Source organism: Cydia amplana, chromosome 14 (assembly GCF_948474715.1).
Source record: "Cydia amplana chromosome 14, ilCydAmpl1.1, whole genome shotgun sequence".
Taxonomy (NCBI): domain Eukaryota; kingdom Metazoa; phylum Arthropoda; class Insecta; order Lepidoptera; family Tortricidae; genus Cydia; species Cydia amplana.
In genome coordinates this window covers 7,920,371-8,064,549 of record NC_086082.1, presented here as the reverse complement: position 1 = coordinate 8,064,549, position 144,179 = coordinate 7,920,371, and the positions used below count along the sequence as shown (strand labels likewise).

Genomic DNA, 144,179 nt, shown 5'->3' with positions numbered 1-144,179 from the left:
CGCCCAGCAGCCGCCGCCCAGCGCGCACAGCAGCGCCACGCCGCCCAGGCTCGCGTTACATCCCTGGTATAGAGTACTCACACGGCTTGTCCTCATGGTCGGCGACAGGCAGCAGCCTGTACTTGGGCCTCCGGGGCGGCTTGCGCGGCGCGCACACGCGGCGCAGCGCGCGCGCCGCCGCCCAGCAGCCGCCGCCCAGCGCGCACAGCAGCGCCACGCCGCCCAGGCTCGCGTTACATCCCTGGTATAGAGTACTCACACGGCTTGTCCTCATGGTCGGCGACAGGCAGCAGCCTGTACTTGGGCCTCCGGGGCGGCTTGCGCGGCGCGCACACGCGGCGCAGCGCGCGCGCCGCCGCCCAGCAGCCGCCGCCCAGCGCGCACAGCAGCGCCACGCCGCCCAGGCTCGCGTTACATCCCTGGTATAGAGTACTCACACGGCTTGTCCTCATGGTCGGCAACAGGCAGCAGCCTGTACTTGGGCCTCCGGGGCGGCTTGCGCGGCGCGCACACGCGGCGCAGCGCGCGCGCCGCCGCCCAGCAGCCGCCGCCCAGCGCGCACAGCAGCGCCACGCCGCCCAGGCTCGCGTTACATCCCTGGTATAGAGTACTCACACGGCTTGTCCTCATGGTCGGCAACAGGCAGCAGCCTGTACTTGGGCCTCCGGGGCGGCTTGCGCGGCGCGCACACGCGGCGCAGCGCGCGCGCCGCCGCCCAGCAGCCGCCGCCCAGCGCGCACAGCAGCGCCACGCCGCCCAGGCTCGCGTTACATCCCTGGTATAGAGTACTCACACGGCTTGTCCTCATGGTCGGCAACAGGCAGCAGCCTGTACTTGGGCCTCCGGGGCGGCTTGCGCGGCGCGCACACGCGGCGCAGCGCGCGCGCCGCCGCCCAGCAGCCGCCGCCCAGCGCGCACAGCAGCGCCACGCCGCCCAGGCTCGCGTTACATCCCTGGTATAGAGTACTCACACGGCTTGTCCTCATGGTCGGCAACAGGCAGCAGCCTGTACTTGGGCCTCCGGGGCGGCTTGCGCGGCGCGCACACGCGGCGCAGCGCGCGCGCCGCCGCCCAGCAGCCGCCGCCCAGCGCGCACAGCAGCGCCACGCCGCCCAGGCTCGCGTTACATCCCTGGTATAGAGTACTCACACGGCTTGTCCTCATGGTCGGCAACAGGCAGCAGCCTGTACTTGGGCCTCCGGGGCGGCTTGCGCGGCGCGCACACGCGGCGCAGCGCGCGCGCCGCCGCCCAGCAGCCGCCGCCCAGCGCGCACAGCAGCGCCACGCCGCCCAGGCTCGCGTACACCACCGACCAATCTGTAATGCATATCATAACATAGTCTCCAGAGTTTCTAATAGTACATTATTGTCGAGGTTCGGAAGTAGCTACTCGCTTTCGATTCGTTTTAAACGGACGACCTTGGGAGTCCGTTTAATTGAATCCGAAGCCAGCAAGTAGCCTTCCAGCCGAGTCGTATATAGTGCTTTTCTCAAAAATGGTGCAAGAAATAGAAATATTTTACAGAAGCAACGTTCTAATTTTCACAGAAAAAAGTAAAACCATTAAAAATATTTGGTTGCCGCCTTTAAAAAAAGAAGTGTATTTTTCTGCTGAAAATACGCCAACGTATTTGAGACACCTAAATAGTCGCGGTACCAACATTATAATAATAAGTGTTAATCATCTGTTTGGCTGTTTAATGGACCTATGCCTTCATTTGATATGGCCATTTAAAGTTTAAAAAAGTTTGGAACTCGTTAAATAATGGAATTTGTATGCGACATTGCAGTCCCGAAATCGAGACTGCAATGTTTTTAACTTTTTAATTTTTTGAATGACCATAAACTACGCATTTCGCGACCTATTTTTTAACCGGCAACGTCGACTTTGCCGTCCATTTTTGAGAAAAAATGTTTACCCCGCGGTAGGTCATAAACAATTTCCTAGACTGCTGCGAATCACGTGACTAAAAAAAACAACATTTTAGATTTATGTATGTCGAGCCAGACGATCCTTGGACGTCGAGTGCCACACTGAGGGCCCCCGCTATACATAAACAAACAAGTATATGCATCTTAGTACAGTACAGCCGCAGCAAGAGTAGGTGAGCAAGCTCTGTCCTAAATGATTAGAACTCTACTTTCCTGTTCTCAATTTAAACCTAGTGTGTGTGTGTGTGTGCTATGCTAATCCGTATCGCAATGCAAAATATTGTACCCACAATTGGATATACGTTTTGTAATAAAGGGTCATCTTCACCTGTAAAATTTGCTGATCGCGAGCCACGCCTTGAAGTCGGTCGCCCTATGAGACGGGGCGAGTGCGCGGAAGCCTTCCACCGCTGAACATTAAACTAGTGAACCTGTACCACAGTACAAGAACAGTAGTGAATCTTCATATAAATGTGCCGCTGCCGGCTTGAATGTGTGCGTGCGCGCCGGGCGCCGTGTACGCACGCGCTGCCGCGCACACATTCGCATAATATACGGGGGAATACGGTGGCGGCAGTGTGGGCCGTACCGCGACTGCGATCACGCGCATTCGAGTACGCTCGCATTTACCTGCTCTTACCGGCCTTAATTTATACCTCATTTATGAATTGATAGAACATTTCATTATATTATATAAATAGAAACCTAGTGCTTCTCATAATACGAAAATAATATTTAACTAAAAATAAAAGTGACAACCCTAAGCGCCAACGCAAGAGTAGGTAAATAACTTGCCGAGCGGCCTTAGATTCACTACTGTTCTTAGTATACTGTGCCTGTACCATAGAGAAAAAAATACATAGAGTGCTCACTCCATACATCAGTTTTAGTACCAAAAAGACTATTAGCATCTAGCATCGAGTAGCGGAACTATCAGTACTGCTACTTGACAATAGATGTCGCCACCGACCGGAAAGTCTTATGCTGTTGGGATAAGACTTTCCGGTCGGTGCTACATCTATTGTCAAGTAGCAGTACTGATAGTTCCGCTACTCGATGCTAGATGTAGACACTGAAATTAATAGTCTGAACTGATGTATGGAGTGAGCACTCTATGTATTTTTTTCTCTATGGCCTGTACTGACCGCAGTCGGGCACTCGGTGCGGCTGCATCAGCGCGAGCAGGCTCTGCATCCAGAAGGCGTCGCAGCGGCACGTGCGCGTGGCGTCGTCGCAGACGCCGCGGCCCGAGCACGCGCTCAGGCAGCGCGTCGTGCGCACGCGCGCCGCCGCCTCAGGCCCCGCCGCCGCGCCCGCCGCCAGCGACAGCGACAGCGCGCGGATGCCGTCCATCGCTTCACCCTGGGTAGAGTAGTAAAGAGATAATGACATACTTGGTCAACCAGATCTTGACAGTAGAAAAAGGCGGCAAATTTGAAAAATGTTGGCGCGAAGGGATATCGTCCCATAGAAAATTTGAATTTCGCGCCTTTTTTAGGGTTCCGTACCCAAATGGTAAAAACGGGACCCTATTACTAAGACTCCGCTGTCCGTCCGTCCGTCCGTCCGTCCGTCCGTCTGTCACCAGGCTGTATCTCACGAACCGTGATAGCTAGACAGTTGAAATTTTCACAGATGATGTATTTCTGTTGCCGCTATAACAACAAATACTAAAAACAGAATAAAATAAAGATTTAAGTGGGGCTCCCATACAACAAACGTGATTTTTGACCGAAGTTAAGCAACGTCGGGCGGGGTCAGTACTTGGATGGGTGACCGTTTTTTTGCTTGTTTTGCTCTATTTTCTGTTGATGGTGCGGAACCCTCCGTGCGCGAGTCCGACTCGCACTTGGCCGGTTTTTTACTGACAAGATTTGGTTGACCAGCTTTATGTATTCTAGTCTGGTAACTGAGTGAACGGTACCATACATAGGCAAGATAGTTATTCGCTAGGAAGTAAGTTGATGTTCGTGAGGAAGGATGTAAGTATGTTTGTTACTTTTATGCAAACATTTATTTAACACTTTCCTTTCCTTAATTTTCTGAATTTTAAACCTAGTGAATTATAGTTTTTAAATACAAAACCACGCACTTTTTCCTGTGACATGACATGAAGGCAAAACGGCGCTTTCCTTGACCATCCATAGCTTCACCCTGGGTAGAGTAGTAAAGAGATAATGACTTATGTATTGTAGTCTGGTAACTGAGTGAACGGTACCATACATAGGCGAGATAGTTTTTCGCTAGGAGGTAAGTTGATGTTCGTGAGGAAGGATGTAAGTATGTTTGTTACTTTTATGCAAACATTTATTATTTTATTTATTTATAAGATGTAATTTGAGACTTGAGACAGGAACATACCTGGAATTATACAAAACAAACTACTTTTATCCCTAAATCTCAAGGAGTGAAATTGTTTTTTTTTTTACACGAGCTCTCCTATTACGACCATATAAGACAGAAGGAATGTATCGATATAGTATGATATTGAACTTTGTTGCAAAACTATAGGGATCAATTTTGCATAATTTCTGACACTCTTATGCCCGTTAAAGGGTTAATAAGTTCTATGCAGACCGACTCACGAAAAAGCTAGTCGCTTATAATCATATTGTGCTAGACACGGGTATAAAAATCGACAATATAACTCGATCCTCCACATTTTTCCCCAAACTAATAGTATATGTCTTGATTAGTCCTTTTGGTTTAGTTTAGTGACTTTGTATCTGTAGTAATTACTTTTAGTATTAAGCACTTTATCTAAAAAAATGAATATAGTTGTTGTCAATAGCTCTCGCAGACTTCCAAGATACAGGCTCAGCCTAGTTTGGAGTCTGATAGATATTTTTCTGCACATGTATACAACTCTTTTATGATAATAAATTATTTGTATTTGTATGTCACCCAAAAAGTTTATCAACAACATAACGAGCTGACAGCCGTAGAACTGAGCTGGAACCAGGCCAAGACGTTTGCTCGAGACAGGAAGGCGTGGAAGGATTTTGTGAAGGCCCTATGCTCTGGGGTGCCCTAGGACAGACAACAATAGCGAGTGTAATACTAATATGTACTTACCAGGGATGTTGCGAACATCCGCATCCGCAACTGCGGAACTTCCGCATTATTTTCAACATCCGCATCTGCATCCGCATCCGCATGAAATCGATGCGGAGCTTATGCGGATGCGGATGTCGAACAAGTCGGTACAGGAACGTCTTAGCGGCGGCGTAAGTGCTAGGTAATTTTGTCATTACCTATACCTAACGAAATCGTCTAGATCCAGAAAAGTCGGCCAAGTTACCGTTTATTAAAAATAACGCACTTATATTCTTGCTCAAATACTAACGTTTCGTTTTTTTTAATAAAAAAATACTAAAAATTTAATCTTTGACGTTTTCTAAGTACCTAATCTTGACATCCGCATCCGCGGATGTGAGCCTTTAAATATCCGCAACCGCATCCGCATCCGCGGATGTCAAAAAATCTGCATCCGCAACATCCCTGGTACTTACATTTTCCCACAAGAAGAATATAAGTTGCGTGTTCCCCGAGTCTATTTCCCCGCGCACTTCAGTCACATTGATCTTGACATCGTCCTTTAAGAGCAGCGTCATCTTCTGTATGAGCGACTCGAGCTGAGTTTGCGTGAACGACGATATGGGAATGTTGAGGGTCATCTCTAGTAGGTTGCGTTCTAGACGATCTGGCTTCACCTGCAAATTAAATTGACATAAACAGGCGTGTCTCACTCCGCGATTTCGTCGCTTTGCTACAGGTAGCTAAAAGTACATCTGTTCGACCCCAATTTTGGGGAAAGCCATAAGCCGCGCGTGGCGCTGTCGCCATCTAGTGTCATATCTGTGCTGATCGTAACAGACGCGTTTTGTTAGAGAGTGAGTCTTCTCTACTTAGTACTATTATTTATTCTGTGACATAAATATTTAAATGAAATGGTGGGACCAAATTTTACTCGTTGTTGAAAATTTACCTATTAGTTCGTTTTTTTAGCATTAGAAATAAGGTAAACAATCTTGATGTGTCTTTTAATTGAAAAACACATTTTAAAAATAAGTTACGGCAAATATGTAACAATTATGAATCTATTACGATCATTTATATTCTTCTGCTTTCATAAGTAATAGTTTTTGATTTTTAAAAAGCGTTTTTCAATTAAAAGACCTGTCAAGATCGCTTACGTTCTTGCAAGTTCTTTCTAATGCTAAAAAAAACGAACTATAATAATAATAATTATTATTCATACAAATCATACAATCCCTACAATACTACCCTAGGCTTATGCGTGTACCTATTGTATTCCAATTTTTAGTTAGGTACATACATATTTTATGAACCTCCAGGTATTTTTAGTAGAAAGATTTATGTGCGTATTATGCACTTCTGACTTATGTATCATGTATGACTGTATGTGTTCTAAATAAAAATATAAAAAATTACAAGGAGCTATTCAATCGTTTTAATAATATCAGTAAAAAAAAACCAATCGTATTCTATGTACTTAACAGAGCCACTCCGAAATTTAATTATAATATATATAGGTATCTAATTTTCACGTATTTTGTACGTATCGCTCCACGTGAGATATAAACATACATAACTAAACATGAAATATGTTTTCATTTTATTTTACGTGTAAAAGAGCTCATTCAGCTGGATAGGGTTTCAGGCCAAATAAAGAACATCAGTGGATGTCAAACATGGTACCTGCTGGCATAGAGAAAAAAATACATAGAGTGCTCACTCCATACATCAGTTTTAGTATCAAAAAGACTATTAGCATCTAGCATCGAGTAGCGGAACTATCAGTACTGCTACTTGACAATAGATGTAGCACCGACCGGAAAGTCTTATGCTGTTGAGATAAGACTTTCCGGTCGGTGCGACATCTATTGTCAAGTAGCAGTACTGATAGTTCCGCTACTCGATGCTAGATGTAGACACTGAAATTAATAGTCTGAACTGATGTATGGAGTGAGCATTCTTGTCTTACTATATTTCTCTATGCTGCTGGGCAAGTCTGAGCTAATTTTTCCTTTGCATCTGTAGTAATAAACTCCTATGGTTGGTTTGCCGCTGATTGTCATTATACTCTTAGTTACCTGTACGCTGACTGTGTCTCTGTCGGAGTCGCCCTGGTCGTCCGTCACCGTCAACTCGAACACGTATCGGCCCGGCTCTATATTTGTTAACTAGAAGCATGGAGACGTTAGTGAATATTCGAACCTTCCTATCCCGTATATATGTTTGCTTAGTTAGCTTTGGACAGAGTCAGAACAAGCTAAGTTGGCAGCGATTAGGATAGCCCGTACGGTGCAAGTGTTATTTTAAACGTCAAATTTCTATGAAATGATGACGTTTACTTAACACTTGCACCGTCTGGGCTATCAAAGTCGCTGCCAACTTAGCTTGGTCAAATCTATCAATAGTATCAATTAATTTTGAAACACGTAATTTGCAGTCACAGGATTAAAACTAAAATAAAATCATAATAGGTACTTATAAAAAACTTAGGCTTGTAAGCACCAGGTAAATTGTTTTAATTACATACAAATGTTGCCAATATTAAATAATAGGTGAGGGCAGAAATTCTTATACAATGGATCTTCCTAGTCTCTTGCTATAATACGCGTATACCTTCGTACGCGTGTACGAAGAGATCGCTTTGCTCGGTCAATAGGGATGATGACACATGTTGAATTTTATAACAAAATCTAGTAAAATAGATAGCAAACGAGCAATTTATCACAATAATGTGGATATTAAAATAAAATATTAAAAATTACAAAAATACAGGACCTGAAAGTTTCAAAATTTAAGTTTTTTTAACTTCCAAAAACGATAAAAGTAAGGGTACCATTCGATTCCTTACATTTCATGCAATAAAATATTGTATAGCAACTATATACATAAACGCAATATTTCACCGACAAAAACGCAATTTTCTTGTTTTGTCCATACTACAAGATGGGCGATGACGTCACGGCCCTTGGCCGTTTTGTATAGGGCGTTTCGCGAGTGAAGTGCGACTGTCGGCCTTTGACTACAATTTCTGACTTTTGTGTTACTTTAATGCAATGGGTCCCATATAGACATTTGATCCTAAAAACAAACCCGATCGATTGATACCATAAAAAAAAATTAGTCATGTAGCCTATTACCGGCGTGAACTAGACCAAGGTTTCAACTTTCAAGTGACTCACCATTAGCACAGGTTCCTTGTCGGAGTCGAGTATGACGGTGCCAGCGGCCAGGCCCGAGCCCGAGCGGGTCCACTTCCACGACACGATGCGGAAGTCGTCCGACGACTTGGACCCGTTCAGAATAAGCACCGGCAGCGGCAGGTACAGTACTTGGTTGCCGCCCGCGTTCGCTTTCGGGGGACTATTCTGGTCTACAGATCGAAGGGGGTTATTGTTATATATGGGTATATTCATATATCTAGAATAAGTGGGTAGGCAGTCGCGGAATAAATACTTGCCAAGCAACACGTCTTTTATTTAACAGTGGCGACGAGGATGGGATGATGATAGATTTGATTTTGTATTAAGCAGAGACGTCTGATAACGATACTACAATAAGGAAAAAATGGAAAAATTCAGTCTTTATTTCAAAAAACCATTAGAGGTGTAAGAATGTTCAAAACTAAATTTTCGGGTGACATTAATAAAGTTTCTGTAGGTAACGGTGGCGGCGCGTCAAACATATCCGTAGGCAATCCGGGCCTAATTTGACTTACATATTTCCTTTACAACTCTCCTCAAATGTCCAAAAACAGGCAAGCCGATGGGAATCGGCTTTTATGGACGCGCCGCCACTGGTAGGTAAATAAAAAAGAACATTTATAGTAAAAGACAAAATAATACAATTAACTAACTTGATAAAAATAATAAAAATAATTTGCATAAAAATATACCTAGTTATATTACCATGGGGAGCACGGGCTGGTCAAATTATGCAAGAATATTGCGCATTTCAAGTGCTTGCGTTGTGCGATTAGTAATCAAATAGGTACATTATCTACACCTAGAAATTAGTTACCTACAGGGTACCTACAGTACATTCAATACGAGATTTTGCCGACACCATACGAAAATATATAGATTCATGCAAATGATACACAGCATGCTTATTGTTAAATGTATATTGTAGTGATTTTAGTCAATAAGGAATATCTAAAATAGGATAATTTATTTCCATTGTTTGCCTTGTAATAGTCATTGAAGAAAAACCTATGTTTTTGAAAACGATTGCTGTTTACTGGGCAATAAAACCAGCGAAACTAGGTATAGTTGGAATGCTAAATATGGCGCCGAACCGATAACAGAATGTAAATGACGATTATGAAATTTGATATCTATCGTTCACGATTAAAGTCCAAACTTGTATGCAGCCAACCTGAAGAGGCCATCAGTCACATTAACTCATATTATGCAATTAAAGCTACAGTAATGAAACATAACTTCCGATACCATAGTCTAAAGTCTTTAGTCAAATTGGTCGTCAAATGGAAATATATTTTACTCCGATTTCAGATATTCCCAATCAATATTAGTATTCCATAAACTTACTCTGAGCCACATTGACAGTCACATTATCCGAGGCCGAATTCCCGTTATCGTCAAGTACAGTCAGCGAGAAAACATATTGGCCCTTCGTGAGGCCGGTCGCGTTGGCGACGGACTCGTTGAAGTTGAGGATGGTACTGTTAGAGGGGCCGACGAGGCAGCGCCATGTGTACGCGACTATACGGTGATCATCGTGCGAGGCCGAACCGTTGAGGGTTACCCACGTTTGGGGGAGGGAAATGAACTGGAATGAGAGTTGTTTGATAGTTAGTTGGACCGGATGCGATGTAAGGGACTATGAAGTGGCCATCGTGCGAGGCCTAACCGTTGACCGTTACCCACGTTTGGGGGAGATATGTGACATAACGGTTCTTGTGGGAGTAGGGTTGCCAGATGGTCGGGATTTGGCGGGATTCTCCCGATTTTTAGCATGTGTTCCCGATTCCCGACCAAGTGCAAATTGTCCCGAAAAACAGGTTCGCGTTATAAAGGAATGATTTCAAGTTCTGAACTGTCGTCGAGCGAGCGCGCGGGGCGTGCATGGCGAGAGATAGTGCGGTGAGGGAGCGATGGTTTTTTTTCCCGACTTAAGTCCCAAAATCCCGAAAATTTTATATTTTTTCCCGATAATAGCGCCTTTCGATCTGGCAACCCTATGTGGGAGGGAGAGCCGTTGAGGGTTACCCGCGTTTGGGGGAGGGTTATGAACAAGAATGAGAGTTGTGTGTTAGTAGGGCCATAGAGAAATATAATAAGACAAGAGTGCTCACTCCATACATCAGTTAGACTATTAATTTCAGTGTCTACATCTAGCATCGAGTAGCGGAACTATCAGTACTGCTACTTGACAATAGATGTAGCACCGACCGGAAAGTCTTATCTCAACAGCATAAGACTTTCCGGTCGGTGCTACATCTATTGTCAAGTAGCAGTACTGATAGTTCCGCATCTCGATGCTAGATGCTAATAGTCTTTTTGGTACTAAAACTGATGTATGAAGTGAGCAATCTATGTATTTTTTTCTCTATGGTAGGGCCGACGAGGCAGCGCCATGTGTATGCGACTGTACAGTGATTGTCGTGCGAGACCGAACCGTTAAGGGTTACCCATGTCTGGGGAAGGGATATGAATTGGAATAATATGGTAGATTAAAAAGTAAAATGAAATATCTTCGCTTTGTACATTGTTGTGTTCGTGTAATAGACACAACTGGCTGTAACAAGATATTTCTTTAGCATTGCCAAAATAAACTTTTCGAGTCTCTTTACATGCGTACCAACCAAACATTGTATCCCTTTAAAATAAAGTACACACAGTCAACAGCAGAAGTTGCTAAGCGGGCGAGGTGTTCAAATTTACCTTGACGCGCCCTTATTCTCTTAACTATAAAGTCGCGTCAAGATCATTTTGAACACCTGGCCCGCTTAGCAACTTCTGCTGCTGACTGTACCTTCATACATAATTCCGTATCCATAAGTGAGTATAAAACAGAACACATGTTTTTATTGCACTCTCATGCTGTTATTAACAAGTCTGGGAAATACCTAAACTTGCATGCAAACCCTACCTGGTCGGGGCCGGCGTGGGCCTCTGGCGGGGTGTTGGTCGGCGGTTTGACGAACACGTGCACTTCGGCGGCAGACGTCTGACCTGAGGAGTCTGTCACCTTAAGCACGAAGGTGTACATGCCCTCCGACAAGTTTGATAGCTGGTAAACAGAGAGTAATGTTATAGTTTGTAGCTTTTTAATAGACCCCGAAGGCTAATCCTATTGTCTATTGTTAAGAAAAACCGCTCGTGCCACGTGCCACAACCACCTGCATAAAAAATCGGTACTTCGGTTACTGAGTGCCGGCGAGTCGAACGCTACAGAACCAGTCTAAAATGTGTCATCGAGATGCGTAACAAAGGCGCGTTATCGGAGAGCGCACCTACACTGGTTTTTTTGAGCGTTGGACTAGCCCGCGCTCAGGAGCCAAATAGAATAATTAGGACCCTTTTTTGCAGGTAAGTAGCACGTGCGGTTTTACTGAACAATAGACAATAGGATAAGCCTTCGGGGTCTACTAGAAAGCTACAAACTATAATAAAAGGAACCAAAAAATATGAAAGCAAGTTATATTGCTCTGTGTTATGTAATCTTTAGTTATGGTACTAGTTTTTGGGGAAGACACTGCCATTTAATCACCCAATCCATAAGGGAAATTCTTGGAGCTATCCATCAACTTATAGTGACATCAAAGTTCTCAAACAAGCCTCTAATTGTCGAAACATGTCTTGCCTGCCTGTGTACTCAGTTAGTAACCATTGAAAGCGCTAATTAACTCATTTACAAATCAAGTTGCTTAGTTCGCATTATTGCTATAATTAGTGTGGCGTCTTAGCCCTCTCTCTACCTTCCTACAATAGCGCTGTTGCGAACGCCGCTAATCGGGTTATTCCCACTAGTTACCACCAAGTTGTTACCAGTGGTAACTACTGGGAAAAATAATTCCCAGTAGTTACCACCAACTCGGTCTGGTGGTAACTACTGGGAATTTTTATTCCCAGTAGTTACCACTAACATTTTGTTAGAGTTAAATACTAATAAAATCAGTATAAATAGTTATAAATATAGAGTGCTTTTGAATTAGGTACCTAATAAAATCACTTGAAAAAGAATCTAAATGGATTATTAAATTTATCCTTACATATATTATAGTTTTTGTACTAGTACCGGTTAAACTGTTCAATATTTTTGGTCACTTAAGACAGTTTACTAAAACACTAATCGACTCATATTTTTTTATTAAATCTCTACTCTATATGTGTACTATTATAATACTATTTTTATACTGTTTTTATTAATATTTAACTAACAAAATTTTGGTGGTAACTACTGGGAATTTTTATTCCCAGTAGTTACCACCAAACCGAATTGGTGGTAACTACTGGGAATTATTTTTCCCAGTAGTTACCAGTGGTAAAAGGTGGGAAAAAATTCCCAGTAGTTACCACCGATAACAACTTGGTGGTAACTAGTGGGAATAACCCCGCTAATCTTAAAGCGCAACCATACATAACTAATGGACAAACGGGACAACGAACGATATAAGTTAAACAAAGTCATCATCATCATCATCCTGGCGTCAATCCCAGCTGTGCCCCCGCGCGGGGCGCGAGGACCCGGGGTCCGCCTAAGTTAAACAAAGTATTGTATGCATTATAACATTGAAGCACTTCATTTTTGGAACATTTTACCTAAGCTAGGGTTAATATAGCCTACCTGCAAATAAGGCGAGTGTGTATTCTGCATGTCGACGGCTTTGTTCTCGTCTTCAGCAGCCTTCGTCCACTCCCACGAGGTTATTTCGTGGTCGTCCGTGGACAGGCTCCCGTTCAAGGTCAGGTTGTTGTTCGGGAGATAGATTATTACGTCTTGACCTGACCATAGAGAAAAAAATACATGTCTTACTATATTTCTCTATGACCTGACCGACAAGAACAATTGAAAAATGTACACCCACAATTTTTAACCGTCCGGTTACGGACGTAGTAAGAATACAAACAAACGTAATATCCGTACTAAAAAACACAACCCTTCGTTTCGGCTTTTGGTACAGTCGCCATCAGGTATATCTGAGCTGCCAAGGTGGTCAAAACTATCTTAATACGCACTCTAGCGTCTTGACAATAGAGTCGTGTTCAGATATTTGTAAGCACCTTGGCCGCTCCGATATATCTGATGGCAACTGTACCACGGTAAGGCGCGTAAAAAGGGGCAATGCTGCTTTGAAATTGTACAGTTAGCTGCAGCGATAACTGACCCCCCCCCCCCTCCCTGCATAAAAACATGTTTGCAGGGAGAGGAGAGGTCAGTTATCTCTGCAACTTACTGTACTAGTCATCAGTTACAACATAAAAACAATGTTCAAAAGTGAAGACAAATGGCTACAAAAAGTTTGTACAGTCAAGTGTACAAATATGGGTGCACTAATCATACTCAAAAATACGTAGCTCTTATGTCAGCGAATTAAGAACTATGGGACATATTTTTGAGTAACTTGTTCCTATGCACCCATATTTTTACACTAGCCTGTACAAAAAAAACCGCAGCTTCAGAGATAACCCTAAAAATTGATTCTTTTTTTTCCGTTGTGGTCGTCTATTTATTCACGTGTTTTCTTACCTGCATTAGCTTCAGGCGGGTAGTCGGTATGGTTCAGCACTGTGATGTTGGCCGTGGTGGAATTCTTGACATGGTCGGAGTCCTCTACCGTGAGCTTGAACGTGTAGTTCCCCGGCTGCTTGAGATCCTTTAGTACAAGCGTGGGCTTGTCTTCCAAGGGCGGCTGGTAGCCGATAGGGCCGGATGTGAGCTCCCAGTGCCATGATATTATTGCGTCGTCGTCCTAACGAAATTAATAATGGTAACTCTTAACATTTTAGTGTAAAGTTATCATTTGATTGTCTATTTTTATCGCAAGAAAAGCTTTAATTCTTTGAACGCTACCCTTATCGAGTGCGGCGCGTCATCGTGAACCTTGTCGGTATGCACGAAGGTTGATATTGGTCTGTAGCAGCGCGAGTAGTTGACGCCTTTGGGGATCAACGGGGATTGCCTACTTTGTATAACTATGTATGTGCCTCACAAGCGTTCGGCCGCATATATGATATAAGGGAATGTAAATCATTTAGGATGTTTAAATTTAAAATGAAAATGTTTCTATTAGACAAAATTAAATTAAAGTTACCACCAAAAGCAATAAGATGTACTGTTAACAATTAATTAGGCAATTAGCTAAGTTTACCCATCTATGTTTTAAGGGAGTTCCCTCTGCCAACAAACTGTCCTGCAGTTTGGCAGAAGAAAAAAATATGTATGTTAGGGTTTATTTCATCTGAATAAACGATTTTTTTTAATACACTCCATTGCTCAATCCTTTATTTTCTTGTGTAAGAAGTTGTATAACCTTCCATAGACTATTATTGTCAGTGGAGACCACGTTACGACAAGCAAGGCTTGGGATACGATGACTCTCTTATCTTATCGTTCTGACACTTAGAGCCATTTACACCTCTAAATAAGTTTAGATTTTATTTTTTTCCATGTATCTCTTTTTTAATATTATTAATATATTTTTTTATGTAATTCGACATTAGGAGACCTTATACAATCTCTAAGTAATTGTAATACGTTAGTTTGATTTGGTAGTTGCAGTTAGTTGTATTTTATAATTGTTGATGTATTATTATAATTTTTTTGCTTGTATGTAAATTCAATGTTGACGTGTAAAAGTGCCCTTGTGGCCTATTTGCTGAATAAATGTTGAAGTTTGAAGTCTCACTGGATTGATGACCTGTGTGTTTTGGCGTTGCTGTATAAGAGTTACATAGTGGGAATCGATAGACTAGGTATAGGTATATTTGTCTTTATTGAACATAAAGAAATAACATTCAATAGTGTGTATGAATAATTATTAAATTATATTTTATATTTGTTTGAATAATTATTAAATTATAACAATTAAATTGCAAGCTATTATTTTTATAAATTGTGATGTGACCGTAATGAACAAATAAGTTGTGTGTAAATAATGTGTAAATAATGTCGTATGTATAATAATTGAATAATATGTAAGTTGTGACTTGTAATTTATCATTACCAATAAAGGATGTCTATGTCTATACAATGTATGTAGATGCAGAGTAATGTATTCGTACCTTGCTGGCGCTGCCATCGAGCACCGCCACCGAATTCGGCAACTTAACAGTCTGCGTCTGCGGCGTGACTATCGCCTGCGGCGGCGTGTTTACCCTCAGCGGGGGCAAGACCGTCACGTTGGCGAAGCCTTCGCCGTACGCGCTCGTGCCGTTCACCGTCAGCTTGAACCGGTACTGGCCCTCGGTCAGATCGGTCAGAGTTACTGTTGCGCCGTTTTGATTCATATTGCCTGAGACATAGGGACGGAAATGTAATGGGGTTTTGCTAAAGACCTCTTTTATCAACCTTTTCATCAAATTACTTATATATTATAAAATAAAGTCGCATGCCGCGTCTGTCTGTATGTTTGCGATAAACTCAAAAAGGACTGAACGGAGTTTCATGCGGTTTTCACCTATCAATAGAGTGGTCCTTGAGGAAGGATTAGGTGTATAATTTGTAAAGGTTTTGTGTAAATTGGTTGAACTACCCGTGCGAAGCCGGGGCGGGTCGCTAGTGTTGAATAAAACATTATACTCGAAGAATGTGGGTGTTCATTGAGAAACAATTATGTTTTTTAACCGTTCCTTAATAAAACTATATTTTCAGAGAAAAATGTGCCTCATTTATCACACGCTTTAAGTGCATTACCTATATTGTAACTTTAAATATTTGATGGTGTTTCGAGGTACTTGTAATAAACACTGAACATGTGGTTTACTAGTTAACGGTTTGTTAAAGTTGACAGACGTTTATAAATAACGCCATTAGAATGGTGGACCTCTGTTTTATTTTAGTTTGTTTAGTGTAAGAAATGAATCTAACCTGTAAATCCACCATTAGGCTGGTCAACTAGCGTCCATGCATAGTTATAGTGGCTCATTGTAGCCTTCTCATCGGGTATCGTATATGCTGCTAAAGTTACTTCATTGTCTGGAAGTTGGACCTGAAAAACGTTCACTTAAGTACGTAGGTACCTACAATTAGGAGTTGGGTCACATCTTATTTGAATCAAAGGAACTTGAGACTTGTGCACAGTAATTACAGTACATATTTAAATAGTAGTGCCAATGCCAAAACACAAAGTCGGAGGCGCGCAGCTCGGGCCGTTTGAAATATAGAATATAACTACGTATATAGAAAGTTCAAATTCCTTTGATTCTAGTAAGATACGACTCTTTTTCAGTCAGACATAATATTGTGTCTAAAAAGGGGCGACTTTTTAAAGCATATTCATGCTAGTATTTACTTTGGCGAATGTGGCTACCATCAAATCGGCATCTAGAAATGATTTGACAGCGGGGTTTGGTATGCGTACTAAGGTGTTGGGATTATTGTAAATAAAAGTCCGGAAAAATAATTGCTCTATTTAACACTACTCAAAAACTAAACTAACAAAAATTACAATATTTAACTAGTAGTATAGGGAGCGATATAAAATCAAACTCGACCTGTGATAATAAAGGTTAGACGTCAACTCGTTCAAATGACACATCATCGGATAAGCTATATGTATATATTTGTATTATAAACTTAACTTACCGTTTTAGAAACAATGGAGACTGTCAAATTCTGAACAGTCTTAGGCGCTTCAGATTTAATGTCTGTTTTGTCCGACACCTCCCCACTCTTCTTGCTGTCCATAGGAATGGTAGGCCCCTTAGAGAAAGGCCTCAGCATCTGGACGCAAATACCTTGTGCGTTCTCTTCAGTGCCGGGTACGCATTTGCAAATGCCGTTGCGTGTTTTCATACCGAGAGGAATGCATTCAGAGTTGAAAGGGCAGTCCCCAGACGCGCCGACCTCACAAGGATCTTTTTCTAGGAACCTTTAAAAACCATTTTAAATGAAACTGATAGTGAATTTTTAAGGTAAAATGGGGTCGATGCACCACGTCCGTAGGAAGTTACCCACCGCTACCCTACGCGTGACCTGAGTGGTGCTAAAAAAAGTGCAATAAACTTGGCAGCTGTACTGTTCTCTCTGAATCTCACGGCTGATCGTCACTGCGAATAACATGCTCAGGTAAAAAAGATATAGAGCCATAATTGCTCAAATGTGGTGAAGTGAGTACGCCCTTTTACTGATCTCTTATCACTATGGATCTTTAAAGGCTTCGTCACACAGGCGCGTTTTCCGGGCGGCGCGTGAGCGGGGCGCGCCGCTTTTACATGCCTGTGTGACGAAGCCTTAAGACAAAGTTGTGGCAGATTATACCAGTGTAATACAATACTCTTTATTGCATACCTCAAAAATAACCGGAATATTACAAGTGGGAAATTTTAAAAACATAAATTAGAACCATGTAGTAACTTATCGCTAGAGAGCAATTTCTTCCGGACAACTCTAGTAATACAATGTTAAGCAAACTGAAAGCAATAAATTAGGATAATACATTACCTAGTTGCATCCACTAACAACTCATTGTCAGTACTGTCCCTGTATTTATCATACGGCCTATTATCATCATCCTCCATTGGCAGATTATTAAGGAAATGTGACAGGAAGTTTGATTCCTCATCATCGGTGAGCAGGTTTTGGTTCCTGGTGTATGGGGAGTAAACGGGCTCTTCCTCGGGGGAATAATTGCTGCCAGCGTCTCTGTAACTGGACTGATCCAATATGTCAGACCAGTTTTCTGAAAAATAGGTAAGGGTTATCATCATTTAAAATTTGTAGCATAATTTTATAATTATTATGCTCAAAGGACTTTTAGAGGATCCTCCTATTTCCCACATATTCATGCTTACTTTCCCATTTACTGAGTTCGAAAATGCAGAGAGGAGAGGGCTCTGTCTGTTCAATGTAGTTGTAGTAGAATAAATCTCAATCTAACAGTTTAAAGGTTCTGTCCAAATGGAATGTATATAAATACAATAAGAAAGTATGTAGAATCATATCAATATGATTGCTAATGTTTTGGCTTCTATACATACCAGTGGGCAGCACAGGCTTGACCAGTATCATGGAGACATGGGACTCCCACTTAGGGCTCCCGACCCGCAGCAGCGGCAAGCACAGCTCATCGCTCACACACTCCACGTGGAAGCAGCGGGAATCAAAGATAAACACAATGTTGCAGGTCTCCTCCAGGCAGCATGCCATCACACATTGCCGGAGACCCTTGAGACCTGTTTTTTCTGAGTAGTTTCCAGCTGTTAGGTTACCTTAAAGGAAACAAATTCAAAGTTACTACATTTAGGTTTTATTAAAATGTTAAAGACTGCAACATTTTTAACAATTTCATGGTAGATTGCTGAACAGTGAAAATAAATGTAGGTAATTAGTTAGTAGGATAAAAATTATGGAAATTAGATAAATGATGGTGTCTTTTTAAACAATGTAATGAAAAAACAGCACATGTGGTATTGCGAACAATATTCTTAATAATTAAAATAGGTACCTATGATATTTTGTAAGTTATGCTTGATAATTATAATATTAGTAACCACTTATGAAATCTTTTCTGTAGTCATTAGTTTATACATATAAAATTATGGTAATTATATGTTACTTACCCACTGGGGCATAATTGATAAAATTCTTTGGGTATAGTTTTGGACACTTATTGCTCTCATATTTGTCACTCCAAGGCTTGCTGTATTGAGACAAAGAAGCACGTATGTTGACGAAAAGTACAAAAATACACAAACTAATGCAAGCGTTCGAAATACTGATCATTATGTAGGTGAGACGCTTCAAAAATAAAATAGTCAATATTGTAAAAACTTGTGCCTATTAGAAGTACGACTATGGTTTGGCCAATGCTTATCTGGATTGGAATTGGAGTAACAATAACAGTTTAGGTTTTTAATATTCACGTGGGTGTGAAGATAAAATTCAATGATATTAAATACATTAGGTTTTATCTTTATTTTGCTTCATTATCACTATAGATTTTAATATTGCGGACGCGACTGACAGTTTGTCTTGACAAGATGTGAGTGACAGAAACGAGCTGTATTTTCTTATTTGACTTGGCGTAAGCTTGGCATTTATTAGACAAGTCATTCACTGTCCAGCAAAGCATTGTAATTCCAATGCTGCCAACTATAGTAAATAAATAAATGAAAATAAAAACCGCGGGAACGGTTTTAAAATAAATTGACAGTAAAAAAACGGCCAAGTGCGAGTCGAACAACGCACCATAGTGGGATCCGGAGGATTTCACTTAGAATTAAAAAACCAGGACCATCGGCTTCACAGGCAGGGTCCTATCCGCTGGACCCGACCGGTCGTCAAGGCGTAATTAGAGTGACAGAGAAAGATGCCCGCAATATGCGAACTTCGATTTTCGCGGTTATAGCCCGCTAAAACGTAATGGTTAAGGCCTCTCCAGACTATGCGCGTGAATCGCGCGAGTCGATTTTGCTGTCTGCGAAAATCAACTCCACACCCGCGTTCGCGGCTTCGCGCCGCGATTCGCGCACGAGTGTGGAGGGGGCTTTATATTCTCTTTGATAGCCCCGTCCGACTGCGTGAATCGCAGGCGAAGCCGCGAACGCGAGCGTGGAGTGTGGCGCGAATAACCCTTTTCGCACTTGTATTGTACAAAGTTTTACAGTACATATGGGGCTACTTTTCCGCACTAGTGCGTAAAATAGCACTTTTCGTGCGTATGTCGAACTTTAAAGTGCCATATGTACTGTAAAACGTTGTTCGATACAGGTGCGAATAGGTAATTCGCAACTCGTGTCGATTTAAAACACTCCCTTCGGTCGTGTTTTAATTTATCGCCACTCGTTTCGAATTTCCTCTTTTTCGCACTTGTATCGAAAATAACTATTAAAGTACATATGGCCCTTTAAATTTTCGACATTGGGCACGTATTGTGGTAATTACCGCACTAGGGCGGTAAAGTAGCACCATATATGTAACTAGCAGCTAAAGTAGCACCTACTGTAAAATATCTACTTATATTTTTTTTAAGAATTCATTTCCCCGAATGTTTACAAAGTTTTCAAGCGTACCGTTAAATTAAATTCCTTACCAATTTTAATTTAAAGTTTCATAGTTCCACAGTCGACGTAGCTGAATTATCGTCCCTTTACGTCCCTATTGTTAGCTAAGATGGGTGCAGGACAAATTGGAGGAATTGCTACTTTGCGTAAATTTCCCTGTTTTAAATACCTATTTGAAATAATTACAGGTTGTTCAAAAAAGTTGGTAGTCACGGTATTTTTACCTAAGGTGAAGGTATTTGAACTATAGTTTAAATTGATAGGTCCTCTGCCACGACTTTGAACTTCTTGATGATTACCTACTTGAGTTATAAGTTTTAATTATGTTAAGTGTACCTAAGTTTTAATTACGAATTCTCCACACCTGTTTCGTTTTTTGCAGTGGAGTTCGATTTTAATAATGCCGCTGGTTTCGTTGGCAAGCCTGCCACAAATCTTGATGGACAATATGTTGTAAGTACTATGTACCTACTTACTGAAAGTTAGGTAAAGCTACATATACAGTCAGCAGCAAAAGTTGATACCTTGACACGCTCTTGTTCTCTTAACAACAGTCGCTTCAAAATCATTTTGAAGACCTCGCCCGCTTAGCAATTTCTGCTGCTTACTGTACCTTTTACTAGTAGGTACCTAAAATCTATTTACTATACTATACTATATACTGGACATCGTGCGTGCTAACTAACTTATCTAATGTAAATATACTTGCGCCAACCGACATTGTATCTAAAATAGATGGACATCATTCGCCACTCGAAATTCAGATCTCAAAACCAAACCAATTAAGCATTACAAAACCTTCTCTGAAATAGTTTCGATGATAATTATAATCACTACATAGTATAAAACAAAGTCGCTTCCCGCTGTCTGTCTGTACGTATGCTTAGATCTTTAAAACTACGCAACGGATTTTGATCCCGTTTTTTTTAATAGATAGAGTGATTCAAGATTCCTAGATTTATGTATAATTTGTTAACCCGTGCGAACCGGGGCGGGTCGCTAGTAAATAATAAAATAAATATTAGAGGACACCTTACACAGATCAACCTAGGCCCAAACCATCCCAAACTAAGCAAAGCTTGTATAAGCGGTGCTAGGCGACGATATACATACTTATACTTACATATAAAACACTCATGACGCAGGAACAAGTATTTGTGTTCATCACACAAATAAATGCCCTTACGGGAATCGAACCCAGGTCACCCAGGACCATCGGCTTTACAAGCATGTTCACTACCCGCTAGGCCAGACCGGCCGTCAATATATACCACTAAAGCCAAGTGTTGCTCGTCAGGTGTATTACTTTTCCCAAGCCATGCTGTTCTGCACGGGGGCGCTCCTGGAGGCCCACATGGTGTTGACGCCCGCCGTGTGCGTCTATGGAGAGGACTTCATGTTCAATGTCTACGGCGGCACGCACAGATTTAAAGAGGGCGTTGGCACGAAAAGACAAGTTGAAAACATTTGTATGCATAGAGGTACAGTAATCTTAAAAAAAAATCGTTTTACTCATAAGGAAAAACTAACTTCAAAAATGATAACATATTTTCATGTTTCAACACACTTTCGAACCAAATGCCAACCCTGGTGCGGATGTCGGCGGCCGATCGTAAATTCAGGCAGATCAGGATCAGGAGAAATTCAGACGGGCTACCCCCAACACTTTCACGCTTGTTATATATTTGTGTTATGCATCAATACTATATTCAGCCATATCCGAGACGACATGTCACATGAGCGAAAACTAACCCCTGTGCGGCCGGCGTATTTTATTTATTCAAGTAACATGCATGACTCATATAATTTGTTAGTATACAATATTAATTCTTAACTCTAATGAATGTAGCACTGAACAGGGACGACTGGAAGGAGAGGGGGGAGGCCTTTGCCCAGCAGTGGGACACAGTGGGCTCTGTATAATAACTCTAATGTTAGTTCCTAATTAATAAATTATCTATATTTAAATATACATATATTTACATAATTTACACAGGTATTACATACAGACGAAACCTAATGTCACCTGGGGCATAGTCCCCAGGACACTAGCCGCATTTCCCCGCTGTATTGATAGACTAATAAATTAAATTAAACAAAAACATAAACATAACTATAAAGTGAACTATTACAAATTAGTCACAGTTTAAGACTTTTAGAGAGGAGATATTTACTTTTTAACATATCATTAAGTAAATATACTTTTTACTCAGCTTACAACCACTCGGGGCGATGGAATCACTGCACGACCGACAACATTGCATTGCTCGTGCTGGACAGACAGTTTGTGTTGCGCCAGTACGAGCCGAACACAGAGTACATCATTAACAGGGTGCGCTATGGTGTTAGCATGGAGGCTCTGATGGAGAAGAATGTGGAAATCAGGTGCCGGTACTACGGGTGGGGTAGTCGGAGGAATGTAAGTGTTTATAGGTATTTATTAGCAGAAGTCGGCGGGGGTGAGCTATTTACCTTATAATTTGACATGGCTTGCGTCATATTATAGGGAACATAGCTCCTCATGCACTGTTAATGCTTGAAAATGGAGCCCTAGGCTCTCCGAAACATGTGACGACAGTTTAAATTCGGTAATGTCAACTTTCGTACGGATTAGCCAGTTATTTCTTATATACCTACGTATTTCCCTTCAATGAATGATATGTGTTTGTTAACAAACGGAATGCTAACACCGGCTTGTACCTAAAGCTACCTATTTATCTTGGGCAAATATTTCTCGGTACGCATAGCTACGTCAGCGCTGGTAGGTTCAAGGTTCGAGTGTGATGTGGAATGTAAAGTTGGTAAAAAAGAATTCTAGCGATCCTTATAAGTACCGTATTTTGTGGGAAGAAAATGATAAAACCTAGCCAAATCTGACTTTTAACACTCGAAATTTACATTGTTCATTCTTAATGATCCAGCAGCCTTAGCACGAGTGCGTTGCGACAGTATCTTGTGAGTGATAGTAGAGATTTTTCTAAAAAAAGGGGTGGGTAGTCTATTCGCACGAGTGCGTGTGATACTGTCTTGGCACACTTATGCTATACCTAGTGTATTTCTTTAGGAATTTAGTTAAACAAATGTAAACAATGTGATTTTATATTCAGCGGTGTGGAGAGCATGCGATAAAAACGGCACGTCATATTCCCTATCGTTACCATTTTTTAAGCAGCGGTGTGTAAGCAGCCGAGACAATATGATCTAATCCAAGCGACCGGTGCCCCTCGCTTCGTAGCGTGCATCGTCACTTGTTTTTTATTTAACTTGGACCGCGCATATAGACTTTTCTTATTAGATGTTACTCTAGGTACGTTTTTAGGTAGAACGCTCATAGCCAAACAGCACCTATTTTCGATCGCCTGCACACTGATGCCACTTATATTTATTGATCTGAACTTTTAGGGCTCATTTAGACGGCGCACGAACTCGTATACTATTTTAGTTACATTGCGCACCATTGAGGTTACATCGATTCAGCCGACTGATCAAATGACGCAATGTAATGAAACTCGCATGCGAGTTCTCGCACCGTCTAAATGAGCCCAAGATTAGCTAGGCGGGTAGGAAAGTAGGAAGGAAGTTTATGTATTGTTACGTTTAAAATCATCAAGCTAACTTTTACATGTTTTCAGGGCTTTCTGCTGCCTTTGTTAATACAGATGCGTAGGGTGGACGTCAAAATTATGAACAACTGTGAAGAAATGTGGAATACTGAAGGCAAATTTCTATGCTTGAGCCAACCAAATTGTATAGTAAGATATCAGAATTATTAATTAGGTACCTACCTAATTTTACTTTTCAAGTAGGATTAGTAGGATACCTACGCGCATTACCTCTTAAAAAATTGGTATCTAAGCAATCTAAACATATTACTATTGACAGGTTGCCTTTTTACGGGTTCCGTAGTCAACTATAGGAACCCTTATAGTTTCGCCATGTATGTCTGTCTGTCTGTCCGTGGCTTTGCTCCGTGATCGTTAGTGCTAGAAAGCTGCAATTTGGCATGGATACCAAAGTCAAACATTGCGACCGAACGGTAAAATGAAAACTACGATAATTTTTAAACATTTTTTTTTATACTTTCCCATACAAAATGTTTTTTTTTTTGCTTTAACCCAATGATGTGAGGTATCGTTGGATAGGTCAAAACGAATGAGGTTCTTCTACATTTTTTTTTGATAAAGTGAATAGTTTCGGAAATAATTGTTCTGAAAGAAATAAAATATGTAAAAATAACGTTTTTTTCATTTGACTTACTTAACGTTTTTACAGAATGAGAAGTTTGGAGCATTGTGTCCGGTAAGTGCAGCTCTTATATCCCAATCTCATATACATTTGGCTACAGATACGAATGGGCAAATATACCTAAATCAGACCTAAAGTAGGTACTCATTGGAGGCAGAGCTGGTTAATTTGACGGTATTATAAGCGCTATTTAACCATGACACGTTGGCGTTTTGCCTCTACGAAGCATTTCACTACACGGAAAAACCCATGTTATCGGCTATGACGTAGCGCTACGACCGTAGCTCAGCGGTGCGTATTATTCTTTTAGTTATTAGATCCGTTTCTGATATGTTTGGCAAATGTTTAACAACAATGTGTCATGATTAGCGTTTAATGGTGGTCAAAAATGTTTATCCAAGTAATTTGTAATCTTAAATAAGTAGTTTCGCGTAGAGGTTGTTGTGGTCAGAAGTAGTTAGTGTTTCGTATTTCATTCTGATGATTTGTTTGATATTGTCATTATGCCTACTATTTGGTTTTTAACTAAGATCATTTAATACCGCAAACGTTACCTATACGACGTAACGACTCCAATTTTTCATACGTTATTGGGTTTTAAAAGGTAGGTACCCTACTAGTCTATTCCATTGTAGAGCATGGAGAGCTATCTCCGAATAATAATCCGACCTTTATCTAAAATGTGTTTGCCCCATATATGTACCTGTGTACCAGCTACTGATGCTGCCCGTTTAAAATGAAATATAATTATGGTAAAACCGAATCGGCATCGTTTCCATTTTCAGGACGATTTAGGCTCAGTGGTCGTATGCGGCGGTTATATCCAGGGCATGATGACCTCCGAGCTCATCGACCGGCCCTGCGGCGTGGGGTTCCTGGACCTCTCCAAGTACACCAAATTCCTGGAATGCGCGGTTGACGACTCCCGCGACGCCATCAAGGATCAGCCGCCGGTAATTGTGGCTCCAGTTGATGTGCAAAACGCTCCAGAGCAACCGGGTGAGCATGGTTTTCAATATTTGGGCACTTATTTTAATTTTTAAACTTTTGGACGCCAATGACCGATATATCCGCACCGTAGGTTCAACGCCAAAGACCGATTAATCGGTCACAGACCACAGAGCAACATCGACCTACGTGCATATACATAAAGTTCAACTTCAGTTTTGACACTTCAATGATGTGGCGTCTGAGTGACAGCTTTTGTGTTTGACACGGCGTGGAAAAGGTTAACAAGCAGAAACGTCTGCGGTCGATGCTATTAAGCTTAGAATAAATTTAAAAGTGGAAAAATTACTGTCTTGGGTGAGACTTGAACTTCAGAGGCCGTGACTTTAAGTCTCACCCAAGACAGTAATTTTTCCACTTTTAAATTTAATTTGGGCACTTAGTTGTCAACGGTCATAGTTCTCATGTCTGACTTGAAGCGAACGGGAAATAACACTAATAACTATTGAATAGAATGATGTAACTACCTATAAGACATTCATTCTAAGTTTTACGTCAACAGGCGAAACCTCACCGATCACCTTGCCGACAGAGAAGGCTCCAAATCAGGCAGGAGATGCAAGAATGGGCAAAGAGTACGAATATTAACCTGGCAGTAGTAGTGGCTGTTCCAACTTCCAAGGTACAAGTGTCTAGGTATATCTGGAGGTACTTACGTTGCTTTTGTATGTAAGTAGTTTTTGGAGAACATTGTACAATTTTTTAACACGGATTAAAAAAACTGTTCTACCACGTTTTTAAGGATGTTTTTATTACTTGTATGTATACAAGGATGGCCGCAAAGACGAAATATACAATACAAAAAAATAGTACCTACATTACGATCTACATATGAAGTACATACATACCAAGAAAAGCGATTGTTTTTCATTATGATACTAAATAAGGAGGTAAAAGTTAAACAATCAATTGGAAACCTAGTATACCTACTTATAAATAATACATATGTACAGGGTGGTCCAAACTTCGACGTCCAAAATTTTTTTTAGATTCCTCACATCGTGGGCTATCAGAATATAGTTACCCCCATGTATGTTAGCCGATTTTTCGTAGTTTTCGAGTTATGAATTTTTGAACTTTTAACTTTTGTTAAGAAATTCCCGGGCGAACCAATTAATTTATTTTAAAAAATCTATTGAACTTTTTTGAATGTTTGTTTTTGTATCATAGTACTTTACAAACGGCGCAGTTGCTAAAAAAAAACAGCATCCTCACTTGGCTGTGAGTTGGAAAAAAAGAAGACTAAAGTCAAAGTTTTACGTTCAAGTATATTCCGTGATTTTCGTGAGAGAGATTCCGGGGCTTAATTTCTGATAATTTCAGCTCATGTGGAGGCTCAGGTTACATAAGAATAGGTATCAGTCTATTGTATCTGTAAGAAAGTTGGGGTTAGTCCCATACCCAAAAAAACGAATTAAAAAAAATTCATTTATTTCAGGTCTTAAAAACCCATTATTACATATACAAAATAAAATTAAAATCACGATTAAGACTAAAAATTAAACTTAAAATTAAGCCTTAAAATTATTAAAATTAGAATAATTTTATAATACTAAATTATATTTAAAGATTTGAGAGTGATCGTTTCCGCCCTGCTGGCAAAAACTCACTCCTTCTGATTAAAAAGAGTAGGAGAAAGAGCCATTGGCGGAGAAACTAATACTGAGCCTTTATGAGTTAAGCTTTCTAACGCCAAATGCACAGATTTAGGACGAAAGTGGAAGACCCGCGCGAAATCGTTTCGAATCGCGTTTTCATACAAACATAGTCCTCATTTGCCTTTCTGGATGTTAACAGTCTTAAAAATATTTCATAGCTATGCTCCTACGTTTTTTTTTAATTTTTAATTAGGCATATTATATGATTTAGGAGCTTTTAAAAATTTGTATGTAATCTGTTTTTCGCACATAATTTTTACAATAATCAAAAAAAGTCAAGCGTAGGGGCAAAGCAAAGCTATGGTTAATGTACACTAAAGTAAAATATAATACTAATCAATATAATTATTAAGGTCATTTGACATCCAAAACAACGTAGCAAATCTGTTACAAGTGTAATCGGAGTTCACAAACATCTTAACAAGCCAACGTTCCAAAAATATATTTACATGTACCCTCGTGAACGGAGGTTCTATGCTACTTGGTTGGAGAAGTAGCTTTGTTATTAAAGAAGATATTTGTTTCTTAGTGTTTTGGTTGTTAATCGACGATATGACTACACCATTTGGTTAGTCGTCTCTCCTCGTTATTCTAATTTGGTGACCTCGTATGGGAAACAGCAGCAGCTCCATCTTGAGTGGTCCAACTTCATCTGCGTCGATTTTGTATGATCTGATGATCGTGGACATGATGCTCTTGAGTATTAACATTCCGTAGTTGCGTCCTGGAAAGAAAGCAACTATTTTAGTAAGGCTAATTTAGAGTGTAGGCAGTAATAAATTGGAGGCAAATCAGTCTGAATACGAATGGGCAACCCCATTAGGCATACACCGGTCCGGATCAAATTTGGCTGCGTTAGGACACCACGTAAATAAACAGGTGAAACACGAACCTGCTCCGCTAGTTGATAAGGCTCTTTGGTCAAACTCACCTATACAATTTCTAGGCCCAAAGCTGAAAGGCACGAAGGCCGCTCGGTGACGGCCAGCAGAGCGCTCCGGCAGAAACCGGTCCGGGTCGAATTTGTCCGCGTCCGGGCCCCACACCGCCGGGGACCGGTGCATCGCGAATGAGCCAACGACCGTTCCTGTGCCTGCCGGCAGCGTGACGCCGCTCCCCGCTAAAATAATAAATGAACGATACGATATTGGATGGAACTATACAAAATCACCCCTGCCTGAATATTAGAAGGTGCTATAGCTATAAAATACCATATTATCATCAGATATATGTATACTTACGAAGATAAACGTCTTTGTCGACGTTGCGGGCGATGATTGGTACGACTGTGTATAGCCGCATGCTTTCTTTTAGCACTCTTTCTAGATATATCATTTGTGGAATGTCTTCTTTAGTAGCACCGCGTTTGGAATCACCGAAAATTAATTTTTGCCTGAAAATAAATCATACGTCATTCAAAGTTATGCCAAAAAATGGAATATCAAGGTATCCTTTAATTGTTCTACTGATTTCCGACTTGGAATTGTCTGAATGTCCTAGTCCTAGTCTCCGCGCTCTGAGTGAGGCATTGGTCTAATAAAAGTTGTTCAGAATGACTTATACAGTCACTACGCAGAGTATGGCTGGAGATTAAAATTTCACCCTGTATTTACCTACCTATAGCTACTATACTTATGTATAACTTACTCTTCAATGACTTTATCTTGCGCGTCCTTATGCATGCCCAGCAGCATCAGCGTGTAAGCGATGGTCAGCGCAGTGGTGTCATTGCCGGCGATCGTGATCGAATCGATGTGTTCACGAAGCTGCTCATCGGTGAACTCGATCTCTTTCCCGAACAGGAGATCCAGCACAGCTTTCAATTTGCCATCTGTAATATGTATTTAGTATCACGTGTAAAACGTTTTCGGTCACGTTTCGCTAAAACGCAAATACAACTAAATCTATTGACTTCTTCTTCTACCTAGCGTTATCCCGGCCTTTGCCAGGGTCCGCTTTCCTACTTGCTTTCCTCCACTTTGCGCGATCCTGGGCGTCGTCTCGTGTGAGCCCGTTCACGCTCATATCTGCTTTCACGACATCGAGCCATCGCTTTTTTGGTCTGCCCTTGGGTCGGGGGCCGTCAAGGGCTAGTTTAAGGCATATGTTTCCTACGTAGTCAGCTGGCCTGCGACAAACCAACTACACTACTACTAAATCTACTGCGACTAAATCTATTGACTTATTATAATTAATTATAATGCTGTTAGCACAACTTAATACTTATATGCAAGTACCTACGAAAACGTTTACACTAAGCGGCAATCACTAAACGCTTAATTATATTTTTACAAGGTATCAAAAACAGTAAAAAATAAAAAACAAATCCTTTTGTAATCGCATTACGAATGAATGCAATCACTAAACTGAATATCTTCGTTATCATCTTTAATTGAGCAACAGCAGTTACGCTTCCGGCAGGACTTGAACCCGCATCCTCCGCAATCCGTGCGATGCTCTTAACCAATTGAGCTACGGAACTAAACTTTTTCCATTTTTTCCTTTAATATAAAATTTGATATATCGCTCGCAGACGTAACTGCTTGTTAAAAAATTGATTTAGTATGGGTTAGCACATTGTTACTGGTGAATTCTCAATGCAACTTGAGACTCCGGTGCCGTGAAAAGATGTAATCGTCTCTCGGTAGATGTCGCTATACGCCACCCTTATGGCGTGTATGCATAAAGGAAGGGATGGAAAGATTTGCGATGTCCTGGTAGGCTTCCGTAGCTCAATTGGTTAAGAGCATCGCACGGATTGCGGAGGATGCGGGTTCAAGTCCTGCCGGAAGCGTAACTTTTTCCATTTTTTCCTTTAGTATAAAATCTTTAATTGAAACCTGCAACTACATTTATTTGCAGTTTATTAATGTCACTCAGTGGTTAAGAGTAAATTGTTAACTTTTTTTGGACGTCGAAAAGTAAACTTTTTTCTAAATTTGAAAAATGAGGCTTCCCAAAACAAGTAGGTACATTATTATTACAAGTTACAAGCTAAAATGAAACAGATCATGGGATCGTAAGAACTAAAGGATGTCCCAAAAAGGACGCAAGATTTGAAATTGATGAAAAACACTTTTTTTTTTTCGTTTATAAATGTGTTTTTCATCAATTTCAAATCTTGCGTCCTTTTTGGGACACCCTTTATTATATAAATCTGTGCCGTGGCTATTTTCCCGGGATGAGTAGGCAGGTAGCATAATGTCTCGAAGGACTTGACGTGACATTAGTTACTTTTGTGCATTCCTGCCACAAAGTTGGCTATTGGCCTACAACCTACAACTCCTGAAAGTGTAAGGTTAAGTTTAAAATACCGGCAAGGGACACAAAACGTGCGGAACAAAACAAATATGGCCTCGCGATATCATAGGTGCGTTGGATCAATAATTGTTTATCATTGACGTCTACGTCTGGTAAATACTGTTGGATATTTGTCTATAAATAATATTATGATATCCGCAGTTTACGTAACTATTATAGTTTAAGTTTAACACCCAGACAGGCAATTGGCACTTATGACAGCTACGTTTTCCTATAAATCTGTTGTCACATAAAGTTATGGTTATCGTGCATTGTTTACCAAACACTTCGACTTTGTTGAAGCACTTTAACAGGGCTATTATTTTATTGATTACCAAGTGTATTGCCAAAGGCAGCCCATGTAAGAGCAAACTCATATAACGTGTTGTTTTTGCGGATATTGGGGTCCATCTATATTGGTTAATCTGAAGTGATGCACTCGGAAACCGTTGACAATACACGGTCAGGTCATGCTTCGGGGTCGAGAATAATTTACTAGCAAATAGACAATGTGAGAACAAACATCTTAGGAGCATTTTATACTAAGTGTCACTTGAGATTTCAGGAAGTAAAATACTTTAACATAATCTAGGAGTAGGTGCTTGGTATTGATCATTTGAGTACATACCTGTGTTATTATTGTGCTTGTTCTTCTCGTATTCCTTACGTTTCTTTTTAACAACCTGTAACGATATAATTTTTAAGAAAAAAAAACCGACTTCTATGCGGCCCGGTGAAAGATTATTGTAGATGGTGCGCTATGTAGAAAAGGAAGCATTTCGTTTCTGTAAGGCTCGCAGTTCTAACCTAACCTAACCCACTTTTGTTCGGTTCTGTGAGGATAGCAGTTCAAACCTAACCTAACCCACTTAACGGCGCATGCGGTGCGGTGTACGGGGGTTTGAGCGGGAGGGGTTTGGCCTCATCATACTTTATACCTACATTTTATGGTAGGTAATCATAGTGGTTTATTTAGTTTAGGTATCATAGTGGTTTTCCGGGTCAAGGTCCGGGTCTGTGTCCGAGTCCGGGTCCGAGTCCGGGTCTAGTCCAGGTCCGAGTCCGAGTCCAGGTCCGGGCCCGGGTCCGAACCGGATCCGGGTACGAGTCCGGATCTGGATCCGAGTCTGGGTCCCAGTCCAAGTCAAAGTCGAAATTCGAAATCACCAAACATGTACTATGAGTCGTTGAAGAGTTCTGTTCTGATCATCATCAGCAGTTCCAGTTCATCAAATGCGACAGTTTTTAATGTTAATGCTTTATTTTATGATGAAAATACAGAAAATTCTATACGTGTGCCTTTAAGATTTGAGGAGTTCCCTCGATTTCTCATGGATCCCATGTTCAGAACTTGAGCTTGACATAAATATGGCTTAAAAACCTAACTTGCTTAACAAACATAACGAAAAGAAAAAATCGCCAAACGCGAGCTATGCGTCGTTAAAGAGTTTCGTTCTGGTCATCATCAGCAGTTACACTTCCTCAAATGTTACTTTTTAAATGTATATGCTTGATTTGTTGATTAAAACACAACAATCACTATATGTATGCCTATAAGATTTGAGGAGTTCCCTCGATTCCTTATGGATCTCATCATCAGAACTCGAGCTTGACAGAAATGTGGCTTAAAAACTAAACTTGCTTAACAAACATAACGAAGAGGACAAATCGCCAAACGTGAACTATGGGTCGTTGAAGAGTTCTGTTCTGATATCATCAGCAGTTCCACTTCATCAAATGCGACAGTTTTTAATAAAAATGCTTGATTTTCTGATGAAAATACAAAAATCTCTATACGCACACCTTTAAGATTTGAGGAGTTCCCTCGATTCCTCATGGATCCCATCATCAGAACTCGAGCTTGACAAAAATGTGACTTAAAAACTTAACTTGCTTAACAAACATAACGAAGAGGACAAATCGCCAAACGTGAACTATGCGTCGTTGAAGAGTTCTGTTCTGATCATCATCAGCAGTTCCACTTCATCAAATGTCACGTTTCTGAATGTATATGCTTGATTTGTTGATAAAAACACAAAAATCACTATATGTATGCCTTTAAGATTTGAGGAGTTCCCTCGATTCCTCATGGATCCCATCATCAGAACTGGGTTTTGACAAAAACGGGACCAATCTGTATGCATATACATACAATCAAAAAAAGAATTTTCAAAATAGGTCCAGTAATGACGGAGATATGGAGTAACAAACATAAAAAAAAATAAAAAAAAACATACAACCGAATTGATAACCTCCTTCTTTGAGATTTGGAAGTCGGTTAAAAACAAATTGGTGACCAATAGGTAATCAGAGTCCGGAATAAAAGCCGAGCCGTAACAGACCGAGACTGTGCGGTGCGTTTATTGACCGCACCAAGGTCGCGGTGCGGTAGTATGTATTGGAGAGTAATAGTGACAATAATAACCAGTTTATTACGAGTAGGTAAATGCAATGATTTATGATTTACTTTAATATTTAAAATGATTTCTTGTCGATACGCTATCGCATTATGAAATTAATGAATCCTCCTCCCCTAAAATATAACGATTAGGTATCAGCACAGAATAAATAATAGTACTAAGTACAGAAGACTCACTCTCTAACAAAACGCGTCTGTTACGATCAGCACAGATATGGCCGCTAGGTGGCGACAGCGCCACGTGCGGCTTATGGCTTTCCCCAAAATTGGGGCTGGAACGGATGTACTTTTAGCTACCTGTAGCAAAGCGACGAAATCGCGGAGTGAGACACGCCTGGTATCAGGTGTTGTGCAAGATTTATAATTCTTATTATATATTAAGTTTACAATTTTTCATCTTCATCTAACTCACAACTATCGATATGCATAAGATATTTCTTTTAACGCTAGAAATTAAGTAGGTACAACAGGTTTATGTTTTTCCGCATAAATTCCGACATTTGTTAATTACGAATCAACCATTTAAAGTAGACTAGGTATTACATAATATGGTAGACCCCCCAGAGCGTAGGTAGAGGTACGCTCACATATAATGGCTCCTCTACAGCAGCCATTCTCAAAGTGTGTTCCGCGGAACCCTAGGGTTCCGCCACACCCCTGCAGGGGTTCCGCAAGAATTTAGAATTATGCTTATTAATAAAACAAGCAACAACGGTTGCACTTCGGGAGTGCCGATAGAAGTGAAAACTCACCTCACTGTATGTTACCGACGCTCGGTAACACGATACATACGTTTAGCGGAGGTATTCTATTTATTTATTATATATTATTATCATTCTCAAATAAGATCACATTTTTTCATTGACATGTTTATTTACATACTGCCATGACAACGTCAAATTATTTGAACATGGGTAAAGAGTCTCGAAAAGGAATCCACAACATAAATGTCAAATAACATTGAGTTTTTAAATAAAAAAAAAAATAATAACTCAGCCTATATACGTCCCACTGCTGGGCACAGGCCTCCTCTCTTGCGCGAGAGGGCTTGGGCTATAGTCCCCACGCTAGCCTAATGCGGATTGGGGACTTCACATACACCTTTGAATATCTTCGCAGATGTATGCAGGTTTCCTCACGATGTTTTCCTTCACCGAAAAGATATTTGATATTTCGTACATAAGTTCCGAAAAACTCATTGGTACGAGCCAGGATTTGAACCCGCGACCTCCGGATTGAAAGTCGGACGTCATATCCACTCGGCCACCACCGCTTTCTTTATTGATTTAAATGCCATCTAAATTAACCTAACCTAACCAATCCTATCCTATTGAAGCGCGGCATCGGCACCCTACCTGTGCGCGCGAGGCTGCCCGCCTCCGCGCCGGGGCGCCAGGCCCGAGCACCGCTCCCCGATTATGAGTGGCCATCTAAACCTTACGCCCCTTAGGTCCTTACGGTCACGTGATCGCTGCGACGCTGTCTCGAGTTTATCATTTTTTCCCCACCTCAAAAAGTGCCCAGCGCCGCTAAAAAAGTTTTCAATTCAAAAATACACTTCTAAAAACTATTGTTTTATTGTAGGGTTCCATCAAGTATTTCGCTTTCCAAAAGGGTTCCGTCAAAAAAAAAAGATTGAGAACCGCTGCTCTACAGGATGGGCCATCATACTGGCCCACTAAGATGAGCCAGCGTGTAGAGAAGGTAGTGATGTCGCCGATGTCGGATGGCTAATGGCGCGGCGGCAGCGGGATGGCGAATGGCGATGTCGGCGATGGGATGGCCTCGGTGTCGGTTTTTTGTCCGCACATCAAAGGTGGTGATGGTGCGTACGCATCTATACGTGGTCCATTCCATAGTGTGTGCTCTCAACCATCGCATGGCCATCTCGCTGGTCCATCGCTGGGCCATCGTGTAGAGGAGCCATAAGACGCAATACGGTTTACATCTAATGGGTAGGGTGAAACCAGTACGGCTACCATCAGTTTGTCACTGACATAAACGCCGTCGAGAACGTAATTTACTTTCTATACATCTCGCTCGCACTCGCATATTAGTGCAAACGGGATGTATAGAAAGTAAATTACGTTCTCGACGGCGTTTATGTCAGTGACAAACTGATGGTAACCGTACAGAGCTAGAGTGCCTACCGCGAACCACGTTCGACGTGTTGCCTCTCTGTCGCACTTGTAAGTTCGTGCGTAAGTGTGACAGGGAGAAAACACGTCGGACGTGGTTCGCGGTAGGCCCTCTGTTCGGCGTTAGGGAGCTAACTGCCGCCGGCCGGCATCTCGTAGTACTAGAGTGTGATTCGAATTTTATTATTTTGTTATGATATGATTATGGTTAAGGATACGATTTGTCAGCTGTCTACAGTAGCATTTCTGGTTGAAGAAATGTCGCTGTTGACAGGGGATCATTTCCCGAACTGTAGGCAACGCGTTAATAATTATTCTAATAACTGTCGAAATGGGCCCCTGACCGATCATATCCATAATCGTTTCATAACAAGCCATAACTGTCTGAATAGGCCTCCTGGACACTCTACATCGCTGTGGCAAGTGCTGCCTATATTCTAATTTGATTTGATGATTTACTGTTAAGATCCGGTTTATATAGGCAGGCATTATGATATGATATGATATGATTTATTTATCTCACAATATACAATTTCACTTAAAATTACACATGGTAGATTGTCAGGGATTTATATTGTGATTGTCAGTTTTTTTACATTACGAAATAATTGAATAAGTATTAGGCAGGTATAGCGTAGTTCGGGGCTGATATGACAGCGAACAACGCTCTTACCTCTATTAGTCATATAATCAGATTAAGTAAGTAATAAAAATTACCATTTTATTTCAAATTAACCGGTTTGTTCATAAATCATGGCTCTACAATCTTTACAACTCGTTAAATGACGACACGTTGGCTATGAATGAACCCAGTATGTAAATTAAGTAGGCATCTATGACTGACTATGGCATTATTGAATACTAACTTACCTACGGCTAACATACCGTAAAATGGGGTGAGTAGGGTTCGCGGGGAGAGTTGGGTTATGAATGGGGAGAGAAGGGTTGAAAGGGGGGTGAGATGGGTTTTTAAGGCTACTGCTACAAAAATAATGTATTCCAATTTAAAATGGAGCTCATAATAAAAAAAAATCGATCCAACAATCTTCCAAAATCATTGCACCTTTGTATGAAAACCCAACTCACCCCAAAAACGGTGGGTTTTCCTGTTTTTCGTCAAAGTTATGAAATGGAACTACCCAAAATAAAATGTAAAATACAAACGTCCGGAACACTTATTATATACACCATTCAGTTTGCATATGTAAAAATAAAATGTTATCGAGGTTTGAATGTCAGTTTTGCGCCTACTAACCCCATTTTACGGTATCTACATATTATGGTTTTGGATGTATCGAATGTGGGAAGATTGTGGAATTTGTGGAGATTTAATTAGGAATTCAGGAAGGTGTTATGAGTGTCTGATAGAGAAAGGCTAAAGACATTTGTGAATGCAGAGAAAGTATCTCATCTTCTTATGTAAACATACAATTTATGGCAAATAAATAAATGAAATGAAAAATGAAATCACCATACCTCATCAGTAAACTTGTGCGTGATTTTGATGCTTTCGTCATGCTCTTTCGCGTAGGAGGTGAGGTTGAACAGGAAGTCTGGCTGCAGCCACACCTTGAAGAAGCGCATGTTGAGGATCGTCATGACCGAGTGGCGCGCGCGCAGGTACGGGGTGTCGGGATTATCTTGCACATCCATGCGCTCGCCCATTGCAGTTTCTGTAATTTAATAAAACCTTTATTTTATTTATTCTGATTTAAACAACTTTGTTCTCTGTGGAGTGTACGACAGGTCAGCGGTCGGCAACCTTTTAGCAGCCAAGGGCCACATAGTAGTTAACGAAGTTGACGCGGGCCTAGGGCATGCAGTACCGGTCCCGGTACCAAGAATTTTATTTCCCGGTTCTGAACATGGCCGGAACCGGGATTCCCGGTTCTTCCCGGTTCTCAATGCATCTTATGATTTTTTTTTAAGAAATTGTTTGTGTTAGCGTACAATCTTTATGAATTACTTATTTTCATATGAACAATTTTATAAAGATTAATAAACGACTTATTTTATATAAAAAAGCACTTTTAGCGTTCCCACCTATTTTACGAAATTAACCGGCACACTTTGCCTCCGCCTGGGCTTAAAAGTGTACGAGCAACACGGCCGTAGTCGATGCACTCAGCCTCAGCACTATGACGGCACGGGATACAGGAGTTAAAAATTCAAACCGAGAACGGAATATTTTCATATAAAACCAAACCTAGAAGAAGAATATTCGAATATAATAAATAAATAATATCCTACTTGTGATTTAAAAGTACAAGTAAAGATTATAGCTTAAGTCAAGATCAAAATGTATAGATAGACACCTTATTCATCTAAATAGGTGTAATTTAGTAGCTTTAAGGCTCCATTGGGACATATAACACAAACATATTTACATAGATTGCTAATATCATTAGTCCTTTATGTAACCGGTATAAAAGTACTGAACGAAGTTTCAGATAAAAACAAAGTTGAAATAGAAAACTTGGTGAATTTTTACAAATTACCACTTTACTAGGTGTTTTGTCGGGTTATTTTTGGGTCCCCCTATTCATAGCACCATTATTAAAATGTTATTTAATGTCCGGAGCTAAAGTACTAAGACAACTACTATTGAAATGGGAATAAATACGCATACTGATGAGAACCGGGAAGTACCGGTTCCGGGTCTTCAGTACCGGTTCTTTCGACACTATAAAATTCCCGGGAATTCCCGGGAATTTGAGAACCGGGAATTCCCGGGAGCATGCCCTACGCGGGCCGAACTTTGTTTATATTTATGACTTTATCAGACATTGTCGTTTGTCAATATTACATACAAAATAAACAGGGAGGCTCGCGGGCCGCAAGTGACAGGTTCACGGTCCGCATGCGGCCCGCGGGCAGCAGGTTGACGACCGCTGGTCTAAGGCATTGGTTTCCGGTTTACGTTGTATTAAAAAAGAGCCACGCTATATAGAGGTCATTTAGGCGGTTATCAGACTGAATGCGATTCGCACGTCGCGTCGGTTCGATGTGCGAGCGGGATGTCGCTATAATACGCGCATAGCGTTGTCTTCACTCGCGCACCGAGGGTTCCGTGGGCTACATATTTTTGTTTTTAAATTTTCCTTTATTGATCATTTTTCAATTTATTTATTTTTCATTATAAAATAAAAGATATGGAATGCACAACGCAAGCCCTTTCATATGATACAGCCGACTTCATAAATATGTATAAATGTTTTCACCACCTGATGTAGGAAGTAAATAAACTTTAAAATTTCGCATTCCATTTGCGAACGACTTTTTAGTTTTGACCTGCTGACACGATTCAGGACGCGTGTAGATCTACTAGGGCTGTTAACTCTAGGTACTTACTTTATTTTAACTCTACTAGCGCTGTTGCGCAACAAAACATATTTTATTATTCCTTACCAAACACGATGTCCAGTGTGCAGGCGGTAATAAATTTGAGGACGTCAAAATCTCCTTTCCCGACCATCGCGTCCAGTTTCTCGACCAGAACATCGGCCTGAGCCGCAAGCACCGCCAGGTAGTCTTCCACCACTTTGTTGTTGAACACTGATCTCATCACTTTCCTGTGAGATTTCCATAGTTCCACTGAAAAAATGGGGTTGGGATTAATAATGTTTTTTTATTAAGTTATTTTATTACTTACATACTGCATTATTTATAACTCATAAGTCATGAACAGAGCTCTTTCGAGACATATAAATGAAACGGCGCTTCTCACAATTGTAACACGATATTATAAGAATAAATTAATCTTTTTTTTTTTAAACGAAATACTCAGAAATATTAATTCATCTGAACCTATTCCTCAAAAGTATAGTCACCTGCAATAATATGTTAATGTTACACAACGAAGGCCTCAAAAATATCTGACACGATCTTATTTGTAGAGCCATAAGAGCGTGTCACATATTTTTGCGGCATTCAAAGAGTAACATATTATTGCAGGCGACTCGACTGTACTTAATACTGAATACTTTTCTTGCATTGTATTAGTGTATTAAATAGTATTTTTTCTAAGGCAAACTGTAACGGTAACTGTAAACGGTAATGTTAAAAGTTTAAAACTGCAATCTTGTTGACGAACTACTTTCATTGAGTCGTAGCTCGTAGCCAGTCAAACTAGAAGTAGACTTATACTCGTAGAAATAACCGTGCTACGCGTCATCGCACTAATCCTAATTAGTAATTATATTATGCCAATGATGGCATGTATATTAAATGTAAGTATAACATCCATTTGGGGCATTATATATGAAAAGGGACCTTATTGTCGATGGCGCTTACGCCGCACTGCGTCGCGCGGCATTAAATTGTAGGTATTTATATAGGAACATCGTTAATAATGGCGTAACCGCCATCGACAATAAGGTCCCTTTTCATAGATAACGTCACATTTTACTATATCAGCGATATAAAGTACCTGCACAAATGAAAGCCCATCGTTATTAATATTTTTTATTATTCCTATATTTAAAATGAACTTGCAGTTTTGACAATGGTACTAGCAAATATGGATGCATAATTTTAACCCGTGCATTCACACTTATAAAAGTATGAAATTTTGAAATAAGGCAAGATTAAAAACCGTGTCTTTTTTTGGCGCAGGTGTATCACTACATTCATTTGTTAATATGTCTGGAAGATATCGCTAAAAAGCGTTTGCATAAATATTGCTGTTTACCTCATCTGATTTGTTGTATTCACTTAATTGTTTTCTGTATTGAGGTGTGCAATAAAAAGTATTTATAGTGTGAGTATTGTATACACATATGCAAATATGCAATAAGCATACCTATAGGTACTAGTCTACTACATATTATAAAGGACTACAAAACAATGTACCTAACTTTGAGGACACTGCCACTTTTCATATGCGACGATACGTTGTTAAACTGTTATACAACAAACTATCTTATGTTATGTATGTAATTATGTATGTGTATGTTGGTACATAAATAACAGGGTCAAACTAGTAGAAGTACATCATATAGTACCTATATCCGTGACTTCCGTGAGTCGTAAGTGCTAAACGTAAGTCTAATATTTGTGATTGACAATTGATCGCTTAAATTTCGCACTTTGTTTACGTTGACGTTCTGTTGACGTCAACGTAAACACCTAAGTGCGAAAAGACGTAACTTTACGAAAAAAAATGTATCAATAGTGCGCTATAATTAGCACATACTATGATATGTACTAACTAACTAACAACGTGGTGTGACAATATAAAGCGAGGTAGGTATATTTTCGATTTCTGGATTTTACTGCATTATTTTTAATTATGATATCATGCTAACATGGCCATTGACATTATAACTACGATTAAAACTTGGGTAACACGTGTAAATTACTTTTTCTGAGTTTCCGATATTTTGTCATGGAGATAAGTTGTTGTATTTCTTTTCTTGCAATTCTATAGTATTTTTTTTCTTTATCTAAACTGATCTGGGCTATAACCGCGAAAATCGAGTTCGCAAATTGCGGGCATTTTTCTCTGTCACTCTAATTACGCCTTCATTGGAGTAAAAGAGAAAGATCCCCGCAATTTGCGAAAAACGGTTTTCGCGGTAGCCCCTCTGTGATGACCTAGTACCAGTAGTACCTACTTACAAGGTGCAACGAATAAGCCATATCCCAGCCATGGTCTTAGGAAACGATAGACTACGTCCTTGTCTAAGCAGTTGTCCAAAACTACCTGAACGTCTTCGGGATTCGCTAGAGCTGTAACAAAAATAAGTTATCAATAAAGAAAAATATATAATTATCGTTCCAGAAAAAAATAAATGAACATTACGAATTCAGAAACAAGAACACACAAGTAAGAGATTAAAAAAATCTTACCGACATACAATTTGGGGCCCAACCAAATTTTGACTGCACCCTTATGCCTGAAAGCCAAGTCAGCGATGTTTTGCAAGTTTTGTAAAATTTCTGTAACAAATGAAATGAATTACTAATTATTATAATTTAAAAGAAGATACTAAACTTACATTTTAACAAACTTACAATGATTGATATGTAGGTATACATGTATAAGTTACTTAAGAAATTAAACTAAACGCTACACGGAAACTAAACCCTAGTCACATCGTCCTAAATAAATGTTACAGGACAATTTTACAAAAATCGACCTAGTCCCATAGTATTCTCAATAAGACTAATTTTTTGTTGAGTAATAGTTTGATTTGATGTATTTTATTTTTATACAAAACAATTTTACACCTTACAAACCAAAAAATAATTTAACCAAGACGGGTTGAAAATACTTACTAATTAATCCAAATTTCTGCAACTATTCTATTTTAGGTTCTAAAGTTCTAAGTATTAGGAGCAATTTAAGTTATAAACTGGCCAAATGCGAGTAGCACGCCCTAAGGATTGCGTACCTATATTTAAAATCGACTCACTCTTCTCTGGTTTTTAGGGTTCCGTAGCCAAATGGCAAAAAACGGAACCCTTATGGATTCGTCATGTCTGTCTGTCCGTCTGTCTGTCCGTCCGTATATCACAGCCACTTTTTTCCGAAACTATAAGACCACTGTTGAAACTTGGTAAGTAGATGTATTCTGTGAACCGCATTAAGATTTTCACACAATAATAAAAAAAAAAACAAAAAATTTTGGGGGTTCCCCATATTTAGACTGAAACTCAAAAATTCAAACCCATACGTGTGGGGTATCTATGGATAGGTCTTCAAAAATGATATTGAGGTTTTTAATTTTATTTTTTTCTAAACTGAATAGTTTGCGCGAGAGACACTTCCAAAGTGGTAAAATGTGTGTACCCCCCCCCCCTGTAACTTCTAAAATAAGAGAATGATAAAACTAAAAAAATATATGATGTACACTACCATGTAAACTTCCACCGAAAATTGGTTTGAACGAGATCTAGTAAGTAGTTTTTTTTTAATACGTCATAAATCCCCTAAATACGAAACCCTTCATGGGCGAGTCCGACTCGCACTTGGCCGCTTTTATTGTTTGTTATCACTGTATATTTTTCCTTATTAGGCCGCTCCTTCATTTTATTATTTTATTTTTTGTTGTGGCGGCTGTCTATCGAAATATCTCGATTTTAGTATGGGAGCATTCCTAAATTTTTATAGTAGTAGTAGAGATTGTAGTAGATTGTTGACCATGGATGGATTACGAGTATATAGTTAATATAGTGACCCATTCCAACCGAGATACATATTTTACTTGATGATCGATGATTTCTCCGAAACCATTGATTTTAGCTGAACATACCTACTCGTAGATCCCCATCAAACGGTAGGTTTTTTTAGGGTTCCGTAGCCAAATGGCAAAAAACGGAACCCTTATAGATTCGTCATGTCTGTCTGTCTGTCCGTCTGTCTGTCCGTCCGTATGTCACAGCGACTTTTCTCCGAAACTATAAGAACTATACTGTTGAAACTTGGTAAGTAGATGTATTCTGTGAACCGCATTAAGATTTTCACACAAAAATAGAAGGGAAACCCCTAACCGAAGTGTCCTCTTTCAAGTATCTTGGAAGCCAGATCAGAAAGGATAACAGACTAGCCTCCGAGATCCCGTCTAGGATTGCTAAGGCTGCGTCCACTTTCGGTCGGTTAACGCATCGTGTCTGGGGATCGCATGATCTAAAGCTGCGGACGAAGTTGTCGGTGTACAAAGCCATGGTTCTTCCGATTCTTTTGTATGCTTCGGAAACATGGTGTTTGTACAAAGGCGACATTCGCTTGCTAGACACGTTCCACTTACGTTGTCTACGTTCCATTCTACGTATAAAATGGCAAGATCGCGTTCCCAACACTGAAGTACTTCGTCGCTGCAAGATGCCTGGCATGGAGGCTCTCTTGATGAAGGGACAGCTAAGATGGTGTGGGCATGTTTGGCGTATGAGTGATTGCAGACTACCGAAAGCCGTTTTCTACTCCCAGCTATCAGCTGGTAAACGGAAGCAAGGTGGGCAGCACCTACGTTACAAGGATGTGCTTAAGCGCCACCTAACTGCCTGCGGTATACCACCTGACAAATGGGAGGAGCTTGCTTCTCAGCGGCCAGAATGGCGTTCTCGCGTTAAGGCGCTAGACGCCGTTTTTGGCCGAAAACTCTAACATTCTAGAGTCTATATCTTCTTAACGGTTCAACAAAAAAATATGAAAAAAATATATATGATTTTACGTTTTATGTACAACATTTCTAACGTTTGACTTGTTCCCTATGACTTATAGTTTTTTTCAAAAAAGGAACATTACGACAGGCCGTTTTGCGACTAACTTTGCCTATTTCTAGTGAACGGTTTATTCGATTAAAGTTATTTTTAAACTAGAATAATTGTTTTAACAGATACTACAAATGCAACGTAGAATAATGTTAATAAATATTTTTTTTTTTAAGAAATCGAATATTTTTCAACATTTTGTGCGTATGTAGCTCGAAAAAGGCGTGGCCGGCAGTCGTGTGCTAGCTTTGAGACGAGGAGGCTGTGTCGCTCGTCGCTCCGTGCCTTCCTTGTATTCTGCATGCTTGTTCTGAGCCGAGGTGCAATAAAATTGGAGTTATTGTGGCCAAAGATTAAATAACTGCAGAATGTTGATTTGGTTGTGACGCGCTTTAGCGCGCACAACACGGTGTTTCGCAGCCTATTATTACGAACGTAATGACAATATTTCCACTTATGTTTGAGAAAGCTTCATTTGAAATATATAAAAAATGTTTTCGAACATGCGCCGACATATTGCCATTAAAATTTAACGTTTTTAATAAAGTTCAATTTCTAAAAAAAATTGATCAACATTGGCAATTTATGTTGTAGGTATATACTATATAGTTTGATTCAGAAACCATTACATTTTTAGGATTGTTACCCATTAAAATGATGTTAGTTTATTAAGTAAATCTGAGGGCACGGCAGTGCCCCCGCCAAGTCGAGCAAAAAAAGAGGCACGGCCGTACCATCCTTTTCTCGAAGCGATTCAGGCCATTTTCGACGTCCTGTAATTTTGTGCTGGCTGAAGCTAAAACCCTGAATTTTCAGTAATATATAGGGCTAAACATGCTTAAGATATATTCTCAAAAACATTCAATTTGAACTAGTAGTTTAAGAATGATTGTACGTCAAAGTTCCTTATTTTCGACACTGACACACTCACTCACTCACTCACTCACTCACTCACTCACCTACGATCATCATAATTCTAAGGTACTTCTAGTATATCCACAAGCTTCAAATTTTAAACATAAGTAGTTTTCAGCTTATCAAGCCATAGAAAACCTAAAAATATTGCAATATCAGTCACGTTTTAAAGATCTAAGAACTGCATAAGTAAGTTTGTAATCCCATATAAATATTTGCTATTACAAAGTTACTGTTGCAGTTCCTACAAATAGTAGGTAGTAAAGTAAAGGTACACTACGCTGTACGATGTGAGTATGAATGAAGATGTGTTTCTTTATGATATGTGTATATATTAGACAAAACAAAAAACCTAAGGTAGGTAATAAACACATTAAAAAATGTTGGCTGACGGCGTATTGCATAAAGTATCATTCTATGGAACTAACTATGTCAACAAAAGTCATTAGTAAATTCATTCATCAAGTTTGATTACTTACATAGTTAGCAAGTTCCATCGAATGACACTCTACCAATTCAATACGACGGTTATGTCAATTACACAAACGTGCAGCATCGTGCGTAACGGGATGGGTAAGTAATATATAATAATAATATAATTTTATATGGCGTTTTAAACAGGACGCGAGTCGTATTAACCGTGAAATGTAATTTACGACCTCCACTAAATGCATTATCTACTTATGAGTAGATAAACGACAACAAAATATCTGCAAACAAAAGGTATACGAGTATAGCGCCAACTGCACGCCTCTGGGCTGTATCTTATTCTTTGAACCTCGTGGCGGTGCAGCGATACAAAATTCACGTACGATCGCAGCGAGCGGGGTAAGCGGGTGGTGCGGGTACAGAGCGCTTAGCTCCGCCCTGACGCTCAAGGGCATTGGGCCTTCCAATCGTCTTAAGTTGAGCGTAAAGAACTTTGAAGACGCGCGTCTCACTGATCTTGATGCGAAACGTCAGATACGTAAATCCCGGCCGAAACCCTCCTACAATTATACTTACAATAGTTCTGGTCAACTTTACTGCCCCACCTGCGATAGAGTTTTTAAAAGTAAGTTCGGCTTTGCCAGCCATATCAGAGCTCACGCTCGTAATTAGCTAGGGTCGCCGTTGCCGATTACGGCATGGATAACTATATATATATATTTCCTTATTAGGCCGCTCCTTCATTTTATTATTTTATTTTTTGTTGTGGCGGCTGTCTATCGAAATATCTCGATTTTAGTATGGGAGCTTTCCTAAATTTTTATAGTAGTAGTAGAGATTGTAGTAGATTGTTGACCATGGATGGATTACGAGTATATAGTTAATATAGTGACCCATTCCAACCGAGATACATATTTTACTTGATGATCGATGATTTCTCCGAAACCATTGATTTTAGCTGAACATACCTACTCGTAGATCCCCATCAAACGGTAGGTTTTTTTAGGGTTCCGTAGCCAAATGGCAAAAAACGGAACCCTTATAGATTCGTCATGTCTGTCTGTCTGTCCGTCTGTCTGTCCGCCCGTATGTCACAGCGACTTTTCTCCGAAACTATAAGAACTATACTGTTGAAACTTGGTAAGTAGATGTATTCTGTGAACGGCATTAAGATTTTCACACAAAAATAGTAAAAAAACAAACAAATTTTGGGGTTCCCCATACTTCGAACTGAAACTCAAAAATTTTTTTTTCATCAAACCCATACGTGTGGGGTATCTATGGATAGGTCTTCAAAAATGATATTGAGGTTTCTAATATCATTTTTTTCAAAACTGAATAGTTTGCGCGAGAGACACTTCCAAAGTGGTAAAATGTGTGTCCCCCCCCCTGTAACTTCTAAAATAAGAGAATGATAAAACTAAAAAAAATATATGATGTACATTACCATGTAAACTTCCACCGAAAATTGGTTTGAACGAGATCTAGTAAGTAGTTTTTTTTTATACGTCATAAATCGCCTAAATACGGAACCCTTCATGGGCGAGTCCGACTCGCACTTGGCCGCTTTTTCAGGTTATCTATCAGCCTTTGTTTGATTCATACTGAACGCGTCCGCCTGTATGTGTATTGTGACGTTATCTACGGAAAGGGACCTTATTGTCGATGGCGCTTACGCTATTATTAACGATGCTCCGATATAAATACAATGCCGGGCGACGCTGTGCGGCGTATAAGCGCCATCGACAATAAGGTCCCTTTTCATAGATAATGCCCCATATTAATTAAGTATAATAAATATACATAAGTATATCGGTTATGACTGAATTTTGGGTAAATGTAAAGATACCTCTCAGTAAATTGGATACCTGAAGGAGACCAACTAGTGCGCAAAAATCGTGTCAAGTGGCAAGTTTGATGACCTTACGATAACCTTACCGAAGACCGGATATTCACCAAATAAATAAAAAAAATTATACAACATCTTAAGTACCTGGTTATGCAAATTCACTATTGTGATATTATGTTGACGAAGTTTTTTTTTGGTTAGGGGCCTAAAAAATGATCAACCATAAGGTGTATTCGGGTATTTCCGAATGAACGAAAGTGGTAGATAATTCCAAAAGCTGACTCTTACTACAACGGAATATGAGTGATTTTACAATGATCGAATTTAAACTCAATGTTTACAATGATTTTCGGAATTACCCGATTTCCGGAATTACCCGATTAAACCTTAGTCAATTTGAATAAGAGTAAGGTAGTTGTCCGTCAATGGATAACTTTTTGTATTTTATCCACCAGGGTCATATTTACCCTAGGACCAAATGATATCATGGCCCAGGGAGGCGGCGTGCAAAGGCCGCGCAAGTCAAGCCTCTTGGTTAGTTATGGCGACTATGGCGCGGCGGAGGCTTTATTAAGTACTTAACAGGCGCAGGGCGCCAAAGTACCTAAAAACCACTAACTACTGCATTTATACATACATCACTGGCTTTGTGACCCAAAGAGGATCTTGGCCTCTGACACAAGAGAGCGCCACTCTGCCCTATTCTGTGCACTAACTACTATTATTATAATTTTTAAAACAACACTTCCTTTCTTGTAGCTTTTCACATGTAACATGTAATTCATGAAACCGATTTATATGAAATTTGGCATGTTGAATCGGTAAAGGGGCCCACTATCATTATCAGTCCGCCGGACGACATCAATCCGTCAGTTAGAACAAAAGTTGACAGTTCCGAACGACTGACAGGCTGATATCGTCCGGCGGCCTGAGAATCTGTGGGCCGTAATGCCCGGTTCACATTATTCCAGTAGCATTCCAGTCCAGCAATCCAATCCAGTGCTGGAATGATACTGGAATAATGTGAACAGACACTGGAATGCACTGGAATGTACCCATTCCAGTGAGCATTTCAGTCCAGTGACTGGAGAGACCGTCAACTTTTCATTCCAGCTCACCCAATCCAGCACCACTGGAATAGTGTGAACAGCCATTCCAGTTGCATTCCAGGCGGCCGATTTTTGAAATTCGACCGCTCGATTTCGTGTTTTTCGTTCAGTAATATCTCCACTACTAGGCATGTAAATTCTACTGGTATAATTGAAAACGAGTGGTCAATACCACTAGATTCCCTATATATATATCGCTCGTATTTCAAAAATCAGCATTTCGCTGTTTTCCACCAATTTTCGAGTGACGAAATCGGGCGATCGAAATTCAAAAATCGGCCCCCAGTATTGGATTGAACGTTGAACGGTGAAAAGACTGGAATATGCCCGGTTCACATTACTCCAGTCCAGTAATCCAGCGGGCTAATCCAGTCCAGTGCTGGAATAATGTAAACGATATGATCCAGTCCAGCACTGGACTGGATTAGCCCGCTGGATTACTGGACTGGAGTAATGTGAACCGGGCATAAGCCTTTGGAGGAGGAGGGACCTTTATTAGCAGTTTCCTGGATGGATTAGATTCCAAATGGGCTCAGCAATTGGTTGAATCAAGCTGCAACCGAGTCACGAATAATTTAACTTTTGAATGCTTTTACACAATTAGGTGCCGGTGTTTTATGTCACTGATGTCGACTGTAGCCGAAAGCCGAAATATTTATTATTGTCTTGGCAAAAAGGACTTCGTAATATTTGTAACACGGCACTCATTAATTACAGTTCAATGTAAAAATCCTGATTATCAGTTATCACATAGTACCTAAACATTAATTTTAATTACCTACTTATTTATTTGCTTCATTGTACAAATCTTTCATTCATTCCAACCCGAACGAAATTCAACATCCTCTCGTGTCATACTTAGTGAATAGGTAAATAAAAATTTCTAAATGTACACACATTAAAAATGTCATGTAAATAAGTAATACATATATATTTACATCATATTAATTTTAGTAGGCAATTAACAATAATAGGAGGCATTTACATGTTAGAATTAATTATTTATATTATATCATCTATCTCGAATGTTTTAGTCAAATTCTATAGCGCCTACTCAATACCGGTTATGTTAATTAATTAAAACTGTCTACGCTACCTATTTAATTAAGATCATGATTTTGAGGGACTTCCCATGAGGCGATTATAAATATTTATGAATCGCGTGATATAAATTATAATATAACTTAGTTTCGCATTCTTCTATCGTCTAAGTATTCGTCTTTTTCTATCAAACTGTATCAAAAATACACAAATGCTTATTGTACTTAGGTCTTGGCGGCCTTATTCAGGCAAATATCGACACTTAGGTACTTATTGCATTAATTAGATATTTTAAAGTTCGATATATTATATTTTAAATTCGATAGTTCTATAGACTTTCTCTTGTAGATGAAAGAGCATTCTTTATCCTGGGTGTATGTTTTTATATTGTAACTGAATTTGTAAATTGACTAACGCAACGTAATCTCGAGATTAAACTATAAGTGGTTTCTCAATAAATAGGTGTTAAATTAATTCGCATACCTTTACACTTTTAGGCGGCATATATTTACGATTGGAACTTGTATTACCTACTACTTTTCGTACATGCATCACACATCCACCACGCTGTTGCTTGGGCAAGTTTATCAACAATATTAATCTAAAATTTTTAAGTCATAGCAATAAAAAAATCCTTGAGTCTGTTTTTCTGGAACCGTTTTTGTCTAGCTTTAAATACCAAGATAATAACAGGTTTTTAATATTCTCCTCGACTTCTAGGATGACGCAAATTCTTCGACTAACTGTTTAGTACGGTGAAGATGCGGTAATATTATAGATTCGGTTTGTCCCTCTATTTCCACTTAGAAAACACTCTGTATATCAAAAAAGCGAGCGACCTATCAAATTTTAAGCATCTGCAGTATTTCCAAAAATCAGCGTGCGACATTAAATTAGGTTGTTGACTTTTTCTTCAAATGCATTATTTTTGATTTGGGTGTTTGATTAGCACACAGCACACACGTATCATCGACCCTTAACTTAACCAGTTTGAAAATTCCAGATTAACAAAAAAAAACATAAAGAACCTCTTGCAGAAGTTAATTTACCTCTGAGACTCGAATTATAAATTACCGTAATACTTATTGTTTTGTACCGTAGTGTTTTTGTGATCAGTGATTTCAATTAGGTACCTACCTAATTGAAATCACTGATCACAAAAACATCTTTATTTTATATTTAATAGGTAAGTTGATATCTTCCAGGATAATTATGATTATTATAGGTATCTATAATTATTGTATTAGCGAGTACTGTTTTGGAGACCTCGACTGGGAAGCCGAAGGGGCGGAAAACCACGAGCCAGATGGTCGGACGACATTAATTAGAATGAAGGCAGGGCCAACCTGGCATAGAACCGCCGCATTCAGAATAACATGGAAATCCATGAAAGAGGCATACTTATGTTCAGCAGTGGACACAAATATGCTGAGAAGAGAGAGAGATAATTATTTTCCTGGTATTCAAGGATATTTGTAAAAACAATGTATTAATGCAACCTACTTTCTGTGTTGCCGATGAAGAGCATCGCGTTCCCCAGCAGCGGCACGCCAGGCAGCGAAGGCAGCGAAGCAGTAGCTTTCTCGAATCGTCGAGTGTGGACAACCCATAACACCCACGAGGCACAGGCCGATAGAAATAGCAGCAATAGTATAATCATATTTAAACCTGCAAAAAAAATTAAAGATTTTTCGTTTTTTTTTTTGCATTAGAAAAAGACTACGCGATCTTGATGTGTCTTTTAATTGAAAAACGCTTTTTTAAAATCAGTAACCAGGCCCCGTAGACAACATGCCAAACGCTAACGCTCCGTAGCGAACGAAACGCAACTGTCACTGTCGCACTAATATGGAAGAGTGATAGAGAGACAAAAAGCGATTCGATGGCGAAGCGATAGCGACTGTCACCTTGGCTAGGCCGCCAGTAAACTTATGGAAGCAAAATAATGTAAATAATCGTATATGATTCATAATTATTACATATTTGCCGTGACTTATTTTTCTAAAGTGTTTTCGATAAAAAGTCACGTCAAGATTGTTTACCTTTTTTGTAATGCTAAAAAAACGAACAGTTGTCATTAATTCCTTTTAAGTTGTTAGGCTTATGGACAGAAAAACCGCTGGAGATGAATTACGATTAGACATTTGGCAATTACTACAATATTTATTCTATCATATCATATATCATAAGAGGACGAAAAAAAGAGAATAGTTATTTTATTAAGGAAAACACTCGACTCTTCAAGGGCACATCATTATTTACTTCTTAGGTGTCATATACTTTATTACTACAGGGTGGCCAAATAAGAGGTATACATTTTATTTTTGAAATTTTATTCTATAAAACATAAAAAATATTAAGTATTCCTTGTTAAATAGAATATGTAGGGTCAGCAATTACACATGGAAAATTAATGTCAGACAAATGTCCACCAGCAGCATGGCAGATGCGAACCCTTTTCATCGCGTTTTTCATCACTTTTTCACACATTTCTGGCGTTATCTCAGCGACAGTGTTTCGAATATTTTGTTTTAATTGCTGAAGGTTCGTTGGCCTATTAGCATAGACACGTCCCTTTAGATAGCCACACAGAAAAAAGTCAGGAGCTGTTAAATCAGGCGATCTTGGGGGCCAGTCAATGTTACCGTTTCTCGAAATTAATCGACCGGGAAACGTTATTTTTAATGTTTCTATTGTTTTTAATGATTAAAACACGTTCTTCCGACGTAAAACGCTCCATAATAAATTTGCCGTATCTACACAAACTAATTTTCATGCAATAACTGTCATATTTACCGCCAAAATAAAATGGCGGCAAAAAAAAGTTGTATACCTCTAGGTTGGCCACCCTGTATAATGGTGATTTGAATAGATAACCAATTATGGCGGAAAAGGCAACACAGTAGGTTTTTCCTATGATGATATGGGCCATCAAATGTTCATTGTAATAAAACAATATATATTTTTTTGTATAGGCATAGGTACCTACATTATATTTCATTCGATCTGTTACGCAAACTATCGACGTAAGCTAACATTATTAATTTATTACGTACATATAGATACAAGAGCATATATAAAACGGTAACTGGCGTATTTTCAATGCTAATCTTACATAGGTACTGAAAATAATAATGTTTAAAATCGATATTGTATGAAAATTAGAATTCAAAGAGCTAATCAATATTAAATGAGTTTATTAATGTCAATTTACAATTTTAAATTATGTATACCTATTCTAATTGGCACACGAAAGCATCACAATAAGTGAAATTATGTCCAAATTTGTAAAACACATGTTGACTTGATGTTGTCTTTTATTTGTTGGTAGCAATAACTTTGTGTACTTGGTCTTATGATCACACAAAATTTGGTTTTTATTTATTTATAAAAATACAATACGGCCCACTGACAGACGGGCTTAGCGGAGGATGGCATTTGCACCTTTAGGGTAGAGAATCCTATATAATTTACTCAAATTACGTTTTTAAAAATATGTACCTATTATACATATTGATAAATTGAATAAATAAGACCTGGGAGCCTAGCCAAGACGACAATCATACACTGATTAAACACCAAACGAAAGAAAAAAATGTTTCAGGATGACTGAGGGTGGAATCACATCTGTCAGCATCGAGCCGCATTTTATATATGAGAAATTGCTCGTTAGTATGAAGATGCGTACGCATGCTTTCAGCTTTCCGATGCGTACGCATCTTCATACTAACGAGCGATTTCTCATACTTATACAAAATGCGGCTCGATGCTGACAGATGTGATTCGACCCTGATGCTACGAAAAGTCACGTGATAGTCTTCTTCCTCGCGTTATCCCGGCATTTTTGCCACGGCTCATGAGAGGACCCATGCAGACCCTCCGTTTGACAATTAATCCCAAGAATTGGCGTAGGAGGGATTGGTTGTTGGAGTAGGCGTGACTTTTTTCGAAAGCGACAGCCATCTGACCTTCCAACTCAGAGGGTAAACTAGGCCTTATCGGGATTAGTTCGGTTTCCTCACGATGTTTTTCTTCACCGTACATAAGTTCAGAAAAATTGGTACGAGCCGGGTTTTGAATCCGTGACCTACGAATTGAAAGTCGCACGCTCTTACCACTAGACCACCAGCGACTATTTCAATAGGTACAATATTTAAGTATCGATTGGCATTTTCTATCAAAGATTGTCATCTTGGCTAGGCCTCCAGAGCCTAAAAATAGTTTTTTTTGTTTGAACCGTAGCCGCAGATATTATTTTTAAAGGCTAAGCTGACAAACACACTAGGTAAAGTTGTCATTGTCTAATAAATTTGGCTTTAGGAAGGATAATTTTATTTTCAATCATTAATTTTAATATGTACTTAATAATAAAATATTATATAAAATATCACTTACCAAAAATGTTTTAATTATAAATCCATAAATACACTATAACACTGAATGCTAAAAACGGGCTACAGCTCAGACGGGCAGAATCCGACTCAGTTCGATATTAGCTCGCGATTAGCTTCAAGATCTTTAAGATCGGGTAATGATGTGTTGACTTTATTAAATAAATATTTGTTAAACACACGAAGCCTTCCACTAAACACGAAATTTGCTTAACCGAGACCTTAGTTACGATCTACGTTAAATCTATTCAAGAGTCGTATAGGCTGCGTCTTCTCAAGAACTAATAGAAAAAATGATATCCATGACACCTGTGAAACATCGCAATTCTAACCAGTCAAGGACGCTTTTAGTTGTTGCGGTTAGTTCCGTAGATAATTTCAATCTCATTGATGTAAATGGGTATCAAGTTCTTAAAATATACAGTCGTATTTTTTATTTTCCAAAAAATTGTAAGTAGGTCAGATTCTTTACAGCGAATGGAATCAGCACTTATTATTTATAAGTAAAAAAGGTCAAATGTGCATTGCGTTTATTCCTCCAAAGGCTATTGTATAAAATAAAAAAAACTGAAAATTATTTTACTACGAACCGAAACAGTCATAAATTTTGAGCTCTTATATTATACTAGCGACCCGCCCCGGCTTCGCACGGGTTAACAAATTATACATAAACTTCCTCTTGAATAACTCTATCCATTAAAAAAAACGTATCAAAATCAGTTGCGTAGTTTTAAAGATAGCATACATACAGACAGACAGCGGGAAGCGACTTTGTTTTATACTATGTACTTAGTGAAGAGTGAAGCACATGAGTTTTTCGAGCACGACGAAGTATCTCAAAAACGTGAGTGCTATAGCCGAAACCGGAATGTGTGTCACGTCGATTCACTATGACTCTGCAAAGGTCAGAAAGTCCGTTAATCGAATAATTTAATTTCAAACTTTAAAACTTGACGTAGATTCAGGAAGCTTTCACTTTAGTATAATTTATTTATTATACATGCAACATGCCTGATGACCCCAGCGAATATTGTATCTCCTCGTGAATTGACTTATCCCTAACTTATCCCACCTGTCTTGTTTTTAGGGTTCCGTACCCTAAGGGTAAAAACGGGACCCTATTACTAAGACCGCTGTCCGTCCGTCCGTCCGTCCGTCCGTCCGTCTGTCACCAGGCTGTATCTCACGAACCGTGATAGCTAGACAGTTGAAATTTTCACAGATGATGTATTTCTGTTGCCGCTATAACAACAAATACTAAAAACAGAATAAAATAAAGATTTAAGTGGGGCTCCTATACAACAAACGTGATTTTTGACCGAAGTTAAGCAACGTCGGGCGGGGTCAGTACTTGGATGGGTGACCGTTTTTTTTTGCTTGTTTTGCTCTATTTTTTGTTGATGGTGCGGAACCCTTCGTGCGCGATTCCGACTCGCACTTAGCCGGTTTTTTTAATATTCCAGTAAGACGTTTTGATGGTTATTGACCTATGCCCCTTCGTTGATTTTTATTACATTTTTTTAATAATTTTAAGAGTACTAATAAAATAACCACCGTGAAGTTCGAGTGAAACGGTGAGAAGTATGAAACTTTGAAGTGTGTTTTTTTGTAAAATATGAGTTTGACCTGAAATATCAAACCGCGCACCAGAAGGGTTGCGCTTGCAACCCTTCTGGTGTTGCGGGTGTCCATGGGCGACGGTAATCGCTTACCATCAGGTGATCCGTCTGCTCGTTTGCCTCCTATATCATAAAAAAAAAATCAAAATACGTGTCCATTATTTTTTCAAGTTCTCCAACATATAATCAAACCAATAATTAACTAGCAATTTGCTTAAACAAAATTCTCTACAGAAATAAGAGGGTTTGGTCACTTTTCAGTACTTTATATTCAATTGAAAATATTACTTTAGTGTTAATTTATTCGGCGCATGTATGCCAAAGACAGCAAAAAACTCGTTTCAGTCAATTATCTCATCTCATCATAAGGCTCAGATACAATAGGGCATAGAGAAACATCGGATATGTTGTAGATTATGTAGAAGTGTAGAACGTGTCGTAGTAGGTAGCTACATGTAATATGTAATATACAATAATGTATATATACGCATTACGGAGAGTAACACCCGTATTGGCAGCTTAGTACTAATCAAACAGCTAAATGTCGTAGTTATTGATAACTACGGGAAGGGCGAGTAAAACCACAGACGGCCGTTAGCGCACTGACATATATTTAAAACAAGTAACAGCGTGAGGACGCAGCCTCACGCACACATATGCAACACTTCCTCCCCCTAGTTACATAACTAATCTAAAACAATTCTTTTAAAAATACTTCTTAAAACTAACATTTGTACGCTTGCGTAATATTTTTTTGGGGACTATTGGCGCATTGCTTGCCACATCTGGCAAATCTGGCGTCTGGCCTTCTGCTTCCGCTTCATGGAATTCCTCCTCGTCATCTGAGCTTATCGCCTCATTTCTCACTTCGCTCTTTGCCTTACTTTCCCCCTCTGCGGGGTCTTCCGATGATGGGGCCATAGTCCGCGTGAGTGATGGACCCAGCGGTGGTTCATGGGTTGTCGTCGGCAATGGCGACGGCAGTGGAGTTGTTGGTGGCGGTGGCGGCGGCGGCGGCGGCGACGGCGGCGGCAGCGATTGCGGCGGCGGCGGCGGCATTTGCGGCGGCGGCGGTGGCGGCGGCAGCGTTTGCGGCGGCGGCGGCGGCGGCAGCGTTTGCGGCGGCGGCGGCGGCGGCAGCGTTTGCGGCGGCGGCGGTGGCGGCGGCGGCGTTTGAAGTGCAGAGGGTAAGGATGTCTCAGGTAAGTCACAATCCAGTGCGTCACAATAGTCCCAGTTACTTTCTGTACCTTTGTACTTAAGTATATGATTTTTATGTTTTTTAATAAACACTGAAGAAGTAATGTCTTTTATTAAGTATAAAACTTTACCTAGTCTTCTTTCAACTACACCTTTCGACCAAGTGAACTTGTTTTTATTAGTGAATTTTTTGTATAGAACGCGTTCACCGGTTGTAAAGGTTTCATTGTTCTTCCTATTCAACTTGTTATTCTGCGAACACTGTTTATTTTTGACAACATTAGCAAGGGTGACCGATAAGGATGAGGGCGTTGGCGTAACCGGGTGCAGTAAATCTAAACGCGTTTTTAGTTTGCGACCATACACTAGTTCAGTTGGTGAAGAGCCGGTGGTAGAATGAACGGAGTTCCTGTAATTGAACAAGTACTGTAATAGTTTAACCTTACTATCCCGTACATTACGACCTGTTAGTAAACTCGATTTGATTCCTTTTTTAATAACTTTGACCATACTTTCCGCCTGGCCATTACTGGCCGGGTGGTATGCCGGTGACGTCATGTGTTGTATACCGTTTAAGTTACAAAAGGCGGTAAATTCGTGCGAACAAAAAGATGCACCGTTATCACTTACGATTACCGCAGGTAATCCGAACCTTGAAAAAAAATCACATAATTTATCTATGACCGAAATTGATGATGTCGAGCTTCCCATATCATAGACCTCCACCCATTTGGAATATGCATCCACAACGATTAAATATGTGTGGTTATTTATGGGACCCAGAAAATCAATGTGGAGCCTAAAAAATACCGTGGGGGGTAGGTCCCAATGTGCTAATGGCACCCGCGCCGGAGATGGGCGTAATTGAATGCAAACGTCGCACGAACCTATCATTTTTTCTATCGCCTCATCTATACCGGGAAACCATAACCTTGAACGTGCCTCCGCTTTAGTTTTAACGATACCTAAGTGAGAGGTATGTAATTCAGACAACACTTTCCCCCGCAACCTTTCCGGTATAACTACTTTATGGCCCCTCATAACACACCCGTTCTCAATTGATAGTTGTGTGCGACATAAAAAAAAATGGTTTTATTTTATTATCGTTAATTTTATGAGGCCAGCCATTTACGGTATACTTAATTACCTGTTGGAGCACAATGTCTTTACTAGTTTCATTACGGAGCTCATTAACAGAAATAGGCAAATTACCATCCGTGACAAAACAAATGTATGCAGCTCGATCCCAATCATCGCGCGGGTTGACCCGAGTTGCATCTTCCCCGCCCCCCCGCGGCGGCGGCAGGCAAGCCCGCGACAAGTAGTCCGCGCTGTTATCAGCGCTGCGTACGTATTCTATGACGTAATTATAGCCACTTAGAAACATTGCGTATCTCTGCAATCTATTCGCAGATACTTCGGGAATGCCACGCTCGGGATGAAAAATGCTGGTTAAGGGCTTGTGGTCTGTACGTAAAACGAAGGGTACCGACCTTCCGTACAGGTACTGGTGATATCGACGTATACCAAACACGATACTAGTGGCTTCCTTCTGTAACTGCGAGTAACGTTTTTCGGCCGCGTTAAGGCTGCGCGAGGCAAACGAAACCGGTCTTTCGGTGCCATCTGATTCGATTTGTGATAAAATGGCAGATAGCCCGGTAGGGGATGCATCAACTGTTAAGATGACCTTCGCATTAGGATTGAAATGCGCAAGTACCTGATCTGACGCTAAGACACTTTTAATTGTTTCAAACGCGTTGTCATGCTCGCTAGCCCAATGCCACTTTATACCTTTTTTTAATAAGTCGTACAACGGACTCAGGATTGTTGATGCTTCCGGTACGAAATTCCGGTAATAGTTCACGAGCCCTAAGAAAGACTGTAACTCATTAACATTTTTAGGTTTTGGTGCATTTACCATCGCTTCTACTTTGTCCGATGATTTTTTTAACCCGTTTTTATTTATGACATACCCTAAGTATGAAACTTCGTTCTGAAAAAACACGCACTTTTCCCTTTGTAGGGTTAACCCTGCTGATTGCAACCGCTTAAGAACTGCGTGCAACCGTTCTAGGTGCTGTTTTTCATCACTGCCCGTGATGAGCACGTCGTCCAATAAACACAACACGCCATCCATGCCCGCTAGTAGCCCCTCCATAGCACGCTGGAAAATCGCTGGTGCCGAGGACAGACCGAACACTAACCTTGTATATTTATAAAGGCCTCGGTGTGTATTTATACACGTTATTTTTTGTGAGGGCTCGTCGAGCATAAACTGATTATATGCCATCGATAAATCGAGTTTAGAAAATTGTTTGCCACCACAAAGTTTGGAAAATAACTCATTTGCGGTAGGTAGCGGGTATTGCTCAACGACTAGCTGTTTATTTATACTCACCGAGTAATCTACACATAGTCTAACGGTTCCGTTTCGTTTTAATACGGGAACAATTGGGGAGGCATATTCGGAGTGTTCGACCGGAACGAGAACGCCTAGATTGACTAGCCTATCTATCTCCTTATCGATCTTATCTCGCAACGCGAACGCGATCGGCCGCGCTTTAATAAAAACCGGTTTGGAGTTTTCCTTTAAGGTTAATTTAATTTTAGTTTTATTGTAACACCCAAGTTCATCCGAGAAAAGTTGAGGATACTCTTTTTGCAACCTTTTAACTATAGTTTCGTCACTACAATAATGCACAGGGGTTAATTGTAAATTAAATGTAGAAGTGAAATCTCTTCCTAGTAGTGCGGGGCCCTCATCACAGACTACATATGCATTTATCGAATGCGTGCTCCCCGCATATGAAATGGGTAACGGAATCATTCCTATACACCGAATACGTTCCCCAGAATAACCGTGCAACCTTTTGTTCGTGGATCTTAAGGGAATGTCACTAAAACTCTTATTGTATGTATTTTGCGGTACAACCGTGACGGCACTGCCAGTGTCAATTTCAAATTTAAATTCTTTTTTACGAATAGTAACGGTTTCGACCATAGGCTCTCCGCGAAATGAACGAATAAAATAAATCTTACCGTCATCGTCATCGCCCTCATCCTCTGGTCCCATATTAACGTATTTCACTTTACACATTCTACGCAAATGTCCCTTTACATGACACTTTTTGCACACGAAATTTGTAAAACGACACTCTGCAGTCTTATGATTTGTGTAACCGCAAACCGTGCACGGAACCTTCGCGACACCTTCGGTTTTCTTCGGGTTCTTCGATATCTTCAACAGCTGATCAGCACCGGGTTCGGAACCCGACGCCACAGCCCCCGCGCTGGCACACCGAATAGTTTCTGCCAACTGGACTGCTTTAGCGAGCGTCAAATCTTTTAAGTTTTGGGCATAAAGCTTTTCCTTCTCCCGACCTGGCAACATGCCTATCAGGAACCGGTCACGTAGTGCCTCTTCCACATTCACGAAGTCACAGTGTGCAGTTAGACCACGGAGCCTCGCCGCCCATTGCGTGTGAGACTCGCCTACCTGCTGTGACGCGGAGTAGAACTTATGACGCTCCCCGAAGCCCACCCGTGTCGGTGTAAAATGTCCGTCCAAGAGTGTCAAAATGTCCTCGAATGGCACGCTTTCCAATTGCTTCGGCAACGCTAAATCCTCAATTAATTTATACGTGCCTTCGCTGAGTGCGCTTAAAAGAATGGCTTTTCTCTTCTTCCCCGTAGCATCTGTCGTCTCGTCCAGATCATTAGCCAAAAAAAATTGTTGAATCCTGCCTTTGTAGCTCTTCCAACTTTGGCCAGCGTGATCAAAAATAGTTAAAATACCGATATTAGCATTTGCCATGTTTTATTTTTTGCGAGACGGGTAGATTGCGCACGCGAGTCGCCACTGATAACTACGGGAAGGGCGAGTAAAACCACAGACGGCCGTTAGCGCACTGACATATATTTAAAACAAGTAACAGCGTGAGGACGCAGCCTCACGCACACATATGCAACAGTTATGATATATTCAAACCTAGAGAGGTACAATAGTAGGTAGGTAGGTACTTTGCACTGGCTGAACAATTCAAATCAAATAATGAGGTGAAATCTGAAATTATATGAGATACTAACCGCATTGTATGTATTTATTGTACATATTCTAAATAGGAGTAATTCATACTTACACGTCTTTTACAAAATATCCTTACAAATTTAAATATTTCAGATTTTTCACTAAAACCAATGTTTGTATGTACATATAATTTAGTTAATTGTACACGAGTCACTGTTATAATTGAAACATGCCAAGAAAATGTTGAGTCATGGTTCTGTAGCTGCTACTACGAATTGGAGTCTAAAAACAATGACTGTCAAATATATTTTTAAGTAGATAAGTAGGTAAATATCGCTCGACTTCTGTAAATGATATATCCTGTCCTGTTATAGAGGGATCTACAGATTGAGACCAGAGAAAAAAATCTGCTAACGAAATTCATTCGGGTCGAAGTTTGTCGCTCACTTTGTCGCTGTGGGTATCACGTCTAAAAATATCGATCCGGGCATAGTGCCAAAAATATGTATAAACGACCTTATTGCCCATATATTAAGGTAGTGTATCCATATTTTTGGCGCTTTGTCCGTATCGATTATTTTTAAAGGTGCAATCACCTCTACACGTGGAAATCCTTATTACTCGTGTGGCCAAACGAAATATCAGATTTGTAGTCAAACTCGTTTGGTAAAATAATTTGAATATAAGAAAAAATTAAAATTTTCATCTCTAGAAGCAAAGACAAGTAAATGATGAAAACAATCAATCGATTATTAATTGCATTCCTCACTATTTTAGTAGATTGAGTCAGACCAATATATTTTATAATAGCTTTTGCCTGCGACTTTATCTGCGTGTAAACACTATCTTAGGTTATGTCATTTCCCGAGCCTCAAACTATCGCCATACCAAATTTCATCTTAATCGGTTAAGGGCTTAGAGTTTTGTGATTGATATCAGTAGGGTAGTTTTTATACCTATCTACTGAAGTGCTAATGAATACTTTTTTTATTCTTACAAGTTTAGGTAATTATCTTATCGTTATTTAAAGTCATTAAGATAAGTTCATTTGTACATTATACATACAGACATGCAGCAGCACCACAGAAATATAAATATAAGGATACCTAAGGGGTTTGACAGCTAAGAGCGTGTTTCTAATTCCTGATCAATGATAACAATGGTATAATTTCCATTATTTCCAATAGAAAATAACGGTTTTCGCAGTTATTACCCGTGTAAATCGCAGTAAAACTATAAATCCAAATAATGATTGGGTGTATTACTTAGGTATCACATTTTAGAATATTAGCGATGATTTAAAAAAAAGAATATTTTAATGCGTTTTCCATTGCGTTCAGTCAACCACATGTTAACCATTGCTTTTTTTATGTACTTTCTTCTTGGGTGTTTACGAAGTTTACGCGTAATAGATAGCAAACATGTGAAATACGTATGAAATATTTGGCAACATCGGTAAGTACTAAGTAGGTACTAATTGGCAATGACGGCATATCTGTACATAGTCTATGAGCACCACAGACGAGAAAATAGTAAAACTGGCTATTTTTCAAAACTATATTAAAACTCTGAAGTTTACTAAACTCAATAACAATAATACATTATAATATTAGCAGAAGTACCTTTGAAATCAATAGTTCGGTTGAAGCGTAACACTTTACACAATAATACCTACTGCTTACCTATAGTTATTTGCGTTCTCAACTTAATATAAAGTAAACTGTTTTTATTATTTACTTGTCTCTTGTGGGCAGGTCGTTCGGAATATTTATCGCAAATTATCATGAACTATGAAAAATATAAAACTGTCTGCCACCTCGTATGACTTGTCAGTATAAGAAATCTCTGTAAAGGGAAGCTCGTAAAAGTTGTTTGTTAAGTTTTCCACCAGGACAATGTTGATATTGCTAATAGTGTTTGTGTTAAGTGTCAGTTATTATGCGTATTTCAGACGCACCCGGGGGCATTTGTACGAGTTGTCTCGGAGACTGCCTTCGGTGGGTCAGCTCCCGGTGCTGGGGCACACGCACTGGTTTATCGGCGGGCCGGAAAGTAAGATCAAACACCATTATTATGAAAATGTAAATTTTCCATGGCGAAGGTAGTACCTACTCGGGATATAACGATAAAATAAAAATAAACTGTATCTTCAAAATGTATGTAAAACAATATAACACTATAAACTCTCGCGTTTTGTATATATACATACATATTTAATTTCACAAACGGGTCTACCGCGATACAATTTCATTGTTTTTACCTTAAATTCCGACGTTTCAGCTGAAACGGAATTTAAGGTAAAAACAATGAATTTATAATTATCGCGGTAGACCCGTTTGTGAAATTAAAAATGTAAGTAAAACAATCTCGCCGAAATTACTATAATTCCTACACCAATGAGTTTTCCGAAACTTGAACATGTAGGTACGCAATATCATTTGTTTTTTTTTTTGTAAATCCCGATTAGTAATTTATTTAAAATGACACCGGCCAAATTTCATAGGTATTTAATGCTGGCATTTCGGTAAAGGAAAACATCTTGAGGAAACCTGGTTAGGTAAATCGGTGCAAAAATTTGAAAATGTGAGTCCCCAACCTGCTTTAGGCCAGCGTGTACTTATAGTCCACACGCTGAATATCTCTCGTGGAGCCCAGCAGTGGAAGGTGAATCGTATATGGGGTTGATTATTATTAATAATAAATAACATTAACGAGACATATACACTTAGCCAAAGCCATTCTTTTCTCTTCAATTACCCACTATCTATAGGTACATATATTCAATGTCTTAAAATATTTACAGGAATATTAAAGAATATAGAAACACTCGCTAATAAAATGGAAGCATCCGGAGGATTAGGTCATGTATGGATTGGGCCTACTATCTACGCCGGTACGTATTGAGAAAAACTCACACCTAAGTATTTATATATCTAATACCTTTAAACGAGCAATTATTGTTCATTTATTTATATACCTAAATAAACAATAATTGATATTTCGGTGATCCCGGGAACGGCTCTGAACGATTTCGATGAAATTTGCTATATGGGGGCGGCGAAAAATCGATCTAGCTAGATCTTATTTCTGGGAAAACGCAGATTTTTGATTTATTATATTTTCCGAGCAAAGCTCGGTCTCCCAGATATTTATCGAACTTAATTGGTCTGTTTTAATACTTTTGAGGACTCGATAATATTTTGACGATTTATTGAGACGTGTAAAATTATTATTATATAAATAAATAAACTGAAACTGAAACGATTGCAACTATTTAGGTAGGTACGCCTGGGTTACGGCGTTTAATTCGATTTACTACTGTATTTCTGAAAATGAGTGGATTAAAAATTGTGGCAGACTATTAGAAAAAAACAATACGGCGGTCGTCATGGTAGAATAAAAGATTACTTTACTCACAATCACACCTCTTATCCTCAACCCTCCAGCCCATCTCAAATAAACTTCAGTTATTTTACAGTTACTAGCTTCTTAGTTCATTTCATTTCATTTATTTGTTGTAAAAATTAAAATCATGTAGGTACATAAAATCAAAAAGGTGTTAAATAATTAAATAATGTCAGTCCATGACACCCTAATACAGCCCTACGAGGGCACACAACATACTTAAAACTAATATAAAACTGTAAGTTCATCTGAATTCATATGTATGTGTGGGTATGTATTTGTAATTATATATGTTTATGGCTGTGTATTTCTTATGATTGCATTGTGTTTTTTTATGTGCTTATAAAGATTAAATAAATAAATAAATAAATAAAACTAATTAAATTAGGTGAAGCCAAATTCGAATAATTAAATAAAAATTATTTAAATGAAAACAACAATAAATTAAATTAGAAATAATGCAAATAAAAATAAAACAATTAAATTAAATTCAAGTTCAATTAAGTTAGTTTAGTTCTTAGTGTAGTTTACAAACATGACTGAAAATATTTTGTATTTACAGTTATCATGAATCCGGAGGATATACAAACAGTGTTAGAGAAGTGTTTACAAAAGGATGCATCATACAAGTTCCTTCGAACTTGGTTAGGAAACGGACTTTTCGTGGCTCCGGGTACGTATCAAATGATATCGCCTTAAGAGACAAGTGGAGTAGTCATTTAATCCAAACAAAGGTACTAGATTCTTCCCTCTTTGGTTTGTGACCATAGAAAGTAATTTTTTACTCCTTCGGTCGTGTTTTAACCACTCGTAGCGAATTTCCTATGCACTTGTTTCTTAAATAACTATTAATTTCAGTGGACCTCTGGAAAGTTCACAGACGTCTCCTTCTGCCCATGTTCCACAACCGAGTGGTGGAGAGCTATACAGACGTGTTCGGGAAACACAGCGAGGTGCTGGTCCAGAGGTTACAGGAGACCGTGGGCGGGCCCGAGTTCGACGTGTTCAAGTACGTCACTCGCTGCTCATTGGACATTGTCTTCGGTTAGTGTCTCTTAACTTATGGGTCTATAAACCACTCCGATATTTGTTTAATTTTGATGTTTGTTTTCATTGTATACCTACGTTGGCGTATGTGAACTGACGCAACTCAAGTCAGTACCCGTACCACAAGTCACTGACTACAGTCAGTCACTAATATGCCAGTACGAGCGAGATGTATAGAAAGTAAGTTACGTTCAAGCGTTTATATCAGTGCCAAACTGGTGGTAGCTGTATAGGTTCCCACGGCGGTTACCTCGTAAGCCAACTCTAGGTATTTTTGGCCCTGTCCTTCTTATAAGCCAAAATGATAATAATTTAAATTGTGATTTTAAAACACTACCTTTTTCAGAGACCGCAATGGGGGAGCGAATGGATCTCCAACGTAAACCAGAGAACGGGTACGTGAGTGCGCGCAACGCGGTTATGTCCGTCATCAACATGCGCCTGTTCAAGGCGTGGCTGCAACTTGACGCCGTCTTCAATCTGACGCCGTACGCCAGCGTACAGAAGGCGAATATCCAGCTGACTCACCAGTTTACTGATGAAGTAATTTATTATTTACGTCCGCATTTTAAAGTATCAGAGACTTGCTTATCAGCGGGTGTCCACTGCTGGATATAAGTCCATGGCGCGCTACTGCAATCCCTACCAACTTAGATACGAATATTATCGCTCAACAATGTGAACAATGACACATTATCTTTCGGATAAAGTAACCCCACTTTTTATTGTACATTTTAAAGCAGTTCCTTCGTGAGTTCTATGAAAGAAGGACACTTAATTTTGTAATGCAATTCATCGTACATCAGCATTACATACGCCTGTTAAAACTCTAGCTGCAACACAAGCTCTCTCAAACTCCGAGTTTACGCCATACTATATACACACACATTTTATATATGGGGCATGCAGAGGAAAATACGGAACCCTAAAAAGGAGCATTGCTACTGCTAGATCCTTTGATTTATATCGCTATAAACTTTTGATAACACTCATCCACTTTCGATTTTCGAATAAATGTAGGTCATATAAAAGCTATCTTTCAAGTCTGAATTCCATGATTGTTTCAGGTAATTAGAAAGAAAAAGCTTTTGAAGGAAAAAAATTGTGAGAGTCCCACAGAATATGAAGGTAAACATAAACATATTTACATGTTAGATAGGTACTCGTATTATTGAAGGTGGATTTAAGTAAGGTATGAATCTATGAGTGGTAGGTACCTATAGATAGGCAGGCACTTATGGCTCACTGCAGACGAGATGGAATTTAAATCGGAATCGGAATGTATATTTTTTTCGGTGGTATTCGTTTTTTTTTAAGCCAAGCTGTGTATAATAATTGTTTTGTCAACTTGCAGACGGCAGACGCGACACATTGGACATGCTGCTGAGCCGAGATTTTCCATTCAGCGACGAACAGCTACGTGAGCACATCGACTCCATAACTATAGCTGGAAATGACACTACTTCGCTGGTAGTGGCCTACGCGCTCGTCCTGCTCGGCAGCCATATGGGAGAGCAGGATAAAGTATATAAAGAGTAAGTATTCAATTAATGGAAATGACAGGTTAGGTGAACAACGGGAAAACGACTTAAACGACAATTAAATAGATTAAGTCTATTTTTTTATTCGGTAGACTAAAATGACATTTCATAGTATGAAAATGAAATGACACATGATGTTCATACTATGCAATGTCATTTTAGTCTACGGAATAAAAAAATAGACTTTAGATACCTATTTACTCGCGCAAGAAACGTTCGTCTTTTGCCTCTGTATGTAGGTACATATGCATGTGTAAAAAATATACATATACATATTATCAATTGATTAACTTGCAAAAATCTCGCTCCTTACTTGGTTTTCGATTTGCTCATTCAAATTACCAAGGTAGTTTAAGATAATGTGTTTTAATAGGCTAACAATTTTGCCTGTGCTCATCAATCAGTTGAAGGAAGCCATTATAAGTTAGAAGAAAACCTTAGGTAGGTACCTATATTTAGGTAGGTATTTGGGTGAATCAACTTGTCACTCGTTGCCATAGTTACGTTCTCCTGGGTCACTCTTTAAAACCTGATTTTTGGGCATTTAAATTCACCAAACACGCTTTTTTGTGATATGTACTTATAAACCCTTTCCATTGAGGGTCGTCCACCAAGCGTGTCAGAAGAAGGTGTTGTATAATGTCTTCTAAGAAATTATGCTACTATTGTCTCTTGGCTGACCGGACACAATAACAACAAGAAATAGTTGATCCACCCATTTAGTAGGATAAATAATGGAATATTTTATTATAGGTAGGTATTTTATTATATGGTATCCTATTGCATCATTATTTTTATTTCAGGTTAAAACAAATATTCGGCGAATCTACAAGGATCCCTACTAAGGAGGATTTAAACAAAATGCAATACTTGGAACGGGTCATAAAAGAGACAATGCGGCTGTATACAGTGGTTCCGGTAATCGCGAGAGAAACACAGACTGAGTTAAAATTGTGTACGTATCTACGACTATAATAATGCTGAAAAATTGTTTTCAAATGTATTCTGTTAGCGTTAGCAGCGAAAGATGTTCTGCAGCTAATAACTATAGATTTAATACATTGATACTAAACGATTCTCTACAATCACTTTCAGCACTCCCATACTAATACTAGAACTACGGGGTCTTAAATTTAGCAAATTCCTAGACATAATATTATTATAATAATATACGGCGCCGCTTGTGACTTGTGACGCAAATAAAATGGGAACATTAGGAACTGACATAACATAAGACCATAATAATATTTTTCAAATAAAAATATAACTTTTAGTTTAGTTAGATTTTTATTAGGTAGGTAATAATATTTTGTGTTCTATATAGGTTTTTTCCATTACCAGAGAGAATACATTTTATTATTGCACGGATTTTGCGAATCGCATGCTATCGTTTCCGTTCACAACAAATTACTAGTTTAAACCTTTTAAAAACAATTTTTACCTTATGCTTGTCTTACATTTTCAGCGACCTGCACACTGCCCGCTGGCGTGGGCTGCGCCATAGTGCCGTTCGTGCTGCACCGCTCCAAGAGGCTCTGGGGCCCCGACGCCGAAGACTTTCGCCCGGACCGGTTCTTGCCGGAAAACTCCGTCGACCGCCATCCCTGCGCCTTCATTCCTTTCAGCTTTGGAGGCAGAAATTGCATTGGTAAGAAAGGAATGATATTAAAGTTTTTTTTAATATTTTAATTAGTTTAATTGAATACGGTACAGTCGCCATCAGATATATTGGACAAATATCTGAACACGCCGCTATTGCCAAGACGTTAGAGTGCGTGTTCAGATATTTTTGAGCACCTTGGCCGCTCCGATATATCTGATGACGACTGTACAATTAAGCTGGCTCACTTCGCGATTTCGTCGCTTTGCTACAGGTAGCTAAAATTTTGGGGAAAGCCATAAGCCGCGCGTGGCGCTGTCGCCACCTAGCGGCCATATCTGTGCTGATCGTAACAGACGCGTTTTGTTAGAGAGTGAGTCTTCTGTACCTAGTACTATTATTTATTCTGTGGTATTACGTATTACGAAAATCAATGATCAACTTTCTAAACATCAAATATAGTTGTAAATATATTTTTAATTATTTTACTTTACTTCCAGGCCGCTATTTCGGAATGCTTGCCATGAAGACTCTGCTTGCAAGTATCCTTCGAACGTATGAAGTTTCAGCTAAACCATGTGGTGCTTTGAAAATAGAGATCTTGCTCATTCCCGTATCGGGGCACATGATAACTTTAAACAAGCGGTGATCAAAAATAAAATATTTACGAGAATACCAATTTAGAGTTTAAATATTTAAGATCGTTAATTATGGATACAGAAAAAACCAGCGGGAACAGCACGGTTCCATTTTTATCGACTATCACTATGCCCGTCACTTTCGCACTTACATACTTGTTAGAACGTGACAGGCATGGTGATAAACGATAAAAATGCGACCGTGCTACTAGGGCTGGTATAACTGTTGACGTGTGTATTATTTTGTATTACTATGTTCTTAAGGTATAATCTGGGGGTATTTTTAAGCGACATCTGGTATAAGAAGGCTTTACATTTATTTTATTTTAGGGTCTTTATGATGATTTCAATACCGTAGCAAATATAATTTGGACAAGCCTATCGAGCTTATTAATTTGAGACTATATTTCACCGATTCCTTGGTACGATTTAAAGAAACAAAAGGTTAATATGCTGCCAAAATAATCTTGGTCAAGCAAACCTTGTCAGTAAAAATCGGCCAAGTGCGAGTCGGACTCGCGCACGGAGGGTTCCGCACCATCAACAAAAAATAGAGCAAAACAAGCAAAAAAACGGTCACCCATCCAAGTACTGACCCCGCCCGACGTTGCTTAACTTCGGTCAAAAATGTAGGCTCGAAGGGATATCGTCCCATAGAAAATTTGAATTTCGCGCCTTTTTTAGGGTTCCGTACCCAAAGGGTAAAGACGGGACCCTATTACTAAGACTCCGCTGTCCGTCCGTCCGTCCGTTCGTCCGTCCGTCTGTCACCAGGCTGTATCTCACGAACCGTGATAGCTAGACAGTTGAAATTTTCACAGATGATGTATTTCTGTTGCCGCTATAACAACAAATACTAAAAACAGAATAAAATAAAGATTTAAGTGGGGCTCCCATACGACAAACGTGATTTTTGACCGAAGTTAAGCAACGTCGGGCGGGGTCAGTACTTGGATGGGTGACCGTTTTTTTGCTTGTTTTGCTCTATTTTTTGTTGATGGTGCGGAACCCTCCGTGCGCGAGTCCGACTCGCACTTGGCCGGTCTTTTTTCAAATTTGCCGCCTTTTTCTACTGACAAGATCTGCTTGACCAAGTATATGTCATCTAAGTGTCCTTTTCATGATTGCTCAATTGAACATCCACAGAATAAATGTGGTGAATTTTTATTTTTGCATGAAAACGACTTTTTATGCAATATTTAAATTTGGATTCCCGTTAATTTCTGACGCAAGCGAAATGAGGGAAACAGCTAAAAGAATCTACCTTAATTCAAAGCCTAACGGACATTCATGGCGTTGAACCATGGCTAGAGCAGGTCGATAGAAACGCTCCATGATGGTTATATTGAATAGGGCGTATATAGGTACCAAAGTCGGGGTTGTCGTAACATGCCATATTCTCTAAAAGGCCACCATGCATAGATCCAAAACTTTTTTCCAACTAAAAGAAATGATTAGACTATGCCCAGATGTTTCGCTTTACGAATCATGTGTAATTGCTGTTTACATAGCACGATTTTTTTTGTGTAATAATATCTCGTCTTATGCTTTACGTCGATCTCCCAGGACGAAATGTTATTTATTTATTTATTTAAACTTTATTGCACAAAAGAAAAACGTATCGTACAAAAGGCGGACTTAATGCCAAAAGCATTCTCTACCAGTCAACCTTAATGTTACTTATTATTAAAGCACTATAATTAAACTATATATGTGTAATATTTAAATAAAAATATAATACCAGAAAAAACGGCTAAGTAAAGTTATATCCATAATTAACGATACGGTCTTTACCTATCTATTTATTTCACACCATTTCAATGTAGCATTTATAAACTGATTAGGATTATAGTTAAAATAATAATTGTGCTTTTCATTTCTTGTCTTGGTACAATGTCTCAAGGGCCTATTTTAGGTTTAAGCTACCTAGTTATTAATTTAGTTTAGTGATGACACTGTATTATATTGGTATCCAGTATCTTAGTATGTAAATAAATGATTTAATAAAATAAAATAATATTTATTGTAGAAACTTAAATATAAATAAAAACTAAATATATAAAAAATAACTGCCTACTAAAACCCGTCCCGGGCTGCCCCCGACGCAAAGGTGCCCATCACGCTCGCTGCGTTGCCGCGTTCGATTGCAATGGACAGCCTTTGCATCAGGAAAAACCCGGAGCGGGGGTCAAGGCCCCTTTCAAATCACCCGGAGGAAGGTCTTACCCTCAGCGCACCAGCAACCCGAAGTCTCAACAGCGAGAGGGACGAATAAATGCCCGCTCATGCTCAGCGCAGAGTATTTGAGAGTTTTATCTTTTTTAGGGTACGCCGCGTGCTCAGCAGCCGCTCCTGCCGACCGTACTTTGCGACCGCATTGTGCGGCTAAGATGCGAGGCGGCAAAAGTACTGACGCACGTGGCGTCCCATAGTAAATGCATAGTAAGCAAAATAAAGTAGGTAAAATGTAGGTAAATAAAAAATAATTGTCAATAATATCATGTTGTCAACTACTGTTGTCAATATTGTCATAATGACTAAAACCTCTTCTATCAGCTAATTCGTTTGTAGAAAAAGTAGCGAAAGTGCGAAATTCAAAGTTTGATGAAAATTTATAATTCGCGTCTAAAATTTTAATTTTTGCTGCCTTTTTCACACAGACATACTTTTTCAACTGATAAATTCGTTTGCCGGAGAGAGATATTAAGTGGTATCCAGACGGGAAAATTTTTCACCAATCTGATGACATTTTCCGATCAAATCAGGACGTGCGGACGCAAACATCAATTTGATTCCCCGATCAAATCAGCAGGTGCGGACACAAAAATGGCAATTTTCATAGACTATTTCATAGTAATTATCTATGGAATGAATTTTCCTGATCAAATCAACTGATTTGATCAGTCATGTCTGGATACCACTTAATTTGTGTACGTGTGGACGCTAGATGAGATTGGTCAATTATTTTCCTGATGAAATCGACTGATTTGATCAGTCCCGTCTGGATACCACTATAGATGTTTAATATAGCTGGTCAAGCAAATCTTGACAGTAAAAAAAGGCGCGAAATTCAAATTTTCTATGGGACGATATCACTTCGCGCCTACATTTTTCAAATTTGCCGCCTTTAGAAGTGGTCTACGCGTGCCTCCGTGAGGGACAAAACATACGCAATGCGACGCTATGATTGGTCGAATTTATTTGTTGCCCACCATAATCCATACTAAATTACGGTGGGGAATAAAAAAAAAGTGAGACTGTGACAAGGACAAACAATAATAGCGCTTTCGCTGCTACTCCTACTGAAAGATACATAAGACTATCCCGTTCCGTCATTTCCCCCCTCCCCTCATGCCCTATCTATACTTGGTCAAGCAGATCTTGTCAGTAGAAAAAGGCGGCAAATTTGAAAAATGTAAGCGCGAAGGGATATCGTCCCATAGAAAATTTGAATTTCGCGCCTTTTTTTACTGACAAGGTTTGCTTGACCAGCTTTAGTTAAAATACTATACGATGAACTTGGCACTTGGCATTTAAGATATTAATTGTTTGATAGTGAATAGCCTGTCTGCTTTTTATTTCTTGTCTATGGATTAAGTAGACAACAAAACAAAATGCAAAATGCGTTGTCTATGGTTACGCTTATAGCGTAGCGTAGCGTATCTTTTTCTCAATATAATAGGAAATAGGTTAACATTCGTGTTATTTTACTGCATATCCTTTTTTTCACTTAATGTAAATATTATGTGCTAAAATTTGTGCTGTGTTGTTGTGATTAAAGCCGCGTAGAATGTTATAGCGACTCACGTTGACAAGGTAAGGATTGTAAGTGTAATATAAATGGCCACAAATTGTGTTGGCTTCGGTCAAATCAAGATTGATACTGCCGTAACTATAACATAATGTTTCTCCAACTAGGTATCGAAGTCACTAGCTATGGAATTCGGACACCCGCCACCGAATATGGGGATGCCACCACCCGGCATGGGTGGTCCAATGGGTCCTCCGATGGGTCCGCCACTGGGTCCGCCAATGGGTCCGCCAATGGGTCCGCCAATGGGTCCGCCAATGGGTCCACCTGGTGGGCGCAACAACATGCGCCATAACTTTAGACCTTTCAACTACCAGATGCGCTTCCCGCCTCAAGGTCCCCTGAACATGACTCAAGATGATTTCGATGGTAAACGTTTGCGTAAATCTGTTATGCGGAAAACCGTAGACTATAACGCTGCCATTATTAAAGCTTTAGAGTGTCGCGTTTGGCAGAGGGATTGGCGGGACAGGCACGCTTTGCAGCCCGACGCTATGTACACTCCCGATCTGTTGCCGCCTCCCTCATACCCTGATAACCCTATTAACGCGGTCACCACACGTTTCGTCAAAACTGCTACTAATAAAATGAGATGTCCTATTTTCGCCGTCGCTTGGACACCGGAAGGTCGAAGGTTAATAACAGGGGCGTCATCTGGAGAATTTACGCTGTGGAATGGTTTAACATTTAACTTTGAAACCATTCTACAGGCACATGATTCACCAGTCCGGTCAATGGTGTGGTCACACGGGGAAGGCTGGATGGTGACTGGTGATCATTCTGGGTTTATAAAATACTGGCAGAGTAACATGAACAACGTAAAAATGTACCAAGCCCATAAAGAAGCTGTTAGGGGTATTAGCTTTAGTCCCAGTGACTCTAAAATTGTTACATGTTCTGATGATGGAACTTTGCGTATATTTGACTTCTATAGATGTCAAGAAGAAAGAATATTGAGAGGACATGGTGCAGATGTTAAGTGTGTACAATGGCATCCCACTAAGGCACTTATTGTGTCAGGCAGCAAAGATAACCAGCAACCAATAAAGTTATGGGATCCTAAATCGGGAACTGCTCTCTCAACACTGCATGCCCATAAGTCAACCGTCATGGATCTGAAATGGAATGAAAATGGAAATTGGTTAATAACAGCATCTAGAGACCATTTGCTCAAATTATTTGACATTCGTAAACTAGGATCTGAACTACAAATATTTAGGGGCCACAAGAAAGAAGCCTCAAGTGTAGCGTGGCACCCAACTCATGAGGGCTTATTTTGCTCTGGTGGCTCTGATGGTGCTATTCTGTTCTGGAATGTTGGAACTGATAAGGAAGTTGGATGCATTGAAGGTGCTCATGAATCCATAGTATGGACAATGGCATGGCATCCATTAGGCCATATTCTGTGTTCAGGGTCTAATGATCACACATGTAAATTTTGGACAAGAAACCGGCCAGGAGATCTAATGAGAGACAAGTACAACCTCAACACTTTGCCGCCTGGTGTCCAGGATGACCATGACTTAGAGGAACCAGCAATCATCCCAGGGATGGGTCCAGAAGATAAAGTAGAAATATTTTCTACTGATAAAGATGCAGACAAAGTTATACCTGGTCTTGATTTAGATACAACATTGATACCAATGGACTTTGAGAAGAAAGTAAAGAAAGTTCCTTACAGTAAACCCATTCCCAGAAACTTCCAAGCCCAGTGGAATCATGGTCCCACTGCTGATGATGCAACAACAGAAGCCTTGACACAAGCATTAGTGGAATCTGTTCCTGGGGCAGTGCCACTGACACAAATTACTCCAACAGCAATATTCATTTATGGAAAACTTATTACTGTAGATCCTGGCTCAAAACTAGAAAAAGCTATTTCAGAAGGCCCTGTAGCTCTTAAAAAGTATATAGCCACAGGAGAAATAGAGGAACTGCATGATGTCATGCCACATCTAGAAGAAGATGTAGATGAAGATACCTATAATCAACCCTTTGAATATCCTGCTGCTGATCGCAACCATGACGGACCTGATGATGAGGAAATGGAAGATCCATTTGCACATGAGCATTATGATGATAGCAACATGGATGACATGGGGGAGCAACCAGATCAAGACTTCAACCAGTCTAATATGAATAATATGAGACCAATGAGTAACATGCCTCCGATGGGTAATATGATGGGACCACCAATGCCAATGGGTAATATGGGTCCAATGGGTGGTCCACCTATGAATAATATGCCACCTCACATGGCAGGAATGCCACCACCCATGGGCAATATGCCACCTATGGGTAACATGCCACCAATGGGTAACATGCCACCAATGGGTAACATGCCTCCCATGGGCGCCATGCCGCCTATGGGCAACATGCCACCGATGGGGCCACCGCCTATGGGCAACATACCCCCTATGAATATGAATATGCCTCCCAGACCACCTTTCACCGACAACGGATTTAACAATAAAGGACATTTTGAGGCCGGTTTCGACAACCAGTACCAACAAGACAATGAAGAGTATAATATCGACAAAGATCAGTCGTACCAAGATCAAAATAATTATGAGGACGAATCGTATAATGATGACGGCGACGACTATTCGCGCAATCAGAGATGGGGCAGCGGAGGGTATAGAGGTAGGAACCAGGATCGAGGGAGAGGGCAGGACAGAGGCAGAGGTCGCGGCATGAACGGGCACGGCGGGCGCGGCAACAGGCGCGGCCAGCGCGGCTCACCGTGGCGCGGCCGCGGCGGTGGCTCAAACCGCGCTTTCCGGCGTGGCGGCAAGTCTGTGCCCAACTAGTATTCCAACCACTACCATTGGTCGCGCCCTGACTAAGCGATAGTTGAGACATTGAGTGTAAGTGTAAAGACGATTATTAAGTGATGAAGTTGCGAATGGTTGTATATAAGTTTGTTTCCAGCTTGTATTTTATTTTCTAAGCTGAAAGTTCTGAAAATAATAAAATTTCTATTGAAAAAAAAAATATATTCAATGTTTTATACAGGTGTTCCATTTGATGGGCCGGATCTAGGTGAGTTGAACTGTCCTATTTGTTAATTAATTCTAACTGTGAACTCTTGCACATAACGTGTTTGTATGCTCCCAGGTAATTTATCCGAGGATGAGTCAGCCCACTTACTCGGCCGCGGCGCTGGACCCCACAAGTCCCGGGACAAGACGATGCCATGGCAATCCCTCGAGGCGTCAACCAATCGCAACATCTTATAGTAAGATCCCGGTATTTTTTGATTTGTTTTGTTAATAAAAAATAATAAAGATTCACCCATTCCTTCTTATGTAAATATTTGTTTATGTAGGACTGATTGTTGATTAAATAAAAAGAAATAAATAATAAAAAGAAAATAAAGATAACACCACGTCCAAGGCGTACCCCGTCCTCGATTGAAGCGCAGCCAACACATTGAAGTTGATATCATTTTTTGTGCATGATCTACCTAGTGTACCTAATAAGTATTTTTTTGTGTAATAAACATGTTATCTACTTCTTTCACAAGTGAACCTCCAATTAAAAAGCACATTCTTATTCATCTTGTTGCCGTTGTAAAGACTCGTATAGTACGTATGAACGGAAAGATTAATATATTTTTAATTATAATAAAAACTTAGTAAGATTTTTATAAAATTATAAATTAGAATGAATAAAAACACTATTTATTTTGGTACATTATTTTTCAATCTGCCTATGCAATCTGCAATTTACCTAGCAGCTTAATTTAAATATTTAATAGATTATTGTTTTTTTTTTACAAAATTTGCACTCTTACGTACTTAGATCAGATATATTTTTTATTGAAAACATTAGAAAAAAATAGTTATAATTTATAAATAGGTACATTCAGTACTCTTCAAATCTAAAGGTTTCGTCACACAGGCGCGTTTTCCAAGCGCGGCGTGAGCGGGGCGTGAGCGTTTTATAAGTAAAAGCGGCGCGCCGCGCTCACGCCCCGCCCGGAATACGCGCCTGTGTGACGAAGCCTTAATAGGTTGAGCAGTGTTTAGGTGTTAAAACTGCTGTAGGTTTCTGAACTCTTCCGATATAGGTATGTCAAATGTGTTGGCAAAGCGTATTAGGTACCTACACCCATCGGATATCCTCGTTCCTTGGACGTATTACACGTATCATTTAAATAAAGTTTTACTACTAAGAGCATTATTTTTCGACAACACTGTAGAAAACAATAAATATCTGAAATTTTAAAGGGTTTTATTTGACATCGCCCTGCACCTACATAAATAAAGAATACTTGAGAAATTGAATTGCAGTTTAATTTTTTAGAGTAATTTTTCTATGGGAGGGTATAGCGGGTGGCAATAAAGGATGTTTCCGTTGTTACAGATGAGCGTCGCGAGGAGCCTGTGCTGGGTGGTAGCCGTGTCGGCATGCGCGGCCATGCACAGCGGCGGCGGCGACCGCAACTCCATAGGGAGAGAGTTCGACGCAAACCTCACAGACCATCTCGAGGCCATAAACGGCACGCCAAACTACAGACTGATAAAGCCAGACAGAAACACGCAGTGGTACCCTTCTACGGGGGAAATCAAGATCGACTACTGCGTGAGACAAGCCAAATGCGAGCAGCTAATCAACAGAACTTGCCTGGGCGTCGAACTGCCCTATGACCAAACTAGCGTCCATCTAACGTTCTTCCGCACGCAGCAAGAGATCCAAAATCAATTGCAACTATATACACATTTGATAAATGTGCCAAAATGCTGGGCCGTTATACAGCCCTTCCTGTGCTCTACGTTCATGCCTAAATGCGAGAATGTATTAGGCAAAGACATGGTGTATTTACCGTCGTTCGAGATGTGCAACGTGACGATGGAGCATTGCGCGCTCCTCTACAACACCTCATACTTTCCGTCCTACTTGAAGTGCAACGAGACGCTGTTCCCGCCGAAGTGCGAGAACCCGGCGAAGGAGAAGATGAAGTTCAACACGACCGGCAAGTGCTTGCCGCCGCTCATACACACTGAGAAACCGTTACATTTTTATAAAGGTGAGTTTACATTTTGTTGCACAAGTCATCATTCAAATAGGCGGGTCCACACAGAGCGAGCCGCCTGGCAAGGAAATTGCCGCGCGAACCAGAGGGCCTACCGCGAACCACGTTCGACGTGTTGCCTCCCTGTCACACTTACGTGCGAATTTACAAGAGCGACAGAGAGGCAATACGTCGAACGTGGTTCGCGGTAGGCCCTCAGCTCTGTCGATGGAGACGTGCCTCGCCCGAGCCAATGCGGCCGGGCACGTCTACACAGACCGAGCTGCTTCGCGAGGCGGCTCGTTTTGTGTGGACCCGCCTAATCTTAAATCGGACCTCCGAGCAAACTAGTGCAGCTCACGTGTCACTAACAGTGGTTCTATGTAATCATAGCTCTATTGCCGCCTCAATCATTTTGACATTTTTTTTTTGCTAATAAAATAAGCCCAGTTAAAAACTGCCAAGTACCTAATATGTAAAACTATTTTTTTCAGCGATAATCTATTTGTTACAAAAATACGTGACTAATTATAAATACGTCGCTATCGCGCATTGATATAAAACCTTTCGCGTTCTAAGACACGTTCATATCTCTAGCAGCCTTTAATTTCACCACGTTCTCATATGACGAGGTGGCCGAGTGGTTAAGGCGTTGGACTGCTAATCCAATGTGCTCTGCACGCGTGGGTTCGAATCCCATCCTCGTCGATATTTTTTTTGTTATTTTTTACACAATGATTAATTTTTTTTTTGTTTTTCATTGATGAAGTTATGTACTGTATCAAATAAACCAGACGAAATTAAAGTTTACATGTAAATAATATGTTCTTATTTGTATGGAGGACTTGTTTGTTGACAGTTGACCTATTTAGCGGGTCTCATGATAGTCATGATACAACTGATACGCCCAAAAGGGCTTTTTAGGCCCAAACTAACAAATGTAGATAGATACAATACTCTTTAATAGCACGCCTCAGTAAAATGTATACACTATACAAGATGTACCAAAAATAGTGATGATCCGTTTAACTCGTTTAGGGGCATACTCGGTATCGTGTTCTTATTAAAAAAAATATTTGACGCGAAAAATTTTTGGCTTTTGTGTGGAGGGCTGCCCAAATTAGACTACCTGCCCCATTGAAAAAAAAAATTTTTTACTACTACTTTTTCCTACTCAGAACACGATACCGAATATGCCCTTAAACAGATCCCCACTATTTTTGTTACACCACAGCTTAAACCAGCTCTTAGATTTAAAAGTCTACATCTAACGACATTGCGCTTTCCTGGTTTCCTATATCAAGGCCCTGCATTCCCTTCAGGTACTTCAATTTTGGAGCCAGTATGTCATTTTATCGATAGCTATACTGTAACATATAATCACTACATAGTATAAAACAAAGTCGCTTCCCGCTGTCTGTCTGTCCCTATGTATGCTTAAATCTTTAAAACTACGCAACGGATACTGGTCCTTTTTTAGGGTTCCGTACCCAAAGGGTAAAAACGGGACCCTATTACTAAGACTCCGCTGTCCGTCCATCCGTCCGTCCATCCGTCCGTCCGTCTGTCACCAGGCTGTATCTCACGAACCGTGATAGCTAGACAGTTGAAATTTTCACAGATGATGTATTTCTGTTGCCGCCATAACAACAAATACTAAAAACAGAATAAAATAAAAATTTAAGTGGGGCTCCCACACAACAAACGTGATTTTTGACAGAAGTTAAGCAACGTCGGGCGGGGTCAGTACTTGGATGGGTGACCGTTTTTTTGCTTGTTTTGCTCTATTTTTTGTTGATGGTGCGGAACCCTCCGTGCGCGAGTCCGACTCGCACTTGGCCGTTTTTTTTTAATAGATAGACTGATTCAAGAGGAAGGTTTATGTATATTTTTTTAACCCGTGCGAAGCCGGGGGTCGCTAGTGACTGATAATGATAACTATTGCGCAGGTATACCAAACTGCGGGCTGCCGTGCCAGGATCCCCTGTACACTGAGGACGAGCACCAGCAGATCCGGCGGCTGGTAGCGTGGGGCGCGGGCGGCTGTCTCGCGCTCAACCTGCTCACCGTCGCCACTTTCCTCATCGACTGGCGCAGCGCTAACAAATATCCTGCGCTAGTTATATTCTACATTAATGTGTGCTTCGCTGTAGCTAACATGGGGTGAGTCAATTACTGGGTTAATCAACTTGTCACACGTTGCTATGGTTACGGTCTCTTGAATCACTCTTAAAACTCTAGGCCAGTGGTTCCTAACCTGGGGGTAATTACCCCCGTGGGGGTAAAACTGGTATTTTACGGGGGTAATAAGCAACCTAATATAACAATACAACAAACGTACACGTTTTATTTTTTATTACCATTGGGAGGAGGGGTAAAATCAGGTTCCCAAGTTAGTCATAGGGGTGACCGGACTGAAAAGGTTAGGAACCACTGCTCTAGGCTTATCATATTTAAATGAACCAAACTTGCATTTTATGGTAGTTATAAGACGTTTCCATAATGGGACATCTACTGAGCATGTTAGTAGAACATGGTACAGCAGTACCTAACAATCTATGCTACTATTGTCTCCTCGCTGATGGGACAGAATAACAACAAGAAATAGTTGTTTGACCCAACTAATCTGTATAGAATACGTAAGAAAACTTTGTCGAATTGACGACTGGTGTTGTGCAGCGTCAGCTGATTTGTATCAATACACACCGACGCATTTCTTATCGACGGGTGCAATGCGAACAAGTGTCCTATCCTATGCTTGTCGTGTTCTACATCCACGTGTGCTTTGCTGTTGTCAATATACGTAGGGTCACAATTAGAAATGTCCCGAATAGTGGTTTTGGCCGAATACCGAATATTCGGTCGCCGAATATTCGGCATGACATGCGAACATTTTGAGTCACAATTACATATTATGAAAACATAGTATATCTTAGTAAACGTTATGCTTTGTTGCCGAACAACAAACCGTTCGGTATTCGGCCGAATAGTAGGCAACATTTTTTTTGTTGAACAGAATTAATGAATATTGTTAGAGTCAAGCAAATCAGACCCATGATAAAATAAAATATTTTGTAATCAACTAATGCTCAAAAAAAGGTCTTCGTATTTAACAACTTTCCAAGAATACCTACATTTTAAAAATAAAATGTAACTTAGTTTTTGGTTATTTTTATTGTGTAATTTTAGGTAGGTGCAACAGATATTCGGTATTCGGCCGAATAGTAGGCAACATTCGGCCGAATAGCGAATATTTGGCAAAGTGGCCGAATAGGCCGAATACCGAATAGTTGCCGAATATTCGTGGCATCTCTAGTCACAATCAAGGCTCGGAACCGGTTTTTATCTTCATACAAAAAATACCGTTATTAGGTTCTTTTTCGTTCTTTGGGTTATTATTTCATTTTTAATGGGACAATCTAATAATACGAAGTTGTTGTTGTTACCTAAATACATGATACAGTCCTACACATAGAGCATTAAAAAATTAAAAATATTGGGCTATTTTGACTTAAAAAAAAAACCGGTTCCGAGCCCTGGCCACTTTTCCTTGAAGATTAATGTACAAGTGGCTCGAAAAATTTGATCTTATCGTCATCGGATGTTCGGGTAATCAATCAGCGTACAACGCAGACTATATGAGTCATATTTTATATCTGAATATTTATATAGACAGACCTTGCTAAAACCGTCACACTAACTTGCCCATGTGAAATCAGATATCTACTGCTACTCTGATATTTGGCTTACAATAGGGCACTAAAATACGAAAATATATATATATTTTTAATTCATGTCGCATGACCTTAAATTTATTAACATCCTCTACCTATAGACACCGTAGTGATGTGATGTCACTGATAATATCGCCGCTATACTTAAAGTGTCATTCAATAGAACTTGCTAACTATGTAAACAAACCGCCATACTAAAATTGACACTGAATGTCAAATTACTAGTAACTTTTGTTTACATAGTTCGCAAGTTCTATTGAATGACACTTTACTCAACCTCGTATCTGCAACACTCATTTGATGACAAAAACACCCGTATGAAAGAAAAGCGACATTTCCATCAAATGATTGTTGCAGATATGAGGTTGAGTAAGTTAAATGACGATATGTTTTTAGTTCCCACTCGGATTATACCCTAAATCCTATTTAGTAACTTCAGATATGTTCTTGTATGACTTATATAATGTTTTTCTTGTTCAATAGATGGCTAGTTCAGTTCGGCATTGGGTCCAGAGACGACATAGTGTGTTCTAAAGACGGCACCAGGCGGCAGGGCGAACCGTCCGCCGAGGAGAATTTGTCGTGCGTTGTTGTCTTCGTTCTTGTAAGCGTTTGTATTATTAACCTTTCATTTGTGTGGGTAAAAAATCGTGCTGTATGGAGTAGAAAAAAAACATTCTCGAAAAAAATTTACAAAAACATAAGTAAACATTCGGTCAGGATCCTCATCAGACATAGACAATAGGTTAAGAGTTCGATTTGTATTTATAAACGAGCAACGTAATCTTCATCAATGTAATGTAATTAGTAATTACCCTCCTTATAATAGGCTTGGGCAAAATTTAATTGTATGGACTGCTAGTGCCACATACACCATTTATAAAAGGTTTTTTTTGCTAGATTTAATGATAAGTCAGCAAAAAAATAAATATTGAAAGTCCTTAAATAAGTTCGAATGAGGACAAGCGCGATGGGTGCTAATTATGAACGTGTACTGACGCGTATTTTATTGCTTTACGCGATTGTAAGTATTTCGCTGAGATTGCAGTCTGTGGTATGTAGACCGTACCGTAATGTGTAATATGTACATACAAACTTAATCCTCAGAAGTCACATGTTTTGTTATTTTACAGGTGTATTACTTTATGATGGCAGCTTGCGTTTGGTTCGTGATATTCACGTATGCGTGGCATATGAGTTTTCGAGCATTAGGTAATTATTATTACAACTTTATAAGTAATTAAACAGCTGTTAATTTATTGTTTCATGGAGTTTAAAACAGTAATTGTAGAACGAGTGGAACGACGGTTGTCTGAAAGAGGTTGCTCTTTAGCGATTAGACCACCTGTGTCTGTCTCTATCTCTAATCTATTGTTTTTTCTGCAACTGTATTTTCTATTGAGTTGTAAAATAAACATTATTCTATATAAATATAACTAATTTTGCATCATTAAAATTTCTTCGTTTTCCAGGTAAAATCCAAGACCGAATAGACAAGAAGGCAGCATACTTCCACCTAGTAGCATGGTCTCTACCACTCGTACTGACCATCACTACCATGGCCTTCGGGGAGGTTGACGGCAGCAGCGTCACGGGCATCTGCTTCGTGGGCTACGTCAACCACCCCATGCGGGCTGGCCTACTGCTGGCGCCGCTACTGCTGGTGCTGCTGCTGGGCGGGTACTTCCTGCTGAGAGGTCAGTGTGGTGGCTAGCTGACCGTCGGTGTAGGTACCATCTGCTTCGTGGGCTACGTCAACCACCCCATGCGGGCTGGCCTACTGCTGGCGCCGCTACTGCTGGTGCTGCTGCTGGGCGGGTACTTCCTGCTGAGAGGTGAGTGTGGTGGCTAGCTGACCGTCGGTGTAGGTACCATCTGCTTCGTGGGCTACGTCAACCACCCCATGCGGGCTGGCCTACTGCTGGCGCCGCTACTGCTGGTGCTGCTGCTGGGCGGGTACTTCCTGCTGAGAGGTCAGTGTGGTGGCTAGCTGACCGTCGGTGTAGGTACCATCTGCTTCGTGGGCTACGTCAACCACCCCATGCGGGCTGGCCTACTGCTGGCGCCGCTACTGCTGGTGCTGCTGCTGGGCGGGTACTTCCTGCTGAGAGGTGAGTGTGGTGGCTAGCTGACCGTCGTTGTAGGTACCATCTGCTTCGTGGGCTACGTCAACCACCCCATGCGGGCTGGCCTACTGCTGGCGCCGCTACTGCTGGTGCTGCTGCTGGGCGGGTACTTCCTGCTGAGAGGTGAGTGTGGTGGCTAGCTGACCGTCGGTGTAGGTACCATCTGCTTCGTGGGCTACGTCAACCACCCCATGCGGGCTGGCTTACTGCTGGCGCCGCTACTGCTCGTGCTGCTGCTGGGCGGGTACTTCCTGCTGAGAGGTGAGTGTGGTGGCTAGCTGACCGTCGTTGTAGGTACCATCTGCTTCGTCGGCTACGTCAACCACCCCATGCGGGCTGGCCTACTGCTGGCCCCGCTACTGCTGGTGCTGCTGCTGGGCGGGTACTTCCTGCTGAGAGGTGAGTGTGGTGGCTAGCTGACCGTCGGTGTAGGTACCATCTGCTTCGTGGGCTACGTCAACCACCCCATGCGGGCTGGCCTACTGCTGGCCCCGCTACTGCTGGTGCTGCTGCTGGGCGGGTACTTCCTGCTGAGAGGTGAGTGTGGTGGCTAGCTGACCGTCGGTGTAGGTACCATCTGCTTCGTGGGCTACGTCAACCACCCCATGCGGGCTGGCTTACTGCTGGCCCCGCTACTGCTGGTGCTGCTGCTGGGCGGGTACTTCCTGCTGAGAGGTGAGTGTGGTGGCTAGCTGACCGTCGTTGTAGGTACCATCTGCTTCGTCGGCTACGTCAACCACCCCATGCGGGCTGGCCTACTGCTGGCCCCGCTACTGCTGGTGCTGCTGCTGGGCGGGTACTTCCTGCTGAGAGGTGAGTGTGGTGGCTAGCTGACCGTCGTTGTAGGTACCATCTGCTTCGTGGGCTACGTCAACCACCCCATGCGGGCTGGCCTACTGCTGGCGCCGCTACTGCTGGTGCTGCTGCTGGGCGGGTACTTCCTGCTGAGAGGTGAGTGTGGTGGCTAGCTGACCGTCGTTGTAGGTACCATCTGCTTCGTGGGCTACGTCAACCACCCCATGCGGGCTGGCTTACTGCTAAATGTCATAGGGCTCATTAACGCTCCATTGGTTAACCATTTTTCTTTTTGCAGGCGTATTCTCCCTCATAGCGGTGCGCGTGTCGAGCAAAGACGTGATCTCCGCTCGGGCGGCCAACAAGATCCGGCAGACCATCACGCGCTGCTCGCTCACGGCGGCGCTAGTGGCCATCTTCATCTGCGTCACCTTCGCCTGCCATCTCTACGAGTTCCGCAACGCTGAATTTTGGAAGGAATCTTTTAAGAACAACATCATGTGAGCTTATACTTATATTATTTACGCATATAGTATGAAGAACGCGATACCTGTCCTATTGTGAAAACCTTCTTGTTCAGTAAAGATGGCGGCAACAAGATCCGGCGGATCATCACGTGATCTTGAAGACTTGTCTAATTCTTAATTACGAATAAGTTTAGGATCCTATATAATGGTAAATACGTGGGATGGGTTATTAAACGCAATCAGGACGCAGTTCTGAATTCGAAGGGGACGTTAGTATTTATTAGGTTTTGCGCCAGTCGTACAGTCACCTGCAATAATATGTTACTGTTCGAAGGCTGAAAAAATATATGACACGCTCTTACGGCTCTACAAATAAGATCGTGTCAGATATTTTTGCGGCCTTCGTTGTGTATTGTGTATTGTGTATTGCAGTTGTATTGCAGTTATACTTGACGAATGGATATAGTTAACATAGTAACCCGTAATAATTAAAAAGATTTAACAACTCGGGACCTAAATTACGGGTACAAAGAGGCCGTACCACATTAAGCAAATGAAATGAAATTATTTATTTGTAAAAAAATGCGTACTTATAAGTGAATGTTACTGTTGCAGCTGCCGCTTGGAAGCGTTGAGCTTCGGCCGGCTCTGCTCGGCGGGCGCGCGGCCGTCGCTGTCGGTGCTGCAGCTGCGGCTGCTGTGCTGCTTCGCGGCCGGCGCGCTCATGGCCTCCTGGACCTGGACGCCCGCCGCCGCCGCCGCCTGGCGCCGCTACCTCGCCAGGTAACTACCCTGTCGCCGTCTAACTACTAGGAACTTCGACCACAGAATAACTAATAGTACTACCGTACAGAAAATTCACTCCTTCACAAAAGTCAGGTTTAGGTATAAAATTACACCTATATCGCCGCCTGCAAGCAAAATTGAAACTTATAACCGCGCACGAACCGTGAATCTTCTTTGCGCGCCGCAGTTTTATGACCAAGCTGTGAGTGTCGGCACGGGGTTATCACTTGACAAGTTTTTATACCTATACCCACTGATTTATTGTTTTTGTAAACATACATGTTTTATCCGAAAATAGCATGTCTGATTCTTGCGGAGTAAGTTTCGAAGCCATTGTGTATTTTCAATTTTGCGTGAGCGCCACGTGACACGACTATCGTGCACGCCGAGCGGCAGCCCACTGCTATACGCCTGTCCGATGGGCGCGCCGGCCAAATGTACCTAAACTGCGGAGTGACACTCCCCTGCTTCGACAACTATTTCGACTCACCGTTTCTACCCACATGGGTCGACTCGCCCCGCAAACCTTCATAATTAATTTCTAGAAAACGCCTCCCGAAACTTAAATGTTTTTTTCTACTCCCGTACTTTTATTTGTCATTTAAAGGGTCACGACCCTTTAAAACCCTACCTTATAGTTGTAAAGACAAGTCATTAGTCTATTCCCCAAAAAAGAATTTGTGCATACACGCAGTATCTTTTTGCCGATTTTACGATACTTCGTGTAATCACCACTTAAAAAATATTGTATGAAATACATTGTTGCCAACCTAATTTTAATTGTCATCTCTGACAGATGAGTGAACCATAGACATATTTTTTTTTATCTCGTTCATTCTTTTCCCGCCCGCCCTACTTCTGGAATGAAAAATATTTGTTAAATTTACAATTTTATTTCAAAGTAAGCGCTTGGTCGTAGAAAAAGTATTCTATGCAACGTTGTTTAACTGAGTCAAAAAATACTCGTGGCGTCTTTATTAACAATTTTCGGCTTCACCTCAAATTGTTACTCACGCCAGTCGCCTTTTTTGACCTCTCTTAAACAACGGTTGGATAAAATACTATTATTTCATGAGTAACTGTCGCGCTAACCGAAGACAATAAGTTAATTTATAGAAAACGCCTTCCGAAATTTAAATGATGTATTGAAATTATTTTGTTTTAGACTTTTCGTTCCCACTCTCGGTACATTTTTCCTTTTCGTTTGGCGGTCGTCATCTCAGACCCGGTCTGGCCTCGTACACCTCGCGCCTGGAACGTGCCGTGCTCAATGAACTAGACATGGGTAACTCCGGAGTGATAGATAAAAAAGATATATATCTTTCTCGTTTCATGAATCACTCTTCTTGTCTTTACGAATCCGGGTGTATCAGTATATCCGTACGTCTCACTCCCTCGGCGACGATTTATGGAAGCGATAAGCGAAGTCTCGGTCGCGCATCGACCGAAGTAATTCGAACGAGCGACAGCGGTCGTTCGGACGGATTCGGACGCGTCATTATAATTAACTACTCTCTCTCTCTCTCATGACTCAAAGTCAGCAAGTGCCGATGTTGCGAGCGGGACGACTGTTACACGCGGATATAAAGATATGAAAGAGTGATACATATCCCAATGATAAAAAGATATATATCAATCTTTTCCCTCTACTGACACATTTCGCCCATGTCTACAATGAACGATGGCTGATTTTGATGGTTTACCATGTCATCTTTCCAGGAAGTGCGGCTGCTCGGTGGAAGCGGAGACGACGCGGCGCGCGCGCAAGCACGAGCTGATCGCGCGCGCGTACCGCCGCCGCGGGGAGTTCGCCGCCCGGGGCCGTTTATCCATCAGCCTCGGCGGCTCGCGGCAGGACCCCGTGGGGCTGTGCCTCGACCACACCGAGCCTATCGACTACCCCGACAACAAGCACGAGAGGTAACACAATAATACTCGTACACCTATTTTTAGGGTTACCCAAAGGGTAAAAACGGGACCCTGTTACTAAGACTCCGCTGTCCGGGCCGTCTGTCTATCAGCCTCGGCGGCTCCCGGCAGGACCCCGTGGGGCTGTGCCTCGACCACACCGAGCCCATCGACTATCCCGACAACAAGCACGAGAGTACAACAATAATTAAAAAAAAAAAAAAAAATTGTTTATTTCAGACTATAATACTCGTACACCAATAAATAGGTTTCAGAGACATCTAATTATGAACGTTTTCCGGGAAAAAACCGGCCAAGTGCGAGTCGGACTCGCGCACGGAGGGTTCCGCACCATCAACAAAAAATAGAGCAAAACAAGCAAAAAAACGGTCACCCATCCAAGTACTGACCCCGCCCGACGTTGCTTAACTTCGGTCAAAAATCACGTTTGTTGTATGGGAGCCCCACATAAATCTTTATTTTATTCTGTTTTTAGTATTTGTTGTTATAGCGGCAACAGAAATACATCATCTGTGAAAATTTCAACTGTCTAGCTATCACGGTTCGTGAGATACAGCCTGGTGACAGACGGACGGACGGACGGACGGACGGACGGACGGACGGACGGACGGACGGACGGACGGAAGGACGGACGGACAGCGAAGTCTTAGTAATAGGTTCCCGTTTTTTACCCTTTGGGTACGGAACCCTAAAAATTAGCAGCGGTTGAGACGTGTAATTTGACTTGCGTTCATTATAGTTGCGAGCTGTCTTCATCTTGGGCGGCGAACCTGCCGCGCTTCGTGCGCCGGCGCGACGCGCTGGTGCTGCCGCCCGCGCACGCGTCGCTAAGCTCCACGCCGGACCGGCGCCACTCGCAGGTAGACATGGGCGAAATGTGTCAGTAGAGGGAAAAGATTGATATATATCTTTTTATGACTGGGATATGTATCACTCTTTCATATCTTTATATCCGTGCGTATCAGTTGCCCCGCTCACAACTGTATCGGCACTCGCTGACTTTGCGTCATCTTATGAATGAGAGAGAGACAGACTTCTCGCGGAATAGCGAAGCGAATGACGCGTCCGAAACTCCGAATCCGCCCGAACGAACGCTGTCGCTCGTTCATGTTACTTCGGTCGACGCGCGAGTCGCGCGACTGAGACATCGCTTATCGCTTTCGCTTTAGTAAATCGTTGCCGAGGGAGTGAGAGGTACGGATATACTGATACATTCGGATTCGTAAAGACAAGAAGAGTGATTCATGAAACGAGAAAGATATATATCTTTTTTATCTATCACTCCTGAGTTACCCATGTCTACTCGCAGGACTCGCAGATCAGCATCAGCCTGCGCCACGTGTCCGTGGAGTCGCGCCGCAACTCGCTCGACAGCCAGCTCTCCGTCAAGATAGCCGAGATGAAGACCAAGGTCGCCCGCCGCCGCACCAAGCATGGCAAGACTAAACGCAAGGTAATTATTGTGCTATTATCGGCAGGCAGACTACGGTAGTTCAGTTCAGGCATGTTGCGGATGTAGATTTTTTAGTTTATGCAACAGTGATATAATAAGGGTTCTTAAAATTCAAGGGTCGAAGTTACAAAACGAGACGTAGTCGAGTTTTGTAAAAAAAGACCCGAGAATTTTAAGAACCAATTATGAGCTGTTGCATACATTACTTTTTCTGACAGCTGCATTATTATTAAAAAAAAAGAGTTATTATTTAAAAAAAATTGAGTTATTATTTAAAAAAAAAAGAGTTATTATTGTAAATGAAAACATACCTCTTTCAATCAAGATGATCGGAACTTGTGTCTTTAAAAAAAATAAAGCAGTTGTATTATACTCATAAGATGACTGCTAGCAGTCATCTTATGAGCCTATAGACAAAGCATTCAAATGACATTGCTTTAGATATCACTGTCAGTCATTTAATTGACACATTTAAGTGCTGGAGTAGAAAAAAGATTTAAGCGGGGCTCCCATACAACAAACGTGATTTTTGACCGAAGTTAAGCAACGTCGGGCGGGGTCAGTACTTGGATGGGTGACCGTTTTTTTGCTTGTTTTGCTCTTATTTTTTGTTGATGGTGCGGAACCCTCTGTGCGCGAGTCCGACTCGCACTTGGCCGGTTTTTCTTTCAAACATTGTATTATGCCCGGTTGCCGTTTAGCTGTTACCTGGGGACTGGGGTGGCGCTGCCGACGAAGCTGATGTTAAATTTTTAGTGGATATCGCCGTACTTTCTCTAATTTTCAATTCATCTTTTTCCTTTGTTTACTAATCTCTCAAATCAGTTGTTTGTACAACAAGAGAATTACACTTTTGCTGCAAATGCTGAATTTAAATCCCAAGCTAGCAAATGAGGTTTCTATAAAGTATGCTCGTATAACCTGCTGAGGTCGAAATATTCCTTGTTTGTTTCAGGCGCGATCTGTGAGGAAAGAAAGCACGCCGTCTATAGAGAGTCAGATCAGCCGCTACTGGCTGCAGGCTGTGGCGGCCAACAACGACCCGGCCCGCGAAGAGGTCAAGTTTAGCTTCGATTGACCCGATATACCAAAGCGATGACTTATTTAGTGCGTCCATCAGTATAAGGCACCTTTTGATACAAAAAACTGATCTCTGAAAAGATGTCACATAAAATAGTTATTTACGATACAAGTGCGGAAAAGAGGAAATTCGAAACGAGCGGCGGTAAATTAAAACACGACCGAAGGAAGTGTTTTAAATCGACACAAGTTGCGAATTACCTATTCGCACGTGTATCGTACAACGTTTTACAGTACATATGGCCCTTTAAACTTTTGACATCGCACGAAAAGTGCTATTTTACGCACTAGTGCGGGAAAATAGGACCATATGTACTGTAAATGATATTTTTTAAGTACCTGACTTCAAAGATCTGTTGTTCCATAAACTTTTTCTCTGGTACTCATTCGACTGCAGCGCTAAAACGATGGTAATCTGACAGCAGCGTCAGATTTCGCTGTAGTCAATATTAGTGTATTTAGGTACATGAGATCGGTGACACAGAGTTCTGACTTTAGGGTTCATAAACGGGTTTATTTTTAGCCCGCCTAGTTTAAGAGTAATGTTACGTCCTGACCGACGATGTTGAAGTGCTTATCCACTGGGGCTGCTAGATGCAGCTTGAATTCGTATGATAAATGATAAGACAAATAACTATTTATTTGCTGACAATATATGGAATCTATTATTCAGCCACATATTGCTTCGCTATAGTTCGTTTTTTTAGCATTAGAAAGAACTTGAAAGAAGGTAAGCGATTTTGACATGTCTTTTAAATTGAAAAACACTTTTTAAAAATCAGTAACTATTACTTATGAAAGCAGAAGACTATAAAAGATCGTATTAGATTCATAATTGTTACATATTTACCGTAACTTATTTTTAAAATGTGTTTTTCAATTAAAAGACACATCAAGATTGTTTACCTTATTTCTAATGCTAAAAAAAAACGAACTATAGTGGAGAGACATCATTATTTGGTGCAGTATTTTTGTAAGTTAACTGGATATAAGCAGTTTTTAATTTAATACTTTGAATATGCTTAGTGCTCTGTGATCCTACCATATCGTGATATACGAATTAAATATTAATGGATAAATTACCAGTGTTAGAAATATAATATTTTGCAAGTTATTTGAAAAATATTTATATTAAAATCATACATCAGCAAGTAATTTTAAGTGTAAACTTCGATATTATGCAAAATTAACTAAATATCATTGTCACATTCACTGCCGTATGCATTATAAATTTCCGACTCCTTACGACGTCATATCGTGGGATTCGACAGGTTAACTGAGGCAGCTTTTTATATTTCATTATGATATATTTTTATAATATAAAAATCTAAAGACTGATCAGAATCTCTACTAATATTAATTCTGAACTGACAAAACCATGACGTTATAAATTATATTTTGAAGATAATTTTAATAGCAAGCATATTTATTCTATGAACCAGACAGAAGGGCATGCAAGAATGTGCCATGAAAAAAATATTTGTGTGTAATTTTGGTCAGATAGAGAATGACTGATTATTTTTTATTAGTACATAGTTTAAATAAGTGATAATTTTAGATAACAGTTTTCAATGTAAGTTAAGCTTTTTTAAAATCTAGATTGAACTTGCAAACTGATTTTAAACGCACACGAGCGGTTGTGAGACAATTTTGAAATAGTGTTTTACGAGGCTTTAGTAATTAATAATACTCCTAAATTTGGAAGCTACGCAGAAGTCAACAGCGCAGTAAACGTGTCTAGTATTAATTTTGTATTCTTAAATCAAACCGGACTTTTTTTTAACAGAATGAAATTAAAAACCCACAGAATACAAATGGTTCCATCTGTCAGGAACCCAGTAGTAGTTTGTTTCTTGGGATTTGGCATGTCTAATGAGAATGACATGGTGTATTTAGCGCCATCTGCGTTAATCTTTGCGCGTTATATCTCATTGTCTTTAAATTGGTCTCATCTACGACAGAATATTGCAGAAGAACACAGAAGAGTTAAAACAAATGGTTCTTATTGTTGAGATATAATGTTGCTGTTTCTTATAAATCTGCTGTCAGTGTAAACGTTTAATAATGTATTTTGAATTACAAAAGCCTGAACTTGAAATGCTTTTTAACCTTATATCCCAACGTTAGAAGCTCGAATGAGCTGTGCTTAATCGCGACTACAGCTTTAATGTTTTTACGACTTATAATATTACCATTACCAGTTTACATTTATTTGATACATTTGACAATATTTTTGGCATTGGCAATAAATGATGCATTTGAAATAAATATTCCTTTTACTTACAAACCGTCTTAGAAATGACCTTACCTAGAAATAAAACAACAGGATACTTAATTTTCAGTTTAATAATAACGAAAGCAAGCAAATTATGTCACAGGAAAAATACGATCAATGTCATGAAATACACAATCAGTGAATAAATTATTAAAATCTATAATACCTAGGTATTGCAGTTTATAGGTACCCGATTTTACCTCTACTGGACGTTTTAATAGCTGTTTCATCATTATTTACTATGGAATGGATGCAAAATCACTTGACATCTAAAATCTCCCCATACCTACTGTGTTTTACCTATGCATAATTTAACTAATAACTTAAAATTTTCATAATCGAACACCTATTCAATTTGCCAAGTGCAGAAGTAGGTAAAACAGAACCAAGTTCACTTCCGCACATTCCAAATTGAGAAGTGCTGAGATATCGACTACATATACATAAATCATTATTATGCAATACTAACAAAGGTACTTTAATCACAGATGCAACATTGCGGTAGCAAGAATTTGACGGAATTAGTGAAGTAAGTCTCTATTTAGTCGCTGGAATAACATGTAAAGACAAATATTACGCGTTTAACAAGCCACGTGGCCAGTTTTATTAGTCATTGTAAGGTAAAGTCCATTCATAAAATTTATCTTTAAAGTTATTCAACAAACTTTAATTTGTTAGTTACAACAGTCAAACACATGATTGGTCATCCATTTTAGTTAAACAAAAAATACAATACAATAATTTCCCTGATTAAAATAATAAAATGCTGTCCAGCATGCAAAATAGTAAATACAAAGGAAAAAGATCACATAAAAGTAGGAGAACAATACCAAAAAGTGAGCAAAACTATAAAAAACTTAACAACATTACCTATTTAAGAACTTATTAGGAACGAAGGAGTGTAAATCACTGTACTCTTAACTAAAAAGTCAAATTGCACTATTTTTATGAGAGCACAAAACTCGATCTTTGGCCTTAAAAACTAAAAAAAGAAATCACAAATTCAGTATCTAAAATAAATTCGATTTAAAAACTTATTATAAATGGGCTGAGAGTAAAACCATCAGTAAATAATTATGTGCTTTTAACTATTATGCTTCGTAAAGACAATTATAATTTATAATTGCAAGTGCACACATTCTAATATATGCTAAAAATAATCTGTATCGTCTCAGACGACATGCAACATTTAAAACCTATCTATGTATGTGTAGCAACACAGCTAATCTAGGTTAGTCCCAACAATTACTACCCATATTGTGACCACCAGTGAACTCTATGGCATTGACATAAGGTTCACTACCGGCTGGAGGTAGGGTTGCCAGATGGTCGGGATTCGGCGGGATTTTCCCGATTTTTAGCATGTGTTCCCGATTCCCGACAAAGTGAAAATTGTCCCGAAAAACAGCTTCACGTTATAAAACAATAATTTCACGTTCCGAACTGCCGTCGAGCGAGCCAGCGACCCGCGTCGAGCCCGTCAGCGCGCGTGGCGAGATTGGCCAGAGCAGCTGACGTAGTGCCAATAATGTAAAATATCGTTGTTTTTAATACAATTAATTTAATTTGAATGGTTTTTTTTCCCGACTTAAGGCCCAAAATCCCGAAAAATTTATATTTTTTCCCGATAATAGCGCCTTTCGATCTGGCAACCCTAGCTGGAGGTGTAACTATTAGAAATAACCCCTAATCTACAGTAAGGGCGTATCACACGTTCACAGCAGTCTTTAAGTAGCTCTAGCCTTGCGAATGTTCTTCTTCTCGGCCTCTGTGAAGCCGAGAATATTCTCTATCGCGTTGAGGTGGCCCTGGTGGTTCTCGGGGTCAGTGAGGAAGTAGTAGATTGCTGACTTAAGGAACTGCAAGGTCACTTCAGGGTCTACATTGGTCTTGTTGCCTTTCTGCGACCCAACGATGCGACGATACATGGCCTGGAACAGATTTAATATAACTTTAATCCTGTTTTAGAAACACTTGAATAGCAGCATGCATCCATTTATAAAACACTACTATTACAAACTAATTCATTGTATGTGTAAAGTGTAATAAAAATCGTACTCCAGGGTTTGACAGCTGAAGAAGATGGCGCTGTTGTTATATGGCAAATGTATTATTAAACGTCGGAGCCTTATAGCGCCATACACATTAACTGTTAAATTCAAAGCACGAATTTGTCATACTTTACACATCGAATACAAACAATGAATCTTAGCTACTATCTAGGTATACCATCAACTTCATTTTATGTATACATATTTATTTTATCTTACTATACGATCTACTGACATGCTATTGATATGCATAATCTGAATTTAATTTACTTATATGTAATTAAATAACAAATAAAAATTACATTCATAATGGTTCCATAATGCGAATCAGTGATGCAACACATATAGGTATTGGGTTAAACACATTATAAAAACTAACATCAGTAAAAACATTGTAAAATATTACACTAATAATCTTACCTCACAAATTAAAAATAATAGTAATTGAAATCGTAAAATATAAAACCATAGTTAAGGTTTAACCGTTTACCAAGTACCATATTATAATCCCGAAACCAAAAGAGGCTGTTTCAAATAAATGATAATATCATGCAAAGCTAAATCAGGCGAGAAAGTAAGTTAACTAAGGATGCGAGTTATTGCTGTTATAGGCTAGTTCACTAACTTCAAACATTGTTTTATTCGGATACATTAATTTTAGAGATAATGTAGAAATGCCAATAAACAAGATATAGGTAGTTAAAATATTTTACAAAAACCATAATGACAATGCGAGATTCTGATATCGTTGCCTGAGGACGTCCTCTATTTGTATATTTTATGTTGAAAAACCATATTTTTAATAATAATAGAAAACAATGGACAGATTAAATTATCTTTGACATTGTTTGAAGTTAGTAAATGCAGCTGTTATTTTGCTAAAGCTCTCCAGTTAGTAACTAAGACTACTAAGAGTAATATTTGAACAAAATATAATCCGAAAATCAAATCTAAACCTTCTCCATCCGGACATACATTTTTAATGCAGCATTAATTTAGAGGTCTCAATAAGGACTAACATGATTTGTTTAATTAAATCTTAACTTGTTCCTCAATACTAAGACGAAGCTATTACAAATTTCAGGGAGATATTTATTTCTGGGGTTACTATACAAATTTACAAAAATTATGTACATATCTTGTCACCATAAGATATTTTATAACAATTGTCTGGGTGTGCGCGCGGTCAAGCAGAGTGTAAATTACAAAGAAATATTATAAAAAAAACATGGTGTTGAATGGTGAATGCTGCTCTATCCAATATTGAAAATCCAACCTTTCGAGCTCCTAGGACCCATAAAGAAACAGCCTCCTTTGCACTTAGCAGTACTTGGGATTTGGCCGTTCTGTCTTCAGTGAATGCCGTGTCCTGGAATGCACTACTCGTTAAAGCGGGATCTGTTAATCGGCACTACATGCACATTCTATTGAAGACATTACTGTGGTTAATAGAATAGAACATTTCAGCAATGTCTGGAACCTCTACTTAATTTACTACGATTAATAGTAGAACAATTATTTAAATAATTGTGTGAGTAACAAATATGCAACATCTAAAAACAGTAATTTTACTATTATGAAGGAACAGTATTCTGGTTTACTTTTAGTTATGAAAGAACTAAACATTATTTAATTATTCAAACAACAACTCATTAATTCTAACTATTACTGGTTCCAGACCAAAATTAAAATAGGTTATGTTAGCATTCAGTACCTATTAGGTTTTAGAAATATCCTTTAGTGATGATTATGAAAATCTGATAAACATCTTTGGTTACAGCATTACAATTATTATCAGAATATGAGATAAATGATTGTCTGTGGCTGCAACAAGAATGAAAAAAAGAGAACAGTGTCGGTCATAGCATTGCAGACGCTGTGATAGTATGAAATAGTTGAATGTGAGATTGAGAAAAAGCAGCTTAAAATCGTCTCCAAAAGTGAGTAAATTAACACACTTTTTAACTGCAGTATAACAGCAAAATGTTTTAATGGTATTTTTTTCTTGTTGTGTGATTCCATACTCATAATATCTTAGTAAGTAGTAGTAGTTGAGTACTAGTTTTTTTTACTGGTTTTAGTAGTTAGTACTTTCAATAATCAATATTGTTGCTTTTTGTTCTTGCAACTGTAAGATATTTGTCGATGATCACATGGACTGCATATTTCAATAAATATTTTATTGTAGGACTATTAAAGATGCATGGTAAAATCCCTCTCTCGCTCACAAACAGATGTGAAGTAACCAAAGACGGTTCATCATAGGAGTGGTTATTGCAGTCAAACAGGGTGTTTAACACTGTACTTACTCGGACGTTTTCAAGCTCGGTCTGCGTGATCTGCAGCTGTTCCAGCAACTCCTCCACCGACACCCTGCTCATTGGGCTCTGTGACCCACCAGCATCACCATCCTGGCAAATAAGGTTCACCTGTAGGGCTAAGATGGCCGGCTCTTTATGATTTGTCACCATGGCTGTCACATTCTAACAAATGTGTAAGTGTGAATGTGACGCATAGCATGACAGGTGATAAAAATGCGACCATGATAGCTGGTCTGGTGATCAAATTATAGTAAAATTTGAGTTGTTAGGTTAGGTTGTTAGGGGGGATCCTTCATCCAAATTACATTAGGGCCTAATGTAATTTGGATGAAGATGTAATATTGTTGGTCTGATAGGTGTTTTTGCAAGACACAGTATTTATCAACCGAAAATATATATGTCTGTCAGAAAACCAGAAAAAAATATCTGATATAAGTAGTCATCACATTGATCAAATAATAAAACAAGCACTCTACAGGGCTGGTGTTAAATCAAGATCAAAATAATAATACCCCTTACCCTGTCTAAGTCAAACTTGGCAGCCTCAACTCCCTTGTTGTACATTTGCAGATACACGGCCCGGTGCCTGCTGTCCTCTTCTTGTAGCTGCTTGCTTGCTTCCTCTAACTGCTTTTCTAAAACATGAATCCTTTCTTTTGCCTGTTCATAGTTTGGTAGCAATTCACAATACCGTGTATTCACATCTGCCAGCTTCTGAAGCAAAGCCTCTACTTTGTCATTATGAGCTTTTTTCAACTCCTGAGTTTCACCCACATGTGCTCTCATAACATCTTCTACTTTCTTCTCATAATATGAGATCAGACTTCGGCGATCTTCATCACCATCTAGTTCTACCATGCAGGAAGCATCATGAGTCAACATGTGAACAGATTCTTTGGAATGCAGTGAGGAGTTAGTGAGATCATCAAAATGTCCAGAGTCAGTGAAGGAGCCTTGCATGTCACTATTACGACCTCTGGTTGGAGTCTGGACCTTGAAGAGCGGGCTGTCAGTAACATCAAAGGACCTTGCTGCATCTTCAGTCTTTGGGCTTTCCTGTTCGATTGAACCTTCATCATTCTCTCTTATTGTTACAATCTCACTGGAATTAGACTTTTCATCAGGAGAACAGACTGATGCTTTATAGAGGCGTAACTCCACAACCTCTTTGGTGAGGTGGAAAATTTCACTATCTTTCTTGTCTAAGTCTTTTTTCGCTTGGCTGAGAAGGTTCTTTAGTCTCCGGATTTGTTTTTGGGCACGTTGAGTAGGAGTGAGGTACTCCTCTCCTGCGAGGCCTGCGTGTGATGAGCAGTGGAGGACATATCGCATGGAGCGCCCACTGAATGTAGTGCCGTTGAACGGGGCATACCCGGCATCCATGGAGGCAGCTGTGGCAGCACTGCCATAGCTGTGGAGAGACTCATCGTCAGGTAGCTCTTCAGGGGACCCTGGGGGCGTGTGAGCAGAGTCCGAGATGCTCAGTTTTCCGTTGTCCATGCAGTGCTCTTGTATCTTCAGGCAGGATTTGGCTGGCTTTTGAACATTAGAGCTGAATGACTGTAAAATAAATGTAACTACCTATTATAAGTACAATTACAACACATTCTAACAAAAAAGTTGTATTATATATTATATACTTGTTACCTACTAACATAAACAAATGCATCTTTATTCAACTTTATTTTAATATGAAAAGTTTTCTCAATAGACAAAAACATAAATTTAACATCAGGCACGTACACAAGATGACCTAATTTCGATTTTAGTGGTTTATTGTGTCCCATAGTTTTAGGTTTAACCTACTTTAGATACTGAAAGATTACACTCACTAGCAGGACTTTTTCGGTAAAATTATACTTATGTTTGGGATGGTTATATCAAAACACGCAGCCCTTAATATCCTGACATAAGCCCAGTTTGGTTTGGCCTAAGTAGCCATGGCAATATGTTAGCGCCGTGCATAGGTACTCACATCTTAACATATGCTTTGTTTTTTTACTCACTTGGCTCCGAGGGCGATGATTAGGCTCGATGATTCGGGCCCCATCGATGCGATTTTTCTGGTGTTCCGTGATTATAGGAATTGAAATTAATTTCCTGGTAGAAAGAGGCGAGCGTTGCACCATTTTTTCACCGCGCACGCGCAGTGACGAGGTGCGGCGGAAATTGCCTGAGAGATTTCCCGCGCAGCAATGCTCATCGTGAAATTCTGGTATTCTTCTACTGAAATGTCTGCTCATTTTCTTCAATTATTCACATATGGGATGTGCTGAAAAATAAATAATTCACGTGTCAAAATTTTTGACAAATCGGCACGACCACAGATTAGGAACGAAGAGATTATCCCCTGAAAATTTTGCAGACGGGCGCAATGCAAATATAAAACAAAAGGAAGTTAAGACGTCTTTTGTTTCTTATAAGTATTAGAGATTCAAATCTGGCGCTGTACAATACATACATGTATTTATCACTTGACTTGACTAGTGACTTAGATGCGTTGCCTAAAATTATTTACTTACATCGATTAAATCTCAGTTTAGGAAGATGGCAACGCGCTGCAGATGCACTGAGCGCTGCAAATTATAAATTGCATCAAAGCAAGAAGCAAGTTTGCAACTTACAAAACGCAAACGGATTAAAAATAAATAATGCGGTAAAGAATAACACAGGGTTTAATTACCGCGAACACCACCGTTCGCAAACGAGCATCTTTTTCTTATACTCCAATTAAGGCGTAATTAGACTAATACAATTAGGGTTGCCAGATCGAAAGGCGCTATTATCGGGAAAAAATATAAATTTTTCGGGATTTTGGGCCTTAAGTCGGGAAAAAAAACCATTCAAATTAAATTAATTGTATTAAAAACAACGATATTTTACATTATTGGCACTACGTCAGCTGCTCTGGCCAATCTCGCCACGCGCGCCCCGCGCGCGCGCTGACGGGCTCGACGCGGGTCGCTGGCTCGCTCGACGGCAGTTCGGAACGTGAAATTATTGTTTTATAACGTGAAGCTGTTTTTCGGGACAATTTTCACTTTGTCGGGAATCGGGAACACATGCTAAAAATCGGGAAAATCCCGCCGAATCCCGACCATCTGGCAACCCTAAATACAATTAGAGTGACAGTTGCTAGAAATCCGCGAATTGCGACTTGGTTTTTTCTAAGATATACTAAAACCTGAAACACACCCAACTTGTCAGTCTTGTCAGTAGAAAAAGCCGCGAAATTAAAAATTTCTATGGGAAGTCAATTCCTCGCGCCTAATTTTTTAAATTTGCCGCCTTTATCCAATGACAAAATCATTGTGCCAGTTAGTGTTTTCAGGCATAAGTGGAAATAATAACTCTGAAGAGAGGCAAAGTGTATTTTGTTATTTATTATTAGGGATACTACTGATACTAGGTACTTATCTATCACAATAAGTAACATCGAATATTTTGTGGCATAGGTAGGTAGGTACTTAAGTAATACCTACCTTTTGTAACTTGATTACAGTTTCCCAGCACCCACCATATAGGCAACATATAGGTAGGTAGACTGCTAAGTGCCGCCCCTAATATCTCGCCGCTCTAGACCCGGGCCTACTTCAGGCAACATTGGCAACAAGACAACGAGCCTTTTGCCCAAAGGCCTTCACTTCTCAGGACTAGGCTAAATGAACTCGATTGTAAATAAAAGGGCCCCGTGGTTAAAAAAAAGGTCTTCGCCTTGCTAGGCGTTCTACGGGTCTTATATTTTTATTAGAATTAGATAACTATTAGGTAGTTTACGTCACCCTAGGCACGTAAGTGGGATTTTCTTCCCGCTACCACGTTCGACGTGATGCCTTCCTGTCACACTTACGTATGAATTTACAAGTGCGACAGAGAGGCAACGCGTCGAACGTGGTTCGCGGTAGGCCTTCAGGCGTGACTCACTCCGTGATTTCGTCGCATTGCTACAGGTAGCTAAAAGTACATCCGTTCCACACCAATTTTGGTGGCTAGCCATAAGCCGCGCGTGTCGCTGCTGTCGCCACCTAGCGGACATATCTGTGCTGATCGTAACAGACGCGTTTTGTTAGAGAGTGAGTCTTCTGTACCTAGTACTATTATTTATTCTGTGCCGCTACGCGAGAAGAAAATCTCACTTCCTGGCCAAGGCAAGACGTTAAAACTTTAGACAAACCACGGGCGGTAATTCGTAAAGCCCCAGATCGCATATTTATGGCCCTCACCTTCGGTTCGGGCCACAAACACCTGCGATCTGGAGCATTTACGAAAATTCCGCTCCCTAGGTACCTATGTATGTATTATTACTTAATTATTTCGGTTGACTAGTGGAAAAAAATGGATAGTGACGTCGTACCAGTACCACCGAGTTTCCCCATCTCAATTTCGGCTTTTATTTAACTAATTTGTACAGTAAAAAAAAAAGGTTTCAATAAAATTAAGTAACTAACATACATTACTTACTGACTTAGCAATTTTGATTGGCTTCGCCGGCTGTTGCGAAACCGCTAAGTCGTAATATTTGTCTGTAGTACCTACTCTACTTACGCAATACAAGATGAGGCATTACGTGTATTGTACTGTCGTGCCTAATTTGATTATAGGTTGAATCACGAACACAATAAACAAAATTGTTCTAAAATTAGAGGTATAGAGCACAGAACAAGTTAGAATGGCGATGCGAGCAGGGTACGTGTCGCCGCCGGTTTTAAGCAAACGCTCGCATGCTACTCGCCCGCGCTGACCGAAAAATGAAGTAAACATGCTTTTTGCGCCACAATAACCTTCAGATTAAGAAGCCAGACTTCAAATCTGTATAAAGGAGGCGTATCCATTCACCACGCACACAAGTTTTTACTACCGTTGCGCGAGTGTTAGTAAATGTGGAGAGGAACGAGCGGCGACACCGGTTCCGATACTAACTGCGCGCAATAGCCTACAGCGATGTCTAAGTTTAGGTAACAATTTCGTGTTCAAAATATGAGCTACAAGTAATTTTTATATTGCGTCTTACAATAGTTCAAAATATGAGCTAACACAAGTAATTTTTACATTGCATCTTACAATAGTTACAATCGATACTTTTATATTGAGCTATTTATTAAGTAGTAGATTATCTATTGATGGATAAAGTTCACTTTTAATAAAGACAGTCTTTGGATGTTATGTAAACATCAGAATCTTAATAACCAAAGTTGCAGTAGGCCATGAGGCCACGGTTCTATGATCCGCTCTGTACACGCCTGGGCCACCTTTTCCTTTTCCCACCCTATCGCGCTACGCGGTAGTGGCAGAGGACTTGAATTAATTAATTTTTGACCAGCAGAAACGTTTGCGAACGATGCTATTAATTAAGCTTAGAATAAATTTAAAAGTGGATTTTTTTTAATTGGAAGGTGACTTGGTCACCCAAGGCCTTGGGTGAGACGAACTCACGGCCTCTGGATCGATACTCCAGTGCTTATCTCTGCCAACTAAGCCACCAAGACCTCATCCATAGCCATAGCCAGGGAATCTTTCCACCATATGGGTCTATGGGATATATTTACGTGCCTCTAGTGGTGCCTTAATACTTACCCTACATGTATGACACATTCTTTGTCATTCACAGGAAGTTCATGTACGCATTAACGTAATAAAACAATAAACCTCATACAGACCGTGCGATTTTACGAAACGTACGGCACCAACGCACTTAACGTGCAAAGTAAAAGGCGATATCCCACACTAAAAGTACAAGAACAATTGTTTCGAGTAAGTCGAGTGGAGTAAGCAGGTAAATTAATTAAAAAAATGTCCGCATTTGGTCCCATTTGAGCGGCAACGCCGGCAACTGCAAGGCCGTTATTCCAACTGCTCTATAGCGCAGGCGATCGGAGGATCCCATCAGAAGGACTATAATGTATAAATACGCTTTCCGTGTACATAATATTACGTATTAGGAATGCCTTTTGAATTTAAAAAAAATCCACTAAATTAAGGGCTGCGCCAATTCTTGGAACTAGAGGTTGCATAGCGAACCGCCCGAAGTGAGCCGTGGCAAAACCTGGCACAGCCCTAAGATGATGATCATGATTTATATGATCTCGCTTACACCAATATAGTAAGAGAGACATGCGCTGCGAGTAATACTTACCAAATTAATATCTTTTATGTCAGGTATCGACGTGACCTGGGACTATAGGGATTGTATTTGGTGGTATATATCCTAGCTAGGGTTTCCAGGGCAACATTACACTAGTTTTCCCGAGAACTGAAATCACTTGCGCTCGCGCAGCCGACTGAATACCCGGCTAGATTTATTGCCGCGCGTTACGCAACCCTGCAAGAAATGGCCGCTTGCGGATTATTGCAGAACTCACTTTAGGCTCGAGTTTTTATAATTACCGGGTTAAGCGAACAATCCCATTGTGACAATGTTTGTTATGCAAAAAGTGGCATAGTTTAGACTGAGAGTAGGTAAACGATAATGTAGGTACCATAGACACACAGTTTAGCATATATAATTGCATTAAGTAAGAATTTAACATATGTATGTACGATCGAGTAGCTGTTATACAGTACAAATAAAAAGTCTTATGTTGCTAATTGGGGAATTAATCATTTATAATAAATAATATTATGCAAAATTTCATACATGTAAATGTACGTGAGGGATGCAACTTGCACCGTATGCGCTGATCCAAGCCAGTCCAAGCTAAGGTACAACTGCTCGTATTCTGAGAAAAAACTCACGATATTTATGGACGACCCCTTATTAGGAACGCAATTTTTTCTATACCTATGTAAATCTTTGTTTATTTAGATATCTAAACCTTCTCTGGTTCACGCAAAGGTAAAAAAATCTATAAAGAATATTTGTGCATGCAGATTGATTATAATCATAGAGCATAGCTCGCGTGACATCTGATTTAAGTAATTTGTAATGCGTTTCGCACTGTAATTATTGAACCATTTCAGCTTGAAACGTATAATCAAGTAAGTTAATGGACCATGGTGACAACTCTGAATGGCGATGTAGTTAACTTTAAATTCGTAATTAATTGCTTACTGGGAAGCTGTTAAATAAAATGATGTAGGTAAATATGTCTATTTTTATTTTTTTTGTATATAAATTTGACAAATATTAGGACACATCTAATTACAAACATGCAAATAAAGGAAAATTATTTTAGATACCTACGGTAGGTACATATCTTTTTAATAGTTAAATTTTAGTTAACTTACCTAGCAGCGCATATCAAATAAACAAACAAACTCCAAAGTCCGACTCTGCACTTGTAATAATTACTATGTACATATTTTTAATAACCTAAATAGATGTGCAACTTGTATAAAACATGATTCAATGAATAATAAAAAATATTACGTTAGCTGCACGTGCTACTTCCGTTGGCTATTGCCTTGACGTTTTTATTGCATGAAATCATTTGGGCTCTCTGAAATTACCTTGAACGGACATACTTATTTCGTTGTTCATTTATAATTAACTATTTCGCAAAGTTCAATTAATTACCAACAATTTGAAATCGTAAATGTATATAAACGCAGCATTAATTTTAACATTTTAATAACCAAACTTTAGTGTTCCGCTTCACCTACATTTCAATCAATCTCAAAACTGCAAATTCATTCTTGAAAGATGATTATTTTAAGGTTTTTTATGGTTCCACGGTAGTGGTGTCATTGGAGGTAGTAGAGTTTTATTCAGGTCATCTTAATTTAATAGCAATAAGATCAATGCATCGAGATCGCAACCAATTAATTGCATGCGATTGTGATGTAGGTACCTGAAACCTCTAGATTGTAACTATTGTAATCATGGGTTGCTCCCTTTTTGCTAAAGCGAAAGCAAAAAAATGTGAGCGAGTTAGGTACACTGCTAATAAAATTGCATCTAATTAGATTTTTATGGAACATTAGTTTCAATCAATCAATGTGATCCGATGATTTTAATAGGATTAAGCGCGAATTTTATGATGATGATGATGAAGCGCGAATTGACGAAATTAAGAGGGGGCAAAAGCAAAATTGTGGTTTTTATATTGAAATTATACCAGTTTTTGTTAATGGCAAATGTCATTTAAAAACATACGGGAGCTAGGCTACTACTATAGCCAGATGATAGCCGAGGGATCTGAGGGGATTTTTTTAAAAGAGATAATATTTTCAGTTATTGTAGGTAATCGAAACAAGTTTCCAAGCTTTACGCCCCCTCATAAAATAAATGTTTAGAAAGGTACTTACATATGTGAAATAGGTACTTTACACATGCCACGTGAATGATCTAAGTAATAGGTACGTAATGATCGCTGTAAAATCACGCAACAATGTCCTCTGTAATCAGAGCGAAGTACCCACATCCTATAGGTATGTAGTTAATAGAGTCTACGCAACCATTAGCACCATACAATACGAATATTACTGACTGGCTATTTAACTGACACATACTGACTCCATTCTGTAGGGACCCGGACGGTGTAACATCAGAACACTATTCCCCTGAGACCTATTATTAAACTCAAAATTTTGCATCCAATTAAATGGCACGGAACCTTCAATGAACGAGTTAACTAGCAAGCGCAAAGCTAGGTAGTTATTTTAACTAAATAAGTACCTACCCGTTGCCCGACGTGGCTGGTTGAAGGCCAAATCAAAACAGCACAAAAAACATTGACATAGATATCTAAGGACTGGCGTTACGGGCAATAATAATGAGGCATGACAGGGGCCAGTATAGCGGTGTGAAATCGCTACAACGCGATTGGTTGATGAGTTCGCATCACGTGCGCGATTGGTTGACGAGTTCGAATTACGCGCGCTATTGGTCGCAACTAGTCGCGTTAGACTGCACGATTGGCTGGAATTCGTGGGTAGCACCGCTGAACTAGTACGATGTTTAGTGCCCCATTAGCCCGTCCTTAGATATTATACGTCAATGACAAAAAATGAGTGCTCGCAAAATTTACCTACTTTTGTATTTAGGCATTTTATCTGAGTATGCTATACTTATATAGCATACTTGCTGAGTATACTTATATAGGTACCGCTTATTTCAAGCTGTTAAAACAATACACTCCTTTTTTTGGGCAGTCGTGTAAAAAGTTGCAAGGCCTAATAGAAGATAGCTTAGTATTGGAACTAAATCTAGTTTAAGTACCTATTTAATTTTTGCATCATTTTATTAGAATACTAATCACAGTGGCACGAAGACAAGGCCTGCAACTAATCTGCATTGACCAAATTAACTTTTTACAAACCTCTTCTGTTATGTGGGAGACCTTTACAATGCATTAATTAGGTACAAAGAACACCTATTACCCCGAAGGAATTCAATAATTAGTACCTAGTTCTTATAAGGTCAATTGTTAAAAACGCAGATAAAGTATGTTTGCACTTTATCCACTACGCTTGTAATCATAATTATTTGTTACTTGTTCTGAAATAAACAATGGTAAATTTCATAGGTAGTGAAATCAAACCAATAAAGCCATAATACTTATTTCTTCAAATAGGTAGAAGGTTTTCTGTATTACGTACCTACGTGCTTGAGTAGCTAAAAGGAAATTAGTTGTGAAGTCGTCATTGTATATTAAAAGTGCCTGGAAAAGTTATCTATCGTGTAGCGTTACATAAGTATGCAGTAGTGCATAAACTGAAATGAAAACGCGCCTGTAGTGAAGTAATATCGAAAGTGAAATAATAAAAAATACTTACTAATAATATATTGCACGAAATTTCCATCCATCGCTGTGGTAGAAACATTCATAATCACTAACACATTTTGCTTGATGGTGCCAGTCGTAGTTCGGTAAAAAAAGTAAAATCGTTTTCGTTCGTACACTTTTCGTTTGTAAACTTTATTGGTATCAACTTAAACATCGCAAATTGCATAGAGTAAACCATCCACGTTAACTTTTACACTAAGAATGTTGCGGCAAGTCGTCGTGCTTGGTCAATGTTTGTTCACGGTGCTTGCCGCCGCCGCCGCCGATGCAGCGCCCCCCGCGGCCGCGTCGCGCAACCATTTCCGTGGAAACTGTACCAACTTTGGTACAACTAACTGCACTTTTAAATCGGGAAGTTATCGAGATTGTATAACAATGGTAAATGCGTCATATATTGGTTATATGGATTGCAGTGTCTGAGCGAAAATGACTGCATTGCGTTTTAGGTAGAGCCTTGTAGAGCCGCGCCATCTGGTGCAATTTTCCTGTAGTTGTCGCACATTACGTAATAAACCGAATTTGTAAGCCGATGCGTTGTCTTTAGTTAGAAATTTAAATAGGTAGTGGTATACTCTGATAAAGGCTAGAACAATATTGTATGCCGACTTCATTTCATTTTTCTCAGAACTTTTCTTACGCTTGCAATGCTTTGGATGTTTACGGAAAGAATAAAAAAAGGGAATGTATAATCACACATTCATTCGGCGCTGTTCATAATCTGCCGATATAAAATACTCGATTGCTATGCGGATAGAAGTGTGCACGTTTTTTTTTGTTATTTTGCCACAATTACATGCGACATAGTCTAATAACTGGGGAAACAAGTTACACGTGTAAACGCGTTTAGTTTTCTAATTTGTTTTCTTTTAATTGATGGAAACCTGGGCTGTTTGCCGTTTGCGGCCAATCGGTTAATCGACTGAGGTGATGCAATACCTGCATATACTTAATGCCACTGTAATGTAATGGTTTTCGAGTGAGTAAAGATTAGACAATTTCGACTTGTTTCAATGACAGCTCGTGACTTTAGGAGCATATAAGGTCACTATTGTAATTAGGGGCGATGATCATACAATAAGTAGTATTTACATTACAATGTTAAAACTGTTAAAAATCGATTTGGAATTGGTCTACTCTACCTACACCTACCTGCTCTAACCTAACCTATCCACGAATTGGACAATGCTTAATGATTTCCTAATGATAATGATTACTATAATGAACGATGAAAACAACTTTTAAACTAATTAAATACAAACTTAAAACACAAACAAAAACAGGTCGAAGGCACTTACTTGTTGCTGATGATTCTAGACTTGTTGTTTTGCCAAGTTCTATCTAAGTTAACTACCCGTGTACATCCGGTGGCTTATGTGCTAAACAGTAACACATTTAACTGGCCATCTATAGATCTTATTTCGTTGCAACAAGGTTCAATATTAGGCAGTTAACTGTGCTTTTGATGTACTTACTGATAAACACATCGCCTTGGTGCACTCACTGGAATAATTAATGTAGGTAATTTAGTTTTTTTTGGCGTTCCGCAATCTATTGGGAACTTACAAAAAAGGAATAGCTTAGTGTCTGTTCGTCTTTTAATCGTAATCGAGGTTTTTTATGGAAAGTAGATGGATGGCACAACGTGCCCCAGCTGTGGTCGAACGTTGACCGGAAAAATGAGATGCGAATGCGTTAAAAACTCGATTAAACGATTTTTTCCAGAAATTAAAGCTAGATGAATTACTCGTCGTCGTTTAGGTATGTTTTCGAATAACAACTTTACAGAAAGTATCTAATCATTCATTGTACTTGTGTACACATTTCTGTTGTGGTATTTTCTTTGTAATTTAATTGTCTTTGTTATAATCGCTGTTTTATTTTTTATTTTTTCTACTCCCGTACTTTTATTTGTCATTTAAATTTTTTATGATATCCTTCCCGGTCTTAAGGAGGTGTCCGGTCAAAATTTTAACCTTTTGGGCTCCCCTATTTTTGCAGAAGCGATCCCGGAGGCCTTCGAGGTTAGGAGACAGCTTCTCTTGTTGGCAAGGGAGAGATTAGAGAAACTGTCAGCGCATGTTGCTCTCGTGCTGTTGCGGGTCTGCTTTGCTGTTCCCAAGCTCATGTACTTCTTGCGCACAGTACCAACTTGGCTTCACCCTGTTCAAATGGACTCCTTTGACTGTGCTTTGAGGGAGTCTGTTGAGTCCTTGCTTAATGTGGCTCTAAATCCAGAACAATGGGACCTGGCGTTCTGCCCATTCGGAGTGGTGGTCTGGGGGTGCGGCGCGTGCGGGATGTGAGTCTACCGGCATTCTTGGCATCGGCGAGTGGGGTCGTGGATCTTGTTACTCGAATTTTATCTCCTAATGGTAACAGGGTATCCATACCTTACGCTGCTGATGCTTTGGCGGCTTGGATGGCTCTCAATCCGAACGCGCCCCGACCCGAGAAGCCGGATGTACAACGGCTATGGTACGATGTTGGAGTCAAGAGGATTGTCGAGGGTCTGGTAGAGAACGCAGTGGGGCCGGATAGGGCGAGGCTGCCGGCGGGGTCCGCATCAGAATCGGGGGCGTGGTTGCATGCGCTTCCATCTCCGCATTTGGGCACCCTCCTTGACAACGATTCGATGCGGGTGGCGGTGGCTCTTCGCCTGGGCTGCGATGTGTGTGTTCCTCACTTATGCATCTGCGGTACTATGGTGGAGAGCAACGGCCACCACGCTTTGAGTTGTGGTCGATGTGCAGGGAGATTCCCACGCCATCACGCTCTTAACGATCTGATCCGGAGAGCGCTTGTTTCCGCGAATGTCCCATGCATGCTTGAGCCCCCAGGCCTTAGATGATCGGATGGTAAGAGGCCTGACGGTTTGACACTGGTGCCTTGGCAGAGAGGAAAGTGCTTGCTTTGGGACGCTACATGCGTCAGCACTTTTGCTGCATCGCACATTGGCCGCACCGTGAGGGCAGCAGGGGCAGCTGCTGAGGTGGCGGCGCTGAGAAAACGGGAGAAGTATGCGGAATTGGACGGCTATTTGTTTGTGCCTCTGGCGGTCGAAACGGCTGGCTGTTGGTGCTTAGAGGCTAGAGAGTTTTTTAAGGAGGTTGGGAACCGTTTGCGAGAAAGAGGCCTGGATCCCCGCTCCGGGTCATTCCTGGTGCAGAGGTTGTCCATCGCGATTCAGCGCGGTAATGCGGCGAGCGTTTTGGGCACCTTTGCGCCTGGGATGACGCGGGGTGGGATTTTTGACTAATTGCTGACTGCTTTGTTTTTGACTTGTGTTTTTTTTTGTGTTATGTAATTTGTAGAAATGTAGTGTGTTTATGTGATGTTTTATATAATTAATGTAATTTTGGTGTATCTGACATTTTGATTAATTTGTTCTCTCTATTGGTTCTTAATAAATTTATTAACATATTTATCATAATTCATAAACAATTATAAAGAACTAATAAACAGAAACTTATTTAAAGGGTCGTGCACACACCTTTAAAACCCTACTTTATAGTTGTCAAGACAAGTTTTTAGTCTATTCCCCAAAAAAGAATTTGTGCAGTTCTTTTTGGCGATTTTACGATACTTCGTGTAATGATATTACCACTTAAAAAAAATTGAATGAAATACAGTGTTGCCAACCTTATTTTAAATGTCATCTCTGACAAATAAGTGAACCATAGACATGTGTTTTTTTTTAAATCTGATTCATTCATTCATTCTTTTCCCGCCAGTACCCTCCATTTTTGCTACTTCTTGAATTCAAAATATTTGTTAAATTTACAATTTTATTTGAAAGTAAGTGCTTGGTCGTAGAAAAAGTATTGTATGCAACGTTGTTTAACTGAGTCAAAAAATACTCGTGGCGTCTTTATTTACAATTTTCGGCTTCGCCTCAAATTGTTACTCACGCCACTCGCCTTTTTTGACCTCTCTCAAACAACGGTTGCATAAAATACTATGTATTATCTTTTTGGTTATTGTTTTTGTAAATTTATATTGTGTGTTTTTGCAGCTGTCAAATAAATAATTATCTATCTATCTATCTATCATTCTTCTTCACGTTTTTATATTATATCTACTTATAGCAATTTACTTTGAGTATCGAAACACTCGGCAGGCAGGCAAGAAAAAGCCGTGCGACATTTAAATTACTGGATCGATGTACGGAACACTGAGTCAATTAGTACGGTTTCCGCTTTTTGCGTACCTACATATTTTTTGCTAATGAATGTTGTATGAAGTATGCCTGGAAGCGTGCTTTACGGCCATGATAGTTGGCCAGACAATCTTTCCTCATTTTAATGGGACGGAAATTATTTCGCAATAAGATATACCTAGGTATAGTATACCTATAGGCTGTAACTTATTATAACTTAGCTATGACTCGTATTACGTGCACAATTACGTCAATTACATACCTAAATGTAAAAGTAGGGTCGGCCGTTCAACAGTTAGCTACGGTACACAAATAGCCTAGGATGTTGGCAGCAAACCACCTATATAGGAAGTAATTTATTTTAATTACCTAATTCATAAATACCTAATTCCGATCAGATATGGCCGTTCGCAAAAAAGGGTGGTTAACTGATGAACAAGTCACCCTAACTATAGTTCGTTTTTTTAGCATTAGAAAGAACTTGAAAGAAGGTAAGCGATTTTGACATGTCTTTTAATTGAAAAACACTTTTTAAAAATCAATAACTATTACTTATGAAAGCAGAAGACTATAAAAGATCGTATTAGATTCATAATTGTTACATATTTACCATAACTTATTTTTAAAATGTGTTTTTCAATTAAAAGACACATCAAGATTGTTTACCAAATTTCTAATGCTAAAAAAAACGAAGTATAATAGACTAGGCATAAAACGACCCGATCAATGACAACATCACGCGCAATATTTTCTAAATGGTTTCTAAGCACGATTTTAGATTGAATCATTCTAACTGTAGGTACTTTTCTATAGCTAAACAACCTCATCGATCAAAGAAAGACAAAAAATCCGGACTAAGTTACAAAGTAACAAATGGGTTGTCATTTAAGTAGCAACCGGTGGCAAGTTAATTGTATATCATTATATAGGTACCTCCTTAGAGACTGGGACGTAGGTACTCGTTCGTAGCGTATGTTGAGGTTGAGACAACTCTACTTGCTGTAGGTAGGTACTTAGTTGAAACTTGAAACCAAGGGATGAAAGGCACCCATTTCAGTCGAGACTTAAATGGTGCCATTTTGTTAAATTCCGGAATACTTAAGCTTTTATCTAAATTACGAATAAAATACCAACTTTTGCTATGCCTGTGTCCATTGCGTGCATTTAAAAATGGTTTATATATTCATGGTTTACATATCTAATACAATGGTTTGCCTAGAGAGATGCATTATAAGCAACGGGAATCCAAAATCTGTAGACAATTAAACGAACAACTGGCGCGATACACTTTGCCGGCTATCTTTACGTAGATTCATGAGCTAACAAAATTCCTTTAGTAGGTATATAGTATTAGACGATGCATTAAATTTCTAATTAGCAACTAACATTGACACGCTATTTAAAAATTAAGCTTAATCTGCTCAATTAATGAATGCAAAAAGTTGGTCTGTCCACGTTCGATTATCTTTGAAAATTTCAAATTTAATGAGTTATTATTTAGGCATAGGGTTTATAGTGAGGCAATATAATTATTTTCATCAAAAAAACTAAAAAAGTCGTAAAAATTTTTTCCATTGTCTATATCCAGAGAGAAAAATGGGGACTACGTTTGTATGGAGAAGTGATCGTCCCCTTTTCCTCTTATGTCTTGATCATGGGCCGGACATAAGTAGATATGTTATTTTTGGAAATTAACCCTTTGATACCTCAAAAGGAAGGGCAAATGACACCAGTACGGCTACCATCAGTTTGTCACTGACATAAACGCCGTCGAGAACGTAATTTACTTTCTATACATCTCGTTTGCACTAATATGCGAGTACGAGCGAGATGTATAGAAAGTAAATTACGTTCTCGATGGCGTTTATGTCAGTGAAAAACTGATGGTAGCCGTACTAGTTTCTGCCCGTGAGTTCATCCACGTAAAAGTCCTATAAAGTATAAACTGCGAATCCACTCCGTTCCCCTTTTACTTTAAACTACCATAGGTACCTTTTAAGGGCTGTCTGGAAGAGTTTTATCCATAAGACCGCCGGTTGCTATCTATAATTCTAGTTGTTCTGATAAATCCCTTTGTAACATCTTTTTTTTTACTTATTGGTGCAATCAAATAAATACCTAATACATACATACTTTTATTAACTATGATAACACATAAAAGGATCATTATTTATGTACCTACTGTCGGGGAAACTATACGAGTATTATTTAGTTGTTTCGTCGAGAGAGAGAGACGTAAAGTAGGCACGCAGGCTGTAACGCAAATCCTATTATTTAGCCATTTACGAACACTACGAAACTTTCACAATACAATGTCTAGGACATGCAGATACGTTATTATTTGTGCTCGCTATAATTAGGCATATTATATTAGGCTAAATAATGGCGATACGATTTGTGGCATTTATTTCAGACAAACATGGTCCATATTTTGTTAGTACATCTTAACAATTTAACACTTATAGCTAAGCTTCACTTAAAATAAACTAATACTTAATCGTAGATTAAAAACAAATTCTGACTGATCCTAAAAACAAAAATCTTGTGACGGTACCGCAGATTACATTTTGTGCCCCTAGTGTAAATTTCATTCGGGGTTCTTTATAGGGGTACAGTATACAAGCATTTCATTTAAGTATTTCTAACATTCGTATATGTTACCTACCGTAAGAACGCGTTTTTCCTAGTTAAAACTAGTTTTCCGAATCGCCTCAGGCAAAAGATGTTTTGACTAGTTAAATCTAGTTTTCCATAAGGCCTCGGTAAAAAATATGTAGTTGTAATTGGGAATTTTTACAAGGGTTATTTAAGTTACTTTAAGCGTAAAACCTCTGTGAAATTATGACGTTAACACTTTCACAGTCTGTGCTGTAAAAAACCGCTGCCAATTTAGCTTGGTCTGACTCTATCTTATTTTCATTTGGACGTACGACCCATATTTATTAAACTTGTTTTAGCACGCAAAGTATGAAGACACGCACGCATTGTATGTGTAACATCCATACTTCATTTTACCCGAGCACTGCCTAATAGGGAGGGTGTTTATTGCTGTGCTGTGTTCTGTGATTGTAAATAAATACTATTAAGAGTCCGCAGCAAGCTCGGCCATTTTTCACCTTCCTATAATACAAACCGAGTTTCGCTCTCATATTAAAACTACGTGTTGAGTGGTAATGAAACTTTGCACATACATACAGTGACATGAGGTATATCTACGCCTGTAATAAGTGTAGGTATAAGTATAGCTCCCGCTTAAAAAATAAACGAAATACCTAGAGCAAAAACAAATTTTGTATGAAAAACTTAAATTCGCTGTTTTTGGAACTATGGTATCTAAAGCTACCTAAACTAATTACAGGCATAGGATTAGGTATAGGTACCTATTGTATGTACAAAGTTTCAGAGCAATCTGGAAAGTCGTATTAAAATGTACTACCTATACGTTTGTATGGAGAACCGAGCTTGCTGCGGACTCTTAAGTAAATCAGATACTTATCATTAAAAAACACATTTAAATAGATAGTAAAAGAGCAATATTTGTCTCTGTTCGTAACAAACATTTGAAACCTCATTCAATTATTTACCCTATTCTCTCGCAACTTTTACATCCAAACTGGTTTTTCCATTACGGCTGTTACGCGTCATGTTGCAGAATTGAACAATAAATACACCGTGTATCTCATTTTACTTACCTTTGTCGTAGAGCATCGCTTTTACCGCTCGACTAAGCGCTTTCTCCCGATTTCACGGTAGGTATGGATATTTGCATGCGGCACCACGCCAATTATAATTAAATGTGCACCGTGTATCAGATAACGATAATGATGCATGTCAAGGATAAAGTGATTAACTGGTTATTATACGTTATGCACAGAAATTATAAAATTATACACAATAATTCGCGGTCAATGTACTTACTTAATTATTAATTATGGAAAGTTATGAACGATGTGTACGTAATAGTAGTTTGAAATTTAATTATATTCGTAATAGGCATATAAGGCCTTAAGTCCTCCACTTGTAGGTACCATCTTGTATCGTGAAATAAAGACTACTAAATAAATCCAGCTAGGTAACTGAAAAATGTTTCAAAGTATGTTCTACTTCGTAAATATTTCATTAGTTTACAAAAATGAGAACGGGACACAATGAAACTTTGTAAGAAAAGTGCGTGCTTGAGAAAGAGAGAAGGAGAAGGTAAAGAAAGGGACTTTGAATGGACTTTCAATCGCCTAGCTCGCTTGCCCTGTTGGGCATTTGGCATAATCCATGATTTTTTTTTCCATACAAATGCGATCCACCCTAAATGTCCATGACAAATGTAATGCTTTCAGACTGTAGTTTTAAAATGAGAGTGTATCTTCGATTGTGTGGCGGCGGCTAGTGTTCGTGTGACTCTTAACAATTCGTCATATCGCAAACTAGGTATATGATATGATACGTATTTACGTAATAGGCACAAACAGCTTGGTTGTGCTCATGCATGTCGCGCGCCATCACTAAAACAAGTCGAATAGGGCCTTAAGAGATGACCCGTGCAATCAGCAATCTAAGATGCCGTTTAGAAAGTAAATTGCATCTTAAACTCTCGCTCCACGCCAAACCCTTATCTCTACTTAACTGTCTAGATAATTATTTATCGTTAATATGTCGCTAATGAGAGCTTATGAAGATGACGATATATTAATGTATACTTATTAATTTATTTTTATATTTTTTATGTTTACGACTTGTGCTCATGCTTATTGGAAAATTCTTGTGCTGTAATAGTCCGGCTGTATACCTATATAATTTAATTATTATGAGTTAGTTTGATTGTAATGGTTTTTTTCCCATTTATCTTCACATAGTCATAAATGTGTTAACTATAAAATATTACTTTTCTTAGCTATCTCAATTAAACCAACAGTAACAAAGGCACTTTAAATTTTTACAAAAGTTATGGGCAGGTATTTATTTTGTTTAGTGACGTACTAGAAATTAACTTAAATTTACATTTAAACTTTGCATTTAGATGATTTTGACTATTTAGAGTAACCCAATAGTTAGGTATATGATTTGTTACCAATTTTCTTAATCGCATTGCATTAAATGATTTTATTTATTTATTTTACTGCCCATCTAGAGTTAAATATTCGTGTCAGCGTTATCACAAATTCCATAAACGAGTAGAAATATATCTGTCTTATTCTTGCTCAGTAAATTAGAAGTTAGAACAGTACATGTGGCTCAGGGAGGTTAATTAATATATGCATGCGTGAGTCATAGGCTTATTACTGCAGCTTACAGAGCGCAGACGAGACTCGTTTCGCAGATCCAGCTTAACTGGGACCACGGGATACGTGTTAGGAATATCGCCTTGTATGTTGAATTTAATAACATTATTCTAGTTAAATAAATGAAAAATGAGCATATCATGATGAAAGAAAGTTTTCATAACTTAATAAAGGAAAGGACTAAGGCAATAGAGTCCACCGCCGGGCGAGCGCGGCGAATCATTCGGTGTGCTCGTCCGGCGGTGCGCGAACATCTACCCTGCAGCAATTAATTTACTTACTTGGACTCTATTGCCTAGGTAATAGGGCGACAAAATTTTGGCTAAAATACCAATATCTCAGTTCTGCAATGGAATTTCTGCTTGGTGCCCATAGAACAAAATGAAGTACATAGAAATACCTATCTAATGACCTTATACTCTCATTTCTGTTGGCGTTGGGTCCAGGCTCCAAATAAATAATAAATCAATAATACCATTTAATTCCTTTTATTTAAATGCATTTGCGATATTTTCAGTCTCATATGTGGCTATCGTTTAGTATGCGTCAATTTGAGCGCGCATTAGAAACGCTGGCCCATACGTAATTTTTCTCGCATTTCTGGATATCGTATTAATTTGATGTCCTATTTCGATCCACGCAGATTATGGAGCATCATAAGATTGAGATATATTGACACCGCACAAAAAACTAATGCCTGGGAGACCGAGATGCGCGTTTTCCCAGAGATAAGACCTAGCTAGATCGATTTTTCTCCCCCGAAAACCTCCATACTTATAGAAAATTTCATCGAAATCGTTAGAGCCGTTTCCGAGATCCCCGAAATATATAAATGTATATATGTACATATAAATATATAATATCTGGGTGACCGAGCTTCGCTCGGAAAACATATAATAACTCGGAAATGCGCGTTTTCCCAGAGATAAGACCTAGCTAGATCGATTTTTCGCCCCCGAAAACCCCTATATACCAAATTTCATCGAAATCGTTAGAGCCGTTTCCGAGATCCCCGATATATATATATCTAAATAAATAAATAAACAAGAATTGCTCGTTTAAAGGTATTAGATATACAAGAATTGCTCGTTTAAAGGTATAAGATTCAATAAAGTGTCATTCAATAGAACTTGCTAACTATGTAAACAAAAGTTACTAGTAATTTGACATTCAGTGTCAATTTTAGTATGGCGGTTTGTTTACATAGTTAGCAAGTTCTATTGAATGACACTTTAGGTATTGTGAGTTATTCTTCGATACTGATTTATACTGGTTTCACCGCAGACAGGCGTGGCGTTGGGAGTGGAAGACTGGAAGTAACGTCTTCATCTGACGGTGTTATCTGGCAATGACTTTGGCGACTTAACCTATTAACGTTTCTAACTTGTCATTGTTTCACGTAATGTTTACTACAGCGTTTGTGAACGCCTTTATAACACCTTTAGACACGGCTATTAACAAGTACCAACTCACGATCGGTTTACACGAAGTGAGAAAATAGTTGAGGAAACTTCCTATAACAAACATCAAGCAATATTTTACTAATCAGTGAGCATTTCGTGTTGCAAGCTAAATTTCGACCGTTTTTGTGAATCATTGCCCAGTAAAAAAAGAAAAAGTTGACAAGCGTATGTTAAGTGTTACGAGCAAACCTACATATTAAACTGACCATGAAATTTAAATGTAATATTAGCATTTCTAACCTATAATATGGCTCGGCACGTATGATCAACATAATTCATAAAAAATAATATATATACTTAACTATTTAAATAAAACCTACAGATAAATTAGAGTTGAAAGTGAAATAATTAATAAATGGGGTATTGTGACTCTTTGAGTCATAATTACACAAAATGAAATTTCCGGGTTTAAAAGATTTTAAGCATATCCTTGAATACCTACCTATGTAAACACCTGCCTATGTTTAGTCGTACAGAACAGAAGAACGTACGTCGCAACGAGGCATTGCCATGAATTTTAGGCTAACGATGGAAATGATTGGCACATTGTAGAGTTATCTGAACACCTATCAGCTTATCGGAGTTATCTATGCGATCGATTCCCTATCTTTTATCTTGTTATTTCGGTGAGATAATAACTGCGAGGTAAAATATATTGTAAATGTAATAATAATAACAGAGGATCAGAAATAAATCCAAGCCAGTAACAATAACAGGTATTTATGTACATACAATAAGAAAACATGTAAGGTAAACGTACTAGCGCTCGACATGCTAATGCCCAATAGATGACACCCTGCTGTCACCTCTATTGACAATGACTTAAGTTTCAAGATGGCATGTACTGGGACAGCGTCGAGCACCAGTACGTTTACCTTACCTAGTGAAACGATTAAATATCGGTCTTCTGACTTGATTATCGGAAGTGAAATCTTATCAAGGTTTCACTATTCTTTAGTTTTTAATTAACTACAACTCTCTACACGAGATGAAATCGTCAAGTGACAAGCAAAAGTCACTAAGTACCACCACAAGTTCATAACCATAGTGAACCCTATTAGTACGAAAAGAAGGTTGATTTTTGTTTAAATATTTTATAGTCATTAGTGACTTTTGCTTGTCACCTGACGAAATGATAATCTATCTGTTTACTGCTAACATATGATTTATCAAAATGTATTAATTAAATTAATGTGTAACTAACAATGGGTTCCTATTTACTTTTACTGTATATTGATATGTGCGCCTGTGCATGTATTAATGCATACGTGTCGGCATTCATATGTTTGAGACTTTGAGTGCTTGCATGATGGGTATTTAGCTTACTGGGTTAAATATCGACATGCAATAGAAACGATAGAATAGGTAAAGCAAGCTTGAATTGGATAAATGTAGAAATCTGAGAGTACACAGGGGTTCGATCTGAATAATCTTAATAATCTAGTGTAACTTCTTTATACGTAGAATACCTTATATTTTCCTTACAATGGTTCTATATTTTTAAATTGTTAATTGGTGACAAATATAATAGATATTATTTGTGTTATAATCTATCTAAAAAGAAGTAAATAATACTTAAGTAAATAAAACTTGTCTGCTGCACTGTGTACTAAACAAGCTCTCACGACCTTCACTTTTGTAAGAGCCTTGCCAGAGCTGGTTTTTATGAATATAGACCCTAAACGGTTGACGATTGGTTGTCAGGCGACCAAGCCATGCAATACACTCAATTAAAAAAAAATCAAGTAAGTCATGATTCGTTCTGTTACTAAAATTTCGTGGCTCAGAAAACATCCACGAGTAATTATGTAAATGAATAATTATGTAAATCACATTTAATCTTTAAAGTATCTAAGTAAGTCTTTTGAGAAGGTAAACTTAAAATTGATGGTAGCCCTACAATTATCTATAATCGATTTTTTTACGATAGGTATAAAGATGTATCGCAAAATAAAGAATTTTACGGCGCGTTAAATTTTATCAGCATTTACCGGAACCAATCCATAAAGTGTTGAGCTTCTCACGATGCGATGTACGTAACTTGGTTCCCACGAGCGACATCTATTACATCTCGTGCTCCCATTCCGTCAAGTCTTTTGGAAGTCACTAAACTTATAAATTGATTTTGTTCTAACAAAACTTATAGGTCCGTAAGTTTATAAATCGTAGTGTCCAGCTAGAAATATCGACGTATTTTCTTTTTGTAGGTATGTACCTACCTATGTGTAATCCTTTTATCTGCAATATTATACCTACGTCTCATTATATCATAGAAGTACGAGTAACTTTCTAATTAAATAGGTAGGTCGAATCCCTAATAGGTGAGCTAAAAAAAGGTGAACTTTTTTCACTCTACTAGCCCAAGCTGTAAAGGTTAGGTTATGTAGGTATAAGATCTACTGTAAGTCTTTTTTCTTGACATAGTAAAGCGCCCTGCAGGGCTAACAGGTTGCAAGTTGTAGTTTCTAAAGTCATCCTTATCAGCCAAAACCTGTCCTTGTGTCTTTGAATCCGTGAATAATACAATACGCCGCGCCGACTGATAAATAGGTATGTATGACACAGGGCTACCCGCTTGGTCAACTTCTCTTTGTCTGATTTTTGCATCCCACACTTCGATCGGACCAAATCAGAGGTTACAAGAACACGATCGTAATGGTCTTATTTTATGCGTTACTCGGGACTCGATGAAGGCAGAATTCATTTTGATTTAGAATCGTAAAACCTTTGGGAACGATAATCTTAGGCATCATGTACTAGGCTGGCATGAGCACAGGGCGGCTATCGTGTAGCTCATCTCGGGAGACAGTCTATTTTTACCGCACTAAGCGCATAGCCTAGCGGGGCAATGACCATGCAATGCAACATCACGGTTTTTAATGTCGTTGAACTTATCAAAAATTATAGCCGTCCATCCAGCCAGCATCACGAATATCACGAGTTTATTTTAATTGTTAAGTTAAGCTAGGTTACCTTTGTTAAGGATGATTAAAATATTGTTTAATTTTTGTAAGGTATTTTATTGGGAATTTTATTAATAATGTTATTTTCATGCTTTATGTCTTATTAAGATAATTAAAGTTCAGACCAATACTTGAAGGCCAGACAATGTGCAATATCATTATCATTCATTACCTACACATCAACAGAAAAGTTATGGTCACAGTTTTTAAACACTGAAACACGGCGTTGATGTCTTTTCTACAAGTATAAGTACTAAAGTAATTTTTTATATGTAGTAGGTACCTATAGATACTCAATCACAATGAATGTATTCAGTAACTATCTATTGTTAGTTCCCAAAGCAGAAATCATAATGTGTTATGGGTGTTATATCATGGTGAGTAATCGATAACATAACGCTTGGTAGAGTTCTAAAAAACTAAGCGCTATCTATACAAGCAGGTGAGTAACGCCCATAGATAGCAGAAGCCCCAAAGTAACAAAATTTTACCGAGCAGTATTATTAGTGAGGCATTCGATATCGCGAACAAAGCACGGGTGTTAAACGATTTTCGGCCATCGTTTGTACGTAACGTATAAGGTTTCATAGACATAAAGGTTACAAAGTTGTTATCCGTCTCGCTTGCTTGTAGACACGCATCTCTTTCACACGCCGGGCTACGTCATCGCAGAAACTAGCCAGCCAATTGACCGGTATACCGCCAACCTTCAGTTTTTCTTTTATTTATAACTCGCTCTGCATGGGCAAGTTATGCTCTGTTTAAACCGCGCCAACGCCACCAACAGATTTGGATTAAGTAATTAAGTACTGCAAAATACTGAGTTTTAATTCACTGATTAAATTATTGGTAATAATAATTATTAAATTAATGATAAGGTGTTAATTAGTATAGCTTGTTGCCTTTAAAATTAACCCAAACCAATAAGAGTCCAATTAGACGAAGACAAATTAAATTTATTTGAAATAACATTTCAAATCAAACCGGCTATCGTTAAGAACGAGGAAATCATTACACATGACATTTACTTACGATTATCCTAAAGCAAGTCAGCTAGTTTAGTAGCGGTCGAGTGTGAAGGCAGCACTATACGGTTTAATGAACGGACGGAGTGCGGCGGCGCGGCGCGCGGCGCGGGCGCAGAGCAGTCGGCCCCGAGCCCCTGGCGGCGCGCGATCACGCCACGCGAGCGCATGACTCACCATGAACGAGTACGTCGAGTACGACTGGAGGCTCCACCAGGTGCAGAACGAGCTGCTGTGCGACGTGTCCCGCAAGCGGCTCACCGATGGCGACAAACAACGGGCCCTCGACGGCCTCAAAGAAGCCGTAGATTCAAGTCTCAACTTAGCCCTACGTGACAAGAGCCGCTGCCAGGACGACGCCTTCTTGCGCCGGTTTCTGTACGCGCGGAAACACGATGTGCAACAAAGTTTCGAGTTGCTTGTGCGGTATCACCAGTACCGACGCGAGCACCCCGAGCTGTGGGCGCCGGCGGACGGCGGCGTGTTGCGTGCCCTCGCCGACGGGCTGCCCGGCGTGCTGGCCCAGCGCGACCGGCGCGGCCGCACCGTGCTCCTCATGTTTGCCTCCAACTGGACCCCGCAAGCCTGCCCTCTCATGGCCGTCTACCGGGCGCTCCTCCTCACCCTCGAACGTACCCTTCAAGACGTGCAAAATCAAGCCAACGGATACGTAATAATTGTGGATTGGACCGAGTTTACGTTTAAGCAATCGTGTAGTTTACAAGCCAAAGTGATGAAACTTATGATCGACGGTCTTCAAGATTGTATGCCGGTGAGGTTCAAGAGCATACATTTCATCGGTCAACCTTGGTACGTGGAGACGGCGCTCGCCGTTATAAAACCCTATCTGAAGGCGAAAACGCGTGAGCGCATCGTGCTGCACGGCAATAATTTGTCGACGTTGCACGACGCACTGCCGCTCGACATACTGCCCGCTGAGCTAGGTGGAGAAGGACCCTCGTACAACTCCGAGCGGTGGTTGAACGAGTTTTATCGTGCCGAAAGTAAAGATAACCCCGACGCGCCACCTGTTCCCCTGTCGATAAAGACTGCATCACCCCCTGAGGACGACCCGCCCTCCGCGAAACTCGACAAAGCGTATAAGCAAAAGGACAATCCAAAATCACCTAATGGAAATGAAAAGAGTGCTAAGTCAGAACTGTTGCGTGATAAGGACTGACCGTTTGGCGTGCAACGGTCGCGTCATTAACAATGGACAGCTGCTGTCTGCGCACGCCGTGAGCGTCGATGCGCTCGCGAGCATGCAATTGTGATATCGATTGTAATGCTAATTTATTGTCTAGAAATTACTAAGAACAGTCCAGACTAAAACGCCTCATTAGAAAGTTCGAATATAATTAAGGTGCATTTACGTTAGTGATGTATGTGCTGAAAGGCCGGAGCGATGATTCATTCACACCTTGTTTTTGATCGTGATATTTAATTGGAATCGATAGTTTCGGTTCGTGTTAATTGAATTAGCGAGCCGGTGTATGCATGGCGGCGGCGGGCAGCGCTACTTACTTACCCCGCGCTGCGCCTGTGCGGTGCGCGACTGCGCGTCAGGCGCAGGCGGCATGTAACGGTGCCGAGCTCTCGTTTTGACTTTTTGACGCATCCGCTGCCATTTGGCTTTGGCGCTGAATTCCTCGCTCCGAATATTTTTTGCAGGTTTCACTGTAGTTTAACATTTTATTTATTCGACTAATCACTAATCAGTACCTTGTAATGTCAAATATCTCATTATGTTAATATTTAATTTTCTGACTAGTTAAGAACACGCATTTTAGAAATACGATTGTAGATATCAATCCACGCTTTGGTGATGTGAGGCTTAATGCGCATTTACTAGTATGTTTTAAGTTATAGTATATACAGGCCCAGGGTGGTCCAAACCTCGACGTCCAAAAATTTTTTTTAGATTCCTGTCATCGTGGGTTATCAGAATATACTCCATGAATGTTAGCCGATTTTTCGTAGTTTTCGAGTTATGAATTTTTAAACTTTTAACTTTTGTTAAGTAATTCCGAGGTGAACCAAATAATTTATTAAAAAAAAATACTATACAACTTTTTTGAATGTTTCTTTTTGTGTATATTGTTTAGAAAATAACCAAAAGTCCTTGAAATCGCTTGTAATTTATTTTTATTTACGTAGGCGCAAAATCTAAACTTGACATGCTAGAGCGTAAAACTTTGACTTTAGTCTTTTTTTTCCAACTCGCAGCCAAGTGAGGATGCTGATTTTATTTTTGGCTACTGCACCGTTTGTACAGAATTATGTTACAAAAAGAAATATTCAAAAAAGTTCAATAGTTTTTTTTAAATAAATTAATTGGTTCACCCCGGAATTTCTTACCTAAGTCAAAAGTTCAAAAATTCATAACTCGAAAACTACGAAAAATCGGCTAACATACATGGGGTATATTCTGTGAGCCCACGATGTGAGGAATCTAAAAAAAATTTTTGGACGTCGATGTTTGGACCACCCTGTATACTATATATGTGTATAGCGTGTGGTATGCGAGGCGAAGCCTGCGAGGTAAACATGTGATGTGATAATAACTTTTGAGACAGTATTAATTTAATATACTTATTCTCTTTAATTCCGGTAATGGATTCATCATAGATGTAGAAATTATGGCTAGTTCTCGAATATTTCAAAACAAGCTCTCTTACGTAGCCTCTTACTAAAACAATTGTAAGTATTTAAAACAATGTGTAGTGTCGCTAGAAGTATTTTCCGCGCTACACTGCTTTTATTAAGCCGAAAAGACTTATGAGTGTTGAAAAGATGAATATGTATGCCCTTTGGCATTTGTAAGGTGTTACGTGTCTTTAACAATACCCTAAGCCGCTTATGTCTGACATGACTGTAAATATCCACTCAGCTGAGACAGTTGCTTTAAATATGGTATCAAGTGAAATAAATATATTACACAATATACATCATCTTTTACCTTAAGGAAACCTTTAGAGAAGATGATCTAATGGGTATTACATGCCTATTCGAACGTGCACTGACATCAAACCGATATTAGAATGATACTGGAATCATATCAGTTGGCTTATAGCCATATTATTATATCAGTTTAATTACAGGTAGGTAACGAATTAGGAAATGAAGGCGTCTGGAAAATAAATAGAGTCCGACCAAGCTAAGTTGGCAGCGATTTTGATAGCCTAGCCTAGACGGTGCAAGTGTTATTTTAAACGTTTATCTTCAATTAAATTATGACGTTTACTTAACACTTGCACCGTCTGGGCTATCAAAATCGCTGCCAACTTAGCTTGGTCTGGCTCTACTTATATCATACTCGGAGATGAATCAGGGTAACAGACAAATTAAACAATTATTAGTTGATTACACAGTAGGTACAAATAATTTTTATTTTTATTTGTACTTAATGTTTGATTTTTTTTTTACGAATTATTAAATAGTATATTATTCAATTCATTAACGAAAGCTTGACAATATCATTGAAAACCATACAAATATTAAATTATTTAAACAGGTTTAGTAATATAGCTCATCACAAGTGGTACTCTGTATTCCTCTGTAATCTGTCTGACGCTTGAATTATAAATACATCAAAATGATGGTAATTTTATTGCGAATACAGTGGCATAGGGTTGCCTGCGAAAATCCGGTCACAAATAAGGGTTGCCAGGCTTTTAAATAAAATAAGAAGGGAAGACTTTTAGCGATAACTCATAAACGGCTTAACTTATCAAGTTTGTTTTAATTTTGTTTGAATGAGTTTTTTAAGCACTATTTTTATGATTTTTTTCATATTTTTTGGATCGATTTTTCAAAAGTTACAATGAATAACCGTTTTTTAATCTTTCTAAATTATTATTTCCGAAATGATTCACTTTAAAAAAAAACGTTTTTTGCAGACCCCTATTTATTTTTAAAGACCTATCCAACGACATCCCACACTATAGGGTTAAAACGATAAAAAAAATCACATACATTTTGTTTCTTTCAAAGCGATTATTTTCGAAAACATTCACCTAATCAAAAAATGATTTTCTAAGACCCCTATTTATTTTGAAAGACCTATCTAATCTGTCGAGTGCAATTATCGATAAAAACTCACCTGTTTAAACACGGCAACCACATAATAGTGACCGGAAAAGGATAGGCAACCTAGTTGATTTATGTTCTACAAGTTGTATACTTTCCATTGGAACTTATTTCGTTTGTCAGACAGATCGGTGAAATTTGAAGAAAAAAATTTTTTTTTCAGAAATTAATTAAAAATAGCCTTGACCATATTTCTTTAGGCAACCCTATTTATTTATGTTCAGGAACATATTTTCTTTCATAATATGTAAGTTTCATCCGTCAGACATATAGGTGAAGGTCGACCATATATGCCGGATCTCGTACTAACTAGAAAAAATAAATGTTACGCACAGTAAGGCCGATTCTGATGTAATAATTTATTACGGTTTTTTATGGCATCTGAAATTATGAAAAATTTAACCCTATCACTTTGAAATAATGTTCAAAATCAGGTGGAAAATATATTCCCTGTGCCTTATAAAGGCTCTTTTTAGAAATACGGTCTCATATCATTCGGCAACCTTCATAACAAAGAGAAAGGTGCATGCATCCTCTATGCGTCACACATACAAATATTGTTATAGTTGCCCCACTCAGAACAACACATTGTTGGAAAAGTTTTGAAATATACAATTAGGTATAAAAATAAAGAAAGAAATGGTGCCATCTTTAATAATTGAGAATTTCGGAAACGCCTGTGCTCACGACATACTTATGCGCGAATAAAGCGGAAGAGTTTCATAGATATCAAACATCATAGATACCTACCTACCTATACCTATATTACCTATATTAGGTACATGCTGACGCGCTAACGTAAGAAAGAGAAACCTAATTCCAAGAATTGGCGCTGGTTTTTATTACAAAAATCGGTTATTTTACTAACTAAACCGACATTTTGACCTTTCAGCCCGAGGGGGACTAGTTTTTGTTAGATTTCTTCTCACTCTATTTTATCCTTGGACAAAGTTGTCGAACGAGGTATATGAAGCCAGGAAATACTAATTAAAGTGTAAAAGTGTATACATGGTATGAGATAATGTAGGCACTGTAGGCAGAACCACCAAATTGCATATCTGACCAACATTAGCAACCTCCCAAATCTAGAAAAGTACGAGTATATATTGTTGCGTGGACTCTAAACGTGACGCAGTTGCATATTAAATTGAGCGTATGTAGTGTGTGGAAAACAATGGGGAGCTCATCGAACCGGCGCGCGTCACGTGGCTTCCGCCGTGCGCCCGCGCGGCCGGAAGGATACCGCACGTTAAATATTATAATTGGGTCCCTAGTCCCTAATAGGTAATCTATACTTGAAGTATTTTCAACCATAGCGCTATGGATTTAGGATTGCGTTTTGAGCACAGAGTGTTGATAGATACGGCGGTGTAGTGTTTAAGCACGCATTACTATACTATAGGTACCGCAACTGTCAAGCCGTCACACATCCAAATAAGTGTAGAAGGATTAGAAATGTGAGAGATACTTCGGAACCTCCGGAAAACCGGAAGGATAATACGTTACACCCAATTTAAATTGGTCATTCCGACCAGCTTTTAAATATGGGTGGCAATAAACTTTTTTTTAACGACTTGATATTACAATCTAATTATTGACTTTCGATATTTACAACTGCCTGCAGAAAAAAAACCTACTAAATATTTAATCAACTAATAAAATTATAAGACCTAATGTTCACAATAGTTACCTACACTGTATCTTGTAGGTTAACTGGAGGAGATCCCTCATAGGGGAAAGTTCGCCTTTAGTTACACACATGTTTTATCTGCTGTAAAATATTTCTTATTCGTACAATAAGGTGTTTACTTACTTACACAGTATCTACACAGGTCAACGACAATCATTTGCGAAAACATAATTATTTTTAACCTCAGATATGCGTAAAAGACGCATGTAGCTCATCAAAACCATTATTGTAAAGTTGTAAACATTATTTCTAAAACGGGTATTTATTCTTGCAAAACAGATGCAATGGTAATTCGACTCTCATGTAGGTAGGTATACTGCGCATGTCCAGTTAGTACCGTACCTACTGCGCGAACGCAAGTTGCGGTCGACCGGTGGTCGGTCAATGCAAGAAGCGGATTGGCTTACAGGACATATCTGACAACAGGAACTTTACCACAGACGATCTATTCATTCCATTGTATTAACGGGTAATCAGTGTAATCACGTTACATGTCTTGGTTGGTATAATCGAAAGCACTATCATTGTTATGTCTGACACGGTGTCTACGCACTCTTCGCCGCATAGACGACATAAATGCCTACGTTAATATTCTGTTTATTTTTTTACGTCGGTTCTGTCTGTGTTGTTGTTTGTTGTAGACAACGAACATGAATCCAGCACAGACAGCGAAACGTTTTCCTACAGTTATAATCAGGGATGTTGCGAACATCCGCATCCGCATCCGCAACCGCGGAACTTCCGCATTATTTTCAACATCCGCATCTGCATCCGCATCCGCATAAAATCGATGCGGAGCTTATGCGGATGCGGATGTCGAACAAGTCGGTACAGGAATGTCTTAGCGGCGGCGTAAGTGCTAGGAAATTACGTCATTACCTATAACGAAATCGTCTAGATCCAGAAAAGTCGGCCAAGTTACTGTTTAGTAAATATAACGCACCTATATTCTTGCTCAAATACTAAACGTTTCGTTTTTTTTTAATGAAATAATACTAAAAATGTGATATTTGACGTTTTCTAAGTACCTAATCTTGACATCCGCATCCGCATCCGCGGATGTGAGACTTTAAATATCCGCATCCGCATCCGCGGATGTCAAAAAATCGGCATCCGCAACATCCCTGGTTATAATGATTTCACCAGACTGCAATGACTCAACCTTGGCCTCATTCGCAAACGAGCAAACCGTCGTATAAGTACAGATTGTGCTTTCACTGGTCAAATGATCTAACGAGGTTTTCGTTACGGTCAAAAAGATGGCTTGGTAATTGATAATTATGAAGCCAACTAACTACTTATTCTAAGAGTAAGGTAAGAGTTGTGGTTTATTGGATGAACTTTACAACTTTCTATTAGAAAATATTTTCTTCTGTTTTCACGAGTAATTTAAATGAATTGCGGAAAATGAGAATCATCATTCTTCAATTTAGGTATATTAAATTAATTTAGTTCATAGAGGACATAAACCTCTTACCCGCAACTTAATATCATATTTCCTCATTATTTTCATTCGAATCAAGAATGTTCAAGTAGGTAAGGTACCACCCAAGGTAGTGAATTTCCACTTTTAATGTATTTCTATAGCATCGTTCGCAGACGTTTCTGCTTGATACAAAAATTAATTTACCTAGTATGTATTTTAAAAAACAAATTCAGTATGTATAAGTTTAGTATACCTATAAGTATTATTAGTAGCTCACCAAGCATGCACCATCTTAGAACAGCCGATTGTTCCGGGCCACTCCCGGTTAATCTGCCGGCCGTGATTCGTGATGCCTGATCAGACAAATAACCGATTGTTTCACGGCTCATTGCTGGAACAAAGTGCCCTTATTCTGCTATTAGTCACTGATTACGAAAGATGCACGATCTCCTTATTTACATAATCTATTTGCAGTGGAATGCAATGCCCCGCTAGTTTACTTACTTGACGTGGAATCAGTAAGCTAAAAATATAAAAAAAAACGTCTGTATACCTACTTAGATTTGTGCAGGGATTTTTTATAAATCTCATCTATGCCCTATGACTGTAGGTAGATAAAATATTTTGATGATGCGACTCTATATGTAGTATGTTCACGAATTAGATTACAGCATAATTCAACAAAAAACCTGTTATCAGATTAAGTAGGCGATAAGAAAGATAAAGTGACTTAGGAATTCTCTTTCTAAAAAATGCAGCTATCGAAGCATTTACCTAAAACATTTACTTGTCACTTTACAAAAGTAGAAATAGTTAATATGAAATTAATAAAATATAATTGGGTCAAACAGATTACTGTGTTATCGTCTTTCCTGTAGACATACACAAGAGTTAAGGGCTATAAAGGTTAATTTTCTTATTTAACCCTTATCCACGTGAAAAGGTCCTCCTTTTATTTAGAGAACTATGATAAAATCATTACTTACATGCCCACAAGCTGTTAACTACTTATTGCCCACAGGAGAGAAAACTAGTGTGTTAGCGCTAACTGTACATTTTTCTCTCCTGTGGGCAATAGTTAACAGCTTGTGGGCATGTAAGTAATGATTTTATCATAGTTCTCTAAATAAAAGGAGGACCTTTTCACGTGGATAAGGGTTAAATAAGAAAATTAACCTTTATAGCCCTTAACTCTTGTGTATGTCTACAGGAAAGACGATAACACAGTAATCTGTTTGACCCATATTTACCTATTAAATCTAAATACGCTTCCAGTATTACAGTCACAGAAAACAAAGTTCTGAAATATTCGGCTACAGATTGTCAATCAACTCAACGTAAATTTTATAATGAGACTTCCTTGTACTTATTCGTATCTCCGAAACGAACAAAGACATCGCTAATCTCAGATTTTACTCGAAGTGTTAACTGGAGCAGAGACTGTAGACAAACAAACTCACAAGGTCGTTCTTTATACTACGTGACTCCTGAGTCCTGACTCTTTTGTCCTTCGTGTTCTACAAAAAGTGCAATAGGTACGCGAGAATTGTTCCTTGCAGGTTCTTTGTCATTCGATTATATACATTTTTGCTAAGATACGCATTGTACTAGAGTAGATTTATCTAGAGATTAGAGAAGTCCATCAGTATAGTCCATTTCCCAACAAAAGTCATGCGCATCGCGCGCGCTAAAAGTGACGAAATACCTACGAGATATACCTACTTTGCAAGCTTGGATATGGACGAACTGTTGTTGCTGTTACGTCCGAGATTTGAACAGTTGCTGAAACCATTGTATGCAGAACATCGTCAGAACCTTAGAACATACTAGAAGTTCCTAACAAGTAGTAAACTAAATTAGTAAATACGTTACATACTTTTCTCTATACCTAAAGTCATATTTTTTTTTTTATAATTAATAGGCTTACTTATGGCCACAGACTAGCCGAGGCGAAGACATAACAGGATAATTTAATCAATAATTAACTATATTATATGGGACATTATCTATGAAAAGGGACCTTATTGTCGATCGACAGCGTCGCGCGCATTTGTATTTAAGTATTTATATCGGAGCATCGTTAATAATGGCGGTACCGCCATCGTCAATAAGGTCCCTTTTCATAGATAACGTCACATATATTTTATTTTGATATATCGTTTACTGTCTTTGTCCTTCTGCTGTGATTATACCTATCTATATCTCTACTCACGTAGAGGAATCTAAATAAAAATTTGCAAATTATCGGACACTTATAATGTACCTACAGAGAATAGAGTAATATTCTTAATCGTTTACCATGATTCATCCGTAAATACTTGCCTTGGCAGACTTAAAGCGGCTCAATGCAGTCCATTATCTTAGGAACGGGCTTACTCATACCCATAAGGTGTTATTAGTTGATGCAATTTACAAGGACTTGTCCATTCGCTAGGCATGGACTCTCAAACAGCATTCCTCGCAGGTGGCAGAGTCGAATTTCAAAACAACCTCCGATGCGCGGGCGCAACACGGAAGCGCTCAGTCCCTGTATTCGAATAGCTTTTAAAGCAAAGGCCAGTGCTTGCCGAAAACGAACCAGTCTATGTGTGATCTCCTTTCAGGCATAGATAGTATTTAGTAAAGAACTTGAAGAGAGTGTATGTTGAATGCGAGTTGAGTATTCGGTAAGCTATAAAAATAACGGTCCCGCGCGGGCGACGGTTGACTTGAATTTCTTGCAACGTAACAAATGCATGACACCAATGGATTTTGATTCTTATTACGAGTAAGTAAGTCTTAGCAATTTTGCTTTAGTTTACTGCAGTTTGTGTTTAAATGGCAGCTGTCTTTTCATTGTGTCCCTGTGATACAAATGTCATATGCAATACACAGGTACAGGTGCATGTAGGTACATATAATGTATTTATTTAATTAATACATTAAATTAAATATTTGATTAGGTAATTTATAAAACGATTAAAATGTTATACTAATCGTACCTAGCCCCCTTACTTAGACTACTTTGGGGCTTAAGCGATTTTTGTAAGGTTGTCTGTCAACATAATATTAATAAATAATAAAGAGTTTCCCACTTAAGAACTTAAGTAAAGCAATCATATCAAGTAAGAATCTGCATGTAACGGTATAGCAGCATTAGCAGCTGATGGCAGAAGTCATCAATCAAGTGTTACGACCACTAAATGACTGACAGCTGTAAAACAACCAAATCCCCATTAACATTGAGGTTGACATGTGTTTACGATGTTTTATGGCTGTAGAGGCTCGATTCGCATGTTTAAACAATAGCTAGTGATATGGCTACCAGGTACCTATTGTGGTCACTTTTATGAAATTAACAGGGTTATTATTTCAATTTTTACAATCTACCATGGCTCTGCCCTATAATTTTTTTTCCAAAAGCTGAATAGTCAAAAATAAACTACCTATTTAATGATCGAACCTGTTCACAAAATTTCACTAGAATCGGTTGAGAATTGCGACCCGTAGAGGAGAATATCCGGACACATTTTTGCCCAAGCCGAATTTCGCCATCGCTGTCAATAACAATAAATAAATGTTAGTTTCTTCCCACCAACCGACTCTTTGTGTGTCCTTTGCTGGTGGCATGTACATGTGGGTAATCGCAGTTGTCATATAAATATTAATAATTATTCCTTAACTTGCAAGTGGCGTTACAATGCCAGGCGCCCTTGACGCCTACGTTGTTATTACCTTTAGTTACATAGCGCATCGGCTCCCAAGAACCGATATAAATGATTTCTCATGACCCGTGAGAACTATCATAATCAAAGATCGCAGAGACTTAGAAGCTCTGTAAGCGTCGGGAATTACATGGCTGTATTGCTTTATCCTCCTCGGGTCATCGACTCTATATTTTTTAGTTTCGAAAAGTTTAAACTCTGGCCGAATGCTTTTTTATAAGGATGTAGGTATAATAGGCTGTAGCACAGCGTGTCGAGAACTAGATTAAATGAGTGAATTTGAGTGAATAAAATATTTTTGAAAGTGATACGAAATACGTTTTCATCTATCTAAACGAAGTTTAAATTACTAAATAAATAATTAGAGAAGCTTTTATAGTCAATCGCATTATTTTGACAATTATTTATAGATCAAGATGATTTTTAACGATCCGAATCATCCAAACTCAATGGTGATAGGATTGATAGGTATGTAGGTAGTTTTACTGGCTATAAGAGCCTGCGTCTACTGGTCATTATTATATCTTTGCTTAATAAACTTTATTAAGCATACGTACGTAGGTAGGTATGCAAAATTTCAGCTCAATCGGAAATAAGGAAGTTGGGGAAGTCGGTCAAATATAACTTGCACAATTGATTAAGCATGGATTAAGCACATACACAGCAACACCAGGATAGAAGCTTGCGAAAATAATTAGGTATTCAAAGTGCAAAGGAGTCACACACTTATTTTACTTAATTTACAACAAAAAAGGTTGTGATGTTATTGTTGTGAACCTCATTATTTGCTACTATACCTAAGGTCGTTTCTCAAAAAGTTGGCACCGCCAGGTTAAAATTTATGTTTTTCAAAAATTATGCATTTTCGCATTTTTTTTTATTGAGATCGTTAAAAGGCAACTTAAACTATTAGAAAATGTGGAAGGGAAGCAATTCCTTCAATTAGTTTAGAAGATATAGGCGTTTGAAAATTCAGGTGAATGACATCAAGGACAGGTGAAAGATATTTTGTCCCCAGGTTATCGATAGTAGAAGCAGGTTATCGAGAAATAAGTACAAATTCCACTGAAAATATTGACAGGTTATCGAGAGGCTCCATTAACCTGTGTCCGTTGCCGTTTACCTGGTTTCTTCTCATCATTCACCTGAACTGAGTGTCATTCACCTGTCCATCACATCATATTCAATGCCTTCTAAAAATAATCGAAAAATGTGTCATTTTCTATAAAAAGGGACCTTATTGTCCACTACGATGATTACAATAGTATGTTAAAATTTTGGATTCTGACCCACCTCACCTTCGATACGATTCCCAATTTAACAATAAGTTTCTGTGAATAAGTAAACGTTCAAACTTGCTGTCACCCTGGCAGTACCTAGTGGAACTCAGGTTTGGTGCAACGTAGGCACACGCTATTTTGGTCATCCAACACGTCTTGATGAGCACTTGGAAGAGCAGTACCCAAGATAGAGCTGATGCTGAACCCTCGCAGTACCTAGTGGAACTCAGGTTTGGTGCAACATAGACACACGCTGTTTTGGTCATCCAACACGTCTTGATGAGCACTTGGAAGAGCAGTACACAAGATAGAGCTGATGATGAACCCTCGCAGTACCTAGTGGAACTCAGGTTTGGTGCAACATAGACACACGCTGTTTTGGTCATTCGACACGTCTTGATGAGCACTTGGGAGAGCAGTACCCAAGATAGAGCTGATGCTGAACCCTCACAGTACCTACTGGAACTTAGGTTTGATGCAACATAGACACACGCTGTTTTGGTTATTCGACACGTCTTGATGAGGACTTGGGAGGGCAGTACCCAAGATAGAGCTGATGCTGAACCCTCGCAGTACCTAGTGGAACTCAGGTTTGGTGCAACATAGACACACGCTGTTTTGGTCATTCGACACGTCTTGGTGAGCACTTGGGAGAGCAGTACCCAAGATAGAGCTGATGCTGAACCCTCACAGTACCTACTGGAACTTAGGTTTGATGCAATATAGACATTAGAAACACGCTGTTTTGGTCATTCGACACGTCTTGATGAGGACTTGGGAGGGCAGTACCCAAGATAGAGCTGATGCTGAACTCTCGCAGTACCTAGTGGAACTCAGGTTTGGTGCAACATAGACACACGCTCTTTTGGTCATCCAACACGTCTTGATGAGCACTTGGAAAAGCGGTACCCAAGATAGAGCTGATGCTGAACCCTCGCAGTACCTAGTGGAACTCAGGTTTGGTGCAACATAGACACACGCTGTTTTGGTCATTCGACACGTCTTGATGAGCACTTGGGAGAGCAGTACCCAAGATAGAGCTGATGCTGAACCCTCGCAGTACCTAGTGGGACTCAGGTTGGTGCAACATAAACACACGCTGTTTTGGTCATCCAACACGTCTTCATGAGCACTTGGAAAAGCGGTACCCAAGATAGAGCTGATGCTGAACCCTCGCAGTACCTAGTGGAACTCAGGTTTGGTGCAACATAGACACACGCTGTTTTGGTCATCCAACACGTCTTGATGAGCACTTGGAAGAGCAGTACCCAAGATAGAGCTGATGATGAACCCTCGCAGTACCTAGTGGAACTCAGGTTTGGTGCAACATAGACACACGCTGTTTTGGTCATTCGACACGTCTTGATGAGCACTTGGGAGAGCAGTACCCAAGATAGAGCTGATGCTGAACCCTCACAGTACCTACTGGAACTTAGGTTTGATGCAACATAGACACACGCTGTTTTGGTTATTCGACACGTCTTGATGAGAACTTGGGAGGGCAGTACCCAAGATAGAGCTGATGCTGAACCCTCGCAGTACCTAGTGGAACTCAGGTTTGGTGCAACATAGACACACGCTGTTTTGGTCATTCGACACGTCTTGATGAGCACTTGGGAGAGCAGTACCCAAGATAGAGCTGATGCTGAACCCTCACAGTACCTACTGGAACTTAGGTTTGATACAACATAGACACACGCTGTTTTGGTCATTCGACACGTCGTGATGAGGACTTGGGAGGACAGTACCCAAAATAGAGCTGATGCTGAACTCTCGCAGTACCTAGTGGAACTCAGGTTTGGTGGAACATAGACACACGCTGTTTTGGTCATCCAACATGTCTTCATGAGCACTTGGAAAAGCGGTACCCAAGATAGAGCTGATGCTGAACCCTCGCAGTACCTAGTGGAACTCAGGTTTGGTGCAACTTAGGCACACGCTATTTTGGTCATCCAACACGTCTTGATGAGCACTTAGAAGAGCAGTACCCAAGAAAGAGCTGATGCTGAACCCTCGCAGTACCTAGTGGAACTCAGGTTTGGTGCAACATAGACACACGCTGTTTTGGTCATCCAATACGTCTTGATGAGCACTTGGAAGAGCAGTACCCAAGATAGAGCTGATGATGAACCCTCGCAGTACCTAGTGGAACTCAGGTTTGGTGCAACATAGACACACGCTATTTTGGTCATTCGACACGTCTTGATGAGCACTTGGGAGAGCAGTACCCAAGATAGAGCTGATGCTGAACCCTCACAGTACCTACTGGAACTTAGGTTTGATGCAACATAGACACACGCTGTTTTGGTCATTCGACACGTCTTGATGAGGACTTGGGAGGGCAGTACCCAAGATAGAGCTGATGCTGAACCCTCGCAGTACAAGTGGAATAGACTTGATGCATCATAGGCATACGCTGTTTGGTCATCCAACACGTCCTTGGAGAGCAGTAAGTACCCTAGATAGAGAAATCATATTCTTGCGGATCGTGTAGTTTCTAATTTAATACAAAATTGAAGAAACTTGATCTTAAAATTCTTCCCGCCGTGTACCGATATGTGTACGTGGGTCCGGGTCCCAGCCCCAGTCCCAGTCGAAATCGAAATCGCCACACGTGTACTATGCGTCATTGAAGAGTTGTTCTGATCATCATCAGCAGTTCCACTTCATCAAATGCGACAGTTTTTAATGAAAATGCTTGATTTTCTGATGAAAATCCAAGTCTCTATACGCATGCCTTTAAGATTTGAGGAGTTCCCTCGATTCCTCATGGATCCCATCATCAGAACTCGAGATTGACAAAAATGTGGCTTAAAAACTTAACTTGCTTAACAAACATAACGAAGATGACAAATCTACAAACGTGAACTATGCGTCGTTGAAAAGTTACGTTCTGATCTTCATCAGCAGTTCCACTTCATCAAATGTCACTTTTCTGAATGTATATGCTTGATTTGTAAATAAAAACACAAAAATCACTATATGTATGCCTTTAAGATTTGAGGAGTTCCCTCGATTCTTCATGGATCCCATTATCAGAACTGACCTCTCTCTCTCATCTCAACACACAATAAAAGAATTGAGCATGTTTTCACCTTTGTACAAAATATTTTAATATGTCTAAAACTAAAAACCCTCATAAGGTACCTTTTCCCATGGAACGTCACAAATCTACTTAATCACTGTTTGAGTATATGTAACGTGGATTTAAAATAGTTATCGTTCACCTGTCATATGGCAAGTGAATGACGCTTCATTCACCTGCTATTGCATCATTCACCTGACTTTTTTGGACAGGTTAACGAGACGTAAGACAAAAGTACACAAATTTGAATAATATACAGCTTTAACAGACAGGATAGTTTTTATTCCTAAATTAACACACAAAAGCGATATAACCGCTATACAATTATATAGTTACGAGTATTAGTTGTGGTATCAGTGACATTAACCTGCCGCAAAATCTCATCCACCTGGCAGTTTTAGCCAGGTGAACGATATGCAGGTGATGGGGAAAATGGCAGTTATATCGCGAATACACAAAATGTATTAGCTTGATGAACTCCATACTTAGGCATATAAAACTAAACTATTGATTACGTTACATATCTTAATAGTAATGCGATAGGTTACCCAATTAACAAGATATCCACGCCAGGATAAAGAGTACTTACCCATTACAAACCCCAATTTCCGATACTTTGTCGTTTGTGTTTTATTTGCGGAGCACAATAACCACGTCTTCGTCCTACCAGGAGATAGCTGATGACTGACGCCTTCGGTTCGTGCGGAGTGAGACGGGAAAGGTGCGGTGGGGGTTATACAATCGTCGTGAACGTGACGCGACAGGTGAATGTCAAAAATTGCCTTGGACAAACTTTGAAGCCGAATAACTTAAAATATAAGCATAATATTGTTATGCGATAGTAATACTTTAAAAGTTAAGGATATATGTTAATAAAATCCGGCAATGACGTTAAATTAAGTCAATAATTTATGTGGTTTTCATAGCTCGAAACATCAGTACCTCGCGTTGGGACACGACAGGTTAGCGGATAAACGTAGTTACAATATTTTTTTTTGTAATCAATATTTATTAAATCTTTTTCAAAGTATTAGGCCTCTGTGTAAAAAGTCTCTCTAAATATGTGTTAAAATTTTATATATAAAAATTATACATAATGAAAAAAAAGTTCTAACATAAACCTATTGACAGGTGGCGGTGCCAACTTTTTGAGAAACGACCCTAATATATTATGCACAAACTTAGTTATCTAAACTAACCATCGCTGGATGGATTTCCTGGTGCATGGTAAAGGAACTCGTAAATTGTATTAGTAGTGTAGTTTCATCTTATTTCATTTACGCCTGCCGTCTGATCTCATTACGTATAATTATAATGCAAATAGTTTGCAATTATAACGTTGTTTAAGATTTACTTGACAGAGTGTATCCGGCGTGTATGGAGATCCCTGTAATTAGCTAACGGTGAATACTTGATTGTACCGTTCAAGGCATGTATGTCTAATCTAACACTGACGTTTACCACCAACAGAATTGTGGTCTGACTTGTTAAATTATGCTCTGTGAGTTGTAAAGGATTTAAGACCTTATATGGAATTAATTTGCTAATGGACAACTAATGATGAATGGCTATTTGGCTAAGCAATTGACATTGACAATTAAAGTTTGTCAAATGACCGTCTATTCAATTTTGTATTTCAAACATAGACAGAGAGAATCATACTATCTTTGTCTTACAGTAGTACTAGTACCCAGAAGAAAAGGATGAGTATAGTTTTCCTGGTTCTTAATACTGACTGACAAATTGGTTTGACCAACTATAGTTTTACATTTCTGTCAAGACTCACGCTGCAAGTGTTTACTCGGTTTCATTTACCCCCAACCCCCGACATCTTCCATGCACATAATGGCCCACGTAGATTACCAAGAACAAAAGTATTATATAATAATACTATCAGTATATAACTATCTATGTAATTTGTTACTAACGAGTAATACCTACAACTTTTTCATGCTGAATTCGGCAAGCACATTTACTTAACGGAAGTTTAAACTTCCTTCATTGTTCTTTTTACAATTATCCAACTGGCTAAACGGATGCTACATAAATTAAAGTGGTCCCTCTATTATAAGTATATAGGTAATGTACCTACAGTGGCACATTTATTCATACCCATAATCATCAACGAACATTGTGGTTTTGACCAGTTTGTCAAAATGACTCAATATTCTCGGCTGGGTAACCTTGTGGTCCCTGCTGGTAGAGGTTCGTACGGCACTTTTAAGCTTACTATAGTTATAGTTCTCCAAATAAGGTATTGGGTACCAAGCTGCAGCCAGATTTGGAAACAAACCTGCCCCTTAATGCCGATGTCCATACGCACCTTATGATAATGTTACATTATAACTATACATTGATATCGCACGCATCACAGATAAGGTACTAATAAAAACAGCCAATCATTAGATGATGTCGGTATCAGTTGACAAATCAATTCTTAATTAAGAGAGTCTTCAACGACTTAGATGAAATGAAATTAACGATGTAGGGGTTAACAGAGACAAAACCGATAAATTGCGTCTGTTTCCACGCACTTATCTACATACAGAAAGCCAAACGCCTATGATTTTTGCTAGAGCAATATCCATATACGTGTCCCTAAACCAGAGACTACGGAGGAAATCGAGAGAATACCTGAGGGCCTACCGCGAACCACGTTCGAAGTGTTACCTCCCTGTCACACTTACGTACGAATTTACAAGTGCGACAGAGAGGCAACACTTCGAACGTGGTTCGCGGTAGGCGCTCTGACATCTGAGACGTCCGCCGCCGCCGTGTCTATAATCTGCTCGTTTTGACATGGCTGGTTTAGTAATTTTAGTAGGGAAGGCAAAATAAAAACTTCATTCAACAATTTGTACAGAGTCCTACACAGCATTGCAGCACCATCTACGAAAACTGTTTTTTTTATTAAGTGTATGAATGTGTATTGTAATTTAATTTGCCACTTCAACTTTACAATATTATAGAAAAGCCTTACCCTTACTAATTAATTTCTTTTCCTTCATTCATGCCATTATTAACTCTGAAACGATGACATGATCTTACTACCTACATTGGACTGAAATTCTGTATGATAATCACGTGTTTTATTTGTTATTGTATGTTAATACATACGAGTAGGTACCTACATTCAAACTATTATTTTAGAAAACAATAAAAGGACATGGAAGTCATACAGGTACGTACGATGTGCGTTACGGGTTAATTTGGGTGAGTAAGCCATCCACATGCCCATTTACACCATAAAAACCTATAGAACAATAGGGGCTTTAGTTAATTTACCTACATGAGGACATTATTTTGTATGCCTGAATGCCCTATTGTTACAAATATATTATTTGACGTAGGTACGAGTAACTGGTGATACTATCTACATTGTCCGGATTGAGGGACCTCATTTCCCATTCTAAACAACAGCCCTGCAAAATGACATCATTAGATCATTACCATTACCTACTTAGCTTAGTTACGCACGTAAGTAATGTCCAACTTTTTACTTTAAAACTATCATCCTTACCTACCAGGAAAGTGGATCCCGTTGAAGTACGGAACAAATGATGATGATTAATTTAACCCACAAATTATAAATGTTCCTGAGCGCCTACCGCGAACCACGTTCGACGTGTTGCCTCTCTGTCGCACTTGTAAATTCGTACGTAAGTGTGACAGGGAGGTAACACGTCGAACGTGGTTCGCGGTAGGCGCTCTGAAGGCCTACCGCGAACCACGTTCGACGTGTTGCCTCTCTGTCGCACTTGTAAATTCGTACGTAAGTGTGACAGGGAGGCATCACGTCGAACGTGGTTCGCGGTAGGCCCTCAGCATGAACCCAAAAAGTCGTCTTTGAAACCATTTCCGTCAGCAGAAAAAGCGGCAAATTTAAAAAATAGAAAATTTGAATTTCGCGTTTTTTTCTACTGACAAAAGTGACAAACTTGTTTTTCTCAAAAATGGACGGCAAAGTCGACGTTGCCGGTTAAAAAATCGGTCTCGAAGTGCGTCGTTTATGGTCAGTCAAAAAATTAAAAAGTTAAGAGCCCATCAACCATCAACGTGCACACTAGCGCCACTGCTAAATAATCGTGATTATTTAAATTTAACGAAAGATATTTAAAAAAAGGGGGCCGCTACGTACTGTATCTTGTAGAGTCTGTTCGGAAAGAGAAGAGTCGTGGAATGTATCGAGCCCCGTACATTCCACGACACTTATCTTTCCGCACAGACTCTATTAAAGTACCTTTCGAATACATCAAACTAGTTTCTATAGCTGGTCAAGAAAATCTTGTCAGTAAAAAAAGGCGCGAAATTCAAATTTTCTATGGGACGATATCCCTTCGCGCCTACATTTTTCAAATTTGCCGCCTTTTTCTACTGACAAGTTTTGGTTGACCAGCTATATCTTCCCGTCTTATCAAATATACTTGGTCAACCAGATCTTAACAGTAGAAAAAGGCGGCAAATTTGAAAAATGTAGGCGCGAAGGGATATCGTCCTATAGAAAATTTGAATATCGCGCTTTTTTTTACTGACAAGATTTGGTTGACCAAGTTTACATTGTATCGCGTGTTCAATTCGGAACTTTAAATTTATGGTTTAAGTGGAGTCCAGACGAGACAATTTTTCGCCAATCTGATGAAATTGTCCGATCGAATCAGGCCGTGCTAGAGATGGGTAACTACCCGGGTAAATACCCGAGAGCGGGTATTTACCCGGTATATACCCGATATTTACCTACCCGCGGGTAAATACGCGGGTATTTTCGTTTTTCTTCTAAATTTGATGTGTTTAATACTTGGAGGATACAACTAAACGGAGTAGCCATTAACAGGCTTTCCCCTCTGTCGAAAATAGGCGGCCAACGGTCATACACAATGTATGGACTGACGTTTATCTGACATGGCTATTTTTACGTTACGCATACATTTGACGTTCCCCTCCCCCGCAAAAATCGGCAGACTGTTTTGTACAGAAAATTACAGACATGGCGTCTCCGTTTGATTATATCCTCCAAGGTTTAATAGTATGCGAGTATAAATAAGATTAATTTAAGTATTTTTTTATAATGTTACATAAAATGTATGTTCAAACTAATTACGAAAAGGTTGCTATGAGGTGAAGTTCGATTTTAAACTAAGTCAAATTATGAATATCGTGTAAAATCATTCCCTGGCTTCCGGAAATGTTTTATAACGCTTTTAATATACATTAGAAAGATGAAAATAAAGACTACTTATAATAATTAAGAAAAAAAATTGTGCAGTGTCACAACTTGGAAAGCTCATAAGTCAAATACAGTTAGTTTTAGGACAAAAATGTATATAACCTTTTTTGTAGGAAATTCTGTGTACTTTATTTTGTACATACAACACTTTTCGATATTAATGACAGATTGTAAGAAATATGAAAAAGTTCACTTTTACCCCCCTCCCCCCAACCACACCCCCCGCCGACTGAAGTTCGAATGTGTAATATCAACGTATAAGTATGATAATTTACTAAAATCTAAAAAAAATACTCTCTGTATTTACCTGGGTGGGTAAATTGGGTAAATACCCACGACCCATCTCTAGACCGTGCGGACACAAACGCCAATTTGATTCCCCGATCAAATCAGCAGGTGCGGACACAAAAATGCCAATTTTCGAAGTTAGACGAAATAATCACTTTTTTCTTAATAAACTTTTCTCTAAAATTAAAAATGGCCAAGTTAGACGCGACCAAAGATTGATGTTTTTAAAGGGAGCTGGGAAATTTTATTATTATAAAAACGTCGGTTCTGGCGCTTTGTTTATGTAAAATGCTCTATCTCCGCCATTTTCAATTTTAGTAAAAAGTTTTCCAAGTAAAAGTTGCTTATTTTGACGTGTTCTATACGTTACAATCATTTAAAGTATATGTCATAATGACACCACTCTCAATGAAAATTTTCCAAATCCCAGCTCCCTTTAAAAACATCAATCTTTAGAGGCGTCTAACTTGGCCATTTTTAATTTTAGAGAAAAGTTTTTCTAATAAAGGATGCTTATTTTGACGTGATGTACATGTCACCGTAAAATTGTAAACACTCGTCAGATTATAATCTCGCTAGTTAAATTATAAACTGACGGTAGGGAGATTATAAACTAACCTAACCTAACCTACGTTAGATTGTAAAATAACGGGTTCACAATCTTACGGTGTCATACACATTACAATCATTTAAAAATAGTCTCATAATGAGTCCCAGCCCCCCCTTTGCTACAGTTCAACCGAAGTTAGTATCTATGGAATGCAAATTGGTGATTAAAATGTGTACGTGTTGACGCTAGATGAGATTGGCGCCAATTATTTTCCTGATCAAATCGGTCGATTTGCCCAGCTCGTCTGGATACGACTTTAGATAGTGACAGTGACACTAGTGAAGTGTGCAAAAAATTGCCACTTGACAGTTCAAAAACAAGTTTTATTTGATGGGAACTCAAATTAGTAAAATTATCCGGCCCACCCCCACGAAAATGGCGAACTCAGGAGAAATTCAACAATTCATCAAAGACACTATTTCTAAGGAAAAAGTTGTTGTGTTTTCAAAGTCATATTGCCCGTACTGCACTATGGCTAAAGAAGTAAGTGTTCGCTTTGCCATTACGAAATAAATAATTCCTGTATATGAGTCAGTGTGTGTTTCACAACAATTTAATTTATCAAAAAATGTATTAAGTCATCTACCGAAACTGACCTAATTTTCTTTGGTTACATATCATTTCTCACTGGTTTTTTAAATGACTCTGGTAACGTTGGAGCTATACAGAACAAAAATATTGAAGCAATCTTAATATTCCTAATTACCGTTTCAGGTCTTCAATAAAGTAAAGCAGCCTTTCCAAGTAATAGAGCTAGACCAGCGAGATGACGGCGCTGACATTCAGGGCAACCTTGCTTCAATTACAGGAATTCGAACAGTAAGAAATTAGATAAGATTATTAACTTGTAAAGAAGAATGTTGAGTTACTTGGAAGGTTACAAATGGATTGATGCTTTAATGGCACGGCAGCTCCAGTGGCAACAGCAGACAAAGTGCTTTCATGAGAAAGAAATGCATGATAACAGTATATTGTATGAAATACATATACAATTTAGTGTACACAAGAGATTAATCGGTTTCCTTGTTATAACATTTATGACCTGACTATGACATCATATTTGATCATATATCACTATAATTTTTTTCTTGTGCAAAGATGACTTGTATCTGTTACAACTGTTATACTTCGTTTTTTTTAGCATTAGAAATAAGGTAAACAATCTTGATGTGTCTTTTAACCCGTGGAGCGCCCCAGAATAACCGTAGTATGAAACTCCTATACTAGTTACTAGCACACGTGTCTTGGTAGGGCGCTCCACGGGTTAATTGAAAAACACATTTTAAAAATAAGTTACGGTAAATATGTAACAATTATGAATCTAATACGATCTTTTATAGTCTTCTGCTTTCATAAGTAATAGTTATTGATTTTTAAAAAGTGTTTTTCAATTAAAAGACATGTCAAAATCGCTTACCTTCTTTCAAGTTCTTTCTAATGCTAAAAAAAACGAACTATAGAAGAACAAAGTTGGTTATGACTTTTTGTGTAACTGAGGCAAAGAAATACATTTTTAATTTGACATTGTCTCAGAAGCCATAAAATTAGGTACTTTGGATGATTGTTTGGATGACAATTACATGACCAGTACATATATGTACTGGTCAAGCTCAATCAAGCGCAAGACCTTAATATCTCAACATAATAGAATATAATTTGGGTAGACTTCTTAAAAACTAAGTATGTGTGAGTATTGTTTTGAGTAAATTGATACTTTACTTGGTTTTATAAAGATACAGATTTGTGTTTGTAGTCAAGCAATAGTTTTCTATTATAAATACATTTTAATATGCCAAAATGGAAAACCTTGACGGGTAATGGCTGCTCTATAAAAAATAAAATAAAACACAAACCTTACAGGTAATAATTTCCTTATCATTGTAAACTTAGTAGTATTTCCATATTCATTGCTACAAATAGTACAAAAACTAACATTTAGTCTTTTGTTCCAGGTCCCACAAGTGTTCATCAATGGCAACTGTGTCGGTGGTGGCTCTGACGTTAAGGCCCTGCATGAGTCCGGGAAGCTAGAATCCATGCTTATTGGTTAATTTACCATTATAAACAGAAGCAATTGTTACCTCAACATCTTAAAACCAGAGTTAAAAAAAAATACCATATGTATATTTAAAAAATATTGATAAAAAAAGTAACTTTGCCAAAAAACTGCTTATTATGCCTTTTTTACATAGTCTACTTTAGCATTACCGTTACATTTTCTTTTGCATAAATCTTAGGAAGCTCATTTGTTTTTAGATAGAACCAATTTATACAATCAGTATTGTCAAGTAATGTGATTAATAATTTAATACATTATTTGTGTAATCTGCTTTCGCTTCTAAGTACAAAACATCTGTTGTGAAACAAGTTTTTAA

The 144,179-nt window shown here is 39.3% G+C and overlaps 10 protein-coding genes and 2 non-coding genes across 13 annotated transcripts in view; 8 read left to right on the top strand and 4 right to left on the bottom strand.

Annotated features, from left to right (window-relative positions):
* Positions 1-19,159, bottom strand: part of LOC134654044 (dyslexia-associated protein KIAA0319) — a 23,855-nt gene extending 4,696 nt beyond the window's left edge. Inside the window, exons 1-15 of the mRNA XM_063509439.1 lie at positions 18,717-19,159; positions 18,135-18,365; positions 17,599-17,836; positions 16,741-17,026; positions 16,024-16,144; positions 15,219-15,448; positions 13,684-13,906; positions 12,781-12,938; positions 11,083-11,223; positions 9,519-9,759; positions 8,151-8,341; positions 7,050-7,139; positions 5,445-5,645; positions 3,078-3,294; positions 1,150-1,317 (exon numbers count right to left, since the gene is read on the bottom strand). Of these exons, the coding sequence (XP_063365509.1) occupies positions 1,150-1,317; positions 3,078-3,294; positions 5,445-5,645; positions 7,050-7,139; positions 8,151-8,341; positions 9,519-9,759; positions 11,083-11,223; positions 12,781-12,938; positions 13,684-13,906; positions 15,219-15,448; positions 16,024-16,144; positions 16,741-17,026; positions 17,599-17,836; positions 18,135-18,365; positions 18,717-18,879 (2,899 nt within the window). The 5' untranslated portion in view covers positions 18,880-19,159. The remainder of the gene's footprint in view (positions 1-1,149; positions 1,318-3,077; positions 3,295-5,444; positions 5,646-7,049; positions 7,140-8,150; positions 8,342-9,518; positions 9,760-11,082; positions 11,224-12,780; positions 12,939-13,683; positions 13,907-15,218; positions 15,449-16,023; positions 16,145-16,740; positions 17,027-17,598; positions 17,837-18,134; positions 18,366-18,716) is intronic.
* Positions 19,160-20,115: 956 nt separating this feature from the next.
* Positions 20,116-26,000, top strand: LOC134654337 (uncharacterized). Its single transcript, XM_063509802.1, has 8 exons — positions 20,116-20,305; positions 20,542-20,612; positions 21,457-21,640; positions 22,373-22,578; positions 23,792-23,911; positions 24,432-24,458; positions 25,190-25,403; positions 25,915-26,000. The coding sequence occupies exons 1-8, from the start codon at positions 20,269-20,271 to the stop codon at positions 25,998-26,000; spliced, it is 945 nt and encodes a 314-aa protein (XP_063365872.1). The 5' UTR covers positions 20,116-20,268.
* A 1,567-nt stretch (positions 26,001-27,567) lies between these two features.
* Positions 27,568-50,158, bottom strand: LOC134654026 (cytochrome P450 4c3-like). The gene is made up of 10 exons (XM_063509414.1): positions 49,988-50,158; positions 40,778-40,867; positions 40,547-40,657; positions 38,336-38,521; positions 36,404-36,600; positions 30,999-31,053; positions 28,718-28,901; positions 28,312-28,463; positions 28,002-28,190; positions 27,568-27,794 (listed from the first exon to the last, which is right to left on the bottom strand). Exons 1-10 carry the CDS (start codon positions 50,142-50,144, stop codon positions 27,640-27,642), a joined length of 1,476 nt encoding a protein of 491 aa, XP_063365484.1. The 5' UTR covers positions 50,145-50,158; the 3' UTR covers positions 27,568-27,639.
* Trnas-gga (transfer RNA serine (anticodon GGA)) lies at positions 29,792-29,864 on the top strand. The gene has a single exon. It is a non-coding gene; the product is annotated as a tRNA-Ser (tRNA).
* Positions 50,159-53,664: 3,506 nt separating the features above from the next.
* Positions 53,665-56,816, bottom strand: LOC134654336 (uncharacterized protein K02A2.6-like). The gene is made up of 2 exons (XM_063509801.1): positions 55,619-56,816; positions 53,665-53,726 (listed from the first exon to the last, which is right to left on the bottom strand). The coding sequence occupies exons 1-2, from the start codon at positions 56,733-56,735 to the stop codon at positions 53,665-53,667; spliced, it is 1,179 nt and encodes a 392-aa protein (XP_063365871.1). The 5' UTR covers positions 56,736-56,816.
* Positions 56,817-61,580: 4,764 nt separating this feature from the next.
* On the top strand, positions 61,581-67,995 carry LOC134654048 (cytochrome P450 4g15-like). Its single transcript, XM_063509444.1, has 10 exons — positions 61,581-61,776; positions 62,528-62,617; positions 63,692-63,802; positions 63,988-64,173; positions 64,523-64,719; positions 65,244-65,304; positions 65,531-65,711; positions 66,521-66,672; positions 67,183-67,365; positions 67,818-67,995. Exons 1-10 carry the CDS (start codon positions 61,620-61,622, stop codon positions 67,964-67,966), a joined length of 1,467 nt encoding a protein of 488 aa, XP_063365514.1. The 5' UTR covers positions 61,581-61,619; the 3' UTR covers positions 67,967-67,995.
* A 3,579-nt stretch (positions 67,996-71,574) lies between these two features.
* Positions 71,575-74,760, top strand: LOC134654008 (pre-mRNA 3' end processing protein WDR33). Its single transcript, XM_063509378.1, has 2 exons — positions 71,575-71,771; positions 71,874-74,760. Exon 2 carries the CDS (start codon positions 71,892-71,894, stop codon positions 74,574-74,576), a length of 2,685 nt encoding a protein of 894 aa, XP_063365448.1. The 5' UTR covers positions 71,575-71,771; positions 71,874-71,891; the 3' UTR covers positions 74,577-74,760.
* A 60-nt stretch (positions 74,761-74,820) lies between these two features.
* Positions 74,821-89,222, top strand: LOC134654009 (protein smoothened). Its single transcript, XM_063509379.1, has 12 exons — positions 74,821-75,004; positions 76,135-76,798; positions 78,733-78,946; positions 81,001-81,121; positions 81,651-81,729; positions 81,990-82,214; positions 83,737-83,938; positions 84,521-84,688; positions 86,411-86,611; positions 87,360-87,480; positions 87,930-88,073; positions 89,029-89,222. Exons 1-12 carry the CDS (start codon positions 74,963-74,965, stop codon positions 89,149-89,151), a joined length of 2,304 nt encoding a protein of 767 aa, XP_063365449.1. The 5' UTR covers positions 74,821-74,962; the 3' UTR covers positions 89,152-89,222.
* On the top strand, positions 77,410-77,491 carry Trnas-gcu (transfer RNA serine (anticodon GCU)). Its single transcript has one exon. It is a non-coding gene; the product is annotated as a tRNA-Ser (tRNA).
* Positions 89,223-93,091: 3,869 nt separating the features above from the next.
* Positions 93,092-105,747, bottom strand: LOC134654023 (protein quick-to-court). Of its 2 annotated transcripts, XM_063509410.1 has the most exons (6): positions 105,515-105,747; positions 97,807-98,072; positions 96,320-97,360; positions 95,789-95,890; positions 94,756-94,848; positions 93,092-93,359 (listed from the first exon to the last, which is right to left on the bottom strand). In XM_063509410.1, exons 2-6 carry the CDS (start codon positions 98,041-98,043, stop codon positions 93,156-93,158), a joined length of 1,677 nt encoding a protein of 558 aa, XP_063365480.1. In that variant the 5' UTR covers positions 98,044-98,072; positions 105,515-105,747; the 3' UTR covers positions 93,092-93,155. The 2 variants fall into 2 exon arrangements, with proteins under 2 accessions (XP_063365480.1, XP_063365481.1); XM_063509411.1 differs by lacking the exon at positions 94,756-94,848.
* Positions 105,748-120,519: 14,772 nt separating this feature from the next.
* Positions 120,520-121,941, top strand: LOC134654007 (clavesin-2-like). Its single transcript, XM_063509377.1, has one exon. The coding sequence runs from the start codon at positions 120,587-120,589 to the stop codon at positions 121,586-121,588; it is 1,002 nt and encodes a 333-aa protein (XP_063365447.1). The 5' UTR covers positions 120,520-120,586; the 3' UTR covers positions 121,589-121,941.
* Positions 121,942-142,097: 20,156 nt separating this feature from the next.
* LOC134653823 (uncharacterized) lies at positions 142,098-143,930 on the top strand. The gene is made up of 3 exons (XM_063509186.1): positions 142,098-142,287; positions 142,519-142,623; positions 143,757-143,930. Exons 1-3 carry the CDS (start codon positions 142,135-142,137, stop codon positions 143,853-143,855), a joined length of 357 nt encoding a protein of 118 aa, XP_063365256.1. The 5' UTR covers positions 142,098-142,134; the 3' UTR covers positions 143,856-143,930.
* Positions 143,931-144,179: the final 249 nt, after the last annotated feature.

Coding starts and splice junctions, on each gene's coding strand:
- LOC134653823 (XM_063509186.1), top strand. CDS start 142,135: ATGGGAACTCAAATTAGTAAAATTATCCGGCCCACCCCCACGAAAATG. Junction 142,288..142,518: donor ACTGCACTATGGCTAAAGAA/GTAAGTGTTCGC, acceptor TTACCGTTTCAG/GTCTTCAATAAAGTAAAGCA. Junction 142,624..143,756: donor CAATTACAGGAATTCGAACA/GTAAGAAATTAG, acceptor CTTTTGTTCCAG/GTCCCACAAGTGTTCATCAA.
- LOC134654026 (XM_063509414.1), bottom strand. CDS start 50,144: ATGATTATACTATTGCTGCTATTTCTATCGGCCTGTGCCTCGTGGGTG. Junction 40,868..49,987: donor CTTCATCGGCAACACAGAAA/GTAGGTTGCATT, acceptor CATTTGTTACAG/AAATTTTACAAAACTTGCAA. Junction 36,601..38,335: donor CACACTGGACATCGTGTTTG/GTAAGGAATAAT, acceptor ATTAAATTACAG/AAACTGCAATGGGCGAGCGC.
- LOC134654337 (XM_063509802.1), top strand. CDS start 20,269: ATGGGTGCAGGACAAATTGGAGGAATTGCTACTTTGC. Junction 22,579..23,791: donor GGTGGGGTAGTCGGAGGAAT/GTAAGTGTTTAT, acceptor ACATGTTTTCAG/GGCTTTCTGCTGCCTTTGTT. Junction 25,404..25,914: donor AAACGCTCCAGAGCAACCGG/GTGAGCATGGTT, acceptor TTACGTCAACAG/GCGAAACCTCACCGATCACC.
- LOC134654336 (XM_063509801.1), bottom strand. CDS start 56,735: ATGAGGGGCCATAAAGTAGTTATACCGGAAAGGTTGCGGGGGAAAGTG. Junction 53,727..55,618: donor AACGCTGCCGCCGCCGCCGC/CGCCGCAAACGC, acceptor TTTCGGCTATAG/CACTCACGTTTTTGAGATAC.
- LOC134654048 (XM_063509444.1), top strand. CDS start 61,620: ATGTTGATATTGCTAATAGTGTTTGTGTTAAGTGTCAGTTATTATGCG. Junction 63,803..63,987: donor CGGACTTTTCGTGGCTCCGG/GTACGTATCAAA, acceptor TATTAATTTCAG/TGGACCTCTGGAAAGTTCAC. Junction 65,712..66,520: donor CAGGATAAAGTATATAAAGA/GTAAGTATTCAA, acceptor TTTTTATTTCAG/GTTAAAACAAATATTCGGCG.
- LOC134654023 (XM_063509410.1), bottom strand. CDS start 98,043: ATGAGCAGACATTTCAGTAGAAGAATACCAGAATTTCACGATGAGCAT. Junction 95,891..96,319: donor CCAAGTTTGACTTAGACAGG/GTAAGGGGTATT, acceptor CTTATTTGCCAG/GATGGTGATGCTGGTGGGTC. Junction 94,849..95,788: donor CCGAGCTTGAAAACGTCCGA/GTAAGTACAGTG, acceptor AGTGCATTCCAG/GACACGGCATTCACTGAAGA.
- LOC134654009 (XM_063509379.1), top strand. CDS start 74,963: ATGGCAATCCCTCGAGGCGTCAACCAATCGCAACATCTTATA. Junction 75,005..76,134: donor ACCAATCGCAACATCTTATA/GTAAGATCCCGG, acceptor CCGTTGTTACAG/ATGAGCGTCGCGAGGAGCCT. Junction 76,799..78,732: donor ACCGTTACATTTTTATAAAG/GTGAGTTTACAT, acceptor ACTATTGCGCAG/GTATACCAAACTGCGGGCTG.
- LOC134654008 (XM_063509378.1), top strand. CDS start 71,892: ATGGAATTCGGACACCCGCCACCGAATATGGGGATGCCACCACCCGGC.
- LOC134654007 (XM_063509377.1), top strand. CDS start 120,587: ATGAACGAGTACGTCGAGTACGACTGGAGGCTCCACCAGGTGCAGAAC.